The sequence below is a fragment of the Callorhinchus milii genome, unplaced genomic scaffold (assembly GCF_018977255.1).
Source record: "Callorhinchus milii isolate IMCB2004 unplaced genomic scaffold, IMCB_Cmil_1.0 Scaffold5, whole genome shotgun sequence".
NCBI classification, from domain to species: domain Eukaryota; kingdom Metazoa; phylum Chordata; class Chondrichthyes; order Chimaeriformes; family Callorhinchidae; genus Callorhinchus; species Callorhinchus milii.
Genome location: NW_024704746.1, coordinates 17,700,116 through 17,844,294, shown reverse-complemented (window position 1 = coordinate 17,844,294; position 144,179 = coordinate 17,700,116). Strand labels below are relative to the sequence as shown.

Sequence of the window (144,179 nt, the reverse complement as noted above, 5' to 3'; positions counted from 1 at the left end):
TCTGGTCCAGATGATCTCCGCCTCCACCCCACATTTGTAATAATGCAACAATAATAATAATAATCCCCATTTCGAAAGCACAAAGAGTCCCAAATTATGCGGAAGAATCACACGCCCCCACCCCCCAAAAAAAAAAATGACAATCCCCCCCCAACCCCCCTTTCCATTATAAAACGAGGTGGGGGTGCAATTCAAATTGCAAACGCACCTCCATCTCATCCCCCACACGGGGTGAGCCTCGGGACGGGCACATTTCGTGCCGCAACAACGTGATTCGGTTGTTTTGCTTAAATAAAGAAAGAAAGAAAGAAAGAAAGAAAGAATTAAAAAAAAAAACCCCTCAAGGAAAACCCCTCGAATCTGATGCCGTTTGATTCATTCACAGCGACGGCGGTTGTCTCTCCATCAGCGACACAGCCATCAAATCAGCCCTTCCCTTTTGTAGGAGCTGCGGCTCTCTCTCTCTCTCACACACACACACACACACTCACACACACACACACACGTCGGTGTTGGTTACCTTGTGCTCCAAGTGATGGGATTCTTTTTTTTTCAAGGGAGCCCTTGAGGGAGGAGAGGAGGGAGGGAGAGAGGAGGAGGAGAGTGGGAGCTTATGGTGCAGGTTGTTGCCCTCACGTCCTTCCCCTGGAGCTGAGGTCGCAGCTCTGTGCTGTGCTGTGCTGTGTTGTGCTGTGTTGACAGTGCTGCCTCTGGTCTTCGCTTTGTGACTGTGGGTTCTCGATGGCTTCCAGGACTGAGGACCGAGGAGGCTTTAAGCAGCTGCAGCTCTGTCTCTCTCTCTCTCTCTGTGTGTGTGTCTTTCTTTCTCTCTCTTTTTTGCTTCCCTTCCCCCTTAATATCTCCAGGGAGGGGAGCCAACGTGACGCACGCGTGAGGCAAGTCACAGCTTCCCCATCCCCCCCCTCCCCCCCCCTTCAACATGATGGACACACTGCACTGTTCCTCACCCCATCAGCGCCTTGGGACGTCCTCCTGACGTGAAAGGCGCTTTATAAATGGAATCTTGTTGTTGTTGTTGTTGTTCGGTGAATTCTTCCTGCGCCACCGGCCCCAGCGCTGTCGGCCATGGAGTGTGAACGTTTGGTGCTGCCTTCGTCTCTCCATCAAACCCACTGACCCGCAAACAAAACAGGGGCTCAGTTGTGATTTTTGCAGAATATCAATTGGATCCGTACCCCCCAAAAAAAAAAGAAAAAAAAAAGTGCTGCTATTATTAGATGGGACACGTGGACCACGTTCCCACGCACCCTTCCAGGAGGCAGACTCATATTTTTAGGAATGGACTCGTCTTCATAACCTACTGGGAACATCGGCTCTCTGGGTCAGGCAGTCAGTGGAATATGTTCCCTGTTCTACCGTTTCTCATGGGATCCTCTCTTCATACTATATACCCACACGTTAACAGTATCTCCCCCTCCATTTATGGACCAACAAACGTAACTGAACCCACATGGCCCAAAATAGTGGGGTATCAGTCGACTTGCATTTAAAACGGAAATCCTTGTGATCCTAAAAAGGCTGATTTAAAACCTTTTTTTTTGATGGTTTGCCTGTTGCCCCCCCAGTCTCCTACCCTTCTCTTCTGAAGGTGCTGAAACTGGACCTACTGCAGTTCCACAGCCCTCTGCTATATTTTCCAAATAATCATTGATACGTGAGCCACAACAGTGAGCATCACCAGCCTGTTTAGTTATCGTGCTTTATATGTGTGCCTTTCATGAAGGAGAGATGTCTTGTAGTCAACCAATTCGGTTCTCACTTGACATCAATACACAAATATTTTTCAGCAGATCCCACTGCATGTAATACCCTAACTGCGTTTTGCCCTCTCAGACCAGAAGCACTAAGGCCAATAAATGTGTCAAATGTTTACCTTAAGTACCTGTGCAATTGGCATTTGGGGATACCATGACTAGTAACTTTTCTAGGACTTTTGGTGATCCAGCTAGAGTCAGGAAGAGTTTGTTTTCAATGGTAAAGTCAGAAGGTAGCATTACACCACCCACCACAACTGCTTAACTGAGATTCAATTTAATGATTTAATGAGCCATTCAATTTAATGGCTCGATTGTGCCAATGGCCTTCTCAAATTTTCCCTCCACAAGCTGCAGACCATCCAGAAATCTGCACCTCATGACCTCTCCTGCACCAGAGTCTCATGACCCCATCACACCCACCCTCACCTGGTTCCCTATCCCTCAGAGGATCGAGTTCAAAATTCTCATCCTCACCTTCAAGGCCCTTCATGGCCTTTCCCCCTCCTACCTCTCCGATCTGCTAACTCCTTATCAACCTGTCCGCTCCCTCCGATCAGCAGGCTCGGGCATGCTCCATGTCCCCCGCCTGGCCCACCCCACCATCAGCGGTTGGGCCTTAAACCTCTCTGCTCCCATCCTCTGGAACTCCTTCCCACATTCCCTTCACCTCGCTCCCTCCCATGCCTCCTTCAAGGCATGCCTCAAGACTCTCTTCTTCAACCACGCCTTCAGCCACGTTCCTACCCCCACATCCTCAGCTCGGGTCCTAATCCCTGACTTCTCAGTGCTTTGGGACGTCCTCCCGACGTGAAAGGCGCTTTACAAATGTAATTTTGTATTGTTTCGCATTTCCATTTGAGCACAGACCTGGGCACAGACCTGACCTGTCTATGTTTTACATGCATTATCTTTGGGTATGATTTGAAGCTGGTTAAGGAGGGGGCAAGATGGAGGGATTGGAGCAGAAAGTTCCATTGTTTCAAGGAGCAGTGGCTAGGTTACATGCAAGTTCAAAAAGTCTGAGAGTAAGTCTGAATACCAATAACTTGATTTAGAAAGACCATGCAGTAACATCGTATTATAGTTGTTAAAATTAATGTTAAATTGTTATTCCAGATTCATAATTTAATTACATTTAGTAAGTAATGTAGAGGTAATTCAGTGTACTCCTGATAAATTGTTACTCCAAGTGAATAGGGCTAAGAGTGAAATCAGGAAGCAGTTTTCCACTCAGAGTGGTAGAAATCTGGAATTCTCTCCCCCAAAAGGCCATGGATGCTGGATCCATCCACACCTTCAAGAGTGAGGTTGATGGATTTTTGTTATGTCAGGGTATAAGTGAATACGGGGAGAAAGTGGGAAATTGGAATTGAAAGGATCAGTTGAGGTACAGATCAGCCATGATCTAAATAAATGGCGGAACATGCTCGAAGGGCTGAATGGCCTACTCCTGTTCCTATGTTCCTGATAATTCATCACTCCAAGGCAATAGGGCTCAGTGCCGAATTATCGACAGTGGCAAGTTTGGTATATGCATAAATACATAAATAAATATGGCTGGGATATTGTCAGCATGGTGACTTAAGTGGTAGTGACAAGTTAAACCAAGCTTGCTTTAAATTAAATAAAACAAGACAGGTATCACTAGGGCGATATATACTTATGTCAAGTTGACCAATGGAATAAAGCCCATTTTCCATGAGTTAAGACTGAGTATTCTGTTTGTTTCGGGTTCACAGGATTATTTCTAGAAAATGAATTCCACTCATTAAATATGTTCATGCTGAAAACAATACAACTTGCATTGTCACCTTTTAGTTCTCTACTGGAAGAAAATAGCCACCACAGTCTTATAAGATTCTGGAGATTTTATTCACTTACTTGGGTTCTTCAAAGTGAGGGCAAAGAACACAATGGTAATACCGTAGTTGATATATAAAAAAAGCAACATCAGCTCTAGCGCAAAATGTACATGGATTGCAACCATATTTGGGGAAAAACACATTGGCAGTCACAGTGCAAAATTGCCCAGAGAATGTGTTATCTTGGACATCTAATGAGACATATCCAAAGTAATAAGTAGGAAAACTCAAAGGCTGTCATATAAAGGCACATTGGTACCCGATCATTCACTCTGATGCCATTTTTTTCCAGCACATTGATCTAAATGTATTAATTCAACTTGATGTCACTCATCTGCTTCTACAAATGTAAGAAATATAACTTAAGAGACTATTTTAGAGAAAACACGTTTCCTTTGCATTAATAAATTATTTATAACACAGGGTAAAAAAAGTAATTACCTTAGTAAAACTGGATCTTACAATAATATTTATAGGTATTGACTTCATGAAGTGTTTCTTTCCACATGATCTAATGATGTCCATCACATTGAAATACATAACTGCCTGAGGTCACCATGACAAAGCTCTTTTCCTTTCCAAATTAACGATTGGTTTGCCATTCTCTGTGACATGATGTCAGTAGGTCTTTAAATCCAAACAATACACTTCAACCTCTGATTCACCCACAAACTACACACCGTCACATAACTTTACACTATGTCCTATGGGACACCTTGGTGAGGTGATAAGGGACTATGTCAAATGCAAGGATTATTATTATATTTCTTCTCATTACTTCAGCATTTCTCACTTTGTCTTTCCAAATGGTACCCAACATTTTCCTTGCACAGCAATTCCAAAAAACATTCACCTTTTATTTCTGTGCTTTTTTCGTGTGTTCAGGATTGATCAACATTTAGTTGTATCATTTGTGCACTAGATCATTCATAATTCTGAATTCAACCAAGCTTCATTGCTACTTTATTCTGAAATTAATGCTCAGGAAAAGTTTGTGACTGGAGCAATGTTGTGAAGAAAATAATTAAATGTTTCAAACAGCATATTCCAACAGAATATTTATGTGACTATATCAATGAAAGGAGACCAAAAGGAGAAAAAATGCCCAGAACAGGCCTCCCTAATATCTCAGTGAGTTTATCCAGGAAATAGATAAACTATATGGACAGGAAGGTCTTGCGTTTGATCTCAACTGAGCACCTTATCACTTCTTCAGATATCTCAAATATACTGCGAAGTGAATTGACTATATATTGTGGGCGAAACCCGACAGCCAATTGCGCACAGAAGTATTCCACAAACAGCCGTAGATTGAAGTGACCAATTTTTTTTTGAAGGATTTATTACCCCTGAAAACGCGATCTGCCAATCGACTAACAACTGGGTTTCTATTTACTACAGAGGCGTGTGGAGTAAGGATAACATTTCGCCCTGCCAGGAAATGAACCCAAATCTTTCGCTTGCGAGGCGAGTGCTCTAACCACTGAGCTACAGGACTGATGTCAGACAGTGTACCAGTAGGGACACAACAATTGGCCTCTGTAGTTACAGAAAGGAACAATCTGACTACTCCTTATCTTTATTGAGTAACCGCTTCTGGAAAGTGCATATGTCTGGATGCCAGTTGAACATGGTTACTGGAATTGACTCTAATTGACATGAGAGATGTGTCACTAAGTCATCTTTCAAAATAATGATGTTATTATTAATAATAATCCTTGCATTTGATATAGCGCTTTTCAAGTCTTCTAAATGTCTCAAAGCGCTTCACAGAATATACTGTAAAGTGAATTGACTGTATATTTGTGGGTGAAACACAATAATATAACATATATGTTATGTATATTATACACAAAATATACAGTCAATTCACTTTACAGTATATTCTGTGAAGCGCCTTGAGATGTCTTGAAGACGCGATAAGGCACTATATCAAATGCATTGATTATTATTATATGTGATATGTTACACAATACATACCATTGCAGTGTTATGCATTATTGTATTGTTTGGAGAGTAGGAGTAGGGATCATAATTTGTGGAATTATAAAACAAAGTTTTGTATTAATTATAATATAATTCTTGCATATATGACGCCTTATCACATCGTCGAGATATCTCAAAATGCTTCGCAGCAACTACTGTAAATTGTAGAGACTGTATTTGTAGACAAATATTGGCATGTTTGCAATTGACCTTATACCAGCCATAAATTAGAGATAATTTTACAGCAAAACTTTGTTCCAGAAGGCAAAGAACAAAGCACTACATTTTAAAAAAGCAATAATACATATCAGATTTTTAATATGTTACCAAACCTCATTCATGTTTATACTTTAGAGATTATGACTTTTTTATGATTGTTACATTTGTACATTTTAATAAAAAACTTACCAGAAATAGAAAAGTGGAGAATGTGTTGGCTCTCATCCAGAATATTTAAATTATGCATTGTCTTACATCCTGACCACACAAGTCTTTTTTTTGCGGGGGATGCACATCATTCTTTTTACACTAATGGTCCTGTTCCACATTTTGGATTATTTATTTCATAATCTGCATTCCAAACATTTTTTGAAACATTTGGGGTTTTGTTTGCTATAAATGGATCAGAGCTTTTGAAGGCCATCTGTTATCGGCATTGGGGTATTGCTGCTAAGAAATGTACCTTTCTTTTTTTTTTGAAGCATTTTGACACGACTCGAAGATGTGATAAGGCGTTATATCAAATGCAGGGATTATTATTATATCATAAAGTTCATTCTGATGCTGCCTTTAAGCTGCATGTGTGACCATGAATCCTTGCCAAAATCATAATGAGGTATAAATGGGACTGAGGCAGGTTCAAGTCACACTAGAGCCCTGATCCTGATGCTATTGGTGGAAGTAGTTTCTCTGAACTGCAATTTGCATCTGAGCATTGGAAATGTAATAGGTGGGAATCATGTTAGCCTCATTCTCCTGTTCTCCTTTAAAGCTCTGTTTCAAGAGACTGTTTAAAATGTTATTTTAAAAAAATCTAACACCCAATTTCGTATGCACTAAGGTCCAGCCTTTCTTAACTGGGAGTGGCAAAATATCACTAGACGAGGTGAAGTAACTATTAGACTGAAAATGAAGTAAGGCACTGGAACTGCAAAAGCTATTTTTTTCATATATCTGTGGAAATGTTAGGACAAATGGGATCAGACTAGTTGTAATACCAATTATATAGATGCCTCTCATTAAATAAGACTGGGGTTTTCTCCTTGTTAAAATCAATTATATGTGCTGATGGCAATATGTTGCACATCCGATTGACCGTTAGTCGTGTGCGAACGCACTGAGTATTGGTAGGCTATTTAACAGGGAAGGAGAACAGTTGAGCCCGATACTACAGCAATGTGTGTGCCTAACACTAAACATTTTTCAGCAGGGATCACTGGATAGCAGTCAGGCGGAAGAACCCTGGCTCATCTTACCCTCTTACATTGAGGTCAACTGAATTTGCTCTACAGCTCTCCTGTCTGAGATAGATTGATTAATTCAGCACGGACCAGCAATCAAATCTAGCAATTTTCCAATCTATATCAGCAGCTCATTGCACAAAACCTTCCTTTTTGATTGTGCTTACGGTTACCTCCCCACCCCCCGGCTCGGAGTCAGGCACTGCCACTGTTAAGCATTCTGACACGCTGCCCTGCATGGAGAGCACTATATAAGTGCAAGCTGTTGTTGTTGAATGTGTGGCAGCAAATATGGGATGGAGGCGAAGTAGGAAGGAGAGAAATGGGAAAATGCCAAAGATATATCATAAATTACAGAAATATTTTCTTTGTTTTTCAGTGTTATTTTTGACTCCAAGGTTTCAGTGTTCTAAAACCTATAAACAAAATGGCAAGGTCAATATTTAACATGTATTTTTTATGACATCAAATTAAATATCCTAACAAAATCGTAAAAATCTTAAAAGAAGCTAACTCATTGTCAGAAAATCTCTAAGTTAAACCGATTGTGTAACTGAACTTCAAATTAAAGAGAAACAAACCAACATTCTAATTATTTTAGCAAACCCGACAGTTTCTATGGTTCCCTGAATACTGAGTAAACATTGTGAAATAGGGGATAAAGATCTTTGAACTCACACAGCCCTTGGAAGAAAATACAGGATGTGAAACATTTAAATTCTGATACTGCAACTTTATTTTTATTTAACAATTAATATATTCATTTCAGTAATTTCTAATTGTCTAACCATCCTGACTTGTCTACTGTCCAATTTTAAGAATACCACAAACATACACACAAAAAGTGAACCAACAAACCCATGTCATTGATAATAGGGCAAAAAAATGACTCAACATAACATCTCTTGCATTACAGTTTCTTGACCGCTGCTCCATTCTCTTCCTGTTTCCTGCTTAGAATATCACTTCCCTTGATGACTTAGAAACATTTTCCTATATTTCAGTTCAGTAAATTCCTTCGTAAGTGACTCTTTGATATCCGACAGGTTGAAAAATGGACATGGCTACAAGCCAAGCTTGTTAACTGAATAACATTAAATGTTTGTATCCATAATCTCTACTCGGTATAAACACTGCAGCCAGCACGTTTTAGTACAAGTTCTGTTTATGCTTGCTCCTTATCAGATATTTGCATATGTTCTCTTACAGAGAGAGGTAGCGTTGTTAAGAGTGAATCTTCTACAATGAGACCACCTGTTTTAAGGTTACAGTGCTCTAGTTCCTCAGGAAGTGACTCAAGCTGGTTTCCTGTGAGCTCTAACTGCATAAGGTTCACGAGTTCGCCCACTCGAGACGATAACACTGTGAGACTGTTGTTTCCCACAAGCAATGTACGCAGACTCTTGCACTGAAATAATCCATCTGGTAGCATCTCCAGCTACAAACAAACAACATGTTAAAACTGTACCACACGATCAAAAGAATCTTGTTTTCTAATTCAAAAACAGAAGTCGCTGGGAACACTGAGCACTTCAGGCAGTATCTATGGGGAAAGGAAAGTGAGTCAACGGGTCCACGACCCTTTATCAGAACTCCAGTTCTGATGAAGGGTTGTGGACCCAAAACGTTGACTCACTTTCCTTTCTCCATAGATACTGCCTGACCTGCTGAGTGTTCCCAGCGACTTCTGTTTTTGTTTCAGATTTCTAGCATCTGCAGTATTTTGCGTCTTGTTTTCTAATTACTGTGTTTACAGTGTTTATAAAAATTGCTTCTCAAATGCATAGCATAGGATAAACATAACATTAAAAAGTGGAATTTTAGTGGAAAGAAGTTGCAAATGACCATTACCATCATCATTTAATGGATATGGCTTCAAAGTGTATTAAAAGTGTAAAGATTATCGAATACTGATAAAGCTTGTCTCTAGCTAAAGAATTAAAAACATTACAGCAGTTTCCATCTGTGAGTCCTGTATTATTGAGTTCCGGGTCTCAGTGCAATGACTGCAGAGAGGAACTGAACAGATTCTTTCCAGATGCAACAAAAAGGAAAATCATCTCAAAACACACCCAAACTGCTTTGTGTGCACTTCTTAACGGTTGAGTGAGAGTGACAGGCTTTGGGGTACACTCTGCCTGCACTTATTAATACAATAATAATCCTTGTATTTGACATAGTACCTATAATATCGAGAACATCTTGAAGTGCTTTATGCATAATTTTTGTGAAATAGTGAGTGTACTTGTCAGTGAATACACCAGCCAATTTGAGCAAAGCAATGTTCCGTCAACATGAAATTAACTAATTTTCTGAGAGTTTATTGTTCAGGGCACCCGGAAAAATTGCCTTTTCTTTTCAAATAATGTCATGGGATTTTTAATGTCTGCATGAACATGAATCCCTCTGATTAATGTTTTATCTGAAGGACGGCCATCTCTGGCAATGCAGCACTCACTCAGCACTGTATTGATGGGATTTGAACCCACATCCTTCTAACCCAGAGGTGAGAGTGCTACCAGCTGAGGTAGGCACATGAGTGAAAAAAGGTAGGTGAAAAATTACTTCTAAGCAAAAACTAACAATATGGAAATTCCTTGGGTATTTATTATCTGTGAGAATTCCGCCGAATTGTATCACTGATGACAGAAAGGGTTGACATTGAATGTTACATCATTGCTATGAAAATGTCACATTTTTGAATATATGTTTATAACATTGTTACTGCTGAAAAAAAAACTAGACAAAGACTGCTACTCAAAACATATTGTGGATTTTTATCCTATCAGGATAAAATAACTGTTAATGTTTATAAACAGTTCATGTTATATCCATTAACATGTATGTTGAGAACGAAATCCATCCCATTAACGGCCGATGGACCTGGTCTGAGAGAAAACTAGAGAAAGACTGCTACTCAAAACATATTGTGGACGTGTGAATGTGATGTTCATACACATACCTCCAGCAGCAAACCATTGCATAGAGATCAAAAGCATGATTTCTGAATGATTTATGATTATTTATATCAATTAATTGCTTTTATTGTTAGCAATGATAATATGCACAGTCAGTTAAATTCAAGAATTAGAAAGATATATATGAATGATTGGATGGAAAGTAAATACAGAGTCTAAAATTTAAGATCTTTTGAAAATTCACTTATCTACCGTATACCTTCTTTGACAACAAATAGTGGTAACTTACATTGTTGTTGGTGATGGCAAAGAATTGTAGGTGTTTCAGATACTTGATCTCATCACCTACAGAAGTCAAATGATTGTAACTCAAGTCCAAGTGCCGTAGTTTCCTGCATAAAAAAAGTTGTGTCGGTATCGTTTCAATTCTGTTATTGTTTAGGTACAACTGTTCCAGATTTGCGAGAGTTCCGATTTGTACTGGGATATATGCAATAGCGTTGTGCCAAAGCTTAAGGCAAGAAAGCCATTCCAGATGCTGGAAGCTAATAATTTCTTCTATGGTTTTAAGACTGTTACCTTTCAAATCAATTTCACGTAGATTGAACAGGCTAAAAATAGAATGTGGAATGCGTTCTAGGTCACAGTTGAGGAGCTCAAGGTGCGTGAGATTCAGCATATTCTTCAATGTATTGAACACGGTTAGCTTGGTGCCTTCATTATCAATAGACAGCTTCTGTATTTGCAGGCCTTTGCCAGTAACGACTGCTGGAATATGAGGAAGACTATTTTTCAAGTAAAGGGTTTTCAAATTCTTCAGATTCTGAATGTCATCGAGAAACAAAAACTGGTTATTCTCTAATTTAAGAGTACCAGTCAAATACAGTTCTGATAGGTTCTTTAGATTAAATATCCAACGTGGAGTTTTATCCATTTCAGTGAACTTGATACGCAAGGTTTTCAGATTTTCAGATAAGAAATCTAGAGCTTGAGTATCCACAGTTGCGGGTGTATGGTAAAGGCACAATTCCTTAAGACTAGTAAGCTGAGATATTCCTGCAGGGAATTTGGCTTCAGGTATGAGCTCTAGTTTTAATACTTCAAGTTCTTTAAGTTCAAAGACTGCATCTGGAAGCCCGCTCAACATGAATAGGTATAACTCTGTCTTGTCATGAGAGTTTTTCTGCAGTTTATACTTTAGCTTTTCTAGTGTCCATTCCAAATTAAGGTTAATTTGTTTCAATTTGTTTTCACTGACCTCTGAGAGGAAGACTGAAAATCGCTTGGCGTAAAGAGGATCATATTGATCAGCTAGATGAAGAATAAAGGCAAAATCANTTTTTATATCTGGAATATCCCTGTAGCTGCTTTCCTCTCGAACAGTTTCAAAAGAGTATTGCTTAAGTGAATATCTGAGCATCCAAGACAGACTATAAACACTCATCACTCCATGAAGTATGACCAGTGCCAGATAGCAAGATGCCAACACTTTGAATATGTTTGCTAAAGAATGGACACAGTGATACCAATGATACCCTGTAAATACCTGTAGATTAACCTTACAAATAATATCAAACTTCATGCGAAGTATAAAATAGGGGACATAAGCACTGATAATAGTGAATATAAATACTTTGATAATAATCTGTCTCATATAGAGTTGATATATAACATCTTTTTCTTCAACGTGAGTTTTAAACTTCTTGACTTTTTCAAAAATAGCCTTTGCTTGTTCACCCTCTTTTTGGTCAAGAATACTTGTGTCAGTTGCATCAGTACCATTTGGTTCCACTCTGGACTGATACTGCAGTGATTTACTGGCCTCAACATTTATACTGCTCACATTCAAGTGGTTTGAGGGCATTTTGGGTTTACCGAAAGACTGTTTTTCACCACTCTTCTCAACTGCCTCTGACAGTGCCCGAGTTGTCCATGGCGAATCAAAGCATTTATGAAGAATGGAGATAAAATGTTCAAGTCTAGAACTGGTACCTGGATACTTAAGCCAAAAGTTGCTGCAGATTAAAAAAACTAATGTCTGGCCGAACACCACATAAGGGAAGAATTTGGAAAACCAGTGAACCTGTTTCTCATAGCACACAGCATCAATGAAGGAATACTGCTGTCTATCAAGGGTGTTTTTCACTCCATTTGGAACATTAGAAGTTTCGATTGGATTTTGATCAGTTGGATTGCTGAAATTGGTCTTTGCAATGATGCAATTGTCATCAAAAATCATCTTACAAGGAAGGCACAGCATTTTGATCTGAGTAATTTGAAGTGCTCCTCCAAGCAGAGCAATCATTAGCATCACCATGGCAATGTAGTGGCTGAAAACATCCCACCATGGTTTCAATATACGGTAGGCAGGCTGAGAATCTGTTAACCACTTAAATTCAGTGACTGAAATCATCCCTGCATTCTGTGGACCAAAGCATAACAATTATTTACAAATCAAAATAGCTTACAATGAAATGTGCTTCTTTGGGGGTTTAAGTACTGTTCATTTATAGACTTATGTACCATTCAGTAAGTGTTTAACATTTTTCTCATTATAAATGCAAGATAAAAACTTAGGAAATGCAGCAGTTTGGAGACAATGCATTATTTTTACTCCCTTTTGTAGCTCATTAACTCTGACAGTGTTGGATTCTTATTGAAATGTTCAGATCCCAGTTGTGATCAGCACTGAGATTTGGTTACCTGGTGTGAGTAAGTTTCATCACTTGGCTCGATTGCTAAATGGAGAGCAATTTCTTTTCACATAACAGACAAAAGATTGAAAAGTGATAGCAAACAGAAATGACTTCTTCTTGTTCTTGCTCATTGCCACATAGGATTGTAGTTTATGATAAAACGTTAATGCCTGGCAACAGAACAGCTGTACAGAAAGGATAATACAATGCCAAAGGATTTTGATCTATTGTAATTTATTCAAATAGTCTGTCACTGGGAACTTATAAAACACTGGTTAGGCCTCAGGGGGAGTGCTGTGTTCAGTTCTGGGCAACACAATTTAGGAAGGATGTCAAGGCATTGGAGAGGGTGCAAAGGAGATCCAGGATGGTATCAGAAATGAGGGACTTCAGTTGTGAGGAGAGGCTAGAGAAGTTAGGATTATTCTCCTTGGAGCAGAGAAGATTAAGAGGAGACTAAATAGAAGTTTTCAAAATTATGAGGGGATTCGATAGGGTGAACAAGGAGAAACTATTTCCACTGGTGAGTGAGTCTGTAACCTGAGGGCACCGATTTAAAATAGCTGTTAAAAGAAACAGAGGGATGGTGAGGAGAAATTTTTTCACACAGTGAGTTGTTCGGATCTGGAAACCATTGTCTGAAAGGGTGGTGGAAGCCGATTCGATAACAACTTTTAATAATAATAATCCTTGCATTTGATATAGCACTTTTCACATCATTTGGACGTCTCAAAGCGCTTCACAGAATATGCTGTAAAGTGAATTGACTGTATACTTGTGAGTGAAACGCAGTTAGTTGAACGTTTATCATTGGGTCAAAAAATTGTGGGATCAAGTTGGGGCTTTGAGCTCCCAATCTAGCCCCACACTCCACTGCTATATTCGGGGAGTGCTGCATTATTAGAGTTGTCATCCTTTGAATGAGGCGTTAAAATTAGGTTTCTATGGTACTAAATATGCAATTGGCTGATTAGATTTACAGATAATGTACACTCACCCTCAATCAAAATGTAATCAGTCAGGAGGAACCAGTCCACGGACTATGTCTATTGCAGGTCTCTGTCATCTCAATAACATTCCTGTGCTCAACTCAATTTGTTGACGGCTGTAGAAATATTACTAACAGGGCTCAAAGAGGCGTTGAAATCTTCATTATGTTCTTCAACTGTAAAGACTAATGGTTGGGTCTGAAATGTAAACTACATTTCATCTATAAGGAAATAAATACATGTATGTGTGCACAACAATTTATTTTTAGTTTAAATAATCTGCTTTAAAAAGGTATTACAAATCACAATGTTTCTCTTCAGTAAACAGACTATATGTTTAAGGTTGTGGATTTAAGCTTCTTGTTCGGGTTTGAGCTCAGAGTCTCAGCAGTCCTGCTATACTGGCAGAGCACTGCATTCTTTTGCCCACAAAACAGTTACTACTTGTATCTACTCTAATGGACTTTGAGGTGTTTCAATGTGATAAGATACTATAAAAATGTTGGCAGGGTTGCTTATTGGGCCTATTGTATCTGTGTTGGTGATAGCACCACTTTGGAGCTGTCTCTTCTAATCCCATTTCCCTGACCATTCAACATAATAAAAATAGTAATAATAATAATTCTTGCATTTGATATAGTGCTTTTCACGTCCTCTAGACGTCTCAAAGCGCTTCATAGAATAGACTGTAAAGTGAATTGACCGTATATTTGTGGGCGAAACGCGGCAGCCAATTGCGCACAGCAGTGTCCCACAAACAGTCATGGCGTGTGGAGTAAGGAAACTTGCCCAAGGTTCGCCCTTCCTCTTTAATGTTGTTTTTCTCAAGTATTTATCACAAGTTTGGTTCAGACGAAGAGGCCCATCAGCCCATTTGATCAAACCATTGGACTTAACAGCCATTTGTGGTAAAGCGTTCCTATTCAAAAACCTTCTGTGTAATAATAAAATCTTCTAACCTTCCCCTTATTTTCTTCTGGTAATTTTCATTAAGAATATTTTGGAGAGGATGTGCCATGGGGTTAACAGCATGACAGAATAAAACTCCACTTGTGGGGGCACTTGTGAGATATACAGTTATCATCGCTTGTGAAAATAACATTCATTGTGTCTTATTGTAGGCCAAATCGTATCTAGAATCCGTTGAGTGCCACAAATAAAAATAGTCACAGACCATTAGTATCGCTGGCATGACATCACAATAACAAACTAACTGTAGCCTCATTTGATATGTTTATTCTATGACACTGTTGCTTAGGGTTTAGTAGATTATCCACTGTGTGAACCAATATGCTTTATTGTGGTCATGGAACATATGAAACCTTTTCAAAAAATATTGGACTTACCCCTGGAGTGTTCTGAAATACGAAGAGGTTGGAGAGAAGGGACATCTCTATGGTCACAAAGGAGCAGTTGTCACTTTTGTGCTTCGGTGTGTTTTTCAACGGTGGTGACCAACTGAATCTGAAAATGTGGCTGGTTTATGGGGCTAATAAAAAGTGACAAACCCTAAGCTGTCAAACTCGTGTCTAAAGTGTTTTAATTTGCGGGCTAGAATAATGTAATCCATGATTTGAAATGGGTTTCCCCAATCCCTGTGTTAATCGTGGTTTTTTTAAGGTAATTTTGGAATTCGAGGATTTCAGTATTCCAACTCCGTCTCTGTGATGTTATAGTTGTTTGACTATGATGCCATTTTATTCTAAGTCACTCGCGAGTACAAATATAAATGCAAACACGGCAACAGGAATGGATTGCCATGAGTTTTGATTTAAACTATAGATACATTGAATTTTGTTTCACTTCAAGAACTTCTATGATCCAAAAAGTCAAGTTAGAGGGCTCCCATTTCTATGGGGTTTCCTGATTTCATTGGGATTTTATGACTTTATGGGATTTTATGGGATTTTATGACGAGGGCGAGCAAGGAATTTTACCCAGCTCTTATGGCACTTTGTGCATTTTTATGTCGGAACAGACAAATGCTGAGATTAAGAAAATACTCAAGGTATTTGAGTATAAGAGTTTAGTAACAGTGTTGTTCCAGTGTATTGCTGCTAATTATTATCTATTTTGGGATAATGTGAGAGGCATTGGGTTTGGACAAAACAAAAGTTGCAGAAGACAAAGGGGAAGGAGAGAGCAAAATAGAAATGTAAAGTAATAATGGTATGAGGAAGAGTTATCAATGCCAAGATGCTGGACTTGTTTAAGAAACAGCTTGATATTGTGATGGGAGAATGAGTTTTCTGGAAAGATGAGATCAAATGGACTGAATGGCCTTCTTCAACCAAACCAATCTTGTGAAATAGAGAAACATCAGTGAAAAAAAGAAACAGAAGCAAAAAAGTGCAGATCATATCAAGTAATGCTATACTTATGCTTCTAAAGAGACCCACAACAAAATAAATTAATTCTAAACTTTCTACATGTTTGTCTTTTGGCAACAACATATTCACCCGAGAGAGATTAGCAAACTATTTGCTGGAAGATGTACTATATGAGCAGTCTTTCTAGTGCTTTTTGGTTCACTTTTCCTTCCATAGCTGTAGTCCAGTGCCTCTCTCGATTTGCATGGCTGAGATTAAGATATTATAGGGAGGAATCAAACTACTGCTGGTACTATACACACAGATCTTGTTATGCTTTGTTGGGAAGCTTTCAACTGCAATATCAGTGTTTTCAGTAGCCTCAGCTCATGGTTATCCAAGAGAGCAAGGTTCTTATGCTCCCAACAGATAAAAATATTTCAACAGCAAGTCTAATATGCACTTGTCTGTCTGTCTGTCTGTCTGTCTGTCTGTCTGTCTGTCTGTCTGTCTGTCTGTCTGTCTGTCTGTCTGTCTGTCTGTCTGTCTGTCTGTCTGTCTGTCTGTCTGTCTGTCTGTCTGTTTGTATATATGCATGTATGTGGTGGGGATGAAGAACACTGATTCTTGGGACACTTGGGACATCTTCCAGACATGAAAGGTGCTTTACAAATGTAATTTTGTTGTTGTTGTTAATTGAATTTTATGTATAAAATATTAAGAAATCATAACTGTCAGTGTAAAGACAATGTGTACTGCACTTCTAACAGAAGAGTGTGATGTTGTTACTAGCTTCTTAAATTCAATTTTGTTCTATATCTTTTGATGGACATCCTCCCAATAGATTTACATTTAACACAGGAAATAAAAGGCTTTTCCACGACTTATATTTGTTGTACATATAGCACGCTAAATGAGAATTTGAGCTGGAAATGTGGGGATCTCCAGGTTTAGTTTTCATTCTGATCAATTGTTTGTGTTCTGTTGCATAATCTTACTGGCACCAGAGTCTATGTCAAATCCACCCATGGTAATGAGAACAAAGCCACTGACATTTTGTCTTCAAATTGGGAGGGCGTGAAGCAATAATGGGCAGAGGTTCCTGCCGCAACCACTTCCTGTTCTGGGAATAACTACTCAAAACTATAAAACTATTTTTGAATGCTTGAATTATATTTCATGTTGGACTGTGTGAAGTTTGTTACAAAAAAACATGTTTCCTACAGGACTTCCTTTTGCTGCAGTCAGGTTTTCAAAAACCTTGGCATATTTTGTGGAGTTTCCAGCACCATTATCTGAGCAATGGTTTCACACACCCAAACAACCAAACCAGCTTTCAAACTCCTTCTCAATACTAAAGCTTTAGGGTGTGAGTGAGGTGAAGGCAAACAAGTGATAAAGGAGCCTGATGTTTTATCCTGAATTGTATAAAGATTGCACAGAACTTCCCTTGATTGATACTCTTGGAGTAGTGTGGCCTGGCTACAAAATCCTCTCTGCCTGGGGTGTCTGGATTTGACTGCAGAACTGATAGTCATGTTTTACTCATTGTGCAAGGAGAAAGAAATGACTTGAACAAAATCATCCTCTGGTACAGATTCATTTCCCACTATTTTAGACATTCCAATCCGTCAACAACTGTGAGCAGGCATTGGATTTCTAAATTGTCTGCTGGGAGGCGATGGAAATTCACGAGGTGATAATCTGTTGATGGAAATGGGCAGAATTTTATATATCCAGAATTTCTATTGATGTAATCTGATCCAATTGAGAAATTAGCTTTTAATGTGTAATTTCACCAATGCTCACTTTTAATCAAGGGATGTTACAGAAAGTTTTAAACCAAATTCTCTATCATTGAGAGTTGATGCCAATGTTGAGAACTGGCACCAAAAATGAGCTCAATTATGTGCAAAGATTAGAAGAAAATGGTAAGAATCAATGTGGATATAGGCTGTTTCAAAATATTCTTCTCAACATGGTACATGAGGGAGAAGGGAATATAGATACAAGGGTGAGGCTAGAGAGGGAGGATTAGTCTTATGTGGAGTATAAACACCATCATGGTCTAGTTGAACCAATTAACTTGTTTTAGCACTGTGGATTTATTATAATCCTATGCAACAAAGAGAAATTGCTGATAACAATGAGAGAACATTCATTCGATAATTAACGCCAAAGTCTTACATACATACAGTTTTGGAGATCATGTAGCTTTTATAAGAATAACACAAGTAGGAAATATTGAGGGGGCAGTGGGTGCTATTCCACATTTAGATGCCAATTTAAGCTATTTATACACAGAGGTCAAACATGAGAAAGAAATGACATTTTCCAACATTCTCGTGCTATATCCTGCAACAGAATATAATTTCATTTATATTGTTATGATTTATTCAAATACTAATCAAAAGAACCCATGGTTTATTTTCAAAGAAATACTAAAATTGTAGTGAGAATTGAAAGTTTAATAAAAACTTACCATACAATTTGCCCCATTATTTAGGAATATGTAAAGGTTGGTGAACAACACATTTTTCTTTTTTTAAAAAGAGTGATTGGTAACAGATGGAGGTCAGCGTCAACAAGAGATGTCAAACAGGTATAAAAATACTTTTTGTACTTTCTAATAGGCAATCATTACAATGTGCACAATGAACATCCAACAGTAAAACTCTTGTGTGAGAACCACTTTTAGACAATTTACACAGAAAAGTTTGTGGTTTAACTCCATATTTAGACTTGCATAATCTAATCTCTATTTGTCATACAAAATGGAAGATCTGGTAGTAAACCTTCATTTTTCATAACTTTTGACCATTATAAATCTCCAAAGCACAGACAAAGTCATTGTGTAGCATATGATGTCAAGATGATCAAAGTAAGGGATACATAATGAACCTCTGTTGGATGCTTTCCCTCAGTGTTAGCTGGCTTCGTTTATAAACATCAATTTACTTTCCCACTATGAAGCACACAAGTTTTTTCAAAGAAAAAATATTCAAAAATATTTAGAAATACATTGGTGAAACAAAACTTAAAATGTGGAGATAAAACAAAATCAGTTTATTCGAATATTAAACAGGAAAAAAACACAGTTTATAAGACATTAGGCAACAATTTGTATAAATAGTCTTGTGGTTTCAATGTTCTTGTGAAATACTGGAACCAATTGTTGGGAGCTACATTCAGATAATAACTTACATTGCATTTAAGAGAATGAAGCTCCACTTTTACAAAGACAAATGCTGGTCGTTGTGTTGGTAACGTACCTATACTGTAGTGATTTTAGTTAGGACATTTTGCAGAATCTTTGTTTTCATTCGGCTTCTAATTCGACCATTAAAATAAAACTGACGACTGATTGTTTTCTCCATCCAATCAATTATAAGTGTGATGCAGTATATTATTTATTGCATAAGTAAAATAGGCTGGCATAATCCCATGTGTAACTTTTTAGGACAAATTTAGTAGGTTACATTTAATTTTAGATCACAGCTGTTGGTTAACATTGGAACACCAGAAGTTTCTCAGGAAAAACTTTTTCTCCACAGAAGAAGATAATTCTGCTGTGAAAATTATGAATGGTTAAAAAACACTACTGGATAAAGAGTTCCAAAGTTCAGTGAGGTTGACCGCATAGGAAATGGGGATGATGGAGCTGATTCAAGTTAATTATTATTAAAGTTTTCTTTAAGGAACAAAAGGGTCATTTGTTTCTCTCTAGACCAGCAATCTCACTAAAGGCACACATTTATTTATTTAAGAATCAAAATACTGTATGTGACATGGGAAATCCTGTCGCCAGACAAAAGGCACAAATGGTATCTACAGAACTTCCCATTTCCTGGTCAGAAAGGGTTATAAAGGACAGAGGGAAAGACAACATCGAAAAATTTTTAAAAATTAAAATACGTCCTATTGTGTGTGAAAGACATGTATTTGTCATTAAGAATATGTGATAGAGGAGAGTGGGTGTTCCTCTTTTCATATTTTTGACACTAATAAATGAGCTTTATAATTATGCCAATGCTCCAGTTTGTTAGATTTTGTGCTGCGAGGGAAGAGCAAGATAGGAAAGGATTTTTCTAATGTTATCTCAAAATAGAACTTGCATCAATTGAGCCAATGATAATAAGGATACTTGTGCTCAAAAGAGGACAAAAGTTATGGCCTCTTGTTTTAATAAGATTCACGTCCTCTATTGCTCAATCAAAAAACATCTTAATTGAGTTGAGCAATTTTTCCGTACACATTAAAACAATGAGTTTCAATGCACAACCTTTTGATTCAGAGATGAGAGCACACTCAATTCAGCCAGGCTTTCACTTTAAGTCTATCTATGTAAAAGCTTTGCTTTAAACCGTATCTGTAACATTTGCTTACTTTATTGCAGACATGAATCAAAAAGCCTGAGAACACTAACATTTTTGTACTTCATGATATTGGTAAACTTCCTGGTTAAATGCACGCTTTGAATCATTGCTGCCATGAGATCCAACATCATATTCAATGAACTTCAAATGAAAATCAATTACTGTTTTAAAATCTCTTGCTATATGTAAAGTTCAGTTTTCTTAAAGAAAAGTTTAAAAGAGGAGACAATTAAAATTTTTAAAACTATCATGTTTTTGATATTATGTAATAGTTCACAACTCTCCATTTTGTAGTGTTTATGTTTCATGGCAGTTTGCTTGCAATTTTTAGTCTGCTCAGTGAAACAGGAAAGGTCACTAAATTTTTTTGCCAGTTGCCAGTCACTAAAAATATAAATGTTTTAATGTTTTTTTAAAAAAATGGGAAAACAAATATGTAATGAAAATATTTTAATCCAGTAAAAATACTACTAATAATACTCTTTGCATTTGATATAGCACCTTATCACCTCTTTGAGATGTCTCAAAGTGCTTCACGGAATATACGGCAAAGTGACTTAACTGTACATTTTGTGGACAAAATGTGGCAGCCAATTGTGCACAGCAGTGTCCTGCAAACAAGTTTGCTCCATGATAGAATTATACCAGTTTATATATAAACGATGCACATGCACAAATCATTTGGTAAGTGGGAAAGTATTCCAGAAAAAAAGCAGCACCAAATTCCAGAGGTTATTTATTTTTATAGAACAGTTTATCTCACCAGAAATAATGCTAATAATACAGTATCAAGCATTGGTAATAGTTGCACAGTATTGTCCAGCCAAGAAATCTTATTCATTGGGGTTTTGGATAGGATATTTGTATATTTCAGAATCTCATTGCCAAGCCAGAAAGGCCCTCGTATTATTGCTTTGCTTGACCTTTCTCTTCTCTGCCTTTCAAACACCAGAAAATACTTAAAAACATCCTGGTTTTCTAAAACTGGGTAAATGCAGCTCACTAACGCTCTCTGGTAGCAAAAACCGAGCACTGCACTGTATAGGTTTATCATGAACAGATTCTGGACTAGAAAGCCTCAAAACCTCAAACCATTTCCAATCCTACTTTTTCATCATCCATATTATTACAGTCAAAAACATGAAGAACAAATCTAGAAATGAAATGGCCTTAATTACTCTTACTGGACAGATACAAACATATTGTATGTTGGTTTTTAGAAGCCGAAGTACAGGAAATATTATTTAGCTTTCCGGGAAAATACTAGGCAGACATGCACTCACACACTTGAAGATAAGGAAATCCCAAACAATTAGTCATAGTTGAATTGTTAAGTCTCCAATTGCTCTTATCATCTGTGATCCCATCATGTCTCAACGCAGCATGTGAATCATTAAAGCCAATATCAAAGCTGAAATGTATCGCATCAAGTAAAATAAGTTTTTGCTCCCTTGTAATTTATCTCTTGCTCTTGACAGATTGTTGATTCAATCAGATCTTAACTGATATGAAACAAACAAAAATTGCATTTCAGAAGATCGCTTTTTTTTACATTTCAATCTTACGATATAAAAATAATGCCTGATCACATCTTCGAGACATCTCAAAGCGCTTCACAGGATACACTAAAGTGTAGCGACTTTGTGTTTTGTGGGCGAACTGCGGTAGCCAATTGCACACAGCAGTGTCCCACAAACAGTTGTGAATTGAGTGACCACAATATTATTTTTATTTTGAAGGGATTATTACTGCCGGAAAGCGATCCGGCAATCGACTAACAAGTGGGTTCTTACTTACTGCTAGGTAAACAGAGGCGTGTGTGTGGAGTAAGGAAACTTGCTCTACGTTTCGCCCTGCCCGGCCGGGAATGAATTTTGATCTGATAAACTAAGTTCAAAGAAGAGAAAAGGAAGCTCAGCAACGAATGGAATCGACAGCCTCTGACAATTAAACCATTGCTTGTTAGGGATCAAGGTTAGGTCACTGAGATATAGAATGGAATTTCTTGCCAGTTTAGGTCAAGAAAGCACCTCCCAAACCATGTTTATCGCAATAGCTTGCCAAGTGACCGAGGTTTGTAACAGTTCAAATGTGTTTTAAATCTCAAATGTTTTGGGCTACAAAGTTGCTTTTTATGCCACGAATGTATGATACTGTGAAACAAAGCACTCGGAGTCTTGAAGTTATTGGGTCCTTTTCTATTTTGAGATTCAAAGCAAAAAGTGAACGTTTGAAAAGTGGTTTTGTTTGTAAAATGAGGTCACAATATTAACAATAATCGTTGCATTGATACAATGGCAGAAATAGAAAATAAAGAACCCTTAGAAATTGTAATGATGCCATTACACTTGAAAATACAAATCTCTGTTCAGAGAGTGCCCATTGACTTAATTCCTTGTACGAACTATATTAGCAGTAATTTGCTACTGTAGCAACTTCAAGCTTGCAGCAATTGAAATATAAACCTTCATTAATTAATACACTATCTCTTGCTATTCATTATTACATGTATCCTACTTATTCACTGAGAAGACAATGACATTCCTTTAGGCTGGGTAATTGCTCCGAGCTTTTATGTGTATAGTACACAGAAGTGCATTGTTTACACAGCCTCTTCAAAATATTCACAGCCAAATTTTGAATGCCTTTCAATTCATGTTTGCTTAGAGATTTAACGAAGCATGAGAAACAACAGCAAAAATAACAAAGGGAAGGATGCCATAAATTGTGCTACAGCTAACAGCACCAACTGCAGGAATAAAGACAACAATTCCATCTATTTAAAATAATGTGTTGAGTTTATGAAGTCGGGATAAACTTTGTCTCAGATTTCAAGTGCTCTGGGATGCTATCCTGCGTGAGGGGCGCGAAATAAATGCAAGTTGTTGTTGTTGGATTTTTCAGGCCAAATATATACTGAATATAGTTGTAACCCAGTTTTTAGAATAATGAAACATTATAGAAATTTTAACAGAATATTTGATCCACTTGGCCTAAGCTGGTGCTCTCTGAGCTTTGATATTCTTGCTTTTCAATATCTTAATATTTCAATATCCCTGTTTACATGGTTTGGGTCTCTGTAAAAAAAACAAGGAAGCTTTATTTGGGAGCCCTGATGGATACAGTCTAGAATTGAGTCTGAAATATAGCTACTCTTTAAAATTCCAATCTTGAGAAATTATTTTTAAAACTATATTTCAAGGTAGTTTTCAAATTACAATCTGCAGGAATTTTGAAAATATTTACTTAATTTATGTCACTTTTTGATACTTTTCATCCATTATTCCATTCTTACACACAAGCATTCAAACAGATATAAAATCCAGTCCGAACATATTTTGTAAATCATCACCTTGTTAACAAGTATTCCAATACGGATTCATTTTTACATTTTGCCAATACTAAATGTGCTCTGGACTTGATTATCAAGTAATTCAGAATTGTAAGGGTCATTCTGAGAAGTTACAGTTAGCAATGCAACATCACCACCTGAAAGATTGGATTTATAATGTGGGCATTGTAAGGTTTTAAAAGTCATTCTCATGAGTCAAAGAATCCTGGTAATGCAACATTAACCACGGAATTACTGTGATTATAAATGTAGGCATTATAAGGTGGAAGTATATTTAAAATGTAAATAAATGACTCCAGAACTTTTGGCATATTGCAGACTATTAACCAATAATTCACTACTAGTCTTTTTTCACATTTCACTGGTATGAATCATCACCATCACAGCAACTGTGAAATTGTCAGCACTGTGCAGAGAACAGATTAAAAATTACTAGTTGGTTGTTGAGCCCTTTAACTGGTGCTGTGAATACCAAATCCAAATGAGGATTGATCAGGTTTCCCAGGTGGCCACCGTAATGGATCATACGAGACAAGCAGCACAATAAAGATGTCTAATTTTTAATCTTAGTATTCCTGATTACTTACAACTTGTTCAGTTGTTATGAAATCTGACTTAGATTTCCAATACAACAAACAAACTATATTTCATCACGTTTCATAAAATGCATTCACCCAGTAAAGTTCCTACACAATATGTTTAATCAGGTAACAGAAAAGTATTCGCTATAAGCACATTCTTTCCCCATAAACCTGCTGATTTGTTTTGGTTTCAACGAGATTCAGTTAAAACAGAAGAGAATTCCAAATATATTTCGAAAGCCTTTTACCCACCTGAAGAATGGTTCTAGAATTCACACGTGGGTTTGTAAGTTAACATCAAGAAAGGAAAAGGCATTTGCCTTGATTGCAGTGTGTCCTTTACTAGAAAATCTTATTACCCCCCCACCCCCAATGTCAAGTGTAAGGGGATTTGATGCCGTTTTACACAGTGTTTACGCGGCATCCTTCGCTAACCCGCAAGTCACCTCTTGTGGTGACCCCACACTTGTACCAGTTACTTGTCTCTGTGCCCTCTATCTCCCCCTCCCCGTTCCTCTATAATACCTGTTCCACCTGCCCCAGCCAACATCAATCCACCCCTGACCCCAGTACCACTTCCATTTCTTTCTCCATATGAAGCTGTTCCTGGCTCCAACTCTTGACACTGGAACAGGATCTCTGGTTTGAAGTACCAGAACAATAGCTCGCTGAATGCTTGAGGCCACTTTCCTCCACGATCACTAAACCCGTCAATATATTGAACACAACCCTCCCATCGGGCCAGTGGATAAAGTCACCATGTGGTTCTGAACCTGACAAGATTCAATCCATAGGCTATGTGGTGAGTTAGCTGATCTTGTTCATAGTGATACTTGGTTGGATTCAGCATCTTTGAGCTACGAAGTAGAAAACCGTACCAATGTTTCTATAACTTAATAACTTGGCATATATTGTGAGGATGGGAGGGAGTGAAGAAAGGTTCTCGTCGGAGTGAACTTCATGGGCCTCAAGATCTCTTTTCGCTCCTTCCCAGCTAGGGATCTACCCAATGATACCTCCCAGGAAAAAATATGTGTGGATATTGGGTAAAGTTAGGAACAGTTTGGGCTGTTAGCTTGGGTTCTAACATTCCCGTGGTTGAAGAGCTCATCGACATTCAATGCCAAGATTCACAAGTGAAGAATAGCTACTTTCACATGATGTCAGGGAACTTCTAGTGCTCATCAAACTATACTTGAGCATAACATAGGCTCAAAAAGCATAGTAATGCGTTGAGGGCAAATGGCCATTTGAAGGAGAAGGTCATTTGGCCCATCATGCCTGTGTTAGCTCTCTGTGAGAGATATTCATTCCCCTGTTCTTTCCCCATATCTTTTTAATATTCCCTTTTTCAAACCTTTGTCTAATTCCCTTTTAAAACCTATTGTATAATATCATGAAATAAAATTATGTTTTTGTAACATTTATTACAACCTTAATAATAGTATTTATGATAATCACAATCTCATTTGCGTATGATATTATATACAGCCTATTTGGGATTCTGCTTCAACTACACATTTTTGGGGGAAAGTATTGATTTGATGTCGTAATCACATCTCACGTGTCACAAAAAAAAATTCAACATCCAAGTTGGAAAACGAGTGATTCGACTCAGATTTGTTGATCTGTGGACAATACTACTAATAATAATATAATAATAATTCTTGCATTTGATATAGCGCTTTTCACGTTGAGAGGTCTTCCCAAAGCGCTTCACAGAAAACACTGTAAAGTGAATTGACTGTATATTTGTGGGCGAACGCGGCAGCCAATTGCGCAAAGCAATGTCCCACAAACAGTCATGGATTGAAAATGACCAATTTATTATTGTTTTGTTTTGGTTTTGGAGGGATTATTATTAGGCGTGTGGAGTAAAAAAACTTGCCCAAGGTTTCGCCCTCTGCCTGGAATTGAACCCAGGTCTCTCGCTTGCAAAGCGAGTGCTCTAACCACTGAGCTACAGCAATTCCTACAGAAGCAAACTTTCTGAGCAACTTCACACAGGAATCTCTCTCTCGCTCTCTCTGTATAGGGGGAGGGGAAAAAAAACTCCCTGTGGCTTCCAGTTTCAGCATCTAACTTGGTTTGGAGAGGAGAGGAGAGGCCACGTAAGCTTTCTTTACTGTGGATCGAGAGTGCAATGTTTTTTCCCCACCCCCCCACACCCTCCCAGGGTGGAACCAGCTGGTGCGTAAAAAGGGATTGGCCACCTGGCGCTGAGCTTTGTCACAGGACGCAGTTGTGTTGGTGTGGAGTGTGTGAGACACACACACACACAGAGGGTGACATTGTGTGTTGTTGACTCTCGCCATGTTTGGACTGGAGACTGTGTGATTTCCTCTGTCGCTGTCCCTGTGCAGACAGACTGACTGGCCTTCTCTCTCTCTCTCTCTCTCTCTCTCGTGTGTTGTTTGTTTCCAGGACTGAGCCGCCAGTGTTCAGTTGGTGCAAATAATAACCCTCTCCACCAGCACAAGTAAGCACTGCATCACATGCCCTATCGATTTGACAAAAACAGGAAGTACTGCGACATTTTATTTTAACTCCGCGAAAGTTGCATTCTGACTGTACCCCATCGCTGGGCTGTGGGCTTCATGTGGGTACTGTTTCGGTTTGCTGCAGCCCTGGTGCTGCCTGGTTGGACTTGAGATGATGCAGCTCCCTCCAACAGTCTTCTCATTATAGTCATTCCCAATTCTTATACTGTGTTGGCTTTTGTGTATGTAGTTACAGGCAAAGCAAACTGCTCATTGCTTAGTAACCAGAACTGCAGGATTCGTGAATATTCCATCTAGCTAATTTGAACAAGTCCAATTGAAGGAAAATTATAATATTTGGACAATGTAAACACAACTCTTGACAGTTTATGTACTACCGCATGCGCACTTACTGGCTGCAGTGAATTATGTATGGGCACTCTAAATTATTGATTGAATTGGATTAGATACCATTTATACAGTTTGCCTGCAACTCAGACTTTGCGCAAGTCATATTAGAACATAGGAATTTGCTATTCAATGTCCAGGACGCTACCCAGCCTGAAGGGCACTATATAGATTCAAGTTGTTGTTATTGTGTTGTTATGGTCCCGACTGATCCGATTTATATGAGTTTTATTGTATTTGTGTCCCAGGTATGCTCCGCACTCATTCCCTGAAGCATTTTCAAATTCCGCGTTACTTTCAAAACACAATTCTTACTTCTAATGTGGTGAAGTTTTCTACCTCAAAGGTATGTGGTCTTTAGACTAGTTACTGTGTTTTTAGATTTACCATAATAGAACTTAAATTGAGTACAAACTGTATTATATTTGCAACTATTTTGTCAGTAGGTTAAATAATTTATTCTAGTTTAACCTTTAAACTGTTGGCACCTTCCCAGTAAAGAATGGTCTGTCTTTAATATTTAACATATCCATGATATTTTGATTTTGCTATCTGACCATAAAATGTTTCATCTTTAAAGAGCATCTCTAATAGTATTCTATGAGATGAAAGTCAGTTCTAGTCTGTTTCTGGCACTATTTAGACATCTTAGCATCGACTCTATGAGAAGCATAGGTTGTGCTGTTACTTGGGTGTTTGTCCTACCCTGGGAATACCTGGAATTCTATGCTTGAATCCAGACCAAAAAAATGTTCCATGTCCCATCATGTTTTACATGCAGGCATTTCTGTTTTGTAAACCTCCAATTGTCAACAATCATACATTTTTTAAAAAAGTATGTATACATTTTGGGTGAAAGTAATGTTTTCTGACATATTACTTAAATAATGACGCAAATTATTTATTTCAATTTACAGATGATTTCATCCAGACATAAAAATGCAAGAAGGATTGAAGGACTAGATAAAAATGTATGGTGAGTAAAGTTTGAAGGTGTTTGATATTTTGCTGCATACATATACACACACACATATATATATATACACAATGTGTCAGCCTGAGCAAATTGGTTAGTTAATTTAAATAACATAGAAATCCATATGATCTCAAACCCAGCTGATACTAAATAGCTGTTTTAATATGTTAGCAAATTCTTAAGACTAACAACAAATATATTAATAATTTCTCTGATCTTGTAATGAGTTGCCTACATTGTTTGCTGTGGTTTCCTGGGACTTTTTGAATTCACCACAAAGAACCTTTTGATTGTTACCTACTCCCAGTTTATTTATTTTACAAAATCTTTGTTACATTTTAACAAGTGCAATCAGAAAAGTGACAGTGAAATGCAATTTCTTGACTGCTTCAGCTATTATTACAAGTAATAGTCATTATAAAAACTGTTCAGTTATTTTTGCAATGCTACTAGCAAATGTTTACTAAAGTTCTCTTTTCTTTTTAAATATTTTAGTTATACAAAACGCACATTCATAAATGCTGTTTATCATGCGGAATCTATGAGAAATTTGAGCTATATGAGGAAACTGTACAATTGAATAGATAGCAAAAACTGAATATTTCTTGTTCAATTCTTACTGATGAAATTTGAGATGAAGATACTAAAGAATATGCATTTTTTAGGATTGAATTTACCAAGCTCGCTGCCGAACCTGGGGTGGTCAACCTTGGTCAGGGTTTTTCAGACATGCCACCTCCAAGTTACATAAGAGAAGCCCTGGCTAATGCTGCCCTTGGAGAAAATTTTCTGATAAACCAGTATACAAGAGGTTTTGTAAGTTATTCTAGTCTCTCTTTCCTGTACATGAGCCAACTGCCCTTGAAATGCATCTGAGTATTTGATGACATGTGTTTCTGGTAACATCACAATAGCTGCTAACATTCATTGATGGATCTCTAAAAATGTGTTTTACTTTCGTTCTTTCCTTCCTTTCAGGGAAGCATTTGAATTCAATGTGAATTTTTTTTATACCTTTCAACCCATTAGAACAGTGAGAGGAATCACTATTTCCAATACAGATCCAAGCACTATCTGGCACCAACACTGAATATCATAAGTGCTGCTCTGTTCAGTTGTGTGAAATCTCACTGCAATCCAGATATAACTGAAGTATCAAAACACTCATTTTCGGATATAAACTTAGAAGTAAAAGTTTGGTTTATGTTTTAACCACTGAAAAATGGGTCTTGGGTTGTGTATTGCATATTATTAACAGCAAGTGATTCTCTCTGGCAGAATTAACATTCCACATGCTGTAATAATCACTACAAAAACTATTCTAAAGTATGGTTCATTGGAAATCTTCTCTGAAGCATTGATACTTGCACTCCACTGTACAACAGTGCCAGACAGTGGAGGTATGTATACCAGCTTTGTTTCAAATGCCACACGTTCTCCTATTAAAAAGGTATTACCTTGGAAGTAACTTTGATACATCTTGATTAGGAGACGAAATAAAGACAGGTAGATAACGCACTTTTTAAGTTCCCAATTTTTCATATATCCGCCATGTATCACATTTGGCATTCTTCAAACATTTGCTCATGGCTTGGTTGCTGGGATCCATAGCTTCTTTTGTAATTGTTCTGTCTCTACACTATTGTGCTTAGATGCGGGTCTTTGTATGATCTTGAGAGAGTTGCAAATCAAAGAGACAAACATTGTCATTAATTATCCTTTCAAAATCACTGCATGTTTGTTAAACTACTAATTTCTATTGTTAAAAATACAACAACAACAACTTGGATTTATATAGCGCCCTCCACGCTGGACGGCGTCTCAGAGCGCTTTACAGTAACGGGTCCCGGGGCCGAGCCAGGGGGAGGGGGAGGAAGGTGACCAAAGGTGCGGTCGAAAAGAAAGATTTCAGCAGAGACCTGAAAATGGGAAGAGAGGGAGCGAGACGAAGGGAGTGAGGAAGGGAATTCCATAGCCTCGGGGCATAGTGGCTGAAGGCACGGCCGCCGAGGGTGGAGTGGAGGACTCGGGGGACGAGGAGGAGGCCAGACCCGGAGGAATGAAGACAATCGGTACTGTTTTGAGGAGAGAGGAGGTCAGAGAGGTAGGGGGGGTGCAGAGGAGTGGAGGGACTTGAATACAAGGGTGAGGATCTTGAAATCAATCCTCTCTGGGACAGGGAGCCAGTGCAGTCTGGCAAGGACTGGGGTGATCGGGGAGTGGAGTTTCATGTGGGTGAGAATGCGGGCAGCAGAGTTTTGAATGATTTGGATTTTATGGATGGTAGTGGAGGGGAGACCGGCGAGGAGGGCGTTAGAGTAGTCCAGCCGAGAGGTGACAAAGGCATGGACCAGGGTTTCAGCGGCATTTGGAGAGAGGTATTGATGGAGACGGACGATGCGTCAGAGGTGGTAGAAGGCGGTGCTGGTGGGGGAGGAAAGATAATTGGGGGTTGAACCTGACGCCTAGGTTGCGTAGGGGTTTGGAGAGTTTTAGGGGGAGGTCTGGTAGATGGAGGAGGTGAGAGCCGTGAGATTTTAGATGTTGACGAGAGCCAAAGAATTGGCTTCCGTCTTGTCAAAGTTCAGCTGAAGGAAGTTTGTGCTCATCCAGCCCCTGAGATCTGACAGGCAGGCTGACAGAACATCAGGGGACTGGGGTCACAAAGAGAGGTGGAAAAATAGAGTTGGGTGTCATCTGCATACATGTGGAAATGTACCCCATGTCTACGGATGACATCCTCAAAAGGGAAGATGTAAATCAGAAAGAGGAGGGGGCCAAGGATGGATCCTTGGGGTACCCGCAGGTAACTGGGTGAGAGCGGGAGGAGAAGCCGTTTGTGCAGATGTACTACTAGTGGTTTGTGAGGTAGGACTCGAACCAGGCGAGTGCGGTCCCACTGAGGTGGATGACGGAGGAAAGGCGGTGGAGGAGGATGGCGTGATCGACTGTGTCGAACGAGGCGGAGAGGTCCAGGAGGACAAGGAGGCAGAGCGAGCCCTGGTCACAGATAGAGAGGATGTCGTTTGTGACTTTCATAAGTGCAGTCTCTGTACTGTGGGCAGGGCGGAAACCGGACTGGAGGGGTTCGAAAAGGGAGTGGGAGGAGAGGTGTGTGCAAAGTTGGTTTGCAACGATGCGTTCTAGAACTTTTGAGAGGAAGGGCAGGTTAGAAATGGGACGGTAGTGACTGGGGTTTGAGGGATCTCGGGAGGATTTTTTCAAGAGGGAGGTGATGACAGCCATTTTGAGGGAGGCAGGGACTGATCCGGAGAGGGATTGGTTGATGATGTCGGCTAGTAGTTGGCAGAGGAGGGGGAGCTGGGTGACAAGTAAGAATGATCTTGATGACAATTTGGTTTCGATCCAGTAAAATCACAGGTTGCAATTATACACTGCGACCTTGGTGAAGTGCGGATTTGCTTATAGTTTGCTGGGTACAGAACACCTAACTTCTGACCCTGACTAACTGGGTCCCTAAAAAAGCTCTGAGTCATCAGGTCGTACTGATGTTATGTTTTGTATTATGAGCAAGAAATTGATGGTATCTGTGACCCGACGAGCCAGAAATGGGAAGAATAAATAGCCTTTTTTTTCTCCGACACCCCTATTGTAATGTGGTGTCATAATATTTGGGGATTTGTGACAGGGTTATAACAGGGTTGCCCTAAACTGTAATTTGGTAGGTCAGGTACACAGATAGGTTCTATAATACTCCATAGGGCTTTAAAAAGCTGATTTTTACAAAACAAATAATACTGTAATTGATATTGCATCTTTCACTGACTGAATTTCATTTTATTCATTTGAAAATGTATTTTGTCTTTTCACACAAGGGTCACCCTCCATTAGTGAAGGGACTTGCTGAGCTTTATGGAAATATATACAGGCATCCAATTGATCCATATAAAGAATGCCTCGTAACTATCGGAGGATATGGTTCTCTGTTTAGTTCCATACAAGGTCTGGTCGATGAGGGAGATGAGGTAAAATAAACTTTTTTTCATGTTCCTGTACTTGAATATGTTACAGTGAAGTTAAGAGATGACTGATCTGTGAAATTGAAGAGTTTGTTTGCATGTAGTGCCACCATCAGGTACTTTCAAACACTGTAGCTACTATATTGCCTTTATTAAAATATCAAAATCCTAAATGAAAATCAGTAGGATTTTTCCCTACTCAAAGTGACTCGTGTCTACTGTCAGAATGAGATTTCCCAATAGTAAAGTTAGCCCAAAATTCAAATGAATTGGCTGCTCATCTCATTGTTTACGGGAAGTTCCTGGTGCAGATTAGTTGCCTATTTAACATTCACTTTCATTTCTAACCAATTATAATTTTAAAAGTGCTTTGGAATGTTTATTTTATGTGAAAGGTGCTATATTACTATATAAAAAAGTATTTATTATAATATCATCATCTATTCAAAGAGGTTTATTGGAGCTATCTTCCCCAATGGAATGAGATTTGAGACTGGTGAATTTTAATTTGAAGTCTATATTTAGTATAACTTTATAAGAATTTCCAGAGATTAGGGATGTCAGTTTAGTACCTGGCAGCTCTGGGATTGAACCCAGATCATAATACTGTGCCAATATGTTGTTTTTAGATTTTATTTTTATGAACTGGATTTAATTATGTTAAAATATATTTTTCACTTTTTAATTTAGGTGATAATCATTGAGCCATTCTTTGATTGTTATGAGCCAATGGTTAGGATGGCAGGAGGGATTCCGGTCTTCATCCAGTTAAAGCTTGTGAGTGCTCGATTGAACAAAACCATTTAACACCATATTTTACTATTTTATGATGGCGTAATATACCAAGAGTCGGTTTTCACAGACATGCAATTTAATTGTATTCTATGTATTTCAAGGCATACAAAAGACTTGTTTTAATTTTATTCTAAATATTTCAAGGCATAGAAAAGACTAATGCTTTGAATATTTATATATACAAATACAGTTAAATATTAGTCTTGGAGTTAATTAAATCTTTTGTAAAACTTATATTTCACTAACCATCTTCATTTTAAATTATTTTTTTCCTCCTGTATCTGAACTCCCTTTCCTCTGAATGCTATGTATTGCATTGCCATCATTTGGAGATGTTGGTAGGTTTTATAGTGAGATTAATAGTGGGTTAGAACTTGTCTTTGAATTTCCCCTTCTTTCGCTTTGGTGTTTCTTGTTTGATTGGTGCCTCCTAGATAATTGTGAATGAGAAAGGAAATATATTACGTGGATACATCCGGAATGCAGCTCTCTCTTGTAATACAACATTGTGTGGAAATCTGTAAGATCATATCTGAGTACATTAACTTTCCCAAGGAACCTGATTCAGTCTAAAACAAAGCAAGATCAGTGTCCGAAGCACTGACACTGAAAAGGCAACAGCACATAGAGCAAAGAACCAAAGTCCCATTCTTTTGCAGTCAATCTATCAGTGTCACACTACAGAACTCAATGGCAGAACACAGTAAACCAAAAAAAATTAAACCTTCCACATTTTCCCTTTCTACACTTATATAAATACAAGGTATCTGTTAGGATAATTAGTAACTACTCCAAGCCACTCTGCATCATTATTGTTTAAGGCTGAAAGAGATGATTTTTTTCTAATTACTCTGCCATGTGCATTAGTAGCTTTTGTTCAGGAGCTTTCGGTAGTTTTTAATTTCTTTATTGTACATGTTAGCAATCTGTTATATTGAAGATGTGTTTCGTGTTACAACAATGCTGTTTTTTTTAGAAGTCACTAAAAGAAGAAGTTGGACATGCAATATCCAGTGGAGATTGGGCCCTTGACCCTGATGAACTTGCGAGCAAATTTAATTCTCGGACTAAGGCAATAATACTTAATACACCCAATAATCCTTTAGGCAAGGTAAGAATTTCAGGTCTAAATTTATTTTATTGCAGAAACCTTTATTAATATGATATGTAATAGGAAATTTCCTCTCATTTTAATAACCCATCTATAGAATCTGCAATAAGTTGTCAATTGAAGGAGATGACCTTGCTATTTGGGTGTACAATCTTGTGTTTAGCTTGCTCCTTTAAGTCTTTGTGGGGGTATTATATAATATTTTTTTAAGATGTGCATCAACTATATGTTTTGTTGAAAATCTCTTAATAACAAAGTCTAATGCATTGTGGACCATTCTTTTAGATATTTAAAATGGAAGAACTGGAGGTGATTGCAGATCTGTGCATTAAGCATGATGCTCTCTGCTTCAGTGATGAGGTGTATGAATGGTTAATTTACACTGGACATCAACACATAAAAATAGGTAATGATGAATTAAAAATAATGTTAAGGAACAAAAATTGGCTTGTGCAGAATATTGAAAGTAATACTTTACAGGGGAGAGATGGGAGGAAGAAAATCCATATATTTTACTAACGTCTTGTGAAAGTAATCCTGGAGGGAACAAAGCTCCAAGGAGGTTAATTTATTTGTAAATCACATTAACAACAACAAGATTACATTTGTTTAGTGCCTTTCACGTCGGGAGGACGTGAATAGACAATCGCACAAAAATAATCTACCAGAGAGAAGATGCATTCCATGTTTTTTGCTAGTCAAGAAGTAACTTATTGTAGAGATCTAGATTGTATTTCAAGGCTAGAAAAACAGTAAACATATTCAGATATTTTTGAGTGATTATCTGCAACCAACCAAAACTAGGAGTGATGCCTATCCTCTCTCAGTTTAATTATGGATGGGTTTGTTATCCACATGCATTTTTGCACAAAGGCATCATGTTATAGAGGAACTCCTGTAGGCTTCCTATTATTATTAAGGATATGAAATCCCTTCTCTCTCCCTCTTCCTAGTCTGTCTGGTTTCCTTAGATTATTTACTGACTTCCAGGCTGGCTGGTAACATGCTCTCAATCCTCTTTATTAGCTTGCAACTATTTATGAAGAACCTGAGCCAATTTTCTTGGAGGTGTATTTGTTGCGAGTTTTCTGGAATACGTAAAAGCCTGCAGTTTGTATTTTTAATTGTTTATTCTTGCTCTAAATTTTAAGTAATATTTAAAACTTTGGGTATTTAAGTTTCCTAGTGCAGCTTACTCAGTGCTATAGTGACCCCAAATAGTTTGTGACTTATAAAGACAGTAGATTGAAAGGTCTTTGGGAAAACAAGGACCTATAACTAGTACTTAGTGCCTTGTCAAAAAAAAATCACTCATATTATTTTAGGACATAATGATGATTCTTGGATTTGATCTAGTGACATATTATCATAACGTCTCAAAGCACTTCACAGGATTTATTGTAAAGTCTACTGACTGTATTTATGAAGGATTCTACTCTTGATGTGTATTGTCACATAGTATTTAGCTGTTGATAACTTGCTGATAACTAATATAAAAGAAGTAGCACATTTATGCATCTGAATCCTTTCTTGTGTGTTTTCTTGCTCTTCCGCTCAGCCACTTTGCCCGGAATGTGGGAAAGGACAGTGACCATAGGAAGTGCTGGAAAAACATTTAGTGTGACTGGCTGGAAGGTATGTTTGGTAAATTATGATGTTTATCAAAGTGTAGAACATCGGTATAAGGAAAACAAAAGTGCCATACTATCTTATTGACATCTTTTATCAATATTGGGCGTATTATGACAATATTGAACAATCTAGGAAGATTATATGCAAGGATTTACCCATTCAACCAATAATATCCCTTAAACTCCAACCTCAGAAGATAACCTTTCATTCATTTGTATTATTTTTTTCCCACCACTCTTATTGTGAATGAAAGGTAGTAGAGATCTTTTGATACCTCTTTTCCATTGGTGATTTTCTTTTGAGACTTTTTTAAAATGCTGTTCATGAGTGCTCCATTTGGATGTGCGAGTGAGGTGCAGAAGGCCATTTTACCTGTTTTAATTGTACGTTTTCTTTGTGCTAATTATAATTCCAAGAATGGGCAATCCTTTATCTCCCTGCTTCCCCCCCCCTCTGCCCTCTACCCTCCCCCACCCCGACCCCCAGCTCGGGTCCGAAACTCTGTCATATGCCACAAACATGGTCTCATTAACACTTGAAGGCTAAAATTATCAATGCTTTTGTACTGGTGTGTAACTTGCATACCGTACTAACGGTTCATAAAAGCCTGTTAGTAAATTTCATGATCAGTTTTTACAGATGATAAAATAAAATGCAACTTGTATTTCTAAATTGACTTATACTTGTGTAACCCTTTGTGTGATCTTTTCTTTGCAGCTTGGTTGGTCAATTGGTCCAGAAAATCTGATAAAACATCTTCAGACTGTTCAACAGAACTCCCTTTATACTTGCCCTACTCCTATACAGGTGGGACTATGTAACCATTCATATGATGCTTGCTTTAGAAGTATCTGTCAGCAACAAGTTGGCTGTTGATAGATTAACCATTCATTACCTGCTATCAATATATTAAAAATTGTACATGCAATATTATATTGAATACCTTTTCAAAATTATATATTTTTTAAACAAATCCTGTGTATTGCTGCTGTTACAAACCCAGGAATTAATCTGCAGTCGAAGAATAAGGAATGCAGACCAGAGATCAAAGCTGCAAAAGTATCTTTTTCTTAAGATCAGTTTCATACTGGGCAGACGTCTCAGAAGACGTGATTAAGCACGATATCAAATGCAAGGATTATTATAAAAAAATGCAAGGATTCTATTTTGTGAGTAAAGAACTTTTTCGTAAATAGTGTTAAAAATTTGTGGCTTATCACCCACATACCTATAGGAACAGCCTCTGTATTCTTCTGCAACAAGAAATTGCACTGTTTTGCTCAGCTTATTCTCTATGTTTGCATCGTGTTTGCTTTCAGTTATATAATCTGCGATAACATTGCATGGTTAGGTACACGTTTTCATCAAGAAACATGGGTTTATTTTTAAACCCATGAAGATCATTCAGCATTGAAGTAATATTGCTATTCTATTATGCAGGAAGCTGTTGCTCAAGGTATTCTCAAGGAGCTCGGCCGTTTGCATGATCAAGAATGCTATTTTTATTCCCTACCCCGTGAGCTAGAAGTCAAACGAGATCGTATGGCAAAGTTTCTCCAAGTAGCGGGAATGAATCCAGTTATCCCTGAAGGAGGATTCTTCATGATTGCTGATATTTCTGTTCTAAGTATTTACTTTTACTTCTTTCTCCCTTACCAGATTATATACAACATTAATAACGCAATGTCAATGTTTGATCATATGTTTAGACTTTGTGTTGGCACCAGCATGGACACATTACTTGAATTAAAATATGTCCTTTGTATAGTGATATATTAGCCAACAGAGAATTTTGTTATGAATGGATAATTGGATTGGTCTGGTCATATGTGAGACTGCCTTTATACCCAAAATGAAATATTTACTTCAATGTAAGCGAACCCACAATTTTGAGTTTAAAAGTTGTCCAGATCATGCATGTTGGTCTGGTAGTGCTGTTAAATTCTTCATAAGTATTGGTAGTGGGATTTCCAAATACAAATACTGGTACTAAGCCACTTGTCTAGAACTGCAAGACACAAATACAAATAGCAGTCCAGAGGGTAGGGGCAAGAGTGGCAGAAGGCCCGCCCCCCAATAGTGGGGCGGGTGAGGTGGGGGAACGTGGAACAGGCAGGAGCCTGCTGAGTAGAGGAAGCAGGGAGGATGGTAGGGGGTTAGGAGGTTGCAGAGGTAGGGTGGAGCAAAGCCACGGAGGGCTTTGAAGGTGAGGACCAGGATCTTGAACTGTATCCTCTGAGTGATGGGAAGCCAGTGGAGTCGGGTGAGGATGGGGGTGATAAGGTCACGGAGCCTGGTGCAGGAGAGGCCACGGGTTGCAGATTTCTGGATGATCTGCAGCCTATGGAGGGAAGCGTTGGAGAGGCCAATAAGCAAGGAGTTTGCATAGTCAAGCCTCGAATGTTATGAATGCGTGTATGAGGGTTTTGGCGGCCTGCGGTGTGAGACAGTGGCAGAGCCAGGCAATGTTGTGAAGGTGGGGGAAGATAGAGTGGGTCATGGCATGGATGTGGGGTAGAAAGGATAGTTGAGGGTCAAACAAGGCACCAAGGTTCCCGACTGGCTTATTAAGGTGGAATGGGCATCCATGGATGGTGATGCTATCAGCGCCTGAGGTGAGGAGGCGCTGACAGGAGCCAATCAGGACTTTCAACTGAAGAAAGTTAGCTCTCATCCAGGAATTGATCTCTGACAGACATTCTGTCAGCCCAGCAGTGGTCCTGGAGTCGAGGGTGGTGGCAGAGAGGTACAGTTGGGTGTCATCTGCGTACATGTGGAAGTTAATCCCATGTCTGCAGATAATGTCACCAGGAGGGAGCCCATAGGAGTTGAAGAGGAGGGGATCAAGAACAGACATCTATACGGTTAGACATCTAAAGAACAGCCGTACCTACTAGGAAGATCCCAGGTCTGATATCTCATCTCTGCTGAGTTACCCAAGCTGAATCAGGGTAGTTGCGGTGCTCTATAGTTAGTCTCTGAATCTTCGAGCTATGAAACAGGGGAAGAAAAAGAATAGTTTTACTTCCTGCCACTGATCATTTTCTAGCAAGTGGTAAATGTGGGATACAGACAGGATTGGGTTTAGATGTGATGGCCCCCATGTGGTGAAAAAGCTTATCGACATTTGCTCTCCAGGCTTCTATGTGAAGAATAACTGCTTGATTGTATATTATATTGGAGGGCTGCCAGTGTTGGAGAGGGACCAGTGCTTATTTGATCTGTATTTGCAGTATGAGTCACCGCCTTCAGCACAGGAAGAGTATGGGGGAGAAAATGTGAGGGGGGGAAGGGATCAAACGAGTATTCTAATTTAAATTTTTGTAGAATGTGAAACCAGATTTCCAACGTCCTCCAAAAAAACTCCTGCAGTTTTAGTTTTCTAATTTGTGATTGTGAAGTGAAAATGTACTTTCGCATTCCCTCTAGATCAAGATCTCTCACAAGATCCCTCGGAAGCGAATCAGCCCTACGATTACAGATTTGTGAAGTGGATGATTCAAAACAAAGTAAGTTTCATTTCTTGTTGTAGTGCAAAATAGTTTTCATATTTGCATGTTACAGTTCAGACCAAAGAAAACCGATAAACTCAAAGAAAAATCAATGTGGTAATCATAATACAAATATATGACAATAATATTATTAAATGAAGAAAAGTAGCTAATTTGTTTCTATCCATGTGTGGTACACTCAGAATATACATTCTCTTCCAGCGACTGGCAGCTATACCCATGACTGCATTTGTCAGTGATCCGTCTAAGAGACATTTTGAGAAATACATTCGGTTCTGCTTTATCAAGGTCAGTCTATTGGCTTGCTAAAATGCAACTTGCAATTTGTTACATAGACTTCACAAAATATCATTAACTTTTAAAAAATAATAAGTGTTAATCTTCCAATTTATACAGAAACTTATACAGAAATTCCAACTCTTTTACAGAAAGATAGTACCCTGGAATCAGCAGAGACTATTTTCAAGAACTGGAAGCTGAAGACATAGCTTCATTAAATCTAGACAATATTACTGATCTTTGAAGAAGCAGAGTTTCTTATATCAAATATATAGAGTACATTGAATTTTCTTCATTAAACCACAAGTAGTTTTCAGGATGAGACTGAATATACAGTGAAATTCAATACCTCAAGGGAAATAGCTCAAATGACAACTTATCAGAGTTACCTAGTTATCCAAAATATCGTTGCTATTAGCCATACTGTATATTGGCCACTCTAGCGGTGTTTTATGGAATAATTAGCATGGCTACTAATACAACAACAAATTACATTTGTATAGCACCTTTCACATCGGGAAAACTTTCCAAGGCACTGGTCAATCAGGGATTTTGACCTGAGCAGGGGTGGAGGGTAGGCCTAAGAGGGTGACTGAAGGCGCGGTCGAAACATATTAACATGCAATATGCATGTTTGGTGCGTTAAGACAATGAAAACACTAATTTGAATTACCCAATAAAAGGGCATAAGATATTTAACTGAATATAACATAAGATATTGTTATCTCCCATCAAACACGTGGGTACTTGAATCGGTGTGGGACAGAAGTTTCTTAATTTCTTTAATTGTTTTAAATTCAAAATGCTTGCATAAGTCTTTAAAACATTTAGCTCATACACAAATGTAAGAAACTGAATAACAAATTATGCACTACCCAGAGTGACCAGTTATCAGAGGATCAGAACTAAAGTTTCTTACAGGAAATAGCTGGGATATTGAATGAATGATAAGTTATGTGGAGTTGAGAACTTATCCCAGGAATGAGTTATCAGAGTTTCACTGTACATTCACAAGAACAAATTACATTTGTACAGCATCTTTCACGTCAGGAGGACATCCCAAGGTGCTAGACAGTTAAGGATCCGCACCCAAGTGGATCAACAACACATCAACACAGTGAACCGTTGATTATCTGATATGTTCGCCCACAAAACAGTCAATTTACTTTAGAGTATATTCTGTGAAGCACTTTGAGATGTCTAGAAGACATAAGGCACTATATTCGAATGTAAGGGTTATTATTATTATGCTCCAGTAGGTGGATGTTCTGTTCACCTTTCAACATGCCTCACTCCCTACTCACCAAACACAGCTTCAACCTCCTGCTCCCCTCCGACTGAACTCCCAATTGCCTCGAAACATTGTTTTTTTGTCTGCTACCATCTTGAGTGCTTTCTTTTCTCTTCACCTTATAGACTACTGGGCTTGTAATCCTTGCCTCTTATATATCTTTGCGACTATCAGCTGGAGTTGTCTTTAGCATATCTGATAAGATTGTGGATACTGGGAGATTGTGGATAATGTGTTATTTCTGTCCACAAGAATGGGTTGGGACATTTTTAAAATGGTTTTACCTCAAGGAATGCTAATTTGTTTAGTTTGGCGTAGAAGAGTCTGGATGGGTCTTGGCAGATAGTTCCAGGATCTATTGTGTTGGGTTGGACACTGTAGAGATTGATTTCTAACTGCTGTAAAGGTTATTTAAATGTGTGACCCTATGGAGAAATGTGACTGACAAATTTACTTTTAAGTAGGAAAATGTAATTAAAGATTAACAAGGATTCTCCCTAGTCCGATATAAGCCAAAAGTCTCTGTTCCTTTATACATTTTTGGTCACGTACCCCAGTCTGTTCAATGTGGTGTTGGAAACACCAGCTGCAAACCAAGGACAAACTTTATCAAAATTCCAATAGCTTGTTTCAAACAAGTCTTTGTCTGCCCACGATAATGTTGAAGAAAACTTTGTTCCGTAAACATTCTTTCACCGTCCTTGGCCTTCATGCACCTGCAGCTTTCCTGAAGCAAACAAATCCATGAGTCTCCGCGATTTTCCTTCGGTCAACTCAAGCAACCCGGTATTGTTGGGTTGCTTACACTGCAGTCACCTAGTTAAAACTATTTTAAAACCTAAGCAATGTTGGAAGCGGACCCCAGAATCAAAAGTCTAAAGTCTGACATAATTCTAACTAACTTCTCCACCCCACCAAATATAAGCACCTGCCATTAAAAGTAACATCAAACATGAAGAACATGAAAGCTGATGGATCTTTAGTATTTTCAGGCTCTTCAGACCTCAGATGCTGCTGATGTGTAGTACAACCTGCATTTTCAATTAAGGAACCTGAAAGACAAAAACAGCACTTTTATTTTTCTCTCTCTCTTTGACTGTACGAAAAATCTTATCAGATTATTTCATATCACCCCCTTCCCACCCACCCACCCACAACTTGATGAAACCCTAAAATGAGGTCTGGTAACAAAAAAAAACCCCAGGCAAGTTGGGGAGTATGGGGAATAGGAAGAAGCATAGTGGGAAACACCTCATCACCTGTATATATATATATATAATATATATATAAAAAGATATATAAAAGATATATATATATGAATATATAAAAGATATATATATATAAAAGATAGATATATAAAGATATATAAGATAGATATATAAAAAGATATATAAAAGATAGATATATAAAAAGATATATAAAAGATATATATATATGATATATATCTATAACACACATATAGAAGAATGGAGAAGGACCAAACTCAGAATCATCCACTGAACATAGTAAATAGACACAAACACTAAAACACAGATCGGCTTTTGGAGCCCAAACCCCAGAAGCGCCGCGAAAAGCTTTTGACTAAACTAAAAAGGCTAAACTGGAGGGACGAGAGAGTCGTTTCATTGGAGGGTGTGGGGGGGGGGGAGAGGGGGGAGAGGGGGAGGGGCATCGATAAGGGTTATTTAATATAAGATCATTTTACATCTCTGGCCATTTGCTGCGACCACCGTCTTCTATACACACATTAGATATAAAATCAAAATATTACTTGAAGAAAATGAAGCTCAACTTTTGTTGACCCCTCTCTCCCTCTCCCCCTCCCCTTCCCCCTCCCTCTCGGTCCACGGGCCGCTCCAGGTGACACAGCGTCGCGCGACGCTGGTTTGGCGCCGCGGACTCGCCGTCCAACGGACTCTCCCCCTCTCCCCCCCCCCCCCGCGCGCACACCCCGGAGTCACGTGAGGCGCAGCGGGTTTTAAAAAAAATGAGGGCGGGGCCTTCACCGTCACTGGCTTTCTGCGGGCAACATGGCGTCGTCTAGTCGGTGAGGCAGAGTCGGCGGCACCGGGGCCGCCCCGCCCCGCCCGCCCCGCGGTTGGCGAGCAGCCGTGGCGGGTTCGCTGCCGCTCGCTGGCCCGTGTGCGCGAGAGAGCGTCGGGGCGGTAGTGACCGGCGGATAGACGCCCCAAGCGGGGAGTGTGCGGGGAGGAGGGGGGGAAACCGTCGTGTGTTTTTCTCTCTCTCTCTCGCATTGTCTGACGCGCAGTAAAATGGGGAGAGAGCGCGACGTCTGAAGGGGGGGGGGTAACGGGAGGAAAAGGCACCTCACCCCCTCCCCAGAGCGGCCTCCAGAGTGCGTAGGGGCGGGAGAACCCGGTCGCCATCATCTCCGAGCCGTGTGAACCCCACCGCCCGTTCCTTTTCCTGGAGCTGTACAGTTCAGGTTCAGTCCATCCCGTGGCGGCGACTGCACAGCTCTTTTCTCTCTCTCTCCTCTCTCTCTCTCTCTCTCTCTCAGGCAGTCGTCGGTTTGACTGCTTCCCCCCTCAAAAAAAAATAACGCTCCCAAGTGTGAGGGCCCCTCAAACACATCAGGTCTACGCTTCGCTGGAGAACCGGCAGAGTCGGGCTCCCGAGGCCCGAAGCAAAATGGTGTAGTTTTTAAGGGCCCCGCGGAAGCGTCCCCTGTCCATCAAAGGATGTGGTCGGAGTGCACGGATGCGTGGCAGGGCTGAGGCACCCGTGTGTCTGTGTGTGTGTGTGTGTGTGTGTGTTGTTTTTTTTTCGTTTAATATAGTAATGCATTTGCTTTATAGAGTCGATGTGGTCGTTCATTCATTATTGTGTGTGTGTGTGTTTTCTTCTCGATGGCGGTGGGTGGTGGGGGTGGTGGGGAGAGGCATAGATTTGAACGAATCGAGTTTAGTTGAGAGGGTAAAAGTGAGCGGGGGGCCACGTCTGGCCCCCGGGAGCCAGGTGGGCCGTCACTGAATTGTGATCTCACCAGTTAGTACCCCCCCCCCCCCATCCCATCCCCCCACTCCCTCACCCCCCAATGCAAGGATTTGGGATTCATTTTTCAATCTGATATACAGATTTTTTTTAACAAAAGAACCCCCCCCCCCCACGACTCTTTAAAGACGGGTATTGATCGATTGTAGGTTTTTTTTTGAATGTAGGTTGCACCAGACGTTTAAAAGTCTGTTGAGAGTGCAGACATGCTTATAAAAGTGTGTGTTTCGACCTGTCTACGCTACTCTTAATTCAGCACTGAGGCATTGCGAGTGGTGCTCTGGGGATGACTTGGCACCACGATGACTTAACTAAATTTGCTAATCTGTTTTTTTTTTGGGGGGGAGTGGGCACATTGCAGCACTGTACAAATGGTCTAAAACAAGATTTATATATGTTCCTATAAGATATACTGTACCCATATACTGTGATAAAACATTGTCATTTTGTTGCATGTTAGAAATGCAGTCAAGGAAAACCAATCTTTGGCTTTCTTAGAAGTCCACTTTTTAAATATATCAATCCTTTTTTGCTGAAATGCTGTCTGACTAGATATTTGTGTCATCTCTGGACTCCCCTTCCCCAATATGGTTTATTTGGTATTAAATCAAACTTTTAAGAGTGCCACTGTATTTTCTCAAGAGAAATACACTTTCAAATAGGCATATTCCGTGTCTACAGATGATCACATATTTGAAAGGAAGTATGGCAATTCTGAGATTTTAAAAAAATCTTGAAGTAATTTTTGTATCCTTTAGAGTTCATTGTGGCTAGGCAGCGTTTAACAATTTTTTTTACAAAAATCTTTACTTTAAGAAAGGCCAAAAATTGCATTACCTTTCTTGGTTACTTTAATCTTCGATGTTAATTTGCTTCCTCAGTAACACAGAACTTCTAAAGCATTTTCACTCCTCAGATTCTTTCCTAATAGTGTGCAAGCAGATAGCTACTTGCAAAACTATTTATTTACGAACAAAAAACAGTTTGGTCACGAATAGCATCTATTTTATCTGGAATATTTGTGCTGTGTATAAGGTTGCACCACCTTATACACACTCTTAAATAATATCCTACATTTACCAGCAGGTGGTACTGTTAATGCTTTTTCTTGTCATTTGTATTTGTTATTGTGCACCAATAAGATTATTTTCTTCTCTTAAGTTTTTGGAAATCTATACCGTCATCCTGAGGTGTTTTTTAACCTCTAGAAATGCCTTTGAAAGATCAAATTTTAAAATGACAGCCTTCTAGCTATTTATTTAAATGAGATGCATTGAATTCAAGGTAATTTTCATAGAATATAGGAATTGGCCATAAATGTTGAATATTTAGGTGGTAGGGAAGACGATAGAAATGTTATAGCAATCCTCCTACTTTTATAGTTATTTACGTTATTGCATTACAGAGAGATGTGATCTTCCTGTGCTTCAAGGAGTACAGTAAGACACCAATATGATGCAATGGTTTTAGGTTTACCAACCTCTTAAGAAGGAAATGTTCGGAGCATTATATTAACCGAATAATGTGTCTTGCTATGATGTTTGTAGTAGGATTTAAACCGGGGCTGGGGAGTCACATTATTTTAGCCAGGTAAATGAAATTGCTTTTTAGCACTCCCGAGACACTGTAACGGTTAAATATATTTGTGTCCCCGCAGTGAAGTAAGGACCTACACAAATTCTTCAATCAATTGGTATTTATTAATACAAATTAGTTATGTATTGCATATCAAAGTTATACGTTTCATCAAATCAAATTAATGCTTATGGCAAGTTAGTAAAGTTCACTGCAATGAATTGATCAGACCAAAAAAGTGGCTTTGATGAGGAATCGTGATATTATTTACTGTTAGGTATGCCATTTCTGAGACTCAGTTCCATTTCCAAAACTCAGCTCTGTGCCTTTCCTTTAGACATATCGATCTTGTAAAGACATCTGGCCATCAGCTCCACAAAATAATCTTTTTGTCAATCGTCTCCTCCTGTTAACAATATCCAATACCAATATCTAATAATCGTCAATATCTCCTCGCCTTTATTAAGATTTCAGCAGTTTGTTTTAAACAAGTCTGAAAAAGTCAATTTTGTAGCCAACAACAGTGTCTTACCAACAATGATGTTGAAACTTTGTGTTCTGTAAACATGCTTTCATGGTTCACAGCTGCAGTTTTTCTCAAGAAAACGGGTTCCATGAACCTTTGCAATTTTTTTTCTTTGGTCAACCCTTTAATCAACTTAAGCAACCTAGAATTCTGGATTGCTTACAGTTCTTCCTCTAGTGGGTCAAGCTAACAGCATAGGCCCACTATCACCTTTAGAACCTTCACAACTCCCTTTCATATCAGCCACCACATTAATCTTTTCAATTCATTTTAGCATTGTGTTCGCATCATAGAAATTTTCATGTTTAATATCAGATTTCTTGAATTTTCTTTTAACCTGATGCATGATCTGACAATTATAACAAATCGTTATTAATAATTTTATGATTAAAACATAATAAAGGATTAGCAAAGTTATACATAAATCGTACTACTGCAAAATCTTAAATATTGCTTCAGTGGGTGTTCTCTTTTTATTCTAAAATTCACAATGGAATGTATTTGTACTTAATCTGTATATACATCATTTTGATGAAATACTGGAACAAAGTAAATGATACATAAAATCATGTTTCAAATCAAATTTCTACAAATATTAGAATAATTGACACTAACATTTATAGACAAACCTGTTCCAAACATTGTTCCCAATATTCCCCAACCATCAGCTAAAACTCATCTCATAGTAAAACTGTTAACATCCTTAATTTCTTATCTGTTTATAGGATTGTCCACCTACTGGTAAAACCTGATATTGATCAAGGTACCCTCCTCTTGGGTACCTGTCAATGATATCTTTAATACTATCCCTTTTTTAAAAATATAATGGCTGGTCAATGTTTACTCTACCCTGCACATCGCGCTTGCATCACTATCCTGCAAGAATGCGTTATATAAATCTAAGTTATTGCTTTGGTTTGTTTGTTTTGAGAATGGATTGGTATTTCTCTAGTTGAATATAACCTGCAGGTGAGATGCTCTATTTGAATTCTTACACAAATTGAGCGGTGTTCCTTTATTTGCATTGCTAGTTGAATCATTAAGATTATGATTCTCTCACAATTTTTCAGATAAAATAGATTTTTAAAAAGGCAAACACTTATGTTGGAGCAGAAATGATGCTCTTAATCCTGGTAACATTTTAAATGTAGCTGATCAACTTGTTGTAGTGTGTATTTGCTCACCTGTGATCTCACTTACAGTGAGTTCACTAATTGTTCTTTTCTGGCCATTGGGCTACGTTCAGTTGTTGGAAATGTTCACTTTGGTGTTTATCAAGTTTACTGGGCATATCACAGTTGGTGTACCAGAAGGCAACTTTGTTTCTCAATATGGTGACTATTCAACTTTTGGAAAGAAAGGAGTGTGTCAGTCCTTAGGAATACTTAATTAAAGCTATCTGGAGTGATCACAGATGCGCAACCTTAGCTGTACAACATTGGGTTGGCATACAGGAGTGCAAATGGCTGAGTGCTATTTTTCTTCAAGAGTTTACTTGTTAAATTCATTTATAAAAATGTTGATCTTAATTTGGATCAATCCGTACTATTTGCTTATTTTTAGATGCGCTGCATTATATTTGTATTGAATATTGAAATTCACATCATGCTTGTACATAAAATTATTTATTTTATGATTTGTTTCTAGTGGGGATCCATTACCCAGAGTGCAATGTCCAAACCACCCAGATGCCGTTTTGGTGGAAGATTACCGTGCTGGTGACATGATTTGCCCAGAATGTGGGCTGGTTGTAGGTAAAAATGAACACGGATTACACTAGTTGCTTAGATAAGAATAGTTAACATTCAGTTTCAGACTGCTTTAGGGAAATAAATCATTTAATCAGTAAATTATTAATAAAGTACTATTTTCTTGTCCATCTGATCAATACTCAATGCTGACTATTAATTGTTATATCCTTGTTACTAATTACATGATACAATTTGTAGAGCTAAATGTATTTGTACATAACTGATGCACATTGTGTTACTGACATTCATAGCTAAGTAATGAACATCAAGAGTCTTTCAATCAGCTTCTTTTTAAAACTCTGAGCTGCCTGAATTGTCCACCTTACTGTAATCCGTCTAATGCTGTGGTAGTTACAGTACAGTCTCAGAACAATGTAGTTGAGGGTATATAAACCAGCAGTATAACGGGTGGAAATGCGAGTCAGAGTTTTGACATAAACTGCATGTGCACCGAAGATGGACAGCTCCCTCAGTACTTCAAACTCCTAGCTGGAAGAAAAACTGGCAGATTTCTGGGGCATGTGCTGCATTCAGGAAGTGATGGTGGTGATCCAATAACAAGTCAGCCATTTTTGCTTACTGGAGAATGTTTTTAAGTGCTGATGCAGCTGGCAGTTGAGTTCCCACTTCAATGCTGCTAGAAGTAAACCCGCATTATAACTAAGTCCATTATAATAGGGTTCTACTTTATATTATTTATATTAACTTTAAGATACTTGTAAATCATTTTTTTCTTTCAACTGGTGCTTTTAGAAAGTGTAAGTGTAATATTCCGTTCTACTTTTGAAATGTCTTGCAACGCTCAAAATAGCTTCTGATTTAAAAACTAGTTATAGACTTCTAACATCCTCATAATCTTGAAATATCCAGTTGTTTGCCTTATCACAATTTAAAATTGGTTTAAGTATTTTTTTTGAAACTTGTTGGGCAGTGCTGTCACGTCAACTTAATTGACGTAGATAACAAATTAAATAAAATCTGTACCAAAAGGGGTGGCAGCAATTCATATAAACTATCTTTTCCCTCCTACCTCTCTGACCTACTATCCCCCTACCTACCTGCCCGTACCCTCCGTTCCTCCGGCTCCGGTCTGCTCCACGTCCCCCGCCCCAATCGCCCTACCATCGGTGGTCGGGCCTTCAGCCTCTCAGCCCCCAGGCTCTGGAACTCCATCCCCCAGTGCCTTCGCCTTGCTTCCTCCCTCTCTTCCTTCAAGGCCGGTCTCAAAACCTTTCTCTTTGACCGAGCCTTCAGCTCCCCTCTCGACTCTCTTCCTCCTCCTCGCTCCCTCCCCTCACCCTGACCATTTCCCCCCTGCTCGGGTCCTGACCCAACTGTGCAGCGCCTTGGGACGTCCTCCTGACGTGAAAGGCGCTTTATAAATGGAATCTTGTTGTTGTTGTTGTTTGTGACTTATTTTTTTAAAAAAAGGATAAAGTACCATTTAAACTAAAGAAATGTCATTAAACCTACACCATAGTGCATGTGCAACTTACAAAGAATACATATTAAGTAAACCAGACTCAAGAGTACATGATTTTGAAGCCTTAAAAACAAAAGTGAAATTTCTCAAGCAGTCTTTGACTTTTCAAAGTAGTGATGACTTAATTAAAGCTTGAATTTTAAGATTTCTACATACTCGAACATACCAGTGGAATCTCCACAATATAATTATTGTATAGATGCTAAAGCACCCCTTAGTATCTGGGCAAATTATTTAGTTTAAAACCCTATTTTGCCTGATTACTGTTTTGTTTACTGTCAGGTGATAGAGTTATAGATGTTGGCTCAGAGTGGCGAACATTCAGCAATGACAAAGCAGCAAAAGACCCATCTCGAGTTGGTGATGCTCAGAACCCACTGTTGAATGGTGGTGATTTGTCAACTATGATTGGAAAGGTAGGAAGGCGACATACAATTCTTACATTTGTTTTGTTCCAACTTTCTGAAGTTATCTGTCACTGTTTTAAACCATCACAGTTTATAACACGTGATGTAAAGATAAGTTTTATACGAACTCCAGAAGTTCTTTCTGTCAAAAGGTCAAAGACTTTGCAAGCATGTCTGCTATTATAACATTTAACTTCAGCCATTGTTTTTGTTTAGCTATGTGACTAGAACCCTCTCTAATGATAAGTATTATAGTCTTTCAATTTATTCCATAGGTTTCACATTTTATTCCTGCAGGTGGTGGATCTTGGTTCTGTGGAATTTTGTTTTAATGGAAATTATTGTCAATTGCCAAATGATTATGTCTAATTATCTAGCTATTTCCGTATCTTTTATTATGATACTCTTTATATCAACTCAAAGTAACGTAACGAGTTAATACTGGTTTATGTAATTAATGTAATGTAATTTTAGAGAATTATGCAGATGAAGGCATGGTGGTTAGATTAAATCTGCAACTCATCTGATGAGGAATCTTGACCAGCCAGCTTTTGCTGCATGAAAGTCCTGTCTTAATAGAACCCTTCCTTACTGGTCATGTTGTGTTGATGTGTTAGAAGTTGCATTCATTCATGGAAGCATCCATGTGGGTTTGTAATAGACTAGTTAGAAGGGCATTTCTGTGCTGGGATAGGGACTGCTTGAAATGAAGGTTTCTTTCCATTGTAAGTTTGTGGAACCAGACAATGGTAAGTAATTATAGCATTGTATAAAAAAAAACTCTTTTCCTTTTGCAGGGTACTGGATCAGCAAGTTTTGATGAGTTTGGGAATGCCAAATACCAAAATAGGAGGACTATGAGCAGTTCTGACCGAGCAATGATGAATGCATTTAAGGAAATCAGCAATATGTCTGACAGAATAAATCTCCCTAGAAATATAGTTGTAAGTTCATGCAGACTTTGATTTGTCATGGTGTCGCCTCATTAATTTACTGTAATATAATGAACACATGAAATTTTAATATAGCTACTGATGAAATGGCCTGGATTTAATTAAAATTTTCTTTCCATATATTAGGATCGAACAAATAATTTATTTAAGCAAGTGTATGAACAAAAGAGCCTAAAGGGAAGGAGTAATGATGCCATTGCTTCTGCCTGTTTATACATTGCCTGTAGGCAAGAAGGTGTGCCACGAACTTTCAAAGGTGAGAGAATCTGCAGTCTATTTGAAATTATAGGGTGGTTTCAATTAAGTGGTCAACCGCATCCATATAACTTGACTTGGAGATATTCAAATTTAAAATTAGAGTACATTATTAAGGTGCTATTATCTGCACTGCTAAATTTTTCTTTGAAGGTAGTAGCTGCCTAATAAGATTGCGTGGTTTATGCAAAAGTAGGTATTTCTGATATTGAATTATTAAAAATGATTCTAGATTTCCCAGGAGGGTATGGAAAGAAACCATTTGAAAACGTTCAATGCATAAATGATACATGTGTGGTGGTGTAGTATTTTCAATATAAGCTATCAATTTCCCTTGGGTAAGGCAGCTGGTGATAATGTCACATCAGCAGAACTTTGTTGACAATTATCAAAAATAGTTATGCTCCACTCTAAATAATTTTGGGGACTCAAAACGTCATTAATTACAATTTATCATCACTTCCATTTTATTTCCCAGAATATTCTGTCTTCATTCCACAAGTCTTGATGATTAAAAGTTTCTCAGATTTATGAAATGCCTTCTGAAAATCAAAGTAACGTCTCCATGATTGTCCACTAGCTTTAATACCATATGATTCCACCGATTACTGTAATGACCACTAGGAGTTGGATTTAAATCTAAAAAAATTGGATCACCTACTGCAAATGGCATTGTTGCCTAATGCCTTTTTGTAAAACTATGGACATAATAGATCAAAACATCAAGTAAACTTGTACTTCAGTTACTTTAAGTCTGTTGAATTCTCTTACCCATAAATCTTTGTTCAGAACAATATACATGTTAGCATCTACTTTGTTGAGTGATGTTTGTTCCTAATTGATTTTCCTTTCCCCACGTTTATAGAGATTTGTGCAGTGTCCAGGATTTCAAAGAAAGAAATAGGCCGCTGCTTTAAGTTAATCCTGAAGGCTTTGGAAACCAGTGTGGATCTGATTACTACTGGAGATTTTATGTCCAGGTTCTGTTCAAACTTGGGATTGCCAAAACAAGTGCAGATGGGTGCAACACACATTGCCAGGAAAGCTGTAGAACTGGATTTGGTGCCTGGCAGGAGCCCAATCTCTGTGGCTGCAGCAGCTATTTACATGGCATCTCAGGCATCAGCAGACAAAAGGACACAAAAAGGTAGTGTATTGGTTCAAAGGAACAATAATGACATTGAATTAGATCTGATGGAGGCGAATAGTTAGTTACAAATGATTTTAAAACACTTTGACAAAGAAGGGGACTTGTTTGTCATCTCCCAACAAGTTTACTAGAGGCTAGACAGTGAGTAGTTTGCAATAAGATCACAAATATCAAATACATTTGTCTAGCAGGAATTTCAACTGCTATAGTATTTAATATTGGGAACTTCCGCATCTTGTCAACCTGGCTCAGTTGGTTACACTCTCGCTTCTAGGTCAGAAAGCTTTGAGCTCCAAACCTCGCATTGGGATTTTAAGCATGTAATCCAGGCCAATCCACTGTAGTGCTGTACTGGTTTAGTATTGCATTGTCAGGGGTGTTGTCTTTTGGATGAGATGTTAAACTGAGGTCCAGCTTGCCTGTTCAGGTGGCTGTTAAAACCTCCCATGACACTATTCAAAAGAGAAGGGAGTTAATTACTCCTTGTACTACGTACAAATTGGTTGCTCTGTTTGCTTACAAAATACACAGCAATCTCTTGATAGCAATTACCCATGCTCTATCAAATGGAAAGCTTAGTATAACTTGTTTGGCCATTTCATTCTGAAGGTTAATAGTTAAATAGGGACTATTGTCTGACATGCAAGTAATCTCACAAAATGAATCAATCCACATGCATAGTAGAGTTCTCTTGAAATACTCTTGGTAGATTTTCTTTAATGTTTGGCAGCTGTTAAAACTAGAAAATTAAACACTGCATCAATGAATGTATATTCTTGCTATAACTGGAGGATAATGAGTGGAAGACGATTCAGTGCTTGCCTCACAAAATATACAGTCAATTCACTTTACAGTATATTCTGTGAAGCACTTTGAGATGTCGCAGTGAGGTGCTTTATCAAATGTAAGTATTATTGCCGATACCAAAAGTTCTTGGAAACTGTTTTCAGACCTATCTTGGTGCACATGTTGCTCTCCCTTTAGACAGTTTTATGCTGAATTTATACAGTTCAGAATCTAACCTCTCTTTCCTCCCCAGAGATTGGAGACATTGCTGGTGTAGCTGACGTCACAATCAGGCAGTCCTACCGACTCATCTATCCACGAGCTGCTGATCTTTTTCCTGCTGATTTCAAATTTGATACGCCAGTTGACAAGCTCCCCCAGTTGTAAGCTGAGTCAGCCTATTCATGCACACAAGTTTTTTTTCAAAAAAAAAGCAAATTTTTGTTCTCCCCTCCCCCCCCCCGGAGGTTCAAATGTGTTGATTTGGAGTCCCAATTTTATGACCCTCAAATGAATGAACCCAGCAATGAACCAGTGAGGTTATGTAGCAGTAGAGGGTTATAGCATGTTAAATGCAGAATATATTCCAAAGCTGAATTTTAAGAACATTTATACTTGCTGGTTGATTTGTATATTTGCAAGTGTAGAATTTATACCTTGCTGGATAATTAATTTGTATATAATGTAAAATGGGGACATTGCGCTGTGAAAGACTGCAGATAGACTGGTTCATATTTACTTTTTTTTGCTGAATTACCAATATGTGATTTTGGCATATGGTACGTGTATTAAGGTTTGCAAAATGCTTGGTGTCTACATAACATATAATCCTTTATTTCAGCATTTATATTAAATTGAGCTTTAAACTTGCCATGCTAAACTATTATATATGCAAGTGGTTGTTCAGTGCAGGTTGGACTGAGTATCTCATCAGTTTTTAATATGATTTGATGTACAGCCAATTTTACTGTTAAATCTGTTTAAGTCTTCTGGTTGGGTCCCCGGTGACCAAGAGACTGAAGATAAAGCTCATGGTGTGGTGTTCTATTTGCTTTTGCTGTTTAGAATGGCTTTCACAGAATTTGTCATCTGGACCATGTTCAAATACTGTTTCTGCCTAAGGCAACCAGTCCAGTTAAGTTTGCGGCTCACCTCTAATGTAGGCTTTCAGTGCAAATGTTACCTTAGTTAATTGGATTCAAACCATGTTTTTTTCATACTGCTCATTTAGTTGTGGGATTAATTCAAACTGAGGTCATAGCAGGCAGGGACCATTGTAGGTTACAAAGAAAAGTTTGCTCAGCTTTGAAAGTTGAATTTATTTGTGCAGTTTAAGATTGAGATCTTTGGAATAACTTAAAAGTTCTAGAGCTTGATATTGATATTCTGTAACTTTTTTGGAGAATCTATTTAAATGCAAGATAAATTACATTAAAATGTGATTTGTTTCAATGGGCTAATTGTTAAGGTGCTTATTTTGAGCATAACTTTGTTGCATTATGTAAGGATTTCTAAAATATGTATTTCTTAGTGTGCTGAAAACTAATCAAGTTGCATTTATAATTTGTTTGAGTGAGAGGTTAACTAATGTAGTTTGTTTCTACATTTTAAATGTTATGTATTGGTAATTCCTTGGCACATAGATGTTTTGATGGCCATTAAAGGAAGTTAATGACATCTGTATGTATCTTTCTTGTGATTGCACATATGGAAGTGAATAAATGTGAACAAATTAACATGCTTCATAAATTACAAAATGTCCTTCCTTTGCGGACATGAAGGTAAAATTGGGGTGTTGGGGAATTGAGCACTCCCTCTCTTACATTGTCCCTTTTTGCTCAGATGGAGATGAGATAGAAATTAATGGTTACAATATACACACATTTCTCTTCCTCCCAGTACTTAGTGGCATTAATAGAAACTTTAGTCACTGATTCATTTTCCCATCTTGGGGTTTGTCTGATGCCAATGAAGAAATTGTTAAAACTTTCCTTCCAATAGAATTTAGGCAAGACATGACCAAATGGATTAAAGTTTCCTGAAAGAATTAGTGTAGGTACACAAATGAGTTGGAACAGGCTGCCCTACTTAAAAAAGAAACCTTTAATTTTGTGCATTTGATACATAATGACTGAAACCCTCTTAAGTGTTTTTCAGTCAAGAACTGTTGGGCATGTTATGTTAATGCATAGTAGTGTACCATTCCAAAACATGCCTCATCTTACAAAGTGCTTAAGCAGACACTTTATAATGCATATAGCAATATAGGAACATGTACAATCTACAACATTCTCACTTTGAATCAGATGATGTTTAAAAAAAGGTGTATCGTTAAAATTAGTGCTTTTTAAGATCATCTGTAGTTTACCCTGCCCTCTACATCATTAGTGATTTACTTATTTTAAAAAAAAGTTTCATCTCTATACACTTTGGAAACAGACCTTTTCTAGCCATTTACTCAGGCTGTATTTTTTTAAAAAAATCTTTTAAAACTCTCAAGAATAAACCCTACTATTTACATGGACTGTTCTTTATAAAATGTACATTTGCTGCTCCAATTATTGCAGTACTTATTGCTATAGCCACCTTCAGTGACCAAGGACAGGATAATGTGAAAAATGGGAAACAGCAGCTTATGTTTAAATAAATCATGTAGATGGTACTTGTGCAGTTTTGGCATACAGCCTGTTGTGATTATCAAAATGAATAGGTTTTCTTTCAATTTAAAATATACAACCGTTATCAACAGTATCCTTGTAGGCTGTTGCAGACAATTGTTTGAACTGAATTATAATGGCTTAACATTAGTTACAAGGGCCATTTAAAAAAAATAAATTTTCATATGGCTGTTATACTAAACATGAACACAATTCTTGTAAACTAAAATACAATTTCAAACTTACACTGACAGCAATGTATACATTTCCAAGAAAAGCTAATATGGTCATCATGTACAGCAGATAAAAAGAAAGGATCCACTGACCTAAACGATATACAAACTATAAAATCTAATGCTTGTTCTGTGATCATTATACATCCCAACAATCTGGGCTATGAAAACTGAAGTGTGAAAACAGCTAAAACAGCAGTTTTTTCAGTTCTGGCTAGTTCTTCACACTTAAGACTTATGAATACTTACACACAAATGTATCTTCATGAAATGCTAAAGGCTGGGGGGGGCACCATTTTACATACAGGTCAGGAACAAAGAGGTGATGTAGCTGTTTGGCAAGTGGCTTTGGTAGGCTTTCAGTACCTGTAATATTCTGCCTGGAAGCACTTTGTGCTGCCTCACAAAGATAAGGCACATTTTTAAGCTACATAATAAATACAATTAAAATTTACAACATTATAGTAAGGCATTAAACTAGATTTTAAATCATAATCAGATCAAATAATGTGCAAGGTAACTTGTTTTAAAATACACATTGCTTGGTCACACAGTAATTTTATCAGCAGTCCAAGACAGTAGCTACCTTCTGCCAGGTGAGACCATACTCTGGTGTCATCAGCCAATAGCACTCAAAATGAAGCTGTAATGTGGGGAGGGAAAAGGAGAGGCAGCAGAGACAGGAAAGTAGTTTTCAATTTAGCCCACGGAATGATTCTAACAATATCCTTTCATAATTAAGGCAGCGGTTATCATTCATAAAGTGAAGTTCAGAGTAAGAAAAAAAATTGTAGTAGTTACATTAATGAACAGTGCAAAGTCCATACTGGGGTTTCTGGCTTTATTCCAGCCAGGGTGAGCACTGCAATAAACCAATGTTATTCAGCCCCAAACTTTCCCAGTGGTCACAGATCTGACAGATCCTACATTGCCACTCTTCACTGTGGTTATGATATTCTTTCAGAAAGTTTCAGTTACATGAGATTTGAGGATTACAGATGGCACAGACTGCAGTAAGGTCTGGAAGTAACCACTATTTGTCTCATACGGGTGTTTCTGTGAGCTACAGTCAGCAAGGAATTCACAGTTTCTACTCCATAAAAATATGCTGTTTTGTCCTAACACCAGTCTGCTATATAATCAAAATCCTTAAACATGTCTTGCTCCTCCTCAATGAGGATCCTTGGCTCCCGAGGTGGTGTAAGAATTGGTGCCTCTGAGGTAAATTCTTCGTCAAAGTTACTGACATCTTCTCGACCTTGAATGATGGGCTGGAAGGGGGGCTTTACCTTCTTTGATAATAAACTGTTCCATTCAATATGCTGTGAAGAGAGAGAAAAACAAATGAAAAACAGATTTGCCTGTAGTTCAACAAAACCTAGAAACTTTTAGCACCAATATTCATCACATGAATACCAGAAATGATTCAGTTATTACCTCTAGAACTGTAGCCCTTCTGTACATTTTGCTTTACCATCATACATGTTATTTGTACATGAAAAAACAACTCCACTTACTCTGAAGAATGCTTGTTTTTTGACATCTTCTGCATCCCTTTCACTTGCTCCAAGACGTCGTTCTGGATTTCTTCGTAGAAGCTAAAGGTAACAATAATACTAATTAGATGACAAAGTTGGGAGACACAGTAAATTGTGTAGATGGGAACAGGAAATTATAAAGGGACTTAAGACATTAAGTGAGTGGGCAAAACTGGCAATTTAATTCAGTGTGGGGGAAGTGTGAGGTCATCTACAATGGATCCAAAAACTATAACTGTAGTTATTATAGTATTCCTGCTGTTTATTCCAGTTGCTATGTTACATAAAAAGGAAAGGATACACTCACATAAGAAATGTATTTATAAATCTTTTGAATTGGACAGTAAATGCAGCATTATATTACTTGGGTACACATTGAAGCAATATGTATCAGATTGTTTAAAGAATGCTGCTAAATTAAGTTAATGAATCAAAATCATCCTTTTGAGTCACATTTTTATCTTCATAAAAAAATTAAGTTTTTCACTAATTTAAAATTAACAATTGTTAAGTAGTCTACATATGACTATTTAAAAAACAAAATGCATCGAATACAAATATGACTTGTGTAAAATATGATCTACTACACTTTCAATGCAGATGGAAGACCAATATTCAATACAAGCTTCTATAGACTTAAAATTAAAGCTATTTGCCTTTTCTCCCCCCCCCAAAAAATGGAAACATACCCTTCTCATAATGGAGATTGCGTCTGTAGACAAGAATCTGGGATATCGAACTTCATCATTTACAATACTGTCAAACACTTCTTCTTCATCATCCCCAGGAAATGGAGACTAAACCAGGGAGAGTAAAAGCAATCAGTTTTTGCATTACATATAATATTTAAACAAGTGTCTTGACTTATTATCACTCACCTCACCAACTAACATCTCATAGATAAGAACACCAAGTCCCCACCAATCCACTGCCCTGGTGTAGGATGTTTCTGTAAGCACTTCTGGAGCAAGAAATTCAGGAGTGCCACAAAATGTGCTTGTTCGGTCTCCAAAACCCATACCTAAAATAAATACCACCAAATTAGCTGATTTTATATTTGCCTCCACCAAATAGGTTCCAAAATCTTTCACTCAGTCAAAATAAACACGGACCATAAACAGCAATTTCATAAATTGAGTAACTGAGTAAAGCACAAAAAGTTCACGTGAATTTACAGCTACACATACTCTGCAAAGAGAATTTAATAAATGTACACTTCCAATGAATAGATAGTGGGCCATAACAAATGTGTTACTCAACCAGGAGTAAAATCATAAATATTGTGACAGTCATTTTAATACTTCTTATATTCAATAATCCACTATTATATTCTGCCAATAAAGTTATTGAGCCCCAAGTTCAAGGTACTTTTCCAGTTTGTTCCTCATCAGATACTTGGATCCTTGAGATTAATCGACCTGTTGCTGACACCCAACCATCTGTGCAGTTCCATTAAAGTCACCAGATTGAGCAAATTAATGAGTTTGAAGTCGATATTCATGGTTTAATGTTGATTTCCAGGTATAGCCATTTGTTTAATAATGTGTGCAATGTAATAAGCCTTACATGCCATAAAATATTCTGCCACAATGAAACCAGACTTCTAGCTAAGTAATTATTCAAATTGGTCTGCCAAGGTATTAAGCAATAGATTAGTACCAAGCACCAACAATCATTTATCGTTAGACTGCATAGGTAATTATGCCATACTTGAAAGCTACCAGTCTTCCCCCCTCCCTCCCACACCCGAGAGCTGCAAAACAGTAAATACTCACCCTCTTTACAAAGGCCAAAGTCTGCAATTTTCACATAGCCATCACTATCCAGCAACAGGTTATCTAACTTTAAATCTCTGGAAGAGGATATAAAGATGAAAAAATAGTTGTTGACATTAATTTTTAAAACTGCAATATTTTAACTAACTATGGCTACTTGGTAATAAGGCCATCACGTCATGGGTTGGTTGATTTAGCAACACATCAGCACTGCTGATGGCAGATTAGGGACTGACTCAAGAACCTGGAGTTTGAGCAGGCTTGTCACTAATGAGGCATCAGAGAGGTGGTGGACTGCCACACCTCCCTGGACATAGTTCCTTACCTAATCTGAAAGAATACTATATTTACCCCACCAGCACATAAAAGGCTCAAGCCTATGGATAAAATTTACTCTCTTAATACCCACCATAATACCTTAATTGAATCAGTTTTATTTTTAGCATTTCCTCTCTTCCAATTGCAGAAATGTCACGGCAGACGAATAAGGGAGCCATCCTTCATACAGCTGAACAATAGTCAAGGTACAATTAAAAGATTGATTAACAACAACTGTAGGTTTAGAGTGATATCACCCCATTGTTTCCAAGGAAACAGACAGTATTAATCTACAAAATATACTGTTTAATTTCTCAGCAATCAATTATTCCTCTCTAAAATTGTAGTAATGTATATTTGTACAACAGTTAAATCATCTGATTTTGACACAACAAAGCTAGACAGGTGGCATTTCCGTCAATCATAAGGGAAATTAAAAAAGGTAGCACCATAATGAAAATAGAATTAATTTATTGCAGCTGGGGTGGATTCTGTACAGATCATGGTTAGAATGCAACGTAGATACTGTTGTCAAATGATATTTAAAAACAAATGGTAATTTTTCTGCTTACCTGTAAACTATCTTATGTTCATGCAAATACTGCAACCCAAGAACCACACAAGCAGCATAAAATCTGCAGCAACAAAATTAAAAAAACAATTAAATGCATTTATTAAATCGCCCAGTATTAAATTTAGCTATATCCATCCTGAACACAAATAAAACAAGCAGCTGTTGGATTTCACAGAATACAAGAAGTCTTGCAAAGGACTGAAAAATATATCTGCAAATACCTCAATTAAAATAAGTACTTACACAGCCCTGGGTTCTGAGAAAACATCAGCATGAATGTGCATCATCAAATCCCCACCAGGAGCATACTCCATTACAAAACATACATGATCTTTGGTCTGGAAACAGGCAAATAGATTGACCAAGAATGGATGCCGGACACTGTTCACAGTCTCAAAAATTCTCTTCTCGCACATAAGGCTGTAGGCAGAACAGAAGAAAATGTATATTAAAATTCTTTACATTTCAGCAATAATTTAAACTCAAAAATATTATATAAAATCTCAAAACATTATATAAAACAAACAAACAAGGCACTTTCTAACATCTAAATAGCAGAATGAAAACAAACTATGTGGCACAGTCCTTGTTCAACTGACTTGTCTGGTTCCAGCTAACAAACTTGGGAACAGGTTGAGACCTCCTACATTGATGTGCCAGCCAACCAGGGCTTCCAGTAATGTCATTTTGATCAAGATTGATCTTACATCATCATCTGGTCCTACATCCAGTGGTCAAATGTCTGAGCTACTCCTATCTACTTTGAACATTGCTTTCTGGTATCGGTTTTGATTCTGCTTTGTCTAATGCTTATTTATTTCCCCTCTTTGAAACCGTTATCACAGAGAACTTCCTATTAGTTTTAGCTGATTATACAGCATATGTAGTACACATAAAGGAATAATTAGTTTTAAAACTTACAATTAATTTGGGTCATACTGGACAGCAAATTCAAAAAGAGAGGCTTTGCTCACCTGCCAGAATAGATATAATTTGACTGGTGCTGATAGCAGGAGGAAAATAAAAGCAATGGGTCTCAAAGGATATACTTTATAAGGGTGCAAAAAATTGTGTTAAATAGTGGCATCTCCATGATTTTCTGGTTGATAGTCTGCCTTTCATCATAATATGTGGACAACAGTATTTACTATTACTCCACTGCAAATATCTTTTTTAAAAAAATGTAGGTAGATTATAATGAAGTATTTATTAATAGCTTAGTCCTCAAACTTACCTATCCACCTCATCACGGGCTACAATGTCACCTTTCTTCAAGGCCTTGATTGCAAACATTTCACCAGTGACTTTATACTCAGAAAGAAGAACCTGCAAAAGCACAAATTGGTAGAACAATTGCAATTCTTCAATCACTATACAAATTGTGGTGAAAGAAATGTGCAAGTTTCATTTAATAGTTACCTTTCCAAAATGTCCTCTGCCAAGCACAGCAGCACATCTGAAGTCCTTAAGACTGAACTGGAATCTCTGTTGTGTTCTAGAGTCAGACAAATTTTTAGTTTATCAGAAATAATTTAGCCAAACTATTCATTGCTTATAATTCTACAATTTTAAATATTTCCTCAGTGATTTACCAACGTATACAAAAAAACACACCGTTGATTGTCTGCCTGTGAGATTGTTCGGAAGTCTAGATCTGAGTGCAGTACATCAGATGTTGAAATTACGTTGTTCTCAACTTTTGGAACAATACTGTTTCTATCGATAAGAAAATCAAAAGTTGAGAGTGCATCCTGTAAAACAAAAGTCAGTAAACACCATCAGTGCCTTTCCTACATCAAAAAAGATTGTGAAACAGAATCATAGATTGTTACAGCACAGAACAACCCCATCAAGGCTGCTCTGATTTTTTTTGAGAGTTTTGAAAATAAAGTGAGAAGTTACAGGGTAAAGGGATTTTAGGATACTGTTGTAGAAAGCAGGATGTAGTGGCTAAAGCCTCAGCCATTGATTGCTGAAGGAAAGGAGTGATTGAAATATTCCCATTTATGATGTAAATAGTGGTAAAACTAAATACTCTGCTGTACCATTAACCACCATTTTAAACAGAAAAAAGAACATCCCAAATGGCCAATATTGTGGCGCACAGGGAGCACCCAGAGATCCAAATCAGCTCAGAAACTAAAGTAATGAAATCAAAATATAATCATACAACACAGAAGGAGGCCATTTGGCCCATCGTGCTGGCTCTTTGAAAGAGCTGTCCAAACCAATCCCATTCCCTCGCTCTCTCCCCATAGGCTTGCAAATTTGTCCTGCCCAGCTGTACAATAAAATGAATAGGGTTATTACTGATTTTGTTTTTTAAATATTGAAGTGTTTCAAGTTCCCACCTGAACATGCTGATCTGAGATCCTGATGTCTGATGTTGTTCCTCCATTCTCTCCCAGAGAGGAAGCTCGTGGTGGAGCGGGCGGTGGCTCAGGGTCAAATTCTAACTTTGCTACTGGTAGATCTCTTAAAAGAACAATGCACAAAATGATTCAAAATTCTATAACTTTAATAACACTTCATACTTACAATTTCAATGAATAACACTTTTAGATCTCTAATAGGTAGCTTAACCTCCTCTAGTAGCTATACTATAGAGACAGCTTCCTGAAAATCTAGAGAGACAGAATACAGGGTGGTCTCTCCCATTAAGAGGCTTAATCATTCTTGAATAAGTACACCATCCTATCCTACAAATGGGATAAAGGGAGGGAGGAAATTTTTTATTTTTTTTTAAACCTTCTTATCTAATTTCAGAACCATTCAGTTTACAGCCAAGTTACAACAAGCTATATTAATGTTAAGATAATTAAAATTTGGAAGGCTATATGCCAAATGTATTGAGTCCACCGTATTTCAAATAAGTACTACATTAAAGTTGAAATAATCTACCTTCCCATTTCATGCATTAGCCTCCACAACTTCACCAAACTATCCCTCCCTATATCTTGTATTCACACTGCCCAAGCATTCAGAAACCTTGTGATTTTATTCTATAAGGCTTCCCCTTTAATGTTACGACAAAGCTGTAAATTATGCTCACCACACTAAGTGCCTGATATGCCCATAATGTATAAATAATGACGATGTCCTGGTAGGTCTAGTGCAGACTAAACTAAAGCAACATGGAGATATAGGTTTAAGATGAAAACTTAGGAAAGGCTAAAGTACTACGCAGAATTCCTCCGACACAGGACAGTGAATCTATAACTGCAGGGTGCAGCCTACACACTGTCCAAGCCAGTAACGAAAAGGAAAATTAAACGTTAGCAGGGCTGAAAATCACTGATTTCTAAACTATGAGAACAAATGCACTTTCCTTTTTCTACCCTTCAGATTTTAGAAACTAAGGATTAGGGTGTCCAAAATCATCTCAAAATTAATGCCCTGGACTTGAGCAAGACCTAACAGACGTTCCTCCATTTACAAAGCAGCACAGAAAGTGGAACGTTTGCATCATTTGAAGGAGTGCCTTTCTTGGCACGCTTTAGGGAACATGCTTGCTGTTTTGGGTAAAACCTCTGCCATAACGCTCCTAAATGTCATTTCACGAATCCTTCGTTCATAATGGCTTATTCATAGAATCACTTCCTTTAACTTTCAATATATGATTGTACTTACAGACTTCATTTCACTTGGCAGTTTCTGCTATATGATATCATGACTTAACATTTGGTTATAACATGTACACCTAACATTTTTTTCCTGTTTTTTTTTCCTTATTGATAAACCCTTCACTGTTATATTTAATGCTGCATTCAAATTGACCGAGCTTTAAATCCAGAGTGACTGTTTTCCCTGAGATCAACTAAGTACATGTAGTTGACATACTCTGGCCTACAACAGGAACCCTTCCAAGCATTAACTTCTAAGAAAATACAACAAACAAGCAAAACATTAAAGGTTAACATTCAAAATACAGTGCTCACTTTAAAGTCATCTTCTCCTTGAAAATAATTAAACTAACCTTCAGACAAATTCAACATAACAGAATATTTTTTTCATGGACTAATAATGGAACACATACCCAGTGGATTCTGTATTTTCTGAGTGAGCAACATCCACAGGTACAGCAGCAGGGATAGAGGCTGGAGGGCTAAAGGTGCCAGAACTATTTACTGTAGGAACGGCTCTCCTCATCAGTCGCCCCCAAGTGGCAATATTAATATTCATCTGAGGCGCTCGAAGGAATGTTTTGCCTGCAGCAACACGACAAAACAGAGCGAGTAATGCAGCTTTTTAATCTACTTATTACTACAAAGAGTTTACAACTAAATTTTTAATATTCAAAGATCAGTTTCCGGATCAAAATAGTTACCCCTTTAATTTTTTCCCTTCTCTTCTGAAGGCTCCGAGTCATACTGAGACAACATTACAGTCTTTCTCTAGGTACCTTGCCCAGGTGGCTATATTTCATGTGCGAGCCTACGAGTTAAACCATTCGGCATATTCAGCTGGGCCCAATGTTTGCTCACCCAACATACGTGCCTGCAGGCCCACACACTTTCCAGCAGGGGTCACTACATAGCTAACAGTAGCAAAATCCCCTGATCAGGGACACCCAACGTTAAGGCTACCTCAGTCTGTACAAGTGTATGCATTAGCTGTTACTAACTGATCCACTGGGAAAGGAAGTATTGAAACAAAAAATATGAAATACTGTAGATCTGAAACTTTTCCTTCCTACTGGTTCACAGCGGTTAGGCCTTGCTTTAAATAATAATAATTCTGAGTTATCTTGAACTGCAATTCTAATATAATGGCTATATTTCAACCATTGCATATGCATTTTGAACTGTACATTCTGTTCACATCACTAAATTGCACTGTGTGTTTTTATTTACTACATTTTCAAATTGAAGCGTACATGTTCCTGTGTTTTGCTAGAAAAAGTTGTTTCAGTGCTGGTCCCATCACATACCTTCGGTTCATTTAATTAGTTTTTGTTTTAATTTTCTGTACCCTTTAGATTAAGAACCAGTTTGGGGGAGGAGCGAGAGAGAGAGAGTGGGGGAGAAAGTAAAATACCCACAAATTTATCTCTACCTTGTAGTGAAATGCCTGGCTTCAACCTGACTAAAACTCTGCAGCAGCAGACTACACCACAACCAGTACATTCTAATTTTCCCATTCAACCATGCCTTGAAAACCTCACAGTACAGATGTAGTTAAAAAATACCCTTTTTAAACCAACAAATAAATGGTAGCAATTTTAAGGCAGTACATTTTTCCATGTTGATATTCAGAACCCATTTCATCTTTGCTAATGGTTTATGAAACTTCAGCATTAGATAATGTTCATTCAACTGAGCCTTGCAACTGAAACACCAGATGTCTATGATCTTATATTTATCCATTACTACGTTTTTCTAACCACTAAGATTTATCACACGTATAATTTATCCTCCCCCCATAATACATTTGTTCCATCCATGGATAGAAATTCAAATCATTTCCCCGATTTGATTTTTTTTTTTTTACCTTGCTGTTTTGGAAAAATCTTTTTTTGCCTTTGGAGTTTTGGTCGTCTTTCAATCACGGGATTGTAAAAGGTGACCTGAAAACGCAAAGCAATATTACACATGAAAAAAAAATTACTGGAACAACAAATTAATCATGATATTTAGATAAACCATAACATACCTCTGCAAACAGTGTACCATGTGGCTCCAGGTATAAACACATTCCATGTCGTTGATTATCTAGGAAGTCTTCTAATCTCAGAAATTTCACAGCACAAAGAGAACGCCAGTCACGCCAATAAATAGAGATCTCCAGTTCACGTGACTAAAATATGGGAAAAAAGTCTTATTAAATGAGATGTTTTATCTGTCTATATATTTCTATTTACATATAATAATACAACATTAAGTATAGATATTTTATATATCATACACACGTATGAAGTGATTAAAAAAAAAACTTGTTTATTTGATTGGTGGGAGTCATGGTGCAGAAATACTGATCAAATGCCTCTCTTACAAATTATAGACCGGGTTGTCAATTTGTAGTTAGTTCTGTGTTGAAAGCATGCACCTGCTCGGAATTGGGTTGACACCACCCTAGTGTATGTCAGCAAGGACCCTTACAGATAGCAGGAAGAAGGCTCATTCAAAATCTTCTGGGCTGGCCATCATAAATGAAATGTCAATTTACTAATCTGCTGCATAATCTAGTTTTTTTTGTCTTTGAACGAAGGTAAAAAAAACTGCAGTAAGCATTAATGAATCACGAGTTTGATGACAGTGGTTGCTGAGAGCAAAGAAGATTTGAAGAAATTGGACTGGAGAACCAATAATCCAGCCTGATTTTCTAGTGTCTAAAGTATCCTCCAATAATCCGCCTTCACCAAGTGATGTTCAACAACCTCAAAGTTACATTTGTATAGCGTATTTCACATCAGGAGGACATGACTGGACAGTCAGTGTTTCGGACCCGAGCTGGGGATCGGGAAAGGTGGAGAGGTGGAGAAAGCAGGGTGATAGAAAGCACAGTCGAAGAGGAGGGTCTTGAGACGGATCTTGAAGGAAGCAAGGGAGGGGGTGAGGTGGAGGGACTGTGGGATGGAGTTCCAGAGGGTAGGGGCAGAGTGGCAGAAGACCTGCCCACTGATGGCGGGGCAGTCGAGGCAGGGGACATGAAGCAGGCTGAACCCTGCTGAATGGAAGGAGCGGCAGGATGGTAAGAGGATGGAAGGTCGCAGAAGCAGAGTGGGGAGCTAGGCCATGGAGGGCTTTGAAGGCGAGGACCAGGATTTTAAACTGTATCCTCTGAGTGGTGGGAAGCCAGTAGTCGGGCGAGGATGGGGGTGATAGGGTCACGGAGCCTGGTCTGGGAGAGGACATAGGCTGCAGAGTTCTGGATGATCTGCAGCCTAAGGAGAGAGTTGGGGAGGCTGATAAGCAAGGAGTTTGCGTAGTCAAGGCTCGATGTTATGAATGCTCTGATTGTGTCCTTCCTTGCCTGAAGCAGAGTTTCAGGCAAGGACACAATCAGAGCCTTTCCAAAAGAGAAAGAATCCATGAAACATTATTGCTGGCATTTAATGAATAATTTTAAGATGAAGTTACATATCCTAATAGTGTTGCTTCAGTCATACTCTCAAGTCATATCTTTAGTCTCAATGCCTGTCAAGTCATGTCTCTGATGTTTAAGGGGAGAGGGTTGGCTTTGCCAATGAGGACTTGAAAAGCAAGAAGTTAATCCTTAGATGCTCAATTTAAATTGGAAGGATGCATGGCTTGCATGCTGAAAGCAGCCAATAGACCAGCCGTCCTTGCACTATTGCATGGATCAAATGTGATTACCAAGATGAATGTTTTGTTTATATCGGTTTGATGTTCAGAATTAGCACACTTAATAAAAATGTGTGCAAAACATTGGTTTAGAAAGAACAATTTCTCCCTAGTTTGGAACATGAACACAAATATTGCCACCAAATATAAATCAGGATGCAGTTAAGTACAATTTGCACTGGTGGTTTTAAGGGCTTTAGAATTCACACTCACTGACAGATGTTGTCGGTGCAAATCAAACTGGGTTTATTCCCTTTCTCATTCGAAGCTCTTAGACATTTTGACAAGAGGGCTCATAAACTTTAAACTGATTAAATTCTAATGATCATCTCAGTTTCTGAGGGGTCAATCAAAACACCCGAGAGCTCCTAATTTGCCAAGGGAATTTTTTTTTTACTGATGGTTTGACACTTCATTTTGGGAGTTTTGTGCACGTTATCTTTTTAACAACCAAGAGGTAATGCAATTTGGGAAGAATACATGAGACTTCTATTCTTCATCTCTGAGTGAAACAGTTTTCCTCAGAGCAGGATAAACACAAACACAGCAGAAGAATGAGTTATTCATCTTGTACAGAAAATTCCATGTGAAATACACAATAGTCCACTAAAATTCTGTGCTGCTCAAGAAGGTGGTGTAGTAAGATGGGGGGAGGGAGAAGAAGGGAAAGCCTGAGAGAGCACATTATTTGAAGCTGACTTTAGCTTTGTTACATTGAACATGGTACAATTCATAGCTGGCTTTCACGTGAAATTCCATGACCCATTTTTAGTTATATAGCCAGACTAAGAATTCCATCTAAATTCCATATGCCACTATTTGTTCATTTCCAATTAAAACAAGCATTACATCTGCAGCTACCAAATCCCAGCTTAGAGTTTGTCCTCCTTAATACATGCAATGCCCTAGTTCCAAGAAATAGTGGTGCAGTTTCTCTCACTTACCCGATCTAGCTCTAATGTAAACTTCTGATCCCATGACTGATTGCTAACTGGCTTCCAAGCAGTCTGTCCAACAACTGTATTGTCTAGCTTTAGTACAGCACCGATCTCATCTGCAGAAATAATAAATAATCAGTTAGCCACTCTAAGAGGCTGTGGTTATTTACAAGGATCTCTTCCACTGCATAACATTTAACAATTAGAAGCAAGCAAGTTCAAGATGGGTAAAATTATTTCATTATTGAAAAATATCTTTAGGTCAACACTTTAACATTGACTGTAACTAAAGAAGAATGCAAATGCACCATTTCCCCATCTTAGCAAGTTGAAATTGGGACGTTTGCAAAACAATGTTCTAGAAAATGGAACTGTTTACCATTCATCTTGCATCTCTACTGGACAAGGATTGAACATAATATAATCTTCTTGTTTTCCTAACTTAATGAAAATAAAATCAATATCTACAAAGCAAAAATCCTACCAGTAAATTGACATTCTGAACTCAATAATCTTATTTCCTTGTCAGGTAAATATCCTCCACATACGACTGGGAAAAAAATGTCATCAGTTCACAGAACCATAAGAGGTAGTGATCTCACACTAGAATGATGGGCTTAAGACTCCCATGAAATAAAGCAACATGAACAATAAAGATCTTTCTACTTGACTTAATCTTTTGTCATTCATTCTGCACACCATGTTAGAATGCAAGTGAACTGAATTTGTTATTGGTAAGGATGACCCCTTCCAGTGATTTGAAAAAAATCCTCTCTAGTGTGGGAATGGGCAATGGGAGCACATGAGTGAAGGACACAGACAAGAATAGGGTGTATGTACAAGGCAAGATTGGACAAACTCCAGGGCATTTTCGATAAAAGGCAGTGCTCCATGCGACTTTCTCCAATGAGGTGAGAATATCTATACCTAAGTGCAGATTGAACAAGGAAATTATGGTTATGTTTGCCAAGATATTGATTCAGATTTCAACAAAATAAATTTGTGCTCGATTGCAAAGTGATATTTTAAGGATTTCTAAAAACTTGCTTTCCCCAGCGGACTTTTAAAACACAAATACCCTTGTTGCATTATTGTAAAACTGCTTTGGTCTTCACTTCATAGATGTATGACAAAATATTTCTAATCATTTACTGGAAAAGGCTACACACATTCAGCAAAATAAAATTTACTTAACTGGACAAATCTTCAGTTTTGACAGGATAGCGGCTATTTCCACCCCTACTCTTGCTGGTTCTGCTTATAAAGGAGGATCTGGTTTCATTTGGACTCCAGCCAGGTAAAGGAACAAATGTATTTTTTGACCGACCTGGGACTGTCTCTAGCAGGTTTTGACAGCCCATAAGTCTAACCTCCAAGCTACCTGTAAATAGAAAATTATAATATTTTAAAATTATCTTCATAGTACCAGGGTGAAGAGAAACATTTTCAGTGTTAGAGCAATGGAAATAATAACTTAAGCCGAATAAACCCTACATGGTTATAAACCCTAGACCTAGTGAATAATGGTTACACGCAAAACAGTTTTCACATTTAAATTTAAGCACATTTTAAAATCAAGAGTAGAGCATGCAATGATGCCAAAGCACATAAAAATCCCTCCCACCACTAGTATGTCTGGAAATGGCATATATTTTTCCTTAAAAACTATAATCCCATTGATATAACATGAATATTGAACTCAATTCTGAATTTTTGGCTCATCACTATACTACTCTGGGATACTGATTAAATGTGGACAGCACTCCCTTCATAATACTTGACTCATGTATAGTAGTATTTACTGCAAGGGACAAACCATGCATTTTTCTAGGTATCTGAACAGTTTATTCAACAAGATTACATTTGTATAGCGCCTTTCACGTTGGGAGGATGCCCCAAGGCGCTGGACAGTGTACAGCATTTCAGACCCGAGCTGGGGTTGGGGGGGAAAAGGGAGGGGAGGGGAAGGGGTGTGACCAATGGCATGGTCGAAGAGGGGGGTTTTGAGGCGGAACTTGAAGGAGGCTACGGAGGGGGCGAGGCGGAGTGATTGGGGGATGGAGTTCCAGAGGTTGGGGGCAGAGTGGCTGAAGGCTCTCCCACCAATGGTGGGGCGGATGGGTCAGGGGACATGGAGCAGGACAGAGCCGGCTGAGAGGAGGGAGCGGGCAGTTGGTAGGGGGTTAGGAAGTCACAGAGATAGGGTGGGGTGAGACCACTGAGGGCTTTCTAGATGAGGACCAGGATTTTGAACTGGATCCTCTGAAGGATAGGGAACCAATGGAGTCGGGTGAGAATGGGGGAGATGGGGTCACGGAGTTTGGTGCGGGAGAGGAGTTCTGGATTATTCTGCAGCCTGTGGAGGGAGGAGTTGGGAAGGCCGACCAGCAGGGCGTTTGCACAGTCGAACCTGGAGGTAATGAAGGCATGAACAAGAGTTTCAGTGGCCTGAGGGGTGAGGTAGTGGCAGAGTCAAGCAATGTTATGGAGGTGAGGGAAGGCAGAACGGGTCATGGCTTGGATGTGGGGAAGAAAAGACAGTTGAGGGTCGAACAAGACACCTAGATTCCTGACTGGCTTGGTGAGTTGTAGTGTGCAACCATGGAGGTTGATGCTGCGAGAACCTGAGGTGCAGAGGCCCTGGCGTGAGCCAATCAGGAGGGCCTCAGTCTTGTTCACATTCAACTGTAGGAAGTTTGCCCTCATCCAGGACTTGATGTCCGTCAGGCAGTCTGTCAGGACAGTAGTAGTCCTGGAGTTGAGGGTGGAGGCAGAAAGATAGAGTTGGTGTCATCCGCATACATATGTAAGTTGAACCCATGTCTGTGGATGATGTCATCGATGGGGAGCATGTAGATATTAAAGAGGAGAGGGCCAAGAATAGAGCCCCAGGGTACGCCAGACATGACAGTGCGGGGGCTGGAGGAGAAATTGTTACAGGCAACAAAGCGGAGACGGTGAGAGAGACAGGAATCGAACCAGGCAAGGCCAGGTCCGCGAAGATTAAGGAGGAGAGGCGGTGTATGAGGATGGAGTGGTCGACGGTGTCAAACGCGGCAGAGAGGTCAAGGAGGACAATGAGGCAGAGGGAGCCCTGATCACAGATGTTCAGAATGTCATTAGTGACTTTGACCAGGGCTGTTTCCGCATTGGAAGCCAGATTGGAGGGGTTCAAAGAGGGAATGGCAAGAGAGAAAGGAGCGGAGCTGGTACGCGACGGCTCATTCCAGGACCTTGAGAGAGGAATGGGAGGCCAATCCCAAACTATTCAGACAAAATGTGTTGGGAGAGCTTTTCCGGAAAAGATACATAATGGAGGCCCCCTTACCTCATCCACTCCCCATATTTTAAATGTATAATTAAGGCATTAATTGTAAAGCAATATCTGTAATAATCTTTTGAGAACTCAATACCCCCCAAGCTTGCAAAATAGATGCGAGAAAACAGTGCATAAGTCACACCCAAACTTTACACCAAGTGCTCTAAAACCACTGAAAATAGCATAGGTTCATCTAACTTGCCTAATGCACTTAGGCTGATTTTGCAATACATATTTTCTTTCTTGTTGCACAACTACAAAAAATTGAGGTTCATTAGATCTGGAACAGTCTATTTAATTAACATATACCCTACATGTTAACCCACCCTTAAAACAGTTTTGACGTAATATTCAGACTTCTGAAATATAGACCTGTTAATGCTGCGGGTTTTGACAGTGTGCTGTATGGATTCTGAGGGTAAATCGCACTTTGGCGTGGACTTAAGGCTGGCGATGAAACCATTGATAATTCATCTTTGATAATACTGCTCTTTGGATGATTTTTTGGAAGCTCATTCAACCTTTGTTCCAATGAATATTTTAAAAGATCCAGCTTCTGACTTGATTCATTAAATCTTGCTTGTGCCTGTTTATGAAAGAAGGAACAATTAATTCAACATACCAAAGTTTTTAAGTCATAAGAATGTAATCTGTATTTAAAAAAAGTCACCTCTGAAAGTGCTTTCTTGTCCGGAACTTTTCCAGACCCAAGAAGTCGCATCACATTCTTTGCTCCTTCTGCCACTGCATATTCTATTCTGAAATGGTGCCTAAGCTCTTCAGCTCTAAGCTCAAGGGGGCTTATCCCAGGTTTTGTCACTGAATAAAAACAAATAATCAGTCAATTTCAGAAGCAAATTCTTATTGCACTACAGTCTGAACAAAACAAATTTAATCATTAAAATCATACAAAAGTAAATGCCACATGGGAAATCCACTAAGCAAAACAGAAGCTTTGTGCTGAGTAAACTATTAATCTTTGCATTTGATATAGCATTTTCAAAAACACTGAAACATCTCAAAGCAATTCAGTTTTCTGTAAAGAATAGTATTTGTGCATTTGTAGGTGAACACAGCAGCCAATTTGTGCACAGGAATAACCCACAAACAGCCTTGAATGACTTTTTTTTTTTTATCTCTGGGGGAATTGTTGGCAAAGACACCAGAAGAAACCCCATTCTCTTTTTGAATAGTGCCGTGGAATCTTTAACGTCTACTTGAACCGACAAGACTTGGTTTAAAGTATAATGGCAAAACCAAGTAGTCTACACAGCAAATTGTGTAACAATGCCCATTATTAGTACTTTTCCTACCTTTTATTTTACACCAAATTTATGTAATTGATGAGTAGTGTGTCATCCCACACCAGAACATTGGTTTATGTAGTATTGTACTATGTCCCTTACCTATGCCGTCTGAATTTTCAAAGGCTGTTTCACTAGTCTGTGTAGACTTGAGAACTTGCATCCTTATAACTTGTATTTTTGTCTTACTGTCCTGAAGCATTTGTTGAGCTGCAGCCAACAGTTTCCGATCCTGAAAATTAAAAAGTCTAATCTAAAGTACTAGAAAACACATGTAGAAACTTACATTAATGTTTTTCTATAATGTTGGCAAACTGACTAACTTAACAGAAACCCTGTTTATAAAGGAGCCTAATTTGTACAATCTGGCATCCACACAGTAAAGTGTACCAGGAGGGCCGCTGGGGTCTGGGAACCCTGGCTGACTCTTGAATTTGTTGAAAACCAAAAGCAAATGCAGCGTACGCGATGTTGCCCTGACTGATAATTCAACATAAACATACGATGTGCATTTATATAGCGCCCTTCAAGCAGGGCAGTGTCTCGGAGTGCTTAACAGTGGCAGAGCCTGACGCAGAGCTGGGGTTTTAAGGAAGCTTTTTTTAAAAAAAATTAGAACCTTTCTTCTCTGCATGAAGGAAACCAAATTGTGCACAGACACATTGAAACATGGTCCAGGTTATAATAAGATATTTTACTAGATTCTTGAATAATGTTGAATTTGGTATACAGTCAAAGTCACTTTCAAAACTATATTAGAACCAATATATTTTTTTAAGAATACAGAATAAGCTTGCAATAGCCAAACTGCAAGCAGCTATGCTAGAATTGATAGAATTTAGTTCAAAACCTTCTTTNAAAAAAATTACTGACTTAATGGAATTCAGAATGCATCAATTTGAATAAAGTTTCTTTGCAAAAATAAGAGATTGAATGATATTCTATGTACTATACTGCAGTTGTATTCTTAGCATATAAGCCTACCTTTGAAGATCCATTGGAGTACATCTGGATCATATTCTCAGCTCCTAGTTTCACTTTCAGTTCAATATCCAGTTGTTTCTTCAAGGCTGCAATGCGGCTATTTTCTGTAGACTCATGATTAGGAGTATCGGGGGTTTTGGGACAATCTGAAAACAAATGACTTGTGAGTGGAATTCTGAAAATTTATTTTCTTGGGCATCATACAGGTAATGGTTTGTTGCCATGGTTCTTCTGAGAAGAAAATACAAGTGTGTTTCATAAAATGTAATACTATATGTTTGCCTAGCTGTTTACCTTCTGCTTTTAAAAATAAACTTGCTTTATGTTCCTTTTGTGGACATATATTGTACTATTTCCCTAAGCAAGATGACAAGCAGATTATCTACTTTCAAGCATTAACGTTACTCTCAACTAGAAACGAGAAAAAACAAAAGTGATCATTTCTACTCATCTCCTTAACATTCATGAAGTATCCAGCCTTTGTTTGATGGCAAGATCAAGATTAGAAGCTTATGACTTACAAAATTGTTGACATGATCTATGTTCTATCCTGAAGGATGTACATCACACCCATATCTTCAATCTGATTGCCTCAAGGTATTTTGAATCGCTGGCATATTAATTCAAAGCCTGACTTTGAACCGATGTAGAAATCAGATCAAACTTGCTCGATTTTTAAAGTCTAACTACTTTTAAGGCAAAACAATTTACTCCTCCTTCCAATGCAAAGGCAGCTAAGGTTTCTGATGACTCACATTTCAGCCCACATCCTACAAAAGCTCAACCCAGAAGCTCTCAGTGTTATTCATGTTATTTTAGTGTTCAAATAGTATCACCCAAGACATTTGTATGATGAAATGTGTTTCAGATAGAAAGAGTAAGCGGTGAAACAATATAGCAAGCAGAACTTCAAGCAATGAATTAACACCATTAATAACTCAGAGAATACGCAAATACTCTCCTCCAAGCATTATAAAACTTCCCACAAAAGTCACCACAGAACCCAACACATAACCGAAAAGGCCTTCCTGATATCATAAAGCTAGAACTTCACAACAAGAACAAAATCTGATGACAATAATGAAACACTTTAAAAAAAAAACGAATTTAGAGCTACAAGTCTAAGCTAAATATAGCACCAAGGAGCTGCATTCTTCAGAATAACGGAAGCAACAGCAGTTGAAAACATAATTACTGAAGCTGACATGGGGCAGAAGATAAATGCAAGTCATATTGGATTGGCAAAGCATTCTTAGGATGAGAATTGTTTATTGAGGCAGCAAAAAGCAACATTTTGGACAAACAGATGGGCTCTTGAAAATAAATAATAGCAAAGTTGGTAAGCTAGCTTCATTGTGACACACGATGGAACCCGATTCAGAGCACCATTCATTTAGTCTCTGAGGAATTTGTGATGAGGGGAGAATTTAATTGAAAAAAAGGAGAGCAGGTAAATAAAATCCTGCCTTGTAGTCTATATGACTTTCTGAAAGCCAAATATCAACTGTCGTAACATTGCTTAGTCATGTACTGTAGCTCAAGTGTTTCGGATGCTTTCACAATTTTTTTGCACAAAGTTGCACAATTTTCATTTCAACAACAATGAAATAAGCACCACTGAGAATCAAACTGCTGGTTGAATTGAAATTCTTGTTGCTTCAGTCAGAGTTAAATTTGCAGAAGTGATACTTTGGCATATTCGATTAGACAATTTTCAGCTGTTTTATTTACAGCCACACCAATGACTTAATCAGTTCAGAATGGGAATTTACTACATCACCGACATGGAATCTCTATGGCTTTGAACAATATTTCCACGTTCAGGAAGGTATATTATATTGTACTGAAATTGTAAATAATTAATTAGATTTTGAACTTTTGTTTAAGAGCCACACATACATACTTCTATTAAAACAAACAATCTTATTTAGTTGAAGATTTTTTTTTTAAATACACACTCTACTCTTCCCCTTCCCTCTGGCTACTGCAGATATCTGCTACATGGTCATTTAACAGAGTATTAAGATTAATTTATACTTTATTCAGATATATTAAACCTACTGCATTTACCTGCCAGCTCAGGATCCTTCACAACAATGTGTGCATTCAATTCCTGTAGTTCTTGATGGAGCTCATCTAATTTTTTGTTTGACTTTTTCAGCATGTTTTCCACATAGGCTAAGTTTTTCTTATCAGTTGTAACTTTCTTGAGGTTCTCTGCTCCCTCCTTGATTTTAAGTTCCTTTCGTATTTCTCGTTTGATTTGATCCTTAATTTCATCCAACTTCTGTTGCACTGTTGTATCCGACAGGTCCAGGTTCTGGGCCAGATTCAAGCACTCAGAAACCAGATGACTGTGGCCATCTCCCTGTAAAAACAGAAATAGTTTCAAATAAGGATCTTACTTGAAGGTTATTGTTCTGACACACCATTCTGTTCACTTTTAAAACAAAAAATAATTTCTCTCATCTCCACACCCCGTTCTAAAACAAGCCTTCATTATTCTGAAGAAGGTAATTCATTTGCCAACATATGGAAACTGAATTTGCAAGAAGTACAAAGAGTCAACTGATGAAGAAAGCAAGTTTTCTAAACATTAAATTTACAGTGAAAATGCACATTTGAAATTATACACTATCAAAAACATTATAAATGATTACTTACTTTAACAATTGCAATACAAATAAGTTCTTCGTACAAAAGCATCTTTAAGATTATGCCGCCAATAGCTTTAAAAATATAGCAATTAGAATAATTACAGAATAAGAATGGACTCTACTCAAATTGAAAATGCGTAAAACAATATACATGGATGGAGTAGTCAGTGTTTTGGACCATAAACTTCTTGTACCCGACTAGAATATCAGTGAACAGTTTGGAAACGACAAATCCTGCTTAGCTTAACAGATCATGATGATGGATATATATCTGCATATAAACTTAATCTTGGGCAAGCAACATTGATTAAACCTTAAAATAACGTAAGCTGGGGAAAACAGTGATACTTCTCAAGATTCATTTACACATAGGAAAACACTAACAACCCCTGTTTTGCTACAGAAATGGATGTGAAAAAAGAAGCCAGTATAAACCTCCATTTGTTTCAATAGAGGCTCTTATGTTAACTCATTACACTTTTAACATCCAGAACGTGAATAAGTAATTTGCACTCATTGTGCACTACAAGTACTGTATTGAAGCAATCTGCAGTACACCAGAAAAACAAAAGCATTTGGTATTGCTTTGACTCATTTGGTCCTGAATCCAGATGCTAGATATGTAAGCTCAAATACACTCCAAAATGCAGTTGTACATGAATATACCATTGCACCATATATACAAGATACTATTGCACATAATGCAAGAGAGTTTCTAATGTCATAAGTGATCGTATGATCAACTTGAATTACTGCAATCCAATTTTCCAATCTAAAATACTGAAATCCTATTTTGTGTGAAGCACTGAAATCCAGTTTTGCAGTTCAGAATAGGAATTGGGATCATTCCAGATTCAGGCATCACCAAGCCAGTATAAGCAGGGTACTGGAACTGAGATCATGTCTGACAGTCCTCAAATGTTTAGAATCTCAATTAACAACATATGTTAACTAGTATGTAGAATGCAGCTAATGTGAAATCTGTATTTAGTTACAATTTTTCCAATCAAATTCCTCTTTAATGTGGAGTTAAATGCAAAAAGTATACTTTAAAATACATAGCGTGGAAAAGGAGATGCAAGTTTTTTTTGGTCCCAATCCTTTTTTTTTGCTCCGTGTCCCGATGTGCCTCTTTCAGCAGGAATCACTGATTAGCAATCAGGAGTAAGAATGCTGTTTTCCTGTCCCTAGCCTAAGGCACGAAGGTCAACCGTGGCCCCAGCTGACATTAGATTCAGAATTAAGCCTGTAACCTTCTGGTTTGTATGTCTTAGTGGATGTCTTTACCCATTAGACCATTGTTGGAGTGGAAGCGGTTAGTTTGAAATAGAAATTCACTTACAGTAATCCCATTCTAATCCCTCTAGCAGCTTTTAGAAAAGATATACAACCTTTAAAATTTTATTTCAAAGCTTGTAGAGTGATGTTAGGGTTCCAGTTGAGTACATGCCTGTTGAACTAGTGTTTCACAAGTTTCATCAGCCTGATTGCCTTACCAGTCCAAATTGATGAGTGAATATAATTGTACTTTTTAAAATCTTCCCAAATTAAATCCCCAAATCCAAACTCAGCCTCATCACCATCAAGAGGTTGCACTTAATGTATAAAGACCGGCACAATGGCAGAAGGCAACATACGAGCGAAGAGATTTAATTCAGCAGAAATAAAAAAAATGGTACTGTATTACCTGGTTATTCCCCCACCAGTTTGCTCTCCACCCAATATTCAAGCTCCTCTTCATATGCATTTCTAAGCCACCTCTCAAATTCCTGCTAAGTGTTGGGCAGGTTCATCAAAGTCTTGTAATATGAATCAGGGAAGCGCTGCTTGGGAGATGTGCATACAACAATCTCCCTTCCCAATAAACTGGTTTATTTCTTATTTCACATTACAAGGCAAGCTGGGATAGTTTATGTAACTCTCAGTTTATGTAACAAGTGGGCCTGCAAACTAGCACATTATGTACTTGGCTAGTGAAGTAGCCATGTTTCTATTAATAAACTTCATTTGGTCATATTTCTAATAATAGTTTTCTGGGGGGAGCACAAATCTAGTGATTATAGGTCGGCCTGGTGAAAATCTTGTTTGTTAGATGTAGAGTTTTTTTGATTTGATAGTTTTCGTACTTGAAGGGCATAAAACAGAGAAATCAATAATCATAGCAATCTCTCCATATTCATTGCCTGTATAAACACATGTTTTGGACATCTGTTGGTGAGCTAATCAGAACAAGCATTCATTTTTAGGCCCCGCTTGCTCATCTTGCTCACTTTTGGCCACATTGTTTCATTACAGGAGGTTCACTTCTTGCATCATAATTCAAATAATAAATGCAAGAGATGAACTTGTGTTCATTTTCAATCTACGACTGTTTGTGGGACATTGCTGTGCGCAATTGGCTGCCGCGTTCGCCCACAAATATACAGTCAATTCACTTAACAGTGTTTTCTGTGAAGCGCTTTGGGACGTTCTCCCGACGTGAAAAGCGCTATATCAAATGCAAGGATTATTATTATTATTATTGTGGTAACAAAGAAGATGGGAAACATACTATAGCTCCGGTGAATGGCTATAGGTCCAATGAATAAACAGACTACAATAGTTGCAGTTAAAGAAGAAGCTGTTGATGCCATAGAGGCCAGAAGATTGGAATCAAGGCCCAAACTTGATGTAACCCCCCAAAATTTAAAATAAATAAGGATCTTTCAAATCTTAGTGGATGACAGACACTGCAATCAGGTTAATGAAAGATGGTCCTAAAAGTACAGGAATTCAACTTAGGACAAGATGGTTGTTAAAATATATTACACCACACCATTATAGCTAGATTTCATACATCAAAGTTAGCAAACTGCAAAAAAGGCATGTGTACATATTTCTTTATGCCATCCAAATAGTAAAAACAGATTTAAAAAGTTGTACAGTCTTCCACGTTTCTTATTTAGTTTTGAACTTGCTACATCACTCAACTGATTCACAAAATATAAAGGCTGGGTTTAGATAACAATAATAATCCTTGCATTTGACATAGGGCCTTATCACATCTTGAAGATGTCTCAAAGCGCTTCACAGAATACACTGTAAAGGGAATTGACTATATTTTGTAGGCGAAAAACCCACAAAATCCTTCCACTTTCTATTTATTCTCTAGAAAAATAGCCTGACAGTCTGAAACACTCCATGTTAAAGCATTAACTAGAAGTCAAGCAAATTATATATAAAAACCTGTGCTGAATACATTACAAGGTCACTTTGAAAGTCATTTCAGGAAGCAGAGCAAATACACTATAAGGAGATATGGAAATGCCAAGCCCAACATAAAATGTATTTGTACATGTGCATCTAGATTTCCTTCATTAAACAACAAAGCTTACAAACTTCAAGGATCAATTATTTAGCAATGAACTACAATACCTCTTTGAATGAAAATGTTAACTTAGAATACAAAACATTATACAGTACTAGCTGTACAATGTACAGTACTATCTGCACAATATAGTTTACTCATCTGACATTTAGCAACTCAAACCCTCAAGTCTAACCTTTCATTAATAATAATCCTTCCATTTGATATAGCGCCTTCTCACATCATCAAGATGTCTCAAAGTGCTTCACAGGAATTACTGCTTTACAAATACTGCGAGATCGAGGAGTTGCATGAAGGTTGCATAATGATTTACCGATAACTGATCTACATAGTGTGGCAATTATAAGATTGTTATTAAATAACTTCAGTTGTAAGCAGTTTGCAACACCCTGTCCTGCTGGTTCTGTCAAATTGCTATTTTACATTGCAGGAAAAAAAATGACAGAACATCAGTAATAATAGCACCTGGCTACTATGAGTCATTCCTTCCAGATTACATTGGTTGACGCTCTAATCTTCAGACATAAACAAAACTCTGAATTCGGTCAGCAACTTCACCTGACTGCACCTTACAGCCTAGATTCAGCCTCACATGGAAATGTGCCACTGATAATTTAACTGGACCTCATTCATCTGTGGTCACCACAGTCACGTCATTGGACCCTGCACAATATGCAGGCAAGTCTCAGAGATTCCTCATCAGCTATCACCTTGCGACGTGACAGCTACCTTGATGTTCTCAAGGTTCAAGTCCAATGCAGTGTACTAAACTTACTCAGCATCATCTGCTTAATCTAGCTCCTCGTGGCAAATAACTTATTGAAGCCATTATTGACTAACCAATTGCAGAACATGGGTTATCCTTCAAACTGACGACAAACATGGCATAGTTTTTTTGAAAAGTGCTTAGGAACTTGAAAACCTTACAACAATGCCATTGCAGAACTGGCACCGCTAATGTAAATTCAGAAAAATTGCAGCAATTACATAAAATAATCGTCTTGTGTATCACAACAAATTGTTCCTCTTTACACTGATGTACAAGATACTTTTTAAAAAAAAGTAATTGACAATTATAAGGTTATAAATATTAAATTGGAATGTGCTGCAGAGTTTAGAATCTTTAAAAGAAAAGCTCAATCCTGTGGTCTTGTAAAGGAGCTCTTGTAACTATCAATTCCTAACGAATTATAAAATAATGAACATTTAAGCAGTTGCAATAGCTGGAATACATCAAGGGGAAAGAGTAGAGTTAAAATAATAGATATGGGCAGGGATTGATTTAAGGCATATGGATACATATGTTGTACAGCTGCCTAATTTTTCTGTATAATACTGAAATTTATGGGGCATGGAATAGACCACTAACATGTACACATTATGCACTTAGTTTAGTTTGGATCCTTTCCACTGTTCATGACTGTAGTTTCCTTTCTGTATATTATGTATGTCTGTATATTCAGGATCATTTTCCTGGATTACTTTTCTCTTGCAGCTTTGTGTGTCAGTTTGGCTCTGTTGGTAACATTCTCGCCTTTGAGTCAGAAGATTGTAGGGTCAAGCTCCACTGCTGTGTTCACCTATAAATGCCAGGTCGCTATTCTTCACAGAAAACCCTGAATTACTTCAGCTCCAACTCCTACATCTGGCCAAAACTGATTACTATCTTCAGTTTCCTACTCTTCATTTGGTTTCATATCCAAGTGTATTTTCTTTGTACTGCAATAGGTTTAACTTTAGCCACAAAGTACTTTGCAAGCTATGTCATCAAAAGTTTGTTTTTAAAGTTAAAGTCACATCCACCATCCACTTATATTGTCCAATATTTACAATAAGACTTTCTTTCACTTTACTAAATGATATACTTTACATTAAAAATCAGATAGGAAACTAACAAGTCCTTGGTGCAGGGGATCATGCTGCATCTGACCATATTTAATTTTTTTAAATGCTATTTGCCTTCTGATAATGCTATGAATGCAGCATGTAATGAGCTGTAAAAAAATATCTGCCTCATTTAACTCTAATTTCCTTAATTGGCAAATATATTTGACAGACCTTAAAAGTACAAAATTGAAAATTCAGAATAGAATGTTTCACTCAAAATCTCACTTACTCCCCAATGCTTACTGAGCAGCATTGCCTCCCCCCACCCAGAAAAAAATCTTATTGTCTGAATATCCTTACAATTTACATCTCAAATGAAGTTTTCAGAATTTTCTTTTGGATTATTTTGTGCTCACTCAGTGAAGGAGGTTGATGCCGATATGCTCTTGCTCATAGTAGTATCAAGTACTTTCAAGTTTGGTGCCCCATAATTAGATGCAAAGCTCTCTATTCTTTGCCAATTTCTCAAACATTCTTTACTGCACCAATTCTCTACTTACCACACCAAACACCCTGTGGTCTAAATAATAATAATGCTTGCTTTTCATATGGAGTCTTGTATCATTGATATGTCTCAAAGTATTTCACAGGATATACTGTGTATTGATCTTGCATTTGTGGGCAAAGCGAGATTTAAAGTGAGATTGCAAAATGTAGGGCCAATTAAGGGCAGTTTTGTACAAGGAGCTCCCCATAAGAGTCCTATTGAGTGAATAAAACCTGTCGACTTTTGGAAAACAAAAATAGAATGAACTTTTAATAAAGTTGGTGGTGAGCTCAGTAAGCCAGTATCCAGTGCAAAAATAATCCTGGTAGATAAACGAGTTCCATGCTCAATAATTGTTTTATGTTGAGTTAGCCAGTAAGGACATGATTAGGAGTTCAGTACCTCTAAGTTCGGGAAATGGAAGAAGAAGAAAAATAATCAGGTTTTCCACTTCCAATTGCTATCGATTGAACCAATGCTGCCTATACACATACCCTCTTAGTTAAAAGTATTAATCAACCTTGTTGTGGTACCTCCATATTCTAATCGCCTGCTGACACTCACTGTTTAGATTTAGACAACACAGAGACTCAATATCTTCTCACTAGGATGCAAAAGAGAAAACTGGAAAAGGAGCAACATTGTTGCACTTAATCTTTCTGTGTCATTAACAATAATACTTACATTTGATATAGCACCTTTTCATATCAGGATTATATCTCGAGGCACTTCCCAGGATATTCTGTAAAAGTCTAATGACTAATTTACTGACAAACAACGCTAGTTATGTTATGGAAACAATAGAAGGAAAAGAGATGCATTGACATTTTATTTGGAAAGTAAATTAAAATCAATCCACTGCAAATAAAATTGCAGATAGCAAGTGGTGTAAATATTTAATCAACTATAATCCCAATGGATTAAGTGGGTAGTTGTTCAGCAACACTTTTTGCTGTAATGTGTCTGAGCAAGTTTACGTGCTGTGGGAAGAACCAGCTAATAACATTTAAACTATTGCAAGGGCCTACATGAAAAAGAAGAGTATGTGCAGTTGTGGCCATTTCAACGCACAAAATCCAAATACATGCAATGAGCAGGATGTCTATTTAATCCAACTCTTGGACAAATCATATTTACATTGTAAAACTTTGAGATATTTATTGACTATTCATGTAGTGCATTCAATAGATTTAAGTGAATTTGCAAGCTAATATTTTTACATTTCTTTCTATACTTAAAAAGACACAGACTTGAGCTGGGTTATATGATTACACAGGTGCCAGTTATCCTATGGTACTTTGGCAAATGACCTTTCTACATATGCAAGACAAGACAGAGTGCAACATGACACCTTGTAGCAGATGTCACTGGACAATGATCAGGAGTATAATAATAGACCTTGCATTTGATATTGTACTTTTCGTGTCAGGGGGACATCCCAAAGCACTTCACAGGATTTACTGTAGTGACTGTGTGTTGTATTTTGTAGGCAAATGTAGCAATCAATTAGAAAACAACAATTTCCCACGGATGCCGTAAAGTGAAAGTCAGGGGACAGCGGCTAGGACAGCGAGAAGCCCAGAAACAGGAACTCTGCCTGTCTGGTTTTGCTCTCCTTAATCCAGGGGCATTGAGGCTAATTAATACATGCAGATTATTATATATTCCCACTGGTTATATCACAGTAAATCACGGCATGTGTGTGCACGCTCGGGTACATGCGCGGTGTTATATTTACAGTTTACTTGTCAGGCAACACTTGCCACAGACAGAAAACACGTCTTGTCAGCGAACACTTGCCAACAGATAGCAAAGACGTCTTTCCCTGCCTTCAAAGAGATGGTTACATTAAATACTGGAGCAACCAAGAAAATTATAGTTTGGTACATTCTGGATCCTTCAGGGGTGCGTACAAGGGTCCCATTTACCTGCAGTGCTATTATTGTAACAAATGAAACTTAACTTCTGCACATGTAAATGTGGTTAAGAAATATTTGTGTAATGATTGAAGTCAGGTGTGATGAAACATTCAAAATCTGTTAGTATATCTACATGGATCTGTTCTAAATGGATTAAAGGCTGGTTAGCTTCAGAAATGCACTAGAATTCTTGAGTGCTTCCATTTTACAGGGAGGGTGCACAAACACTTATTTGAGACAATGGAGAAGTGAAAAATAGGCTATCCAAAATAAATATTTAGAAAATAATTTGCAATACTCGCCAGATGTGATGAAATATTCAATATCATATTACATGGCATCCAACATATGGAAGCCTTTATATTGAAAGGTCATGGAGCATATACCAGAGATGAAATTGTGGGCAAACATAAAGCCCCTGACACATGTTGATGGATTATGTTCAGATCTGCAAATTCTAGAGTGTGCTTTCCTTTTTAAAATTTGAATAATTGAGGCAAGTCAGATCTTCTTTGGATTAATTTTTAAAAAAAAATGATGTTACCATATCAAATTTCGGAAGCAAGTATTTCTTGTTTCTATTTACTTCTAGACCGCATTAACAGGCCACAATTTCACAATTTCCTAGACTACTGCATAAGTGATTTAACATCAGTATACAGTAATTAAATGGATGCATTTGTAGCTATAACCTTTGAATTAATCCTTTAATTCAGTTTACTCATTTAATAATCTTCCAACACTCATTAGACTCACCACTTCATTTTACATAAAGTATAATACACATATCAATCTCTGAAAGAAAAATACTGTCACATACCAGGTAACCTCCAAATTCCCACAGAACATTACTGTAAGATTTTTCTGAGATACTGAGGTTTTCACTAATCAAATTCTTTTATTTTGTATGATTACATTTGAACATACCAAATATAGTACAGTAGCTATAACCGGCTGATAAAATGGACCATAAATAAAAACCCTTTGAGAATTTGGCACAACAACTACAAGGTTACAATGTTATAAACACATGTTTTGTATCACTGACAATTTATACTTCAGAATATTCAGCAATAAAAACTTGCACAACATTTTTGCAAGAGCAGCACAACACTCATATCTTGAAAAGAAATTTAGAAATAAACCCTGTACACCTACATCTATTCCTCGGAAGGTACGTTCAAGATTTGGAAATTTAGTTTTGGAAAACAATATTTTGTCGATGCAACAAAATAATCCATTGTAATCCATTGCAAATAGCTGTTCAATCTAGTTACAGGGAGAGTCGAACAGCAGATTAGGACATGATTCTTTCACCTCCAGATGTAGGCTTAAATCCAGGCCCAAACATATGGGATGGAAATCTCTCTCTGCTGCTTTAAAAGTACTGTACTGTAAAATGAGTCTGGACAGTCTCAATCCAGTTCCTAGTAAGTATTGGCTTACAGCATGGAACTGCCCTAATTTGGTATTAAATTGGCATTCTCATTCAAAAAGGTCACAGAATGGTTGAATGGTGTTAGAAATGGAAAATATCACTATGGTGCAGTGGAGGGTACTATTCAAAGGTTGGGCTAAGGCAAATTCTTATATTAAGAATATCCCTTGCATTTGACATCGTACCTTTTCATATCAAAACATCTCAAAATGCTCCAGGGCTTTCTGTAAGGTGGAGTGACAATTTATAGGCGAACACTGCAACCAAATCGCACACAGCAAAGTCACACAAAGAGCCATGAAGTGACTGGCAAATTGTTTTTAACTGAGGGATTGTTGTTCAAAGGGAGAAACTCCCTTCTCTTTTTGAATAGTCCTATGGGATCTTTAACGTCCATCTGATCAGGCTGACAGGATCTCGGTTTAACATCTCACCAAAGAATGGCACCTCTGATGGATCAGCACTCTCCCACCCCTGGATTGGAGTACCAGCCTAGACAGCGAGCTCAAAGTCCCACTATGTAGCTGGTACAGGGAGTATCACTCTATCCCATATTTCCTGGTCTGTGAGCACTTGATACAGACATTGAGTAAAATGGGAAAGTGTTCAATTTTCTAGCACTAATTCCTCACTGTGCCCGTAACTCTCAAGTTATCCATCACCTTGACAGCTCAGACCCTAAGATTTACAATACAATGTATAATTTTCAGCATGGTCACTCATCACTTGAAATCTTCTTGCTTGCATTAAACACCTCTGAAGTATATAATTTATCCAAAGCCTTTTTTTAAATGAATCTACCACACACTTCTAAACATGTGTTATTATCTTAAAATCATTTATTCTTTAAGCCGTACTACTTATTACCATTATGTTTGTCACCCAGCTTTCCAGCTTGTTGCATAATGCAGTGGCACAGCTCTTTGGAGCATCCACATACTATGAAGTAGAGCGGCAAGACATGGATTTGCACATGGGTTCACACATGATTTCCCATGAGCAAGTTAGTCTCAACAATGTTATCTGGGAATTGCTGAGAGTAGAGAACAGGCACATTTCCAACACAGCTATCAAGTTTCTACACTTTTAGTCACTATGGTCACTATGGTGGATCATTGGATTGAAGAGTACTCACAAGTAAACAAAAATTGTTTATAGCAAGAAATACATGCAAGTTGGTATTATATGAAGGAAGGTTTCTCCCACACTCACCCGAGAGGCTCAAAATAGAAATAGATTGATTTCCATATCCAAAATATATTTAACCACTTCCTAGGAACCTTTTCAAAAGGAGAATGAATGACAAAACACAAGATCATCTCCATCTATGATCTTGGTAAGATCACAAATTCTATATAATATATAGCACCTTTCACTTCAGGAGGATATCTCAAAGCTACTTCCAGACACAAGGAAATTTCCATGGATAGGTGGCATAACATGTAGAACTCTGATTGAAACTACATCTCTTAAGCATGGTGATGAGTTTACACAAACAAACGAAGTGGTAACCATATGCAAATTTGTAGGAAGAGGGACAGCACTGACAAAAAGAGTGCGAAAGCAAGAGGCCAAAATATAAAGCGCAAATGAGAAAATGCAAATAACAAATAGGTAAAAGGGAAGAACACATTCAGGAAAAAGAACCAGGAATGCCGATAGCAATAACTGACCAAAAGAATGTTCTTTTGCCAAGTAAAACTCATACTGTATTATACTCTTGAATGTTTACTACAGATAATACGCTACAGCATTTAGGTTTTTGAACAGCAATTTTTTTGTGAAATAAAAGTTCCAATTGTAATAGATCACACAAAATATCTTGATGGAAATGTAATTCCGTTCCTTTCATAAATTTAGTCTCCTGATGCTTCACTGGGCAATACTTCAATAGACATTATCAAACTATAATGATTCTTACAGGTGTGTATAGAAAGAAACTCGACTCACTTGACTTCGATAGATTTTGCAAACAAAAAAAGCACTGGGGGTGGGGGGGGGGGGGGGGCTACCGCTTTCCCGCTTGACAAAACCCTTGAAAACCTATCCCCCAATATCAATTAACCATACGCTTAAAAAAAAATTGATCTTAGGGCAGAGAGAGAGAAAAAAACACTTCCCAAGATACCATGTTCAGTACAACAAACCGCAGGTCCCATTTGCACCACTTGGGCTAACAGGACCTCAATTAAAATCCGAAAACCTCTCTCATGCGGTTTGCTTTCCCCCCAAAAGCCGCAAAGAAAGAGAGAAACCCCAAACACCCCCCACACTGTCGTGTTAAACGTTATGTCCCAGGTATGAAGTTAGCAAACCGCTCCACCTCTTCGGATTTTTGTAAGTAGCTGTCTCCCAGCTGCGAGTTTACCTCGGAGCGCTGGACTGATGATTGGTGCTCCCAAGCAAAGGAGTTGGCTTTGCAAACTCGCTCTCTCACCGCCTCCATGAGAGGAATATTAAGCAATGAGTGAGAGAATATTAATATTAATATTAGGGAATATTAAGCAATGGGGGTGGGGGGGGGGGGGGCAGGAAGCCAAGAAGAAACCAGCAATTGAAACAGTATTATTTCATCCCTCTTTCAATACCCCACCCACCAACTGCCTGACACCAACACCACAAACTCCCCAACACCCACTCTTAGGCCCGGGGGAGAGAGAGAGAGAGAGAGCGAGAGAGAGAGAGAGAGAGAGGTCAGACTCCCGAGGAACTTTCGCTCTCTACCCTTCGGCAACTTTTCCTCTGTTGTCAGTCACAGTCAGTCCGGACTTTTTTCTTTCTTTCTTTCTTTCTCTTTTTTGTTTTGTTTTGTTTTGTCGTCGTTTCGTTTGGTTTGGTTTGGTTTCGATTCTCTTCCCTTCTTTTCTTTTCGAGACAAACTTCCAACAAATCCAGTGGAAATGTTTTGCCTCAGAAAACAGGGAAACTCCATGTCAGGAAATGTCCCCCCCACCCACCCCGACCCCAGTCAATTAAAACAGCTCCTCGGCTTTGCCCAGACCACCCCATCCCATCCTCCCCCCCCCCCCACCGTGTAACCTCGTACCCCGGACTCTCTCCCCCACTCTTTCTCCTTCTCCCCCTCCCTACTCCAATGCAAGAGTGTTCCCCCTCTCTCCCTCTCCCTCTCCGCCGGGCCCGCTCTTCCTCACTCCCAACACCCCCCCCCCACCCCTCACCCTCCACCCCCATCACACACACCACCCCCAGGCCCTCCCGGGGTCGGACTCTCTCTCCCCTCTCGCCCTCACCCCCTCGAGCCCAATACCCCCCTCCTCGAGCCAACTCTCTCTCTCTCTCTCTCCTCCACCCTCACTCCCCGGGGGGGGGGAGGGGGGAGGGGAGGGGAGAAGAGAGGAGAGGCCGCGGGACTCCCTCAAGACTCCGGGGAAGGCTGCTCTCCCGCCTGTTGCTCCCCGCTCCCCGCTCGGTCACTTTCTTACCTGCAGCGCCTCGGCCGCCATCTTGCCGCCTCGCCTCCCTCAGTCGGGCTCCGCTTCCCCCCCTCCCTCCTCGCCTCGCTGCCGGCGGCGACGACGACGACTGACTCACCCTCTCTCTCTCTCTCTATGGCTGAGGTGTGTTTGGTGGGAAAACAAGTCACAGAGGGAAGGAGGGAGGGAGAGGGGAGGGAAATCAGTCCTTAAAGCGGCGGCCCCCGGACGCAACGAATTCCTTCCTTCCTTCCTTCCCCCCCTTTTCCTCTCCCCTTTCCCCCCCTCTCTCTCTCTCTCTCCCCACACAACTCCTCCGGTCCCCACCGACACTCAGACTCGGCGGAAGTGTCAGCTCGCCATGGTGGGCTCGGCTCGGCTCGGCTCGGGCTCGGGCCGGACAGTTAAGTGACTCCTTATTTCAGCCGCTGGGAAATTTCCCCCTCTGTCTGTCTCTCTGTCTCTTTCCCTTTCTGTCTGTCTGTGTGTGTCTGTGTGTGTGTCTGTCTGTGCGCTTCTCTGGTTCCCTTTTTTTGTCGCGGTACCGAGACGGGAGCAAACCTCTGAGCACTGCCTCACTCCCTCACTTCACTCTCTGTCCCCCAACATTAAACTAACTATCATGTGATTCCCTCCCCCCCCCCCGCACAACCCCCTCCACACCCCCCCCACACACCCCCCACACACATACACCCTCCACACACATACACCCTACACACACCCCCCCCACACACATACACCCTACACACACATACACCCTACACACACCCCCCACACCCCCCCCCACACACACACCCCCCACACAAACCCCCCCACACACATACACCCTACACACAACCCCTACACCCCCCCACACACCCCCCACACCCCCACACACAACCCCCACACACAACCCCCCACACACACACCCACACACCCCCCCACACACAAACCCCCCCACACACATACACCCTACACACATACACCCTACACACCCCACACACCCCCCCCACACACATACACCCTACACACCCCCCCCACACCCTACACACACTCCCCACACCAACCCCCCCACACACACACACACCCCCACACCCCCCCCACACATACACACACCCCCCACACACCCTGCACACCCCCCTCCACAAACACCACACACACACCCCCACACACACACCCCCACACACACACACACATTCATTCAACAAGTCACCCGCCCGCGACTGTACTTTCTTTTGTAACGAAACTTATGTTTTGTTTCCCCCATTTTCTTCTTGTCGGCTGAACACCTGTAACTGTGTCTGTGTTTCTTTTATATATATATATATAAAATAACACACAACAACTTTGGGATTTGTTTTGGTTTGTCTGTTTGTGTGTTTGTTTATTTAATACCGTAAAAAAAACCAAAAGGACCTTTAGGGAATGCACCTGTAACCTTATATGTACCACGTTTTTTTCAAGGAGGGAGTTATCACTGAGGAAGAGGATCAACGAGTATTTGTCTTTTGGACGTCTTTATCATATGAAACGATTCTGATTGTAATCGTTTTCTTTTTTAAAAAAATATATGCCACGAAGAATCGGACGGGGAAATTAACTAATCCAACCCTCGGTTTTTAGAATGGGCTGTGGATTCATTCTCTGTTTCTTTAGACAATTAGGACAGTTGTTTGTTGCTGTTTTATAGCAGACCTGTTAACTGTGGGTGAAGTAAATTGATTCGATTTCTGAAACAAGTGAAGGCAGATCGGATTTCCAGTGATTTTCCTAAGCAAACTACAGTATTTCTAAGTGCACTGTTTTCAGCCTTACCTGCTTTCATTTCATCCCTTGTATCCAACAGCCAGATCAATGTTTTTTTAATTGAAACATAAAATGCAAGGATTATTATTATTATTATTATTATTATACCTACAGCCCGAGTGATGTCTTAGGTCTCCTTGTTTCAATTTTATGCTCTCAAAGGAAATCTGGAACCAGACATTTATACAAGGTTGCCCAGTCCTGGTACTGACGTGAACAGGTGATGTAGGCAAGACTCTCAATTCATAAAGTCCCTGAAGAGGAAATTCTGCAGAAAATATCTGCTCCTGGGTTGTGTCTAACCAGCAGTATGAAAGCACAAAAGAAAGGACCAGTGAGTATATAAAGTAACTCCATGCATAACATTTGGGGTTCTGTGCCAAATTACTGCACTTCTTTAAACAACTGGTTTTATTGTGTCAGTTACAAGATCCAGATTGTTTTTTTGCAATGGAACTACACGAGCCGAGTGCATCCTTGAATAACTGGAGGGGGATACTACAGAAAGTGCTGGAAACATTTTTCAAGGTTAGTAACTAAATTAGTTTTAGACATTTCTTTTCAATTCTCGGTGATGTGAGTGAGATACTTTTATAACATTTTGACTGTAGAAAGCCCACTGGCACTACATTAGTAGCCAAGGCAACCACATAGGTGCTCGCTCTCAATCTCAATCACGCAAACTAATAGAATATTGCTTTCATGAGCCCACCACCTCCGCTGAAACATCAATCACATACTCAAATATGCTTTAAAAGTTCAAGGACATTGTCTTTAGCTTTTCATTGCTTTAATCCAATAAAGAAATTCATCAAAAACTTTGGTTTGGTTGTCATCCACAAACTCCCTCAAATGACTTCCTTCCAGTCCAATTATGAACTTGGAATACTGAGGCCAATTGTAGTGTCCCAACAGCCACCACAGGTAAGATTAATGAACTCAGTACATACCAGGAATGATGCCTGAAACGTTCGGAGTCTGTATAACTCTATACCACACTTATGTATTTAACTGCTTGATTAAATAACCAGAAAGTGCAGTGCCTGTGAAACCAAGATTGTTACTTTAATAATAATAATAATAATAATAATAATAATCCTTGCATTTGATATAGCGCTTTTCACGTCGGGAGGACGTCCCAAAGCGCTTCACAGAACACACTGTAAAGTGAATTGACTGTATATTTGTGGGCGAAAGCGGCAGCCAATTGCGCACAGCAACTTTGCATGTTTCCTTCTGATTGTAATGTGTTAGATAAAGTTATATCTGGAATAAGTTAAAATCATGCTATTTTATTTTGTCAATTCTATTTCATAATCGTAGTGACATCCACTTCTGCAGTATTTGTAGTATTATTTTACTATGTAGTTTCAAAAGGCTCTGATAAGAGAATTTAGTAGCTGACTATTTTACTGCTCATATTGGTAATATAACCTGCAAATTAAATCTACAATAATGGATGCATTCAATGTAGTATTATGAATAAATGTTTTAAATAGTGACAACCTGTATGGCCCAAGCTTAACTAACAGCTGTTTCAGAGCAGAATATATCTTGGAACTACAACCATTATAACAATCAAAGCCTGAGCTGTTTCTAAGGACTGCACTTGTAACTTTCATTATGCATGACTGCTCACCCTGAGTTCCTGAATGTATGGGATTCAATGAGTCTGGTGTACAGTGTGTCACCGGTAAGAACCTGTGATCTTCAAGCTTGGTTTGTATTTTTTTAAAAATTGCCAATGGCAATGACACATGGAGTTAGTTTAAATATCAAACTCCATGACAACTGACTTAAATATTATGTGTTCTTGGCAAAATTGAAACAGGAAACAAGTCCCTGTTACCACTCAGAATTAACTCACTGCATTAACATTTACGCTGTATATGTGACCCACAGTTTGTCATTATTTGTCACTAAGCTTTAATTCTTAATTGTGATTGAACACCAAGATTAAATTACTTGCTTGAAATCTCTTTATGGTATTTTCTGCTGTTATGTACTGCTTCATTTTTGGGTGCAAATTTTATATGTTTTGTTCAGTACAATCCATTTATCAACAATCTGTATCAATATTGTTTGTAGAATTTACATCTAGGTTAATATTTTAATGTCACGTCGGGATGTCCTCCCGACGTGAAAGGCGCTCTATGAATGGAATATTGTTGTTGTTGTTAACGCTATGCATTCTTTCACTGATAAATCCACTCTACGCTTGTCATCTTCCTTTAGATCCCTGTTAAACTCACCATCTCCATTTCACTTAAGTGCAATGACTAAATCACAACAACAACATGCGTTTATACAGGCCGTTCATGTTGGATAATCTCTCGGAACTCTTCACAAAGATAGGATTAGTGTTGGAAAAAGGGAGAGGGGGAGTAAGAGGTGACAAGAGACAGCGTCAAGGAGGAAGGTTTTATGCAGGATTTAAAGACGGATAGAGAGAGAGAGTGATGTGGAGGAGTGTATAGAGGGAGTTCCAGAGCTTAGTGGCTCCATCACTGATGATGGTATGGAGGGGGTGGGGGAGCAAGATATGCACAGTAGGCCCGAGTTAGCCAAACAGATCTGGTGAGTGTAAGAATGCAGTAGGAGAAGGACACAGAGATAGAGAACTGATAGGACTTTAAAGGATTTATAGGTGAGGATGAGGACTTTGAAGTCAATTTGTTGGGAGACAGAGTCTGTGGAGCATGATTAGGACTGGGGTGCTGGGTGTATGGATTTTGGTACAGGTGAGAAAGTAGATGGTGGAGTTTGGATTTGCTCTAAATCATGAACTGAACCGCTAACAGAAATGTATAATATACCAGGTTCCTAACATGCATCCTCTTTGGTTTGTATTGTATATTTACATGTATGAAAGTTCATCATTTCAGATATCATTTGAAACAGTTCTTAATTACCTGTCAACACCCATAATTTGCTCTATTAATTGTCTTCTTACTCTTGCCAATTGATCATTAATATACTTTTGAAACCGAGTAATGACTAAGCATTCGCTAATGATCACAGCTCATCAAATGATGGTTGTTAAATGTTTGCATTGAGTACAAACAATAGGACTAGATGTGCATGTCTTGCTTATTTATAACACGAAGAACGAGAACTTGGAGCTGTCAAAATCTTGGGAGATCATCCTTACATAGAACTACAAACTTATCGTTGATGTTTATTCTTTATTCCTCAAATTTTGTAGGTCTTGTAACTGAAAATAATTATTTTCTAAATATGTATTGGTGGCAGTTCTTACATCATAAAATACTTCACTTCGTGGGGTTGTGTGACATTGCTTTGTAAGACTGGCTGCTGCATTTGCCTACAAAAATACAGTCACTCCATTTCACAGTTGAATCCCGCGAAGCACTTTGAGACATTTTGCAACATAATAAGGCAATATCGCAAATTGATTTCTAGCTGCCACATGATTTAGGAGTTAGAATAATTTTGAAGATTGAGGCTTCAAAGATTAACTTGAATAATAATCTTTGCATTTGATATAGCTTCTTAACAACAACAACTTGGATTTATATAGCGCCCTCCACGCTGGATGGCGTCACATTGTCAAATACTTTTTGGAGGTGGTGCGACTGTGAGTTTTAGAATTAAAAGTCAGTCTTTTAACAAGTCTTTTAAATGAGTTCTTGTAAACAAATATGTTCATAAAATTATATATTTTTTGATGGAATCAATTTGTATTAAAAGCTTTTGTTGAAAAAATAATTTATTCTGAGCTTCATAAGCACTGCACAAATTTGTTCATCTTTACTAGAATCAATGCACTTTTTGAGATCAATAAATTATGCTTAAACTCCCACAGAAGGCTCCTCTATTACTAGTCTGACTGACTATACAAGCACTGTAACTGTAAAGTAGAATGGTAAAAATCGATGTAATTGACATTTCTACTATAATTCCTGTTATAAAATGTACTCTGTTTAAACCTGCAAGAACTCAATATATTTTTGTTAAAATCATTATTGTAGCATTAATGCAAATCACCATTTGCATACTTCAAATAATAGTAATTTTTAAAAAGCTTATTTGCATTGGCAATTTTTTTCCAATAGATGAAGTTCTTTCCTGGTGCTTATACACAAACATCACCAGACACATGTGCGAGGATTTTGCAATGAAGGATTTTGCTCCTGACTCTTAAGACTTGCAGTGCAGTTGAAAAATGAACATCTGGTCAGAATGTGAGCAGTAGAGATACAAGTGAAAGAGTAGCTTTAAACTGTGGACCTTGGGTATCTGGGTTAAGATGCTGAACTTTATGTTTGGGGGATGTTTTGCAATTTGACTCGTTTGGACCAGGGGAGAGTTCCCCCTTCCTTCCAAATTGTACTATCAACACATGTCATGTCAGGAGTGAGTGATCAAGTTCCATTCAGTTCTAGGAGACATAATGAAAACGGACTACTTGCCTCCCCGAGATAGAACTATCTAATGACCCAAATGTTCATGGTGTAAATGTATCAGTTAGAGTGATGCAGTTAAGCTTTGTAACTCGTGACATCTTTCTCACCATTGCTAATGCTATTCCATTAAAGGTTCAACTGGGTACAGCACTAGATTCCAGCCCAAAAAAGTATCCCACCTGTAACCATGTTTTTCTCATATCAACATTTGTGAGGCCATAACTTTATTTAAAATTGCACTTTAATATGAAATGACATATTATGAGCAGCAGGAAGATATGATAAATATCACAGTTGGCAAGGCTGAGTATAATGTACTTGTACCTTCATTGCTTATTACAAATTCCCCTGGGGAGATATTTATAATAACTCGCTGCTGACTAAACATTTCTTCTATTTAAACAACTTTTGTGGTCTTGTACCCATTTATTTTTTATTCTATGGCCATCCATCAAACTGTATGACAGCCAGATTTACTCTTGACCTCTCCTACCAGCAAAGCACTAGCCACCAAATTGAAAAATTGTAATAACAAGATTTAGATTGAACAATATGGGCTGTTACAACCTGAGGATGACAATTTTATTGGCACTGTGGTAAAGCTGAACACCACTTCACAAAAAATGTAAGCTGTTTTAAACTATTGCTTCAATGCTATTGCACATTTTGGGACTGAAATGTGGACACTGTAAACAATGTTTGGTATTGAAAGCAAAGCTTCTTTATTTCTGGAGGCATTATATCAGTTGTAGCACTTTTAGTACTAAATTCCAAAATGCTTTCAAAACTTACTACTATGGAAATAATTGTTCAATCACTGAAAATGTTCACAACTTTAATTTCAATATTAAAACTATTTTAGCTTTTTAGTTGTAATAGTCCCAATTATTTTACCAATAAAATATTGAACTGAAAAATATTGGCTGAAAAATAAGAGACTGCTTCTGCCAAATTTTAGAGATAAATACGTTAAACCTTCAACTTGTCAAATTTGATATTGGGGGTTTATTTGTGATATTTAAACATCTCATTTACTGCATTGAAAACATTGGTAGACAAAAGGCTGATGGGAAAGGGTCATCTATTTTGCTTGTCTTCCTTTTTTGAACTTAAGTTTTACCGGACATGAATTTCGACACAAATTGTGCAAAAGAGTGGTCAGATTTAATGCAACAAATCCATTTTGTGAATATTGAGAATTTAACCCCTTTAATGACTAGAGTTAACATAAAGCACTTGAGAAAGTTATAGAACGAGTTCAGAAGATTTATAGTGTAGAATCTCTTGAGTGCTCATTATTGTGGATTTATCGGTCCATGGAATGTAAAATATTTTAATTTAATCGCACGCAACACCAGACAAATACATTAAAATAAGCAAAAATAAGCGTTTATTTTCCAACACTTTGATTTTTCTCATAACAATACAACTGTTCATTCTTTCTGGAGCACATAAAAAGTGCACTATTCATCACTCAGAGATGCTACCATGCATAAAGGGCGTTACATAAATGTGAGTTGTTGTTATGATTGCCTTTATTGCTGTCTAGCAAAATCAAAGGTACATTTCAAATACAGGTATTCACAAAAGAATAATGCTACACAGAATGCACATTATTTGCAAAGACAAATTATCTACAATCTACAAGTACAGTGTATCTGAACCACCGTGAGATATTCAGAAACCACTCTGCCTTTTGTACTAATAACAGAAACCACAACACTTCCTATAGAAACCAGTAAGCTTCCGGTGTTTAACCTATGCAAAACGATCTACTGAATTCATGTGAGAACTGATATACACATGATTTCCTTTGGGTGTGTTTTGCTTCATTATGAGGTTCTACCTGTATAATTGGCCTTCTTAAAACATTCCTTTTGAAAAAGACCATTTACTAGGAAACATAAGGCCATCTAGTGGTGATGTAATTCCATTACCTTATCCTTGCCACAATCGGGAAACAAGATGAATGATTGTTGTGATCATCGTGCAGTCAAAAACTATTTATTTACAACAAAAACAAATTGCATTTATGTGTCACCTTTTCCCGTTGGGAGGACATCCCAAAGTTCTGGACAGTTGAGGGTTTGCACGTGAGCTGGAAGATCACTGAGGGTGCAAAGAGAAAGGTCCGTGACAGACCTTGAAGGGGGCGAGGTGAAAGGGCGTTATATTGGGCAAAACGTGGCAGCCAATTCTATGCAATATAAAATACACAAGGATGTGTTCTTCATGAAAGAAGAAACAATAGAAAATATGACTAGAAATAAAGTTATATTAATAACCAAAACCCATATCCATCATCAATCTTTGTAAGATGTAACAAGATTAAATTGGTCATTCACTTCCTGGCTGTTTGTGGTCCATTGTTGTGTGCACATTCACTGTTGGATTTATAATATTACAGTATATTTACAATACTTTAAAATAAATTTCATTTGATATCTTCCATTAAAATATACTTCGAAAAAGATTCAATTTGAATGCTGACCAGCACTGGTTAAAATTTTTAAAAAAGGCAATATATATGAGTAATGTTCAATATTCTGTATTAATTAAGTATTGAATTTGCATTGTCTTTCACATCAGGAGACTTTGTTTGCTACCATAGTAACCTTACAGTAAATTGTTGTGAGTCTGCATCAGGTCAAGGCTATTTCAGCTTTGGAAGATAGCACAAATCATTAGGATTGTGCTGAAGAAGGGGAATGAGTGCTTGAAAATATAAATAACAAAATGACGTCAATCTCTCACCAAAATGCAGAACATAACTAGATTAAACACTTTTTCTGAAATACATCCAAGCTTTTAATTTGTATTTGATTTGCTGTCAATAAAAAATCAAATCTTGATGTATGTTTTGATGAATGATATGATTCAAGTTGAGCTTCAAACTATACACCGAAGCACAATACATTTAAGATCACTCTGCATTCAGTTTAAATGAATGGCGTGTGGTTTGCACAAACCTGATTGATCTGAATTAAAGTTCCTAGTTATTATAGGAAGAAAAAGGTTATTTTGAGCTCTACATTAACTTTCAGAATCTGACTTGTTGGCCCAGTGGTGCAGGTAATTGCTGTACTATAGTGCAGCATTACAAAGTAGTAGTGTAGATACTTTAGTGAAGAAGATGCAGTTAGTAGGCAAGTCACCTTAGGTTAATGTTGTGCACCTCCAAATGGGTCGTTACAAAATCGGACTGGTAATAATTCAGCAAACGACCCTTCCTAAAACAGAGAGGGGAGGGAACGCAATGGGAGAAAAAATTCAGTATGTGGTTCAAGCTGGCAATTTTTGTTATTCACGCCACTGAACGAGACTTGTATTTGCATAACAAAAACTGGGAAAAATCAATCATAATAAATGGTAAGGATGCAGTATCATCTATTTTTGGATACAATATATCCAAAGACAATCTGATTCGTCAACAAGTTTAGTTATACAAACCACTTAACCATCCGTAAACAACAGAACTGTGAAAATTAATTATTTATATGGCTTTTGAGACCCACAATTAAGATTTGACATTTTTTGGACAAAGGGATTTTGCAGTAACATTAATTCAGCATTGGATTTGGGACCAGACGGTTCTAGGTTTGAATTCTGGTGGATCCACTCAGCACTTTACTCTTTTCAGTAAGATCTCTAAGTAACACTTTGGGGGCGGGGAAAGGTAAGCAGATCCGTGTAAGACATTATTGAAGGTTGACCACCATGCATAGCTTGTGAATGACTTGGAGTTGTAGACCCAGACATAAGGCCCTAGAAAAGGAGCAATGAGGATGATCCCCAGTGTTAGAGGAATGAGGTATGTATGAGCAATGATTAGACAAGCTAGGACTACTATCCCCCTACTTACCTGCCCGTACCCTCCGTTCCTCTGGCTCCGGTCTGCTCCACATCCCCCGCCCCAAATGCCCTACCATCGGTGGCCGGGCCTTCAACCTCTCAGCCCCGAGGCTCTGGAACTCCAACCCCCAGTGCCTTCGCCGCTTCCTCCCTTTCCTCCTTCAAGGCCGGTCTCAAGACCTTTCTCTTTGACCGTGCCTTCAGCTCCCCTCTCGACTCTCTACCCCCTCCTCGGTCCCTCCCTTCCCTCCCCTCACCCTGACCATTTCCCCCCTGCTCGGGTCCTGACCCAACTGTCCAGCGCCTTGGGACGTCCTCCCGACGTGAAAGGCGCTCTATAAATGGAATCTTGTTGTTGTTCAGTCTTGAGAATGTTAAAATGGGATTGAAAAGTAAACCCAGATCAATACTTTAGCATATTTTAAAACAAGAGCACACAGGTTTAGAGTTGTAACGGGCAATTTCAGGACAGATGCTAGGAAGTTTTTCTTTACTCAGAGGGTAATTAACGACTGTAACTGCCTGGTTGAAGGGTGGTTGAAGCCAGGACACTGGATTCATTTATAAAGCAGCTTGATGCTATAATGGGGGTAGTGGTAGAGATGGGTGGGGTGGTCTGCAATGATGAGATCGGATGGACCTTCTTCATCCAAAACAATCTTGTGACTGGACCTTAACTCATTAAGCAAAAGCCCTAAATGTTTGACAGGCCTTACCTGTCCTGTCCACAGTTCCAAGCCAGCAGATTATGGAGCTGAGAGTATCTGGCACAGAAGGTGCATCATTCGGTTTTTTTAATGAGAAACCTGGTGAAAATGTAAGGTCTATGATAAAGCTACCACCATGGTTAAATGCATTGGAAAAACAATAAAAGTTCACTATGAATAGCAGTAAGGAGACTCTTGTTTTGTCATTGCTAATTCATGATAGTGGGTATTTGACACTGAAAGGAGAAGAAAAATCCTTATTGATTGCTAGGCTGACCTGAGCGAAAGATGCATTCTTGATTTCAACAGATAGGGCAAGAATTACAAATGAAAAGGAAATGCAAATTAAACAGCAAGATGACTGGTAGAAAAATATCAACATACGGTGTTTAGACTACCAAACATATTTTTTTGTTCATGAATTTTTAACAACTCCCAAGCTAACCATTTTATTAGATTGAAAGGAATCACTTTAGACAATACAAACAGTGAAGGGACAACATCAAAGTCTTGAGTATGTGAGAAAAACAGTAGGAACCCTGCAACAGGCAATTGGCAAGAATATTGTGCATGAATTTCATTGTGAGGTCTTAATGCTAAAATGCAGAAGAAGAATTAAATTAAGGTACATTACAGCAGAATGATGGATTTCATTTACTGTTTGGTATTGAGATTATCCATTTAAAGATACTGCTATATCTGCCTGTAGAGGGAGGTAGGGTTCTTTTCTTTTCAGGTCAGAGATAGTAATGCAGTAGTCAGATAGTTGATAGTTTGGGCAATTTTGTCAACTATATGTGACCCATTTACACAGCATTTTATTCACCCTATTGTTAACATTCTGTTGGCAGAAAAACACATAATGCACAGAATATACATTAGTGTGTGGGTTTTATCTGCTCTATTTCTCATGTCATCTGATGTTATTCAAACTCAAGCAAAAATATATACAGCATCAGATTGTTAATTTTACTGCACAAATTTGTATCCAATGTTCTCGCCTTCATTCTTCCTCCCCTTAAAGAGATTTCACTCTGTTTTATTCCCACTTGGGTTTCACGAGCACTAATCACCCTATGATACATTGCCTTAAATAGATTTCATTTGCGTGTCATCTTCATGTCTTCACCCAACATCCACACACTCTCACTTTCCAGCAGGGATCTCTGGATAAGAACCCTGGCTGACATTTTCATTCTCTCAACCAGAGATACAATTTAGAATCTCAACTGCTGCCCCGCTTTAGATCAGTTAATTCAGAACAGACCTTATTCAAGCTTGTAATCTTGCAGTCTGCAGGACCTATTGCTACACAACGGGTTTTCCCTACCCACTACACGAAAGAAGAAAAGTCTGGAATGAGAAATTAAGATGTTTAAATAGAGAATTCTGTGTTTCTGATATCTGTATAGATGATGCATGTATTTCTATAACAGACCTATACAAGGTATATATTGTTAAGTTATAAGTATTGTTCTTTGAATTATAAACATGGGAAATGGGTCAGCAAAGTAGTCACATAGTGAGAATTTATAGCATTTCATTAATACAAGCCTAGTGCTGATTTTATTTTCAATTCTTACGTTAAATAAATGCTTTATTTTTCACACACATTTTATTTTATGGACTAGCATAGAAACGTAGACTCTGTTCAGAAGATACTTTATTTTGGCGCACAATTTTCAAATCCGGCAAGCTTCATACACATTGCAATAGTGAAAACAGTTACTGTGTCTTAAAATGTACAATATTTGAACAAAGTTACGTGCATTTCCAATGAACAACAAGCTAAAACACAGACTAGATAGGCTAGCAGAAATCTACCGGCAACTTAGTTACAATAAATGCATGATACACTCCTAAGGAGATGGATAAGCTCTCTGTGTCTGGGGACGATCACCAATTTCAAGTCTGGGCCTCTTATTGTTAATACGTTTTGTGTGCAGAAGAGAAAAGGAGAAACCTTTTTCAGTCATTAAAAGGATTGGCAATATATCAAGTGTTATTATGTTGCAAAAAAAACTTATAGGAGGCAATATTTACATGAGTAAAATACTGAAAATACTGAAGTAAATATTGTTACAACAGCAATGCACACATTGTCTTGTGGATGCTCTTCATCATTAATAATTTGCCGCTGTGAGGTGGTAAACAGATATATCAGGTTGACTTTAGCACTGCTACTCGGTCGTTGAGTTTCTTTCCAACTGCCAAGATCTCCGAAGCAGAAATCACCTGGGAGGCCACCTCTTTGCCACACATGGATACTTATTTGTGTTGTTGTATTCCTCTGGCTTCCATTGCTCCACATTACAGCACATTACAGAAATGTCAATTGAGCCATAATGGAGAACTTCACTTTCTGTTCTATACCTCTGCCATGACTTTCTGAAAATATTGTTTCATGGGTGTAATCTTATAACAACAATGGCCTCCTAAAGTCCCTTACGTGAAAGAATTCCTTAGTCATCAGAGCTCCTGTTTTACTGGTTCCTAAAACAGCACAGTATTTATACACACATGCACCTGCCCTGCTCCCCCTTGGAAGCACACGAGGAAGGTGAATAGAACAACACCCACCGGTAAAATGGTCCTGTGTCGACTGGGTCACATTCCAGGTTAACATCACGTTTCTCTACAGATTTCCACTACTCTCTTCCAATTCGTAACTCTTACATATTTCTCTCACTCTGGTTTCTCTTTGTCTTCTCCAGCTGTCTCTCTGTCATTGTCTCTCTGCCTTCCATGTGATTACTCTTGAAACAATTGCTGTATTGCAGAAATAATTACCTACAGTGTGTTGTAGTCCTGAAACTCCTCCATCTAAGAATTGACAGTCTGTAGCATTGTTGAAACAAAAAGACTGTCTTGACAAAAAAACGTCTGATTGAGGTCAATGTATGCAATCTGTTCAATATTTCTAAACTTTGTGCTCTTGCTGGACAAGTTCAAAATGCCTGGTCAATCTGATTCAGTTATATAATGGCCTAATAGTGGAGAGTTGTCAGTTTTGCCCAGTGAATTGAAATCCATTGGGAATAAGGTGGATACTTCCCAGACTTCTCCTGTTTAGAGTCCTTAATGCCCATTGGAATTGAAAGAGGATACGTCATCCGAGCCATCTGGGTTGGATTTAAATACTGGTCTGAGAACTGAATGGACAGTGTCTCAAATCACAGCGCCATCTATTCCCACATAAGAATGCATTTAATTGAGACAATGAGATTTGTGGCAAAGAGAAAATCGTTTATAAAAGTTCACATTCTTAAAAAGCTAAACTGTATGTTAATTTCTTTCACAAGCATTAATTATCTTAAACATAACTTACAGCAAACAGTGTACAGTGTTCATCCGTAACACTAGAAACAACAAAACTGGAACTGTTGTAGGTGGCATTACAGTTGCATTAAGGAACTGGGGATGCAACTGTAATGCCAACCCCAGTTCCTATTTATCTATTTATGAGTTATTTTGTCTTTCACACGCAATAGGCATGGCAATTGGCATTATGAATCCTCTATACACACAATTGCTTTAAAACAGGTTTCCTTTCTTAAATTGCAATTATTCTTTGCTTTCAACACATTGTCGAACATTACATTTATGGTGTATAGAATACAAGGTGCACACTTCATAGAGACTGATAATGATTGGACCATACAAAGTGTCTTGTGGACAGCTTTGGGATTCTGAAGAGTGATAGCAATCCCATAATTTACTGATTTTGATGAGGTTTGTGTCTCTTATGATGTTTAAGTGTCCTTGTCATATCAGGCAACACTTGGGAGCAGGTTACATGTGGGGATATGCAAATGGATAATTCTGGTAATGGGCAATTGACGTCAATATTTTTCGTTGAGTTATCCTCAGTGAGTACATGGTTTTCCTGGAAAATATTTCTGGAGTATCTCCTCCATTTAATAGAAAACCTTATCACATCGTTGAAACATCTCATAGACTTTGCATGATTCAAATGTAAAGTGGCAGAAGGCCTGCCCACTATTGGCGGGTGGGCCTTCTCCCACTCTGCCCCCACCCTCTGGAACTCCATCCTCCAGTCCCTCCGCTTCACCCCCTCCCTTGCCTGCTTCAAACCCATTTCAAGACCTTCCTCTTCAACCGCGCTTTTGATCACCCTGCTTCCCCCCCTACACTTCACCATCCCCCATCCCCGACCTTGACCCCCAGCTCGGGTCCGAAACTTTGACTGTCCAGCGCCTTGGGATGTCCTTCCCATGTGAAAGGCTCTATACAAATTCAGTTTTGTTGTTGGTGGTGTTGTAATGACTGTGTGTTTTTAGGCAATTTAGCCAATTTCACACATCAGTATACTACAAATATCCATGAAGTGAATGCCCAAATTTGTCTGAATCAGATCATAAGGAGAAATTCCCTTCTTTTTTCAATGGTGCCATGGGATCTTTAACATCCACCTTGAACAGATAGACGGGACAACAGTTTAACTTCTCAAGAAGGACGACATTTCCAACAGTGCTCCAACGTTCCCTAGCACTGTATTGGAGTGTCAGTAATAATAATAATCCTTGCATTTGATATAGCGCTTTTCACGTCAGGAGGACGTCCCAAAGCGCTTCACAGAACACACTGTAAAGTGAATTGACTGTATACTTGTGGGTGAACGCGGCAGCGAATTGCGCACAGCAATGTCCCACAAACAGTCGTAGGTTGAAAATGACCAATTTATTATTGTTTTTGGTTTTGGAGGGATTATTATTAGGCGTGTGGAGTAAGGAAACTTGCCCAAGGTTTGGCCCTGCCTGAATTGAACTCAGGTCTCTCGCTTGCAAAGCGAGTGCTCTAACCACTGAGTTACAGGACTCCAGGTACTCTAGACACTAGGTAGAACTTCAGGAGCAGTGCACTGGGCTGCTTCAATTGAGTACTTAGGGGATTGTTTCGATGTTAAACAATACCTTTTGTTGGTCAGGTTGGTTCTTGGGAGTTGCTCAGATGTGTAGGAATGTATCCTTCAGTCTCCACTACATCATCCACCTCAGGTCCCTCGTGTGCAGATGCACCAGGGTATGGAAAGCATAGGCTATGCTTGATATGCCCTTCTTCAATTTAGTGCAGGTTGAGCAATGTGGCACCTTGCTTGTTGCTTCACAAATGATTACACATTCATCATCAGAAAGGGCAGGCACTAGATCTCTCTCTGCTTTTGCTGTGTTTGTACTTTCTGAACATTCGGAACAAAGACTGCATTACCAGGTGAAACTAATTTGGTGGTATTTTTGTAAAATAGGAAGCAGATTTCTGGGGTTGTGGATCAGCCACTCTGGCTCAGATAGTCTGGTCAGATAATGAATGCTTTACGTGCAGGTACTGGAAGGTGCTGTTAAGGAGCTATAATTGCTTGGAAAGGCACAGAAAGATTTAATGACTCCATCATTGGGGAACTGCAGAAGCATGCCTTTATAGCACAAGAACTTGAAGTCCCCTCCTACCGCAGCAGGTGGGATGTCATGGATGTGACAAATGGATGAAACTGGTGATGATTGCTTGAAATACAGTATGTAAGTGTTGGCTTTCATCTCTTCAGACTCGTACCTTGGCTCAGACTGGTGGGTGTGGCTGAAGGCCTGGGTATTCTTTGAGCATAGATACATAGAAAAGGTGGAGAATGGGAGAGGCTGACAGGAGCCTTCTTCCACCCCTACCATCGTTTGATCAGACAGGCGTTGAAAGATGATACCATTATTACCAGAACTTGAGCTGCCAGCAATAGTTGTGTTAGTCCAGGAGAGGAAACCTTCCTCTGTGTTTGGGCTGCTGAAATGTTTTGATCCCCACTCTTGCCTTTCTAGTGAATCAGTTGATGAGTTTGTTCACATCAATTAGAGAAATTGGGAAATCCTGACTGAGAACATTTGTAGCAGCTTTGGGAGTATAGGACAAAAAGCTTTGTGTGCTGCAAATTTCTAGGTATAGTTCTATGGTTAAAATGCTTTAAGAGCATTAGAGATTATTCTGCCTAGTTCCCTCAAGTTTGTGACAAGAGTAGCAAGCAATTATTTGTATAAACAAGTAATTGAGTTTGTTGCTGAGGCCTCGTTGAAGGTTGTTAAGGAAAAAGCTAACAAGTGAGAGATTTATTCCAGCACTGTTTTTCATTAGTTTAAATAAATTGGTATGAAGCTGAACTGGAATCACACAGAGGAGTTGGGTGTCCAGGAATATATAAGGAGTTGGAAAGTTTGAAATGCTTCCACGTAAATTATTTTTGTACATTCATGCTTAATTTGAATTACTATATAAATGCAAGTTGTTGATTATATACCTGTGAATTTAATATTACTTGTATAAAAGTAGATTTTCAAGACCAGACATATAGAAAATGATCATAAAAATGCACATATATAATTTGGAATAGATATTTATATGAATATATTAGATTATATTTATTTGAAATATGTTCATTTGCATACAGTGTATTACAATCCAATAGCAGGAATGAGTGCCTTCAAGTGATATACTTGTTAATTTATAGTGTGGTAAAGGTTCAGCGCTCTGGAAAGTAATATGTTTTAAAATGGTAATTGGTGCAATGTAATAATCTAAACTTGTGTCTAATAGCACAAGTATGTTTGATAGTATTTTTAGATAGTATGTTTAGACTTTACGGAAAACTGATTTTAGGTTTCAAGAATGTTCATTGAATGTGAACAGTGGACATTTCATGGAGAGGTTTTAATAGAACTGTTTGTTATTGCACCTTCAATATATGTTTGGAATAAATGTTGCGGTGAGTTAAATTCATTCAGTCACATGATGCGGGGATTAATTGAAATAAATAGTTATTCATAATTGCTTCTGCAGGATATCAGTGTGCCTGGGAGAGAATAGGTCTAAAATATCTCCACCACTGCAGTATTATTTCAGTGTTTCTTTAGTAACACTTGGTGGTATGCACTAGATCACCATCGAGGAGACATAGCCAGGGAGCTGTTGTGCCATGTCCCTTTGTAGCCCGCAAAAATCAAACCAAACTACTTTGCCTGCGCCCCACACATGGCATGGATTGTGAAGAAAATGTACGCTTTGTTTAGGGGTTTTTAACTACTTATTTATTTTCAAGTGGTCCTATCTAACTATCATCAGGTTCTATTACTATTCCCTTCCCACTGCTCTGCACTCTGGTGCCAAAATGCCTTCAGTAGCTTGAAAACATGCCAAAAGGATTATAGCTCACATATTCATCAATATAAATTCATATGGCATTAATGGTGTGCAAGATTATTTATAATGTTAGCAATGGGCGATGATGCTAACAGGAATAACAAAATCAGGCTCTATCCTTTTAAATATCATTATCTTCTCTGTTGCACAAAACCTTCCATTTGTAACAGTGTTTGTTCGAGGTCATGTATTATTTCATATCACTGGATATTGTTCTGCGCATAAGTTCATGGTCAACACCAGCACTTAACTGATTATCGGTACTTAAATGTTAACCCAAAAAAGAAAGGCAGATCCCAAAGGGTTCATTGTTCAAAATTGTTTTGAAAATATTTGCAGACAAAGTACCATACACATAATATGCAAGTACATTAATCATGGCTCAATATTCAATTTAGCTTCTAGCTGAGAAAAAATAATCAACAATCTCTTTGACTATGATTTGCTGCCAATAACATTACTTTGGAAATGATTGCCAATATATCCTGCTGGAAGCTTTTTGTTTGTCCTAATATTATTTTTAGGATTGTCCTGAGTTTCCCATATAAAATTTTGGTATTGCATCAGAAGATGTGAACCCCTATAAGGGTATAAAATAAAGTACACACAAAAAAGTTAGGTGTGTTATTCTCTTTATAAACATGCTGGTACACATTGCAGTTGTGAAAAATATGATCAACCTAAAATGACAGAGCAAATTAATTGACAACCTTCTCCTGTGCTGGTGGTATTTGGCAGAGCCTGATTAATTCATCTTGAACTTGGACAACTTCATGTCAAAGTTCAGAGACTTAGTGTGTAGATGTAGAAACCTCAACAGTGAAACCCATCCAGGACTGCAGGAACCAGACCTTGTCATGTGAGAAGATGAATCCAGTTTGTCAAGGACTTCCTGCCAAACCAGACATGACCAGAGACCTCCTGACCATCCTGTTACTTCAAGTATCAGTTTTATCAGTTTTTATTCTTGTCCCACAATAGGATTCTTTTAATGATAATTTGCAGATGTCCAATAAACTATGTTCAATTTCACCTGAACTCTGATGTTATCTGAGATTCTGTTACAAAATTAGAGCACTGCAGTTTTCAGTTACTTGACGGTGCTAATAACCTTTAGAATATTTTTTCACCCACTAAGACAGTTAGGTGTGAAGGTGCTTTGCCTAATTATACTGCAGGTATCAGTTATAGTGCCCTGCATGCTCTGTTTTTTGTGCAGAACAGAGAGCTTGTGCTGTATACTTAAAATCCTGGGCAGAGCTGAACTTGCTGTTTCTCTGCATCTAGGTGGCATTTTTAATGTTAATGTTTGTTCTTTTATATCAGAAAAAAGTGGCTTAGAGGACCATGTTGAATACTTTTGAACTACGAGGCCAAATCTTAAGCATTATAGGACTATCACCTCAAAGTAGTCTCACACTGCTTGCCAAAATTCAAATTGCATTCAGATTTGTGGCCTCCCGTCAATTGCACTGCAGGTCCCACATTAATGCAACAGAACATTTGCACAAAAAACATTGTTGCAGAAAGTTCATTAGAATTGGCCTTTTTGCTGACCTAAATAGCAATGGAGACCAGCATCTTTGAAAATTCAGCTTGCACCACTCCTCTGGGCCCCTTGTAGTCAACCAAATAGCACTTTATCAAATACCTTCACAGTCATTAGAATTTCTGAGATTTATAGTGATTCCATGTAACTTGACGTTAAAAATAATTTCTGGATACCTATTTTTGCTAGATAGAGTAGTACGTAAGGAATAAGGGAAAAAAAGATTTATTCTGGAACATCTCCCATGAAGATTTTGTGTACTACCTGCCCCTTTAAAAGTAGTTCAGTGGTTCAGAATCAGGCTATTCAATCTTTGTATCTTGGTAGAAACTAATTTACAGAATAATGCCCCTTTAAAAGTCCTTAATACACAAAGGAGCTGAGCAGAGGAGGTTGGCCTTGGTGTTGCATTTAATAACAAATAAACTCATACCTGGAATTCAAAGTGCCAAACCACTACTTATTGACTCCTATTGTATGGGATTCGTAAGTCAAAAATAATGTTAATTCACTGACGAGCATCACCCGGAGACAATAGCACATCTGAAAAGTAATTTGCATTCTGTTTAAAAAAAAGTTTTTTGTGTTTTTACTGTTTTTATGCACGTGAGATTAATAGATGAAGGAATGGGATTTATGCAGATTCCTTTTATATAGCATTTCACTGAAATCCTAGGGTTACTTTTCATTAATTTTCGTTCGTGTATCAAGGCCACCAATCGCATACTGGAACACACAAGGACTTGTTTAACGGGGAATAATACAGTGGCCAAAATGTCCTTGGCAAACTTGTTTACTTGTTTGTTGTTAGCTACAGGCAGCATTTTTGATCTCATGCGGATTACTGCACATGGTTCTCTTACAGATGTCCTGAAATGGAACATGTTTAAAATTATCCCATATTGTGGGTACTACTCTTGTTGAGTGCTTTTTAATCTGATAGGGATGTTCACCGCCAATTGGTAGAGACATTGAATATTTTCCAGTAACCAATTTGCCAATTTCTGTTTGATATAGATTAGTTCAAGATTTTTTTTACCAAAGGAGCCAGCTGTCTGGGTGTTTTGATGCTCTACATCCTATTCTTATGGAAGCATAATGCTCACATCAATGCAATGGAACATGTGTTTTATTTCTGATTTATGTGAGACATAAAAGAAAGAATGGATGGTAATCTTCTGTACCAAATGGAATTCAAAAACAGCCTGAGGCAGAAGCTTAAGGCAATATTGAAGAATGGCTCTATCTTTCTGCCAAAACCGTTGTGGCTGCCAGCTACCAGAGCTTGTCATGGAAACAGTAACACATTTGAAGAGCCATGCTTGTGTGTGAAATATGCTGCATTCTATAAACATGATTTACTCTTATAATTTCAATTTAATTGCTGAGGGAATGATAAGTGGAACTTGGCACAAACATTTATAAATTAAGCATACTCTGGAAATAGGTTAGAATTTGGGGTTGAGTCTCCAATGATGAGATCAACTGTGTGGAATAGTTTGTTGATCTTTTTCTCGTTGGTCTTAATCATTTGTGCCCATAGATATTTTGGATGCTCAACAATCAACCTTTTGTCTATGGACTGGAGTGATAGGGTCCATATCAGAAAGAGGGAAGGACAATATGGAACCAGACATGAGAATGAGTTCTGATAAGGAAATCACATCTGGAAGTCAATGGATAATGATCAGGAACAGGAATGCTGGCGAAGTATTTCTCTCCCTAGCCCAGAGACATTGTGGTCTAATTTGTGGCATGAAATTGCTCAAAATAAGGAGTTCTCACTCAATTACTTTAAGGAATCTTGTCAGAAATTGTCACATAAACCCCGTTGAGTCCACTAATAGAGTCCCCCACTTCTTCTCAGATTGCCACACTTAGTGTAGACTGGGGACTGAACCGAACATTTTTCTTGTCTATAAGGCTGTGAGTGTCAAACCACATGTGCAATTACCCACAAATGCATCAGCATGGCTCAGCCATTGTAGATTTATTAGGATATTCCCTATTGTTCCCATTATCATCTTATATTATCGTTATATTATTCTGTGCGCAATTGGCTGTTGCGTTTTGTCCACCAAAAATTCAATCAGTTCACTTTACAGTATATTAAGTTATTGTAACTCTACTATATATTGCTCTCCCACCAGTTGATGAACTGGGTAATTCTCATCAGTTGGACTTTGAAATGGTGTGCAACCAGTGAGCCAACATTCAAGCAAGCTACAATATACTGAGCCCGAGATAAACTGTGCTTCAGACCCTGTTTCCAGCATTTAAATCAGTTGAAAATCTCCAGCAATTCCGCAAATGGTGGGTTAATGCTATTAGCAGATATGACAGCACTCTATCTGTTACTGGAAAAATATTCCTTTTGACATGAATTCCTGCTTGTGTTTCCTCAAAGCTCATTATTTCTGATGGTAAGAGTTCTGACGGTATTGTGGAGGGACATCACAGTGACCTTAAATTAGTGATGGTTGCTGAACTTGTGTGGACAGAATACAATCTCTATTAGCATTTCAGGCTTCTGATAAATAACATAAAGGTTATTTTGAAAATTCATGGAAACATTTGAGATTCCAACTAAAAATATTATTAATTAATTTCTTGGTGAAAATCAGTATATTTGTAATTCACCATTATTCGGTCCTTTAATTGAAATTCCTCACTTTCAAATTATTTTTCTACATTCGTATGTACATTGTGTATGCCGTTTGATAATTATATTCTGATTAACTTTTGCTTCAACGTTTTCCTCTGTTTTGCAAATACATTAAAGAGGACTGATTTGTTGTACCAGGCTTTAATAAGTCTCTCTTCATGCCTGTTAATAAGAAATATTATAGCTTCAATTTCCTTTGGCCATTTTAATTTAAACAGCAGTGGTACCTGTCATCTTATTTGTTCCTGTTTAAAAGAAATTAATGGTTAGATTTCTGTCCCTGAGGTAATCCTTAGTATGTGCATACAATGTGGATCCTGTTACTTGAGTAACCAATGAGTATGCATTTACAGAGTGAAGTGTTGAACATTTCACCAACAACAGATGGTGAATGTAATGTTTATTAAAGAGTTAATACATTACCAGAGGTCACCAGAACAGAAATAACCAATAGAAGAGATGATTTCATTTAGCATCCAGCTTGCTGGCATTTCACATCTTGTTGATTGATGCAAATTGTAGTAATGTTACTGCTTTCTGAAAGCCTGGCTTACATTTACTTTTAGAATTGTGCATATGGAAAAGATTTGATGCTTTTTACATTTAATTAAAATGATGGCTGAATAAACATGGAGATTTACGTGACACTACAGCACCAGCTGACCGTGCTGAGGTGAAAGATGATTATTTAGTGAAATAGATACTCCAGAAGAAAGAATAAGTCATCTAAATTATGTTTTTCCCTTATCCAGACTGCAGGGGAAAATTAATATGAGTTAGCAAATAAAAGGTCATCATTTCTGCGCTGATATGCATCATATATGGCTACAAGCAGGTAGATGTTACTCTATAATGACTTTGGAGTATTTATTTTAAATTGAATGATTGCAATAAATATTAATAAGAACCAGGTCAAAGCTAAAGCTTGTGGGGGGTTTGGGTGGATTTATGGCAAATTTTGAACTAATATTTAATCAAATACTCCACAGTGACATTTTTGATCAGCAATTATTCATATATAGAACAAGTCTAGAAGATTAATATACTGTACTAGAAAATACCATGGAGAAATTGAATCTGCATAGAACTAGTATGATGTTTCTCCTACTTTGTTATGAGGCTTTATGCTCAGGCATTATTCTCCACTCAGTCTAAACATCTACCTGCAAAATTGCTTTACCTTTTCTATTGTTTTTGTGAATTGCTGATCAGGTATGTACCTGACTGTTCCAGGTACATAATCCACCTGAATATTCCAAATATGAAGGCACCATCGCTTTTTTTAAAAAAAAAGAATAAACATGCAATGGAGATAGAAAAATAGTTCAGCTTTTGCTGTCAGGAGTGCAACTTGTTTTAAACTAACTTTAGGTTTGTGCCAGAAACAACAACAATGTGCACTTATATAAACTGAGCAAGGAGGAGGATGAACTTGAAGGTTGGGTCAAAGGATGAGCCCCTCCAGGAAGAGAGTGCGTCTTCCATTGCAACGATCCATGTGGAGGTGAGATACATGCAATTCTCAGTTTGGTTTGGATACTCTCAACCCTGGTGCTGCGTTTCCGCATGTATCAGGAACCCGGCTAAACCAAAAAAAGGGTCAAAAAGACATTTATTTTTAAAGAGAGTTTGAAGACAGGATGGGAAGGCATAAGGCATATGGATTTTGAGAGAGAGAGAGAGAGTTCCAGAAAGGGAGCTATAATGGCTGAAGACTCAGCAACCAATGGTGGATGGAAAGAGTGAGAAATGAACAGTAGTTCTGTAAAGTAGACCTGCTCATTTTTCCACGGAAATCTGCTCATTTTTCCACTGTAGATTAAAGTGACTGTAAATACAGTTAACAATGATTTTCCAAAGAGGTGTTGGCATCATAGATACTTCAGTAACGCTCTTTAATTTTCAGATTTCTCTTATTAAGATATCTGTGGGGATGGTATAAAAATATAAAATGAAAACTCCGGAATCCAGTAGAGCTACATCATTGATGCATTAATTTCAAACTTATGTTTATAGTGGCTGCTAAAATAGCTAATATTTTATTTTTTGATATTATTAAGTTCAAATTTATGTACATAATTATAATACCTTAAAGGGAGGGATGATTTTTCAGGTTTGTCACCGTGTATATAATTCCTACAATAATCCTTATATTTAGTATCGCTCCTTCCATGTCACGAGAACGTATCCAAGTGCTTCACAGAATTTACTGTAAAATGCAGTGACTGGTATGCTTTGTAGGTAAAATTGGTGCGCTGTTAAAAGCAAAGAAATGGTTCAAGAAATTAAAACCGGTTGAAGGGCAACCATGCACGTTTTAGCACCAATAACTGTTACATTTGCATAATAACTATCAGTATTGTAATTATATTAAAACTTAGCAGCTTTTTCTCTAATTGTATGCAGTCAGCCACATAATTGACATCACAATATAATGCTCTGTTTGAGGCCTACAAACAGCAGCTCATGGGAGGGGAGGCCAATCCCAGATTGCAAACTAATCAAATAGAGCTGCTATATGTTAGGAGAAGAAAAGAGTATAGCATTGCGAGAAACAAGCCAAAGAATCAAAGGAAACAAAAACATAAGGTGTGAACTATCAGAGCAAACCACAACATTTAAGTACTAAGAGAGCAAAGTTAATTATGTGAAGATGGTTTCAGTACATCCCCACCAATCAGAGCGTGTATTTGTCACTGAGTCAATGGAGTATAAAATGTGGTATTTCCAAACTGAATTTGTTGCATTAATTGCAACTGCCAGTTTGCGCATATCAAGTTGTGAAATTTGCGATGAGATACCTCAAGCCAGCAAAGTCTGACCAAAAACAGGAGAGCAAAATGTAAATCCATTTTTAGAAAGACAACAATGATTTGGTTTCCCAGTGTTTCAGTTTTGTTTTATGAACTCTTTCACTTATCTGTATGGTGTGCCAGATTGTGAGTTTATCACTCTGTTTACACACTTTTTGACCTTCTATAGAATATTTCCTTTGCCTATCTATGGCCACCTCTCCCCTCCTTAATGTCTGACCCTGTCTTTGGCTACTGTGAGACGTTACTCTGCGTGAAGGGGCTATATAAATGCTAGTTGTTATACCTCAGATTACGACTATGTCAAATAAATGCCACCCTATTGCTGCATCTCGTACTGCAATTCCTAATAGTATATAAATGAAAGAAGAAAAAATATAGAGATTTATGAAAGATAGTGTCAAATACTTTATAGCTTTTTAAATCACTCAATCGGCATCACCAAACCGCTACTTAGTGACTTATCTTGTTTTACTGTTCTTTGTAACTGAACATACTGCAATATCCACTTCGGCCCTTCAGCCAGGCTTGTTAGCAAACAGTTTGTCATCTTTGTAGATGTAGTTTCTCCGTTGCTGCCAAAGTTCTGTATTCTGCACACAATGTAAACAGAGTGAAGGCTCGCCACTGGTAGCCTCAGGGTACTGAAAGACCTCTTCAGAATTCAAGAGGCCCTGAAGTCCAACGCAATATAAATACAGAATTTGTGGGATTTTTTTTAACCGATTCCTTAAGAAGTCAACCTCGTTGCAAACTGGAGATGCCAATAATGAGTGTAAGCATGTAACAATGACCTGCGGGAATTCTGCACCAACAGGATTCCTTATTGAGGGTGAAAAGACCAAATATATTCAAGACTTTCTTTTTTTATTTAAAAAAAAGGCCATTGAATGTTTTCATCCATTGTTTTGATATATTTTATATGTTGAACAAGAATTTATATCTATGCAGTATACTGCAACCACTGTCTATAGTCACTCAGACATGTTACAGAACTTCATTGCTCTTTTCTCTTTGAAAATTCGGTATCTCAACACTGAAACGCATCTTACATAAAAGGCTAAACCAACCAGTGACACTGAAGTAAAAGTTAAATAACAGAATTTGCTGCTTGTGCTGTGCAGTCATGTCTGCGTTATCTACTAGTTATCTCAAGGCCAAAAATTGACAGAGACCCATGTAGAAAGATTGTTGTTACAGATAATTCTTATCTTTTTAAGGTCCTTATCATTTTACTCTCCCACAATGAAAGCATTGATTCAAGGCCAAGCCAATTTTAAAAGATAAGTGTGCATGGATGATCTGATCACAAGAAAGTACAGTACTTGTGTCCTTTCTACAAAGTTCAATATATAATAATAATAATCCTTGCATTTGATATAGTGCCTTACCAGGTCTTCAAGACGTCTCAAAGCGCTTCACAGAATTTATCCATTAACCAAAATGTTAATTAAATTGACATGTCTCAATTTCATTTTAGTCCATTTACTATTCAACTGAATATTTACTTCCTTGGATCACCGACTTTGACCCATTGGAAATAGCATGCACTCTGGAGACTGGTTTATCATGGAATAATGAATCTCTTGAAGTGGTCTTGGAGCCCAGAACTCGGCAAAAACAAAAATAAATAAGCAGAGACGGGAACAGAAGACACAACCAGCAGAAAATATACACTAGCTGGATAGAGACGAGGGAAAAGAGTGAGAGAAGAGGATAATATACGATTAGCTTGGAAAGTAATACTAGATATGAAAATCCATAAATAAGAATAACCGGTATTCTTAGTTCAGAAAAAACAAATCTAAGCAAACGGCACGGTGTAAATAGTTGAATTTTATTTTCGAGGCAAGTAGCTAAAATATTGTAACATTGTTCATCAATATGATACATGGGCTATATTCAGTAGTTATAGTGATCTGTGATCTGTCTTGTACATGAGTTAAAGGAGCAATGTGTGTAATGTATATTATGCAGCCAATCCTACTGTCTTCCAAATCGACCAGAGTGACAGATGTGACAGTAAGTCTATCTCATCAGTCACTGTACCACACACTGCCAGGCAAATGGGTTAGGCTGCAGATGGGTGGCATTGGGCAGCTGTAGTGTACTCGGGCCACCCACATGCAAAACGGCAGCCCTAGTGGGTACTCCAAGCGCTTCTCCATTTTCAATTAATTTTAATAAACAAAAAAATTCCTTAGGTGATTTTGATTTGGTAATTCTACCACCAGCAATGCCATATTAATGCACACAGCTGCTTTAAAGTTGCACGGTTCCTAGATCTATCCTGCTGGGCTTCAATCTGGCTGATTATACTAGGCTAGCATGATTTGCCTAGAGCTCCTCTGATGGCCTATTGGTTAAAGGCACTGCCCAATGCAGCACTGAACCAGACAGACCCACAGGTCGCAGGCTTGATGGCTGGTCTGTGCAGAGTTAGCAGATCTTAGACCTGGCAATATCTGGGGAGTTACAGCAGGCTTTATTACTGCTGGAGGGAGGGGGTAAGAATTCGGTTGGGATCTTGACTCTTTATTGACTGGCTCACAAATGAATGACCACTTGGGCGAGATACCAGAGGGAAGGTGGTGTTTGTGAAATATTGGCAAATAATATTACCTCAGCCATTTGTGACAAAATCATGAATACATATCAAACCTTTTAATGGGTGAAATCATTGTTTTAATTATATTTACCTGATTCTTTGTGAAAAATATTTTTCTAATAATTGGCTTCTAGCCTTCATTGACTGGATTGACGATTGCACCGTGTGTCTGCTTTCAATATTTCCATTGGGTGGAATTCATCAATGTTAATATAAATATCTGGACATCCATATCCAGTTTCAATAAATGCTTAAGATGTAAGAATATGTGTGAGATCCTTTATTTCAGACGCAGGAGATGCAATGTGTTTGCACTGGATTCTAACATTTTGATACGCCTAAGATAGCCTTGTCCTAGATACGAAACAAAAGGTCATTATCGACACTACTCCATGCTGAACTGCAGGGGGAGTTCATCAGCATGGTGTGGATGTAGACTCTGTTCTGACTATTGCCTGGGGTGCCCAAAGCAATGCCAAAAAATCTGTAATGTCCCTTGAGCTAGGCCAGAGAGCATGGGAATTAATGAACTTGATAGACTGGAATGTTAATTTTTTTTGTCACGGATGTCATCTTAAACACTCTGGACGTTTCTGTGAATTCTTGATTACACATGGTGCAACTAAAAGTAAAGTATAACACTGAAGACATTGTTAATCTTCGCATAAATAACAAAAAGCAAACAGCAAAAGGATAATCCCTCCAAAATCATAATGCGATTGAACAGGAAACTGAACAGCACTCACCATGAAATGCTTATTGAAAATAAACAGAGTTTGTATTTGCTTTCATTGTGAAGATGTTAATGTATTAAGGCTTCCAAAACTATCCGCTCTACATCCAGAGGAGTTTATTTGATGATCATAAAGAGTTTAGCACTGCCATACCAGCTGGCAAGTTAGAAGTTCAAATCTTGCTCTGTGTTAAGTTAGCTGATCTCAGCCAATTGGGATGCTTCAGCAGTCTTTAGGAAGAAACAACTAGATTTTCCAAAAGAGAGCCTAATTCACTTGGAAAAGAAAGTTATTCCTTGAGGAGGAACAATGGGAGAAAACTGAAGAAGAGTGATTAAAACCCCCCCCACATATCAGTAGTTTAAACATAAAGTCCGATGAGCACTGCTTTTAATTATGTGCAGCTGCATATTGGAGAAATAGGTTGTAAAACATTGCACTTTTTCACAAATTTGAGGTGGTAATATTTCTTCTTTCTATAGATTTAATTGTGACAGATTTCCCACTGAAGTGGTTTGGATGACCCAATATTTTTCTCAATCCAGCGAGCATTCTTTTTTGGGAACTTTAAGTGTGACCTTTACATAAATCCCAACTCAATTTGTTTACCAACAGGTATTCTTTGTGTCTGGCAACACCGGATGAAGTGGAATTGTTTCAAATTTGAGTTAACTTGTTATACCAAGTACAAGTACATTTTTATTAATGCAGAAGTGATTCGTGTAGAAACACAGCTTTAACCTTACCATTGAATACCCTTTTGAAGCCCGACAAGTCCCTGGATAATGTTCCAATCACTGGGAAATGTGTTCATCTATCCTACTCTCTGTTAATAGTTGTCAACACTTCCTGAATCTGTGTAACAAATGAAAGATCTTGTATAAGCCTTGCTACACGCACAGTACATCCTGTTGTTCACCTAAGGAAACCTTTTTTTAATATATCTGTACTCCTCAATTTCTGAATCTACCAATTACCTGAGGAAAACTTCATATATGTAATAATGGGTAAAGGTCATGCTGTATAAAGCATCTGCCTCTATTCGACAGTGGGGGTTTAGAGTGAAAACAAATTGGAAGTGGATGTGACCACCCAGCATTTCTCATAATGAGTCCTTTTAAAACATTGAAAAACGAACACTGAAAAGGTAATAAAAAATGAAGAAAGTCATGGCTCCAATTCAACATATTCATTTTTAAAAGGGAAACATCCTGACAAATACATGCATTAAAAACCAAAAGATAATTTGCTCTGTAGCAGTAAGTAAGGCAAAACAGATGCTGGGTTGTATTAAAAGGGCAAAGAGTGGGTAATCCTGCCACTTTATAAATCACTGGTGCTACTGCACTTGAAATACTGTGTGCAGTTTGGGTCACCGCTATATAAAAATGATATTGCAGCGATTGAGAGGATATAGAGGAGGGCAACCAACATGATTGAGCCGGTGGAGGGACTGGATTACAAAGAGGGATTAGACAAACTGGGCATGTTCACACTGGAGAAGAGAAGGTTGAGGGGTTGTCACGGTTACCCTATTCTTGCAGTCTGTGTGTATATATATATATATATAGATGGCCCCTTCAAGTGGATTCTGTTGCAGTAGCTGCTTGCAAAAAACTTAGCAAACAGAGTAAATGAGGTATATAAGTTGCAAAAATGTTTGCTTGACAGTCAGTTAACAAGCAGCCTGGAGAGTAAAATAATAGGGTGGGCGCAAGCGCGGGAAAAAGTCATCACACTTGCATCATACATCATACGGTGGGTGAAGCTACACGCCTATAAAAGGCAATGCCTGGCGCTCCTCGTGGTCGCTAGCTAATGGCTAGCTGCTGTATACAGGACCACTGTACTGTCGAATTAGTTTAAATCTATTTTACTAATGTAGTGTTATGCTGCAAGTTGATTTATTTTAGTGTGATAGTTATGTTTGATCTCGTTGCTGTATTTCTTAAATTGTTGTGTTCCTTATATGCAAGGTAGCCGAGGGTTGCTAGATCTTAATAAAGAGCTGTTGTTTCTACTGAATGTATCCTCGAGTCTCTGTAATATTCTAAAACAAGAAAAGGAGTAAGCACTTCTGAGAGTAGCTGTCATCATCAGAGTTCAGCTAGTGCGAGCAGACTCCGATACCGGACATTGGAGTTAACTGGGAATACCAGCCTGTGTGCATGACTCTGACCCAATTGAGTTGTCTTTGAAACAGGGACTCACACTGACAGGGTTAGGAGAGAAAGGAGGCCACTTAGTACGAAAGTGTCACTAAAATTTGCATGTACATCAAGTGAAAACTGTTGCAGGGTGATATGATTAATTCCTTAAGATTCTGAAGAGAATAGATAATGTAGACCATGATAAGCTGTTTTATCGTGTACTGAATAGTAGAACCAGAGGACACACGGCCTGCAATTGAAGGAGGAAAATTCAGAACAAATCTGTGGAAACACTACAGTGAGCGAGTAGTAAACTTATGGAACAGGCTACCTAGGGAGATGGTGGAAGCAGAAAATGCCATTTGTTTCAAAAACAAATGAGATAGATTTCTGCTAGAAAATAATATCTGGGGATACAGTATATAGCTTGGTACACAAAATGTCAAGTGACTGCCAGGATGGTGGAAGGCGAACTAGATGGACCTTGGTCTTTTTTTAACCCAGCAAATTCTTATGTTCTTATTTGATTCCTGCATGAGGATGTAGGAATAAACACTATTTTTGAGTTATATAATAAAGGCATAGCTTGATGATCAGCAGCTTTCTTATTACAATATTAAACCTTTAGAACACTGAAAAACAAATGTAAATATAACTTAATATAAATTGTACAATTGTAGAATTTAAGTTGGTCAATTCTGTTCAGTTTTTGTCTCTGTTTTTCTCTTTATTTTCTCTTTCTCATTGTATTTTTTAACTTTACCTTTGTTTTGTTTAATCTAATCTATTAAGAATATACAAACAAACTGTGAATTGTTGAGAGCGCCAGGCAGCCGGGCACGTTGACAGCATTTGGAGGAGCAGAGCCGTCACTGGGGTCAGGGATTGTTCCCACTGAGCTCTTGTTAACCCTGCAAACTAAAGCTCTCACGTGTAGGGTGGTCTTAGCTAGACAAGCAGCAGAAAGCTTGCCAGAGAATATTCACAATGGCAGGCTTTATAGTTTTAGCTGCTTAAACTCCAGTTATACACCAAATCACAACTTGAGGTCCCAAGCCTTTACTCTCACCTATCTGCAACTTAGCAGGTTACTAGAATTAGGTAAGAAGGGTGCATCCCTCCAGAGAGAGTGGACATTCCAGACAAAGGGAAACTTTGATGTGTAGATGGCATGCATACTTAGAACTCTCAGTCTGGTTTGGATACCCTTAAGCATGGTGATGGATCAACTGGTTGTCTGAGAAAAAAATTACCTGTGTTTTTGAACTTTTTTCCTCGCCCCTATAAATTTTAACTATACATTATTTCTTCTCTTGAATCTTTTACCTGGTGCTTTATGTCATTCATGCCTGGGTATCACAGATGTGACCAGATCAATCTTTGCTAATTTTACTATGCACAACTCGATAGAGAGTAGAGTATGTTGCTGTTTCCCAGAGCCAAATAGTGCCTAGATAAATAAACTAGTCTAACATGCTGGAAGGTTTAAGAATAAGTATGATAGGATCAGGTCCTGCTTGAAATTTAATATTTTTCCATGCACAAACTATTTCTATTCACCGCAGTCTGAAATGCCATGGTTAAGGTCAAACTCCAGTAAAGTTCAGAAATGTCAGAGCAGATTTAAGCCTATGATTGTCTAATTCACTGCCCTTCTCTAAGGCTCTAACGCTAATATTAGCAAAACAAAACACAATTGATGTTTGTTCTAAGATTTGGGCTAATAGAGTGTTCAAGCAGATTATGCGTCAACCTTTTTCTTCATTTTCAATATTTCTACAGATCAAATGTCCTTTAAAATCAACCTTACCACGTGACAAATACAAAATTACTCTTTTACATGATAATTTTGTATTTTCGTTCTTGTGTGTACTTTTGGCCTGAAAATGACTTGTAATTCACTGCCTTACTTTTAATATTCTTGTCCTTGGAAGATTGATCCATTTTTAAACTGAATGCTAATATAACAAGAAAATTATATCAAACGTCATTTGCAATTTGCTAAAGGATGCATCATCCAAAAGAACAGATTCTAATAAAGTGAAAAGGGATTATTTATATTCAATTCCTTGAATTCTAAATTGGCATTGAACTCTAACTAATATATTTGCCATTCCATTTTATTTACGCCCAGATCGGACAATAATTGAGATTAGTAAAATACTACATTATATGCACAGTAATAGGCTAGTCAACATGCTTGTATCAGCAAAGGCTTTGAAACACTGACTATAGGCCAAAGCTGAATTGCTCTGTATGTCAGGCTACTTTCTCTAGGGTTACTCTGTATGATATGCAGCCTACAGCACCTGCCAGCAAAGAGAGCTTGGAGCTGAGAGGGCAGCTTGCCTACTGTTGCAGTCCCTGGCGCGGTTAATCACACTCTCCCCTCTCAGCACTGATTTGCAAGAGCAGATTAATCAGAGAGTGTGGCTTGATGAAATTTGCTGTTATTGTGCCCATTTTTAGCAACATCTTTTATTATCTTCATTATTCATTTACAGGGGACCAGCATCAATTATGCAAATGAGTTCACACACTTTGCAGATTACTTCATTTGCTGCTATTGTTTGTGGAAATTCAATTATTAAATATTATTAAGCTCACACTTTCTTCTATTTTCCAAGGCTTCGTTTCATTTGATTTTTTTTACTCCAGCTGCTCTTCTGCCTTTATGTGCCAAAAATGTCCTCATCAAAGCAGCTCTGGCATGTGAAGACCAAATAAAATAAACTCAATTTAATAATTCTGATGTTCAGCCCTTGTCCTCAGCTGCTTGCTCAAAGCAACACAGGGAGAAAAGCAGAGCACATTCAGTTTAATGAGCAGAAATTGAATTCAAGTTTGTTCAGAATTGACTTCAATTAAGCAGAGCCTTAATGATAAATTAATCTCCTTCTTTATTCACCAGAATTTGTTTTTCAAAGACAATGATTGGACTGCAAAGGAACGACCCAATGAAGGGTTCAATGCTAGTTGACTAGATAAGAGAACTGATAGGAAGATAAATCTGTCAAGGTTGTAAGTTCAGACAAAGCAGCAATAATTCTATTATACTAGATCCTGATTTACCATTCATTTTCAGATAGCAAATACATTTTTTAATTTTAAACATTGTTAAAATGACGGTTGAAATTAAACAAAGCCTGTAGTGAATTCTGCTACAGCACTGTCTAATCTTCATCTTTATTATAGTGTACTAATTTGAACAAAGAATTCTATTTTCAAAGGGTTTTGAAAACCTGATGATTTTAATGTATCTTTACTGACAAAATGAATCTAGTATAAGAAAATTACGACATCTAATCCTTTAATGTAACACTCTGTAAAACTTCACCTCCACTTATAAGAGCATCAAAGAAAATGCTTATAAATCTGGAATCAACCATGATTTACGACACCCGACTGCCCGAAAACTAAAACGAGTGGTGATCAGTGCACCCTCACCGTGTTAATTGCAGTGAACTCTGCATAAAGCAATCACTTTCTGAACCCAGCAAAAGCAGACTTATCACATCAATAAGTTGTAATCAATAGACTAACGTCTTTATTGGGATATTATATTTATACCTCCTTGGGGTGAGTTACAGAGCAGCATTGACCAAGGTCTGAGATTCACTTATCTGTACACCTTCTCAATTCAATTATGCTGCATAACCTAGGGAGAACTGAAGAGGCGCTAAATCATATCCCAAAAGATATATAAGACACCAATTGATTCGCTTACATGCCATGGAGTGGGAACAAAATGCAAGTTTTAAGTATATATGCAGTGGCCTATTTCTAAAGAGTATTTTGCGCTTATTTAGGTTATGGGATAATTGATTGGGAATGGTTATGGGAAGAAATGTAGAATTCTAATTAAATATCGCCCAATCCTAGACACTGCGTAGTTGTCAGTGAACCAATTAAGAGCAAAAAGTCTGATTTATATTTCCCACGCTGAAATCACATATCCCTAAGTTTAAATGGAGCTTTGCACATGTTAAATTGATTGCAACTGGTTAAAAAATAACATTACAACTACTGTAATTTAGCCTCAAAAGTACTAGGGCTGCCCCAAGAACAGTATAAACTAAGGATCGGTTTCTCTTTGCCGCAATGGTTTATAGATTAAAATTTCTGCTTAGAAACAGCTGAGGAACAAAAGTTTTGTGTTTCCCACTGATGTGTCATCAGGAGTAGGCCCACCCACTGTCCAGAATGATGTCGATGTCATGCAGGAAGAGCTATATCCTCTCCAACTAATAGGAACTGTAATGCATAAAAAGAAGATGGCTAAGAAATACTTTCCTTTAAGTGATTAGGGCTGGATTTTGCCCCCATTTATAATTAATGGGAAAAGTCTCACCCTGAACCTCAAAGATCCACTCCAGGATAATACTCTATACTGGCGATGTGCAAAAATGTCCCCTGCAAATACATAGCGCTGCATTTTTGTGATCATTAATTTGCTTAAATTCATAATTATTTTGCTAACGATACTCTCCTTATAAATAATGTTTTAAAATGTAGTGACCTGTCGCTAGCCTCCAATTTGGAATTGCTATGTTCACGCTGAGTCTCCTTTCTAAGTTAGCTGGAGCATTGAAGCATGACATTCTCAATGCTCAGCCTAATGTTGGAACAGAATACTTTCCTCCTACATCTAAGTATTTTTTAATAGCAGGAATGTGAAGGATGATTTCTTTTAGTTCTAAAGGCTATAGTGGGAAAGACTGCACGGCAACGTTGTGGGTTGGAGCATTCTCAAGCACATGCGATACCAGAAAATAGAAAAGCGCAAGTTTGATTGCCCACTCTGCTGTGTTCTCAATCTGCATTTGAAAAGCACCAAGACCATGAGGTGTGGAGACTTCATCCCTTAGGGCTCCCAGGCTTCTGAGAATGGGGAATTGGTGCAAAATGTGTAGCTTTGATCGTGTAACTAGTTATAGCTTAATACATTCTTAAAGTCTATTTTAAGCCCAAAATAAGCCAGACCATTTAAAAGAAACCATGTGGCTATGTTTTTCTTGTAGTCAAACCATTAGGATAAGCTCATTATGGAGCTCTAAATCTAAAATTCCCCCTCAGCACAGAAATATTTTATTGGGGTTGAGATTTCATTAGGCTTATTAACAGTAGAAATTATGATTGAAAATATTTTAAGATTCACCATTAACACATCTCATTAATAATGGACCAAATTGCATTCTTTTTCAATGTGCTGACTTATATATGATGTGCTGACATGTTTTGCACCTGTTTGATGATGTATCTGGTGTTCTGGTCAAGGTAATTTACATTGAGGCATTTTTGTATTTTCCAGTCACGTGCTGCAGTTAAAAGTGCTGCAAATGACATTATAATGTATGGAAATTAGCCACAGGGAGCTCTAAACAGGTGGTGTCAAGAACAAGGCCCACAGAATGCTATGCCGTTAAAAAGAGTGGTAGTAGGCCATTAAGCTCTGTGTCCAGAGGGAGGAGGAAGGCTCATTAGTGGGAGAGACACAAAGGTTCTGCTGGCAGATGTAATATGGTACATGGCCAAGGTTTCAGGGATTCCTTATCCCGAATCAGAGTGTAGTGCCCTGAAAGATATGGGAAAAGATTGACCAATTCATGAAATTTAGCTCAGAGGTGGAGCAGGAAATTAAAGAGTTGCTGGAATGATTTCAAATAGAGGGAGAAAAAGAACCCTTTGACATTAAAAGGGGCCTGTTTAAAACTAGTTAACACAACCTGTATGCTTTAGACAGAACAGATCAGGCCATGGGTATTGTGAACTTGACGCATCTCACATCTGCCAGTTTTGAACCTTCACTATACTCACTTCAGCAATCCACATTAAAAGGCGAGTGAGGCACACCAGAGCCATAGTCAGAGGAGAAGGATGAGAAATAAACCCAGGTCCCATCTGCCTCTTTAAATAGACAATAAAAATCCTATAGCACTATTTCAAATAGGAGTGGGGGGTTCTCCTGGTGTCCTGTCCAATTTCCTTTTCTTAAGTCACTAAAGATTAGATTAATTTGTTATTCAACTCATTGCTTCTTGTAAGATGTTATTGGCACATGTTATGCTGGCAATGACAGCACTCCCTACACACTTCAAAGAATAACTTATTGTGTGAAATCCTATGAGATGTTTATATGTGACAAAGTCTGAAATCAAATTACAAATACAATTTTAGAAAAAGAAGGAGGCCTTTTGGGCCATCAAGCCTAGGTTAGGACCTGCTCTTTCTGATCTAGCGAATGCTGTTAACGAAACCATTAATGAAATGGGGCAAAACAATAGGTGAAGCAAAGGGGCAATGCAAGGGATCAGGGAGGTAATCAGGTTATCATAAAGATTATTCAGTGAGCATAAGGGAAATAACAAATGCCAATGGTCTCCAGAAACCACAGCATCCTCCACAGCTTTGAGATATCCAGTTGTAACTACTTAATGACCAACGGTTTTTGTGAATTATTTTACATTTCTCATTCCAGTCTTAAGGTCTTTTTGTATCATATAACTGGTTAGTGGGAGATGTTATGAAGGAAGCTTCTGTAGAAAACTGTTGCACTTTAATTCTAGATAAAGGGATCACTTTGACAATCGTGTATTTCAATGAATACTCTTAACAACAGAGGCCATCGCGTTTAATATATTTGTTGTTCACTTAGTTTTCTTAGCATTTGTAACAGAAAGTTGAGGGTTCAACCCCTAAGTTGGACCTTGAGCTTTGTTGACACTTCAGTCCAGCACTGGTTGAGTGCCGCATTGTTGGAGGTACAGACTTTCAGATGAGACATTACGCCAAGGTCCCTTCCTGTTAACTTGAATGTTAAAGATCCCCAGACACTACTTGAAAAGAGAGTTTCTTGTAGTGTTCTGGCAGACAACTCTCCACGTCAATTGATCATTCAGCTCAAGGCTGTTTTTTGCGTCTTGCAAATGACTGCCGCATTTCTGATCTCTTCATATTCTTTAAGGATAGAGAAGTATGGCTAATTTTCTGCTTATTGTTTTGTGCTTAATGTACTATTGCTCTCCATGAACCATTTCATTAATTAACCGCCCTTGCACATTTTGTTTATTAGTTATTAGATACTTGCATGATTCTACCAAAAGATAGATATTAAAGGCAGTGGAAACCAATATTAATTATGAACAAAGAGTTTAGTATAATTAAATGTTCAGTTTTATAGACAGGTCATGCTGAAAAAAGTATATATTTAAAAATAACTGTTGCACACTGTAAATCAGTATTACAAAGATGCCTGAAACAGTAAATTAAGCTTCTTTGTGTGGAAATAAATTGTAGGTTACTGCCTTCATAAAACTCATTAATTATATCTGGCATAAAGGTCTTTTCTAGATTTCATGTTGCATTAGCATAATAAACACAAATTGTGTTGCAACAAGATTAATTTAATGGATGCTATTTATTTTGGGAGGAAAAATTGTGGTTCTGTGGAAGCAAGGTAAACATGTGGTTCAGTCCTGTGAAATCAAGGTAAGTGTCCTGTCCTGCATTATAGTCTGGCATTGCAAAAATAGTTTATTTCACTGCAATAACTTCGGATTTTAAAATGAATCTCTGTCTGCCTAAAGTACAGGACTTGAAGCTGGAGAACTGGCTCATACAATCTTTTAATGTTTTACCCATACTTCATAAAGGACCCCTAAAACATGAATATTAGAGAAATATAATTTGTGAGCATTTCAGTTGAATCTATTTTGTAAGCGTTTTTTTCCTTTTTGTCATAATGCTAACAGTTAACGGACAACTGAAGTGGAGCAGGTACATGTGTCACCAATTGAATGAAAGAGACTGACAAAAATCCATTAGTGTACAAAGGAAGACAAAAGGAGAAATTCTATCACTAGTAGATGAGTCGTTCCAATTCCCCAAGCCCTCTATTAGTGTGACAGCCAAGAGGCTGTGCTATTAATCCAAAGGTCAGGCAGTACAGTTTTAGCTAGATTTACTTTATTGGAAATGCAATAGGAAATTATATATAGTGTCAGGGTTACAGAACCTAAAAGATGACACTCCTAAAACTATGGTAAATGGTACAAGGCTGTGGGTGACAATTTTATCTGTCTTACATAGCAAGTGAATGCATGCAACCTATGATCAAAAAGTAATTAAATTATAATGTGAAAGCATATTGAAAGTAAGTGTACTTTGAATGATGGGTATATGTTTAGAACTTCGAACAAAAATACATTTGTGTGGTGGTGAATAAAACAAATTCCTTTTAACAGCCCAGCTCATGGGAAATAGGGTTTTATGTATTTAAAATGCCAATACAGACGAGCCACAATTCAACAGACAAAGTAATGTGCTTTTTAATAGCTCTCAATGTTTTCTGACTCTAGCTACAAACTGTGAGCATGTATGCAGTGAAAACTGCAAGAATTTATATTTATCCGTTTGAAAATTAATTCCAGTCAAATAGTCCAATTTGTATCTCCAAGTAGAAAAAGTCCATTTTAAAACTTAGGATAAAATCAGAATCAGATTCCAAGATACCTATAAGAGTCTATTCCAGTGCCTTGGAGTCCTTCTGATGTCAAAGGCGCGATAGAAATGTAATTTCTTGTTGTCTAATTTAGAGAAAATAAGCCAGAGCTTAACAAACTCAAAACAGTAATATGAAGAAGGGTCATGGACCCAAAACGTTGACTTTTCTTTTCTCCATTGATGCTGCCTGACCTGCTGAGTGTTCCCAGTGATCTCTGTTGTTGACACTAATATTTAAGGTGGATTTTTACAAAAACTAGACCCAAATCATATTAGAAAGCTCAACAAGTAGTTGTGGGAGTTTACCAAATTGAATTTGGTCCTACTACTGAGAATGCTAAAGCTTTAGTCAGCTTCAAGACTTTCTTTTTGGTCAGCTGGATGTCAAAGACTCCTGGAAACCCATCACCATGTGAAACCAAACCAACGAGAGTCCCAAATATTTTGTAATATAGTAACAGGAAATGGTATGAAAAATCAAATTAATAATTGATTGTGGTCTACTGTAACTACATTCAGAATTTTTTAGTAATAAATGTATTTCATTTTTGACCTATATCCACTGATGATGAAGACATGTTGGGAGTGAATTTTGCAATTGATTTCTCACCTCTACCATTGTTATAAATCAACACTGGTTGTTTTTAATCGCGATATGGTTATTTCATTAGCAGTACTAGTGACTATAAACAGTATACTCCTAGGCAATGCTGATGATAACACAGCCAGGCTGGCTCATCGGCAGGATTTGCAAGGGCAGAACAGTCACTAGGGCAGGCACTCTTCGCTCTCAGTGGACCTAGCTGGACAAGCAGTGGGAAAGTTTGCTAGGTAATGACATCAATGGCAAGTTATGAGGTTTTAGCTGTTTAAATTCCAACAGTATCCCAATGTACACTTTGGGGTCCCCAAGCATTGGCTCTTGCCAACCTGTGCCTAATACTTTCCAGAATTAGGTAAGCAGGATGCGTCACTCCAGGGAGAGAGTGCGCATTCCATTTCAACAATTATCTCTGAGATTTCCATGTGTAGGTGGGATGCATGGAACTCTCAGTTTGATTTGCATACTCTTAAGTATGGTGATGGGTTTCTGCATGTGTCACACACCGTTGACTGAAATAAAAGCTGCCAGGAGGAGTATATCTGACTGACTGAGATAAACACAACATTGACGCTTTGTTCTCAAGCAATAGGATGAAGTATCCTGTGCCACAGCTGAAAGCTAAAACTTCATCACATTTACTCATCTCTTTATTTTACTTTGCAGAATATTTTGGGCATCCTGTGAGTTGACCTATTTATAGCAGAAGAGCATAGAACTACTGTTCTATGAGCAGCAGTGTTCAGAGCCCGGTGACTAACCTTCACACAAAAAAGGCTTGGTGTCCTAGATTACTAATGTAGTATATAGCATTTAAACTGTAAAATGAACATACCTTTATTGAAAAAAAACTGATTTGATGTTATTTGGCTTTTAAATTAAGTCCCCGTTGTAACAATAAATCTTGTTTCTGAAGTTCACTGTCAGAGAATGAGCCTTTGACAACTATTTCATTCTGGAGACTCAGATTCATTTTTGTCACTCATCATGTTGCTTAGATAGATCCTGTCAGGTGAAACTTGAGCTCCTAAAAGAGAGCAGAGAAACCTATTGACAGAAGTCGTTCCAATGTAGACCATGGACTACTCAGCCTCAGGGAAAGTCTTAGATTAGGCTTTTGTCATCTCCACCAGGAGATAGTAATTGAGCCAAACTCTAGTAGGAAGGTTTTGCGATCTCATGTTGCTATCTGTGGTCTGACTGTCTACCTGGCTGGTGCTGCTTACCATTCCTGTCATTTACGAACTAATTCAAGAGGCTGTCAACAGGAAGAATTATCAAAGGCTCTCTTGTACTATGTTCTGATCAGCTGTTGAAACCAAATGGACAGGTGGATGGCTTATTTGTAACCAGGTTTCTTTTTTTCACTTAATGGCTTATGACCCATTTTCATGCTGAAAGCTTTTCAGCAAATGAGAAGCCTAAATGCACTAAATGAGAGCTAAGGCTGTGGCCTCAGACCCAGTCCTTCACCTTTAAATGCAGCTCACAGAAGATTTGCTCCTTTGGTGACTTTGAAGGCTCAGGAGTGAAATGATTTCTGATAACCTCAATATAATTCCCAGAAAACATTGTATCTTGGCAAAATATTACCTTTTATACGATAGTCTCAGCCTTGAGAAACATGGGTTACAAAGCAGGGAGGCTCGGTACAGTGACTTAAGATCTCATACACTGTCTGGGAAACTTTGGGAATGCCAATTGTTGTCTCTCTCCTGATCTAAAGCTGTCACCAAACAGGTCGAGAAAAATTAAAATCACATTGCACTGTCAGCCTTTAAGTTACACAACAGTAAATTTGTGTTAAAGCACTTGCTGAAGTTACCGTCCATTTAGGCTGTTTGTAGCAAAGGTGATCCTTTTATTAGACTCAGTCGAAAATTGGATTTCTCACCCGAAAAATATCCATTGACCCTTTGGCAAACACTTTTATTTTCTATCAGAGTCATTCTAAACAAGATGTGTTTACTTTTCTATGCATGCCCACTTCCTTTTTTCACTAAAATAACGGAAGTTAATAAGTGGTTCAAATTCTTGCTGAGTCTTTATTCATTTTATTGCAGTGCAATACCCAAAGCTCATTTCCTTTTCATTTCCAGATTCAAATGAAATAAGATCTTGTTTATTCTATTAAATGGAAGGGTTTAAATTGTTACCCAAATGCCACAGGAATTGATGTGATTTTTTCATCACAGACTCCATCAGATTTTTCGGAGGTTCACATTGTTCTGGATTCTGTTCGTTGGCATTGAAATGAAGCCCATGCCCCCTGGAAAAGCTATCTGTGGGGACATATTTATGTACAATGCCTTTTCCAAACAGACAGAAGCTTACATTTCTGATGAATCCGGAGCCCAGCTAAATGCCATCCAGGTTATTACTTACATGGAGACTGAATGACATGTAGCTGTGGGGGGAAAAAAAAGCCTCTCCCAGTTTTAAAAGGTAGATCTAAAATAATCTTTTTGTCCACCTGGGAGGAAATGATTAAGATGCCAGAGGGTTCGAACTTTCTTGCTAACTGTAATTCTTCAGGCATCAGTCATCTACTGACAGCAGTCTCAGGTGCTGAGCGGGTCACAAAGCCATTCCCAACCAAGTATGTACAGAGCACGCTCAGCCTCCTACAGAGGAACAACTGACTTCACTGATGTTGCACCTTCTGTCCAGCGTCGGCAAACACACAAATGGCAATGTAGTTCTCGTTTGTCATTGTGTGTAAAACAAGAGCAAGACCGACAAAGTCATGTCTGCGGTTGACTTCTAAATTTGAATGGAAGTGTTTTTTGTAAAGTATGGTTTAAAAAATTATTTTTGCAAATGGCACACTATTATCAGATAATTAAGTTTAAAAATTGTGCCGTTTCAATTTGATAAATAATTGTGATGAGATGATTTAATAAAACAAGTCTAGGTGATGTGCTGTTAAATGTATATCGCTGAGAAACGTATCAATTACCAAGGATGTGTTGTGCAGCCTGACATCAATTTCTGGATTTACCCTTTCAATGCCGGGCCATTTCTGCCACGGTACACGGAATAAGATTACGTGACATGAGAAAATTGGAGTTTAGAAATAATCTAAATGTCAATATTCATTTCCAATGAAACAATACCAATAGGCTTAATATACTTCATTATCTCATAGTTAAATATAAGACATGGTGCTAGTTTTGCCATTTGTTTTGAGGTAAAGTGATCTTGAATGTATTAATAGAGTATCTTTGGCTGGAGCTGTGGTAATAGATTCCTGCACAGATACGCTGAAGCACGGGGAAAATAAAGAGACAGCATTATTGAGGGAATAGAATGACTAACACCAAAGTACTAAAGCACTTAATTTTATCCTCTCAAATAATCAAAATATTAGGAAAAAACAGAAAAACAACAGATCCTTTCACCACCCTGTCACAATTAAAACATAATAAAGATCTGTAGCAACATTATTAAATAGGCCTATACCCAGACATCAATATTTGCCTGGATACAAGCTATAATCGACCTTACCTATTTATAGGTTTCACCTCAATCCTTCCATAGCTTGAGGAAATGATCTGCATAAATATTTCCTGATCTCCAATGGTGATCAACACAAATCTAGATAGAATATTCATCTATCTTCACTTTGTCACTATTCGTAGCTGCAATCCCCCATTATGTATGTCAGCAATGCAGTCCATACCTGTCCTGATAGTCTAAAACCTACATCCTCTACTGTAATTATAGTCATCCAAGTACTTATCCACCTCACAATGTCTCAGTATTTCAAAGCCCTCAAGCATGAGCGTCTCAATTTGTTTTTCGATGAGTAAACATTGAGCTCTCTGAGGTTCACCTCGCGACATGCTTTATGGCATAAAGTTCAGCATAAATTGGATATGAACAGCATTAATCAGGCTTCCTGCTCCACTTGACCCTAAATAGGACATTGGGAGCCTGACGTCCCAGAACTATCCTTGCCTCTTTGCTCTGAACTCTCTCCGTTGCAAGAATGTCCTTTATCAAGGTAAAGTGCCCAAAATTACAAACCGTATTCCAAATGTAGTCTCCTCACTGATCTCTCCTAGTTAGAATAACTTATTTTTATAGTCAAGTGCCCTCTGGATGTAACCTAGTTTCTGTATGTGGAGGGGACAGCGAGGTTTTGCAGTAGCAGTGCCAGTCGCAAAAGTTTGCATAATGGAAATAATATGAGCACAACCAAGGAGAAAATTGGGCCCAGTGTTTTGCTGTAAGGCATGTGGTGACAAGGCTATTATGTACAGTGGAGCATTGATAACTCCAACCTAACCTGATAGGAGAATAACCTGGGTAAGAATAATGTTAGCTGCAATGTAATTATTAACTTGATATCATGTGTGTGTTTTCTGTAATGTATGTATTAATGGATTACTGGCATCATTCTGAAATATATCTTACTTTACCCAGAAAAGATTGATATATGGATATATTGGGTTAAAAAAACAAACGACAGTGCACATTTACTATTATTAAGTTATTATGGCATTATTTGGTTACTAATAAACAACACCATCACACTCATGAAATATTTAGTGCATGAAGTGCATGTATATTATAATATTCTTCATCTCTTCTTATCCTTGGCAGAATGCATATATCCAGCTGAACAGCACCAGAAATGATCTGTCTGCCTACACTTGTATGTATAGGATTGAAAGGCATGTACAATAAAAAATGTAAAACACTTGATTTTCTGGTGATGAGAGAAAAGCAAATATTGAGATTAATTTATTAATTGATCTGCTTTTATGTTATCGGAATGTTTCATAATCACAAATTGTTGCTCTCACCATTTTTTCACTCTTTTTTCTTTGAAACTGAAGTATCTGATTAAAATTATGGAAATCTAATTGCGTGCTAATGAAAAATCTAGATGATTCATTAGTAAATGAATAGCTTATTGCAAATGCCACATCTTTTCAAAACAGAACCAAATTATATTTTAATCATATTGTTCAGATATCTTAAACTGTAGCAAACCATGAACAACCTAGCAACATTATAACAGTTTCCTTATATTAAAAATAAGAGTTACTGGTAATTACTATTAACTATTGATGCAGATCAGTAAGTATGTAGCCCTATATTGTGTGACTCTTTTGTGGCCTCTCAAATAACTGAAAAAAGTAATTGCCAATGAACATAGATCAATGATGTCATGCTTGCCATAGTTTTGATCCATTCATTTGAAAAATCAAGTTACAGCTATTATGTTTATCTGTTACTGGAAATACATTGGTCTAAAATGAATTTAATACTTTTGCAGACATACACAACCACTATTCTCTACTGTAGAACTACGTTTTGCTAACCTATCTAGGTTTTCATCCAGAATAATTAATTTTAAATGTAGCATATTCATACAGCAGAAACATTGATTTTTGTTCTGTGAGTCATAGATTAGGAAGCTTTCAGAATCCATGCTGGGAAATGTACCACTTGCCTTGCCTGCCTTGGTTTCAAACTTACCCTGTTACAGTTTTCTGGCGTTCTTACTTCAAATATAAATCTTAGCATAAATATTCTTTTTTTATTAGATTTCTGAACTCTACCATTACACTTCTTGAAATTGCTCTTGATTACTTAACATCTTATCGGTGAAGTCCATAACCATATCTGATTTAATGAGAGAAAAACCTAATGTCACTTGCTACAGATCATTTATTTTTTCCCCTTTGTCCAGTCAACCTGTGCCCTTGCTGGGAAGATGAATTCCCTACAACAGTTACTGTGTTAACTGTTACACTATCTATGTTATTTTATATCAGCCACCAGGAGGCAACATTCAAGCAGGGATGGTCACATTATGTCACTTCCATACAACACTTAATCCAGCATCCGAGAGCAGATGAAGCTCACCTTAGGCAGGTCAAGTGACGTTGAGTAACAGACAGCCCTGGGACTTGAGCACACAATCTTACAGTTGGAAATCAGGTGTTCTGCTGCTTAAACCACCTTGTTTCATCCTGCTTGTCATCAATTTGACTTGCTGTAAGTCAGTCCAGCAACACTCTGTGAATAGATGATGCGAATGTGAGACTCCAGCATATGCAGATGATTCAGGGCTAACCATTGCCCAGTGATTTCAATGTAAATTTTATCTGTTCAAAGTATTAAAGTAACAGCAATTATATTTGCATTAGAGCAAAATATCATAAGTTTAATAGTGTTTCTCATTGAGTTGTGTGTTTCAATAATTGTAAAGTACCATAGAAAATCATTGTAACATAAGTAAAGGTAAAATGACATGGCTTTAATAAAGATCAATAATGAGACTAGATATGTTTATTTTCACCAGCAAAAATAAAACAAAATTAACAAAATCAGAGTCCAGTATAACTGAGGTCAGAGTGTGAGAGTGGGCAGTGCTATACTGTTACAGTAGAACAGTCAGCTCACTATCTGCTGGGGAAATAGATAGACAGAACTCATTAATCTTCAATCCAGTATACAACACAGTCTGTGCTTTTATGCACCTGCACAAGCCTAAAGTAATTACAGGAAGAGACTATTAGTACTAGAGAGCTTCAGCAGGGCTGTAACTATCTTCTCCTGTCAGACCATTGATCGGCAACTGATTAGTGGATGATTTTTCTCAGAAGAATAATTGTGTTTATGTTATTGTGGCCTTACTGACCTGGGGGTGGGACCCATATCTTTCAACTAACTCTGGGTCTTTGCAAGAGTCCTATAGCTCTTTCTAATCAGACTAATGAAGTGGAACCTGAGAAGGATGATTGCTTTGCCACCTTTTATTCAGCAGCATAGTGAATGGACAAACGGGTGTGGACTACATCTAATATTTAGATTTACTGTCCTCAGGGGAAAAAAGCAAGACCCATAGTTTTAAGTTCCCTAAGGTAACTTATATGTGTAATAAGGTCAAAGCAATACAGTGCATGTGTGGAAATAGGAAGCATGAGCTATAATGAGGCTGACATATTAGCTGAGGTTGTCATACGGGGCAATGATATTGTTTTAAATCACTAGGCAAGTGATTTTTCCTTGTCCTTTTATTCATGCTTTCTCTCTAAAATTGCACATGTGCTTGTGCAAAAAGTCTTCAAATGAAGGAACAGACAAAATGAAGTGCGAGTCACATTGATTGCTTTTCTTGCGCTCTTTCTCATTTTTCCACTTTCAATATTCCCATTTTTTTTAAAAAAGCCAGAAACAGAGAGGAGTGCAGTGCTTTGTGATATCTGCGGTGTAAAGTTTGTTTTTTATGCACCATCACAGTACAGTTTTGCAGATTTTACATAACACCTACAGGGTTTTATACCTGCCCTGGGATTTTGCATTCACAGAACAGAGCTGTTCTTTTCTTTCTTTTGGCAAGGCTCAACTTCTACTGCAGAGAAGCTGAAAATAACCAGCTGAGCTCATTAGTGGATTAGGTGCTGTGATGAATCTGTGTGCTTTGTATGAGTTCTCTCTCCACAGCCTGATAGTATTCCTTCTGGAGAGCAATTACATCTGATTGACATGTTTTGATGAGCCACCTCCCCCAGACTCCCTTTCACAAAATAGGTCTACATCAAGGACACTGGCCTTTCTTCTGCCATTAACAAATATCTGTGCATCTTTTAAAATTGTTAACTACCTTTTAAAATGTAATTTGAAACAATTAAATGATAAAATATGGATGAGGAGGAGTACGTGGAGGTTTCACTTTGCTGGTACTTCTGAGGTCTGTTGCTGCTGCTAAGAATGCACTTGCAAATATTCAGGCAGAAACACTAATAGGACTTCTGTGCCAATCATGGCATTGTTTTAGTGAAGTTTCAAGGTCAGTAGGTGTCCCTGGAACCCCTGTCAAAGAGAAGTGGTGAGGTTGTCTCGTCTTTTAGGCATTTCAACTCTGAGTGCAGAAGCAGTCAGTTGACAGAAGTTTACCATCCATTGGGTGTTATCGCATTTGTAAGCCCCCAAGCAAAAATATTAATACACATTTTAATGCTTTGTGCATCATTATCTGGCACCAGCCCAACAACAGAAGATATGAGCAACTGAAAAGGGTACAGATCCTTGGGGTTTACAATTGTTGTTGGCCACAAATGAGGCAAAAATATGCCAGATTTATTGTAGAATTTCACATTAGTTGTCCATGTGAACTCAAGGCTGGGGAATTTCTTACTGAAGTTGTGACAGTGACTTGAATGCTATTTTCAGACAATGAGGAATAGCTGTAATTTTGTATTTAGAACCACACCAATTTATCAACCTTGATCTTAGCTTGTAAATATAATTTATTCACAAAGTGTAAAAACAGTCAAAAGCCTGCATTTAACATTCTACTGTTATTACTGAATTCAGGGGTTATTCATTTTAGAGTGAGGGGTTAGGATTAAACATACATTTATGAATAAATTATTTTTTTTTGTAAATTCAAGATCACATAATCCCAGGCCTATTAGTGAAATGGCTCTCCAATATCTGAGTCACTATATGGACACTGCCAATTTAACGTAAGCCATTATCTGATAATGGAACATTCCTGCTAAGCGAGAACGAACTAGAAACAGCAAATTATTTTCTATAACTATATCCAATTGTGTTAATATTATATCACTGTTAGATTAGTACATGAATCCTATACTTTGTCATTTTTACAACTCAACATACCTTTGTTTTAATATATTGCCATGGTTTCTATTATTTTCTGTAGGTACCAATCGACATATAAAAGAGCAATATGGAACAATTTGCAGTTTGTAAAAACTTTCATGGTGATTTAAAACTTGCAGGAAGTTGTGAAGTAGAAATTCCTGCTACAGTTTAACAAAGACTGGTAAATTAATAAAATAATTGTACCAAATAGGTTATTTGCTCTGCAGGACAAACTAGAAAATATTTTCGTAATGTGCGTTTGAAACATTTAATATATATTAAATTATACCAGCCTGATAACAATGATAACATATTTCAATGTTTGTAATGAATCAAATCTTTTGTCTAGAAAAAGTTATTGAATTGTATCAATGAAATTATTATTTTAAGGCTGTAATGTACTTCAAATCCACTAGATGGCGCTTATTACTGTTTCTGGTGCAATGACTTGGGTTAGATAGAAAAACCTATTTCAGTTTGTCAGTGCAAAGCAATAACAATAACAGCTTCGCCCTAACATGGTGGTGTTTTCCTAAGAGAAACATTAAAGATAAATCACTTTGCATTAAAACCACAGCAGAATTAAAGAGTGCTACTATAATTTGTGGAGCCTGTGATTACATTGCCCATTTAGGGGCTGAGTACACTTCCAAATGACTGGGTCATCTACAGACAATTTGAACAGCAAAAATGAATGCAAATTTTCTTATGAATACAAACGTGACATAATGCCAGGACACTTGCCTTGTTTAAGCAATGTGATCCGAGTGTCAGTGCCTTTCATTTGCAGATAGTTTCCTCTTACACCTTCCAGCTCTTGGGGTAATCAATAAAATGTGAATGCTAAAGGATAGTTAGAGCTAATGGCTAAAAAGCTACCTTTCAGTATCTTTTCCCTGTCTTCTTGTTCTGTTGGTAACCTGAAGTGACATTAAAGTGTACGTGTGAAAATTGTGCATTAAAAAGCGAGAAGAGGACATTATCAAATTGAAAATAAACTAGAGTATATGTTTTGGAAAGAAATGTGACTGTAGAAAATTTCAGAAAGAGGTGATAATCTAATGATGAAACGAATGAGTGAGACAGTATTGTAGCATTCATTATCAAGTTGCCTCCCTGCAAAATCTTAAAAGCTAATTACCTGAGTACTCTTCATAATTGCACACCACCAGCACTGCTTAATGTAGAAATTAATCTTTGCGGCAAAAATGTCCTTCATTAAGTAAACTATCACATATTCTGCTTGAGAACTTTGTATCATACGAAGAGGCAAAAGACTGATGTCAGTGTATTATACCATCCTTATTTAGTTACTTTGCGTTTTCTGATGTTGAACATATTGTTGAGGGGTTTTACCTGGATTATTACAGAGCTGTTATTCCCTTCATACTACCAGACTCTAAGGGCCGAATGGCCTACTCCTGCTCCTACATGTTACTATATTCCACACAATCAAGGAATACTTACACATTCCCCATAGGACCATCATCCTCATTCGGGGGCTCCAATTGCTCCCTATTCCCCAACAGATCAACTTTGAGATTAGCATTTTCACCATGACCTTGTACTAGGCCTGTGATCTCCTATAACATGACTCCCCTGCTCACTCCCTCCACTCCTCCAGCTGCCTCACTTTGTCACTCTTTCTGAACGTCCCTCTGACTTGTGGCCTTGTTTTCAAAACATGGTTGAAGATGTAACTCTTGACTGTGTTTAAGACCACCATTCCTCCTCCTCCTCCTCTCCCCGACACACAACATTGGCTCCCTCCCAACCTTCAGCTCTTGCTCAATCTTTGCGAAAGTGCTTTGAGATGGTCTCCCACTACACAAGTATAAATTCCTGTTGTTGTCCCAAATAGATATTTGTCAAGAAAATTACCCTTTGTGACTTGCTCACTGAATCACATACAAATGCAATGGAAATCAGCAATTAATCGTTTCAAAGCTTTTTGTATTATATTATTTTCATTTAGAGGCAAGGTAGTGTTTGCACTTAAATCATGGAGATGCGAAGCATTATGCGTGAGTTAAATGTGTCTTAGGCATTTACGTCATGAACAGCCATGATTTGAGGAGATAAAATAAGAATGCCTTTTTTAATATAATGTACCAAGATTGCAAGTTCTGTCTTGTTTCCCCCTTGTTTAAGCTGCATTAAACAGTACAGAATGCAAGTGTTGGTCCCAATACCATTTACAATGGATGTTGGGGATTAGCGAGGCGACATTTTGAAATCCCTTAGGCATGTAAAAGGCCATTAATGTAATTGATATCTATATAAAATGAGTTAAATTTGACATGATTAAAATAGACGATACATTTTGTAAGATCAAGCATTAACTGCTTCCTGGGCTTGATCTCAAAGGTAGATGTATCAGCTGCCTTACATTCTAATATAATAGATTCTGTAGAAAACAATTTTTATTATCAGTTATTTGAAGAATAGCCAGGGATCTGATGAAGCACTCACACTGATCAGTCTGCCCTTCCATCGATGAATTCTTTTATATTAACTTTTGAAAGGTGACAAAAGCTGATGTTAAGAGCTCTTTCAGTCCATTTAAAAGTTAAGGTGCATATGACTTAATATATAGGTTATTTCGCTTCCTTGATCGTATACGCAAATAGCATGGAATGTTCTTTTGCATGTGTGTTCCTCCAGATATAATATACATCAAAATTCAATCAAATTATCATCATGGGAAGGGACACTGTGGGATCTTAGAAAATATCCATGTTGTTTCTGAGGCAGAAATTGGAAATGACCAGCTAATAGTTGCACAACTGAGGCTGATGCTGAAAGCTGTGCAGATGAAGGAGGTAGACAAAGTCTCAATGTAGACAAAGGGATGTTGAAGTGATGAAAAGGTTTGCCATCACATTATATCATTGATTTTAAAGTACTCCAAGATGAACTATTGAGGCTAGACATACAGCAAAATGGAGACTTTTGTTTGAGCAATCGATCTAGCAAAGAAGAATTAGTGAATAGAAAAAAAAGCTCAGAAAGAATGAACCAATGCAGCACGTGAATACAAGCGGAAACTAGACAAATGGAAGGAAGAAAGACAAAACAGGAGAATACGTCAAGAGGTAGTGCAGTCCCCTCATGACACTATGAAGATTAGTTAAATGTGAAATGGTCTTAAAGAAAATACACAAATCCTTGGTAAGTTACAAAGAAACAAAATCGTAAAACACACCAAAAAAATATACTGTCTATGACTGTGCAAGAGTGTTTATTGGTAAACTTGGTGAGCAAGGCACACTAGTGAAAATGAAATCAAGAGAAGGAATCCATTTAAAGGGAATGCCTCTTCAAGGATACCAAAATGACCAAAATGATGGCTGAGGTTAGAGGGAGCTATAGAATTGCATATCAATGTGAATAAGATAAGATAAGATGGCAGAAGGTAATAGCAGCAATCGAGAGGCCATTAGAATAACTATTGTGTTATTGGAGTTTGATGATATAGTGTAGATCCAATCCTAAAGGATCGGAAAATTGAGGAACAGAAAATAGTAGTCAGTGGTTGGATATATAAATGATAGTGAAGTTACTGAAGAAATCCAAGCTGATAGTTTGTGATGGTGGGAAAGTGATAAATCACTGAGTGTATGTGGTCAGGTATGGTTTATTCATCATTCTGAAAAAAACAGGGAAGTATTGATGCTATTTGAAGATAAGAGAAATACAAGCAGGATTGCACAAAGTATATTCATATATAGACCGAATGTTTGTGTTCAGCCTACTAATGGCAAAAGCTATTGAAATCCAAATGAGTTTGATATTGAACTTTGACTTGTTAAGAGCTTTGAAAAGTGTGCACCAGGTTCACTATGGGCTGTTTTGGGACTTTGTAGAATCCAGAAGAGACTGAGGTTATCAAGAATTATGCATAAAATGTCATGCTGCCTGATAGTGATCTAATTGATGACTTCAGTGTAGAAACAAATTTGAAATAGGTTTTTTGTGTCTTTGATTCAGTCCGTTATTTGGCAAATGGTTTATGTTGACTGCAACAACCAATAGTAATGACATAAATAGAACAACTGGATTTTATGAGTAATGCAGCTGTTCTCAGTCAATGAAGCAGATACTCATTGCTAAAACAAATAAGTTGGAGAGGAGAGAAACAAGCATCAGTTGAACTTCAACATGCAAAAAGCAGAAAAGCTATGATTGTCATAAGTGCACAAGCTGCAAGGATAAGGCTGAAGGAGAAAACTACAGTATCTTTAATTGGAGGAAATAATAGTGAATGATGAGTCACTAAAAATGAAGAACTACATTGGTGAAGTTCTGGACAAAAAGAGAATACAGATATCAATATGAAGATTCAAGTGTTGAATAAAGTATAATAATGGGACTTGACTATCTCAGAAGAACCTGGGCTGTGGCGGAGAGACAAGCTGAATGTGAATTGAGGCAAAAAACTTTTGATGTTTTTTAACAGAGCATTGGGAGAACATTAACAAACTATGAGTTCAGACAGGGAAGGTTGTGGTTCCATAGTCAAAGACAGAACAGCTGATACGTCCAAGGGAATGAGATGCAGTCATAACATTATTAAACAGCAGATTGTGTGACTGGGTGTTTAATAATATTTAAAAACAGACACTCACCTAGAGTCTCATGTGGGCAGCTTTTCCCCAGCCCAATAGAATGTGTTGTGGAGCAGACAGTGTAACCCTGGCTTTCCACTCCACAGCACTATTCGGCTGGGAGTGAAGTGCTCCTGACAGTCTCAATGCAGCATTAGGATTGTTTTACGCCTCAGAGATAATAATTTTCAATTGAATTCAAACTCAAGTCCAGGAAATGGAAGAATAATCTTCTAACCCATCTTAATCTATAGCATGTTGTATTTACTTTGGTGCAATACTAAGTTTGAAGTCTCAGCATCAAGAACTTTTGAAAAGACAAAATAATTAAAAGAATTATAAGGAATCTTAAACATCCTTTGTATTGGCCCATGATAACCTGATTTTGATGATTTTGTGCAACAGGGAATACTGATGACATGGTGATGATAATAATAATAATAACAATAATCCTTGCATTTGATATAGCACTTTACCACATCTTTGAGACGTCTCAAAGCATTTCACAAAATATATTGCAAAGTGTAGATTTTGTGGGCTAAACACGGCAACCAATTGTACACAGCAGTGTCCCTCAAACAATCATAATAATCTGTATTTGATATAGTGCTTTATCACGCAGTCGAGAAATGAGAAATCTCAAAGTACTTCTCTGGATTTTACTGTGAAGTGGACTGTCTCTGTATATGTAGGCAATTGCAGCAGTCTGTCTACGCACAAAAGTGATGAATGCAATACATATGGTGTCACAACTGGCTCAGTTTATAATATGCCCGTTTGAATATGTTCAGACGTCAGCCATTCCCACAAAGTGAGCGCAAGTAAAAATAAAATGGAGAAGTGCTTTATGCCAAAAGCAGTTTCCCCCCCACACATCTCCGTTGCCATCCATGCATTTATAAGGTACAACTGGGAGTAGGTGGTTAATGCACACACACACTACCTGCTGATTCACACAGTCTGTCTACCAGGAGGTAAGGCAAGTGTACATTCACACTGCCAACCCAGTAGGGCTCGGTTCAATCCATTGTAAAACAGTGGACTAATATCACCACACAGAAACTTCAGCACCATGAACATGCACAAGATTATCAGACTGAGAAATTCAAAAAGTATTAATAAATATGAGAACAAGAAATATAATCAGTAATATCTTATTATTTACTGAACAAAATAAAATTACTTTGCGGTTGCTATGGGTGCAGTTACCTGTGCATCCTTAATCTGTAGTTATTGTCTATGCTTATATTTGACCTTTTATGAACGATTTCAAATTGCTCAGCATTATTCATATTTTTATTATATATATACACACACAACGCAAGTAATAAAAATTCCTTTGCTCAGTAATGGATGATCAAATGGACAATTTCTACTTTTATCCAATATTAATTCTCAAAACCTTAAACAATAATATTCTGCAGTGCAGTCCTTATATTGATATTTTCATTGGGTTCAGAATAATATTGGTGTCATTAAATTACAAAGCAATGTCCCTTGCCATGTTTCGCATATTGTCATTTGAATTCCTCACTTATTTCAGTAAAAAAAAGAAACAGAAGAAATCAGCATTGGTAGGGGGAAGCCACTCAGCACATTGATCCTAAACTGGTGCTCACTCATCCACTGGAGCTAACCACCCTAATCCAATTCCATTTATGTTTTTCTTCTTCAAATGTTTTTCCAATGAACAATTCTTAATTGTAGCAGTTTATCCCCCAATGAAATGACACTTTCAAACATGACGATTGGCGCAATGATTCCCTTAGACTTTCTGATGCCAAAACTAGCATTCCATAGCCTTTGGGGGTCTATGGCCTACGGCAGTTACCTAAAATGAGTGAGTTTTATTATGCCAAATTTCATTATAAATACATAACCCGTGCACCAGTTTGTCAGTTCACCAGGCCCCAGCAATCAAGGTAAAATGTTCTCAAAATGTTTCTCCTAGGAGTCTGGATGGAAACTGATGAACCTCTGGCAAATCAGGAGATAGAAATTTCTGCACTTCAAGGCACTCAACATTGCAGTGACGTCCAAGAATGTACTATTAATTCCTTACTATGCAACATATTTTGATAGTGTGAGAGCTGCATCATCCATGGAAGTACTGAATTCATTTGTTGGTACTTTAACACAATACTATATGCAATGGAAGAGGTTACCCTGAAAAGTCTCATACAGGTAGAAGGACTATGTGCTTTTGTTACACAGGTTTTGCTGTGAAATTTTTTTCAAAATGCAGCATTCTGCACATAAAATGTTGGGGCCAAATGATTTTAAACAACGTATATTTTAAGAGAATCAGAGAAAGAGTTGTGAATTAAGGACTGTAGTACAGAGCAAATTGGGACATCTGATATTCAGTTGTATCTGAGCTGCTTTCATCAGCTCTCCATACAAATGGATTAGACTGCAGTTATTTTGGTTTGCAAACCTCTTGTCTAAAAATCTTGCATAGCAAACATATTCTTGCAGTAAGGTAGGACTTTCAAGTCCAGTAATTTAATTCGACCCCTCCTCGGGCTGAATACTCGTTTATT

At 38.0% G+C, this 144,179-nt stretch overlaps 4 protein-coding genes across 6 annotated transcripts; 2 read left to right on the top strand and 2 right to left on the bottom strand.

The window, feature by feature from the left end:
* Positions 1-8,251: 8,251 nt before the first annotated feature.
* Positions 8,252-12,417, bottom strand: LOC103174677 (leucine rich repeat containing 8 VRAC subunit B). Its single transcript, XM_007887176.2, has 2 exons — positions 10,294-12,417; positions 8,252-8,524 (listed from the first exon to the last, which is right to left on the bottom strand). The coding sequence occupies exons 1-2, from the start codon at positions 12,415-12,417 to the stop codon at positions 8,252-8,254; spliced, it is 2,397 nt and encodes a 798-aa protein (XP_007885367.2).
* Positions 12,418-26,344: 13,927 nt separating this feature from the next.
* On the top strand, positions 26,345-39,713 carry LOC103174679 (kynurenine--oxoglutarate transaminase 3). 3 transcript variants are annotated; one of them, XM_042335819.1, is made up of 15 exons: positions 26,345-26,418; positions 26,732-26,786; positions 27,444-27,541; positions 28,113-28,171; positions 28,837-28,987; positions 32,008-32,157; positions 32,842-32,928; positions 33,923-34,057; positions 34,343-34,463; positions 35,616-35,692; positions 36,407-36,496; positions 37,130-37,316; positions 39,119-39,198; positions 39,403-39,489; positions 39,630-39,713. In XM_042335819.1, exons 3-15 carry the CDS (start codon positions 27,446-27,448, stop codon positions 39,687-39,689), a joined length of 1,380 nt encoding a protein of 459 aa, XP_042191753.1. In that variant the 5' UTR covers positions 26,345-26,418; positions 26,732-26,786; positions 27,444-27,445; the 3' UTR covers positions 39,690-39,713. The 3 variants fall into 3 exon arrangements, with proteins under 3 accessions (XP_042191753.1, XP_042191752.1, XP_042191754.1); XM_042335818.1 differs by lacking the exon at positions 26,732-26,786; XM_042335820.1 differs by lacking the exons at positions 26,345-26,418; positions 26,732-26,786 and adding an exon at positions 26,887-26,906.
* A 3,029-nt stretch (positions 39,714-42,742) lies between these two features.
* gtf2b (general transcription factor IIB) lies at positions 42,743-54,413 on the top strand. The gene is made up of 7 exons (XM_042335366.1): positions 42,743-42,818; positions 47,535-47,641; positions 49,404-49,537; positions 50,326-50,472; positions 50,608-50,737; positions 51,602-51,883; positions 52,926-54,413. Exons 1-7 carry the CDS (start codon positions 42,802-42,804, stop codon positions 53,057-53,059), a joined length of 951 nt encoding a protein of 316 aa, XP_042191300.1. The 5' UTR covers positions 42,743-42,801; the 3' UTR covers positions 53,060-54,413.
* On the bottom strand, positions 53,954-88,904 carry pkn2a (protein kinase N2a). The gene is made up of 22 exons (XM_042335364.1): positions 88,815-88,904; positions 75,687-75,984; positions 73,617-73,762; positions 72,735-72,864; positions 71,999-72,147; positions 71,701-71,914; positions 69,205-69,390; positions 68,016-68,125; positions 65,420-65,563; positions 65,258-65,333; positions 63,804-63,975; positions 62,119-62,242; positions 61,382-61,518; positions 61,187-61,262; positions 61,002-61,093; positions 60,011-60,187; positions 59,766-59,828; positions 58,876-58,952; positions 57,979-58,121; positions 57,790-57,897; positions 57,080-57,160; positions 53,954-56,884 (listed from the first exon to the last, which is right to left on the bottom strand). The coding sequence occupies exons 1-22, from the start codon at positions 88,833-88,835 to the stop codon at positions 56,681-56,683; spliced, it is 2,928 nt and encodes a 975-aa protein (XP_042191298.1). The 5' UTR covers positions 88,836-88,904; the 3' UTR covers positions 53,954-56,680.
* Between the last annotated feature and the right edge of the window lie 55,275 nt (positions 88,905-144,179).

Excerpts from the sequence above, each read along its gene's own strand:
- gtf2b (XM_042335366.1), top strand. Across the intron at positions 47,642-49,403 it reads AGAATGTGGGCTGGTTGTAG|GTGATAGAGTTATAGATGTT; the intron begins GTAAAAATGAAC and ends GTTTACTGTCAG. Across the intron at positions 49,538-50,325 it reads TGTCAACTATGATTGGAAAG|GGTACTGGATCAGCAAGTTT; the intron begins GTAGGAAGGCGA and ends TTCCTTTTGCAG.
- pkn2a (XM_042335364.1), bottom strand. The coding sequence starts at position 88,835 with ATGGCGGCCGAGGCGCTGCAG. Across the intron at positions 72,148-72,734 it reads TGAAAATTCAGACGGCATAG|TGACAAAACCTGGGATAAGC; the intron begins GTAAGGGACATA and ends GTTTTTATTCAG. Across the intron at positions 57,898-57,978 it reads ATGAGATGTTAGTTGGTGAG|TCTCCATTTCCTGGGGATGA; the intron begins GTGAGTGATAAT and ends TCCCTGGTTTAG.
- LOC103174679 (XM_042335818.1), top strand. The coding sequence starts at position 27,446 with ATGCTCCGCACTCATTCCCTGAAGCATTTTCAAATTCCGCGTTACTTT. Across the intron at positions 32,158-32,841 it reads TGGTCGATGAGGGAGATGAG|GTGATAATCATTGAGCCATT; the intron begins GTAAAATAAACT and ends TTTTTAATTTAG. Across the intron at positions 34,058-34,342 it reads CCAATAATCCTTTAGGCAAG|ATATTTAAAATGGAAGAACT; the intron begins GTAAGAATTTCA and ends CCATTCTTTTAG.